This window comes from Phyllostomus discolor, chromosome 4 (assembly GCF_004126475.2).
Source record: "Phyllostomus discolor isolate MPI-MPIP mPhyDis1 chromosome 4, mPhyDis1.pri.v3, whole genome shotgun sequence".
Taxonomy (NCBI): domain Eukaryota; kingdom Metazoa; phylum Chordata; class Mammalia; order Chiroptera; family Phyllostomidae; genus Phyllostomus; species Phyllostomus discolor.
In genome coordinates this window covers 177,643,669-177,787,847 of record NC_040906.2, presented here as the reverse complement: position 1 = coordinate 177,787,847, position 144,179 = coordinate 177,643,669, and the positions used below count along the sequence as shown (strand labels likewise).

Sequence of the window (144,179 nt, the reverse complement as noted above, 5' to 3'; positions counted from 1 at the left end):
TCTAACATCCAGTCTGAAATTTTCCAATTGATTTACTCACTCTAATAAGTCATACAATACACTTCCTTACTCCTCTGGACCACTTAATATAAAATAGTTTATTTCCTGCCAAGAGCTGTGACTCTACTCTCAGTAATTTCAATGACTTCCTTGACTACCAGGTGACATTCCAAGGACTATGTCTTCAACAAAAGGGAGGGTAAACTCTTGATATAGTGTGAGAATGGTGATTTGATTTCTTAATTTTAGTATTCAGTTCAAATATCCTCGATGAGCCACCAACTATAAGCCAGAGATCCCTGAGTCCTTTTGCACCAGACTGACACAGCTCTGACTCGTGGCATATGGCTGATCCCTATGCCAAGTGCATTTTGCAAGACACAACTTACACAAGGATATGCAGTGATTTACTTCAATCTCCCAATTTCATCTTATTTCCTCAGCTTCTTGGTATCTATGTTCCTGAGGTCAAACAAACTAACTGGGTCTGCCTCTTATTGACCTTGACAGAAAATCTACTTCAAATACATTGTGCTATTTTGTGGCTTTAGTGAGTATTTGCAAGAAGTGGGAGGAGGGAGAACATCTTACAAAGTGAATGGATGGATACCTTCCTCTAGTTGACTCCAACTTTGCTTCTTCTGTTTGTTGTGGTAGTTCCCTCCTCCTAATTTAGACAATTTTATAACCATCTAAAAGCCCCACTGCTGATATGGATCCTTCCTTGCTGCACATAATGCTAGAATTTGTAGTCAAAATTGTGCACTGTAATTCATTCCCCTTAGAGACATCCTTGAGCCAGAAGATTTTGCAAATGTCCACATTTCCTCTCATCTCCAGGGAAGCCTAGTAAATAAACTTTTCTCAATCTCTTTACAAAATAAACATGTTGTTTTATAAAGGTCAGAGAGTTTTAAAATATTTTCAAGGGACCTTATAGGTTGCAGATATTAAAAAATAAAAGAAAAATGAACTAGAAACTCATAATGTGGTGAGGATTAAAAATTTAACATATTCTTTGATTTATGTCAAAATATGCGACATGTCAAAAGACCATGGATTTTGGGATTGTGTCACTTTCATCACGATGAATAAAGTGCCATTTAATGTGTCACTGCAAATTAAGTAATAAAATGATTTGGCATATGAAAAAAATTAAAACAGTAGTTTTTCTTCCTGCTGTCACAACTCAATTGGATACCAATTGTCTATAATTGCAAATCTCTCAATGGAAATTTCAGCAAATGGCTGCCTAGCAGCAGGGGTGGGGGGGGTGGGGGGGGTGGGTGGAGGATTATCTCTAAGGTGAATATGAATATTAATTGCCAGCTTTGTACCGAGAAGGAAACCCATGATTGGTTTATTCTTTTTTTATTAGGATTAAAAATATGCACAGCCATAGGAGAATTTGTTAGAAATAAAGACTCAAATCTAATGCATTCTCAAGAACATTTTAAATGTGACACTACTCTAAAAATTTTTCTCCCTTCCCCAAGTAAAGCATCACATATGCTCCCATCAATTTTCCCAAAACACTCTTAGGGACACAGTGTATTTAGAAGAAGGGGGAAAGATAGGAAGGAATACCCACTTTTTCAAGTTGCCTTGACTTTGTAGGTATGTCAGTCTCATTATCTCAGACACAGGTTACTGTGTATTTAAAAATATATTTTTTTTTATTTTTGGCATAGTTTTTGTGGAATAAGACTACTGAAATATTTGAGAATGGTCCTGACAAATCTGAAGAATTTTCTTAGCTTTTTTGTAACTATTATGAGTTATAGAGATACCTAAAGGACAGACTGCTTTTACAGAGATACTTATATTTCTTATAAGAAAAATCACTAAAGCTTTATGAGTTAAATAAATATATGGAGAGTGTTACATACACATACAAAAAGAACATTTACTTAAAAGTTTTTAAAAATAATAAAAGTATGCTATTGTAGAAACTACTCTAAAGCTCAACTACTTTTAGAAATTTTAATATTTTATGTTATAAAGTAGTTAACTACTTAGACGAAAATAGTATGCTGCTATTTTTAAGAATGGAAATGCATTTTAAATAGTCATTTATTTTTATTGAAAAATAATGATCACACTATTACAGTTGTCCTATTTTCCCCCTTTGCCCCACTCTGCCCAGTATCCCCATTGCTTCCAGCATTGCCCCCTTAGTTCATGTCCATGGGTCATGCATGTAAGTTCTTTAGCTTCTCCATTGCCTATATTATCCTTAACATTCCCCTGTCTAGTTTGCACCTAGTATTTATGCTTCTTTTTCCTTGTACCTTTTCCTCCATTCTCTCCCTCACCACTGATAACCCTCTATGTGAGCTCCATTCCTATGAATCTGTTCCTGTTCTAGTTGTTTGCTTATTTTATTTTATTCATTTTTTTTAGATTCTGTTGTTGAAAGTTGTGAATTTGTTGTCATTTCACTGTCCAGCTGACAGTCTTATGGGAACTCCTTTGTAGATAACAGTCTCCTTTTCTTTTGCTGCTTTTAAGATTCTCTCTTTATCTTTAACCTTTGGCATTTTAATTATGATGTGTCTATACTTAATAAAAAAGAGAAAGAAAAATAATGATCAGTGCATATAACTACAACGGTGATGGATTTCCCCAGGATTCTTTAAATCTATTGTTATCAGAAGATTATTACTCCCATTGTTGATTATTGAGGGCATTATCTCACATTGGAATACTCCCTTGTCAGAAAGAAACATTTCACTTATACATACATTGGAAATATAATATTCTTTAGTACTAACATTTTCTTCTTTAGTCCTACTGTTACTAAGATGCCATTGTTTTTGAGTCCCTGCACAAGCCGAAAGACAAGCAGGAGCAGGATTTTGCATTATACAAAGGAAAATAGTTTAATATTGAGTTGGCTAACTCAGAGGTGAGAAGCTAATGTTTGAGACCCAACTTCCTGATGGTGATGGTGTGTAGGTTATGTATTATACAGGCAAAACCACAAGACTCCCTGGATTGGCTCAGTGTGGTGCTGGAAGCTGATTGGCTGGAGGTACTGTAAGGGTAATAAACCATTTCTTCAGGTCTTGAGGGCAGCTCTGACATCTGATCAGTGTCCCCCCACCTGGTCCCAGGAAAGTAGTCAGAGGGTCATTCTACCATAGGGCTCAGGAGCTCAAATATAACTTAGGTCTACATGTCATCTTTGGCTTGCCGTAGGTCCAGACCTTGTGATCCTTAGTTCATGGCTATTGTCTTCTACTGCCTTGGGTGTTGCCGATAATTTGCATCTCTAAGGGTTATATATAGAGATATGATTTCTAGGAATAGGGTTTAAAACTAAATTTCATTAAAGTCATAAAGACCCTAAGTCTCACTAATCCAAAACTAGAAAACAGCAGATTTTATTAGCTACCAGTACTTCAAAATAAAACAAACAGGGTTCTCTGTTTCTTTCTGTTGTTCTCTTTCTCAATGTAGCACCCATAGTACATATACAAGACCTACTCTCCAAAACATACACCCTTAGAGAATCTATGCTGGATTCTTTCTGCCTGACACAAAGTGTAACTGGGGATTTCCATCTATTGAAAGACTTTTGAGATACTGTTGTAGTGGGCTGAAAGGGGATGCCCACAGATTCCAGATCCTACTCTCTGGCTCTTATATGGTAGTGTGCTTTTGAAGATTGAATTAAAGATTGTGAGATGCGACCATCATGGATTAGCAAAATAGTCCCAAAATGCATCACATGTATCAAAAAAAGTGAGGCAGAGGAAGAGTTTATACACACACAGAAGGAAATAAGAAGATGGAGACAGAGAATGGAGGGGTGCAACCACAGGCGGAGGGATACAGACTTCCACCAGAAGCTGGGAGAGGCAGGAACAGATTTTCTCCTAGAACCGTTTTGCCAACCTAAAACCACCTTTTCAGATATTGACTTTAAATTGGTAATTAAGAAACAAAATCTTCAGAGAGAACCTTTGACCCTCCCCGTTCCCTGCTTAAGAGATTCAGATGGGAAGACCTGATCCAGGAAGCCTGAATCAGCGTATTCATGTGTCCTGAGTTGAGAATTGTAGATAAGAAGGCTCCAGGCAGGAGCTCAGTAATTAGATCACCTACTTTGTCCCACCCACTGAAAAAAATTTTACCTGCCATGTAGTTCTGCTTTCTCACTACCAGTAAATTGCCCATTCTTACTTCTGAAATCTAAGACCCTATTCACTCCCCCTTTTCTCCTTTGTCCAAAATGTTATATATACCCGCTTTTGCCTCACTGTCTCCGTTTTCTTGCTTATGAGAATTCTCCCTGCATGAGCATTAAAATTTTATTTTCTCCCGTTAATCTGCCTCTGTAATTGAATTATTAGCCTACCTAGAAGATCTTAAGAGGTAGGAGAAGAAGCTGTTTTTTTTTTTTTAAGCCCCCTGGCAGCCTCCAGACAGAGCATGCCCTGCCAACAATGGGTTCAGTCTAACAGAGCTGATTTCAGGCTCTCACCTCCAGAACGGTGAAAGAACACACTTCTCTCTGTTTTAAGTGATTTGTTACTACAGCTGCAGGAAACTAATGTATCTGTCATCCCTCAAATATGGCATCAAATTGTATAAAAATATACAATTATCTCATATTTTTACTAATCAGACTTCCAAAGGCAATTTACTATGATTCAGCATTTTCTGTTTGAAAACTTCTTTGCCAGTCAGATGGAGAAATGAGCAAAAAACTGGAATATGACATGATTAAAATGTACCAAAATGTGATTCCACTGGAATGTTTAACTAACAGTATAGGAATAGCCATCTCAAAATAAATAAATAAAGCCAGGCTACTATTAGTATCTGCTACAAAATTATATAAATATCATCAAGACTAATTAAACTTTCATTATGCATCATAGCTTTTTAGATTACATTAAAAAGCTTTACCTTTTTATAGAATGAGTATATATTCAAGATTGTAATTTTAGACATAATTCTTTCTAAAATAATAGAGTATAATTCATCTCTTCCAATATATGTTCTTAAAGAATAATCTAAAATAAATCAGATTTATAAACACTGTTTCTTAAAAATAACTTTGTAGATTCTCTAAAAATGGATTTGGCAGAAAGGTAATAGAATGTTTATTTACAAATGTAGAAAATAATTTTAAAAGCAGCTATAAAGTTCACTTTTTGAAAGATGTTACATTCAAAGTAATTGGTGAGCTGGCTGATAATAAGTATGGAAATACTTAAAGTAAAAATTATCATTTAGATTAAAATTGTGAAACTGAATAAAAAACACTAAAATAAATGTTTGTTCAGCTTTTATCAAACCTAGCCTCAAGCAGACTAAGAAGTTTGGATATAAAGCTTTGCTTTTTAGTAGGCCATGTTTTAACACAGTGATGAGTTTATTGATATGTACTGAAGGGGTGAGAAGATAAAATTCAATAGCATGCCAGAGTACTTACTGCATCCACAAAGTACAGAAACTTTTAAATAAAGTACTAGTGAATAGAGTTAATTGGTTTATTATAAGAATAATTATGCATGAACAAATTATTTTCTCAGGAATTCAGATTATTTTATTCCAAATGAAAAAAAATGTTAGGAAATAAGCCACAGTTATAGAAACATAAATAGGTAACTCAGGGGTGGGGAGGAACAGTTAAAATACCTGGCTGGCGTAGCTCAGTGGATTGAGCGTGGGCTGTGAACCAAAGTGTCTCAGGTTCAATTCCCAGTCAGGGCACATACCTGGGTTGCAGGCCACGGCCCCCAGCAACTGCACATTGATGTTTCTTTCTCTCTCTCTTTCTCCCTCCCTTCCCTCTCTAAAAATAAATAAATAAAATCTGTAAAAAAACAGTTAAAATAATGAAAGGAGTAATCACTATAATTATTCTTTAAAAATATAAACTAAAACATTTTTCTCTTTATCTTTTCCCTAACAAGTTAGCTATGATTATTATTGTCATTTTTGCAGAAACTCAATGACAGCAAGTAAGTCATGAGATAAGACCTCTCCTACTTATTGGAATATCATTTAAGACAACACATTTAGAAAATTATTTGGCGATAGTTCCTAAGAGTAATAAAATATTTATATTCTTTGACCTAATAACTCTACTTCTGGGAATCTCTCCTACGAGAATAATTTAAAATGCATATGCCTTTTGCTCAAAGATATTTATTGCAGCATTATGAATTTTAGAAATAACTTTGTATGTTCCAAAACAGGGAGGTAGTTAGGTCTACTATGTTTGCATTTGGTAGAACAAAAAGAATAGCTCAGGTAAAGATGTGGACATGGGCAAAAGAGGAATCCATACAATAATATCAGAAGGAGAACCTAAATGTGTTGCTGGGCTTAGCTATGAATAGAAGTATCTAAATATTTGTGGTAGGTTGAATAAAAGCTCCTAAGTAAGTTTACTTTCTAATCCCCCAGAACCTGTGACTTTACCTTCATGGTGAAAGAGATTTTGCAGATGTGTTAAACTATGCGTGCAGAGGAGTGTGTTCCTGGAGCGACCTTACCCCTCAAATCAATTCCTGAGTCCAAGATTTTGGGATTGGAATACAGTATACACAAAAATTTAAAATGTAAGAATATGTTGTGCCCTTTAGTGCTATCAAGTACTTAGGAAAACACAGAACATCAATCTGCTGACAAAAAAAGAATCAAGAAGTGAAGAGAGCCAGTGATCAAAGGCTATTGGGAAGCAAATGGGTGTTGCCATGCAATCCCACTTCCACCCCTAAACTGACCTCCACCTTCTGCTTTAGATTCTCAGAAAGTGGCTTGGAATCCATTGGGTAAAAACTGTTCTTTTACGCTGTGAGGGGTTCTTGTTGCCTGCATCTAAGTGATTCCAGATTGAAACAAGTCTACTTTGGAGAAGAGATGTTTATTTTAAAGAACTATAAAAAAACTTAAAAACAATTCCCTTTTGCAAGCAATTTTAAAAATTCTACATTCTGTTTTAAACTCTTTTAACAAAAAATTAAAATAATATCCCTGAAGATAACTCGGGGGTTTGTCTGTTGGCAAGTTCTCATTAAGGAAAATTAAAGGTATATAAGTTTTGGGTCTACTAGTGGATTGACCAAAAAGTCTGTATGGTTTTTCCGTAAAATAAAAGACACATTTTCATTTTCACCAGGCAGTTTATTGATTTGGATATTGTCAGTATGTTGTCTATCTCCCAAATGGTATATTGTTGATTGTTCTCCATTAAGGTCTTGATTTGATTGCTATCAACTTCATCTGGTTTACCTGACTGTGAAACATTGTCCAGCAAGAAATCTCTAGCACAAAATTTTGCAAACCGCTTTTGACGCATTTTATCAATTATAACACTTTTCCATACATTGCAAATTCTTTTCTTGCATTTTGGTTGTGTTTTCACCTTTCTTGAAATAATACAGTATACTATGCTGAAAATGCTGTGTATTTTCTTCTATCTTCAATATTAAAATGGCTACACAAAAATCCACCAATTTTGGTGTTTTTTAAATGCACGCTGATATGACAGCTGTCACAGTACAATCTAACAAATTGTTTTGAATGATGTTAAGGACAACTAAGCACTTCTAGAGCCATCTTGCAGTAAAAACACACAAATGGACATTTTGGCTAACCCAATACATTTTAATATGCAGCAGCCATCTTCCTTTTTTCAGAAGCTGCATTCCCACTTCATTTGGGGGCTTCTCCCTGCTTTGTTGCATGCCACCTGTGGTCTGTTTCCTTGCAGCATGGTGGACAGCCAAACAAAGCCTGGACAATTGGCATCTTTGTTCTGGGACCTCAACTCTTGATCAGAGAGACACAAGTATATAAAAAGGGCTGGAGCACATTCATTCTAACCACAGTCAGAGTTTATGAGTCAATGCACTGGCATGAAAACATTAGGGAGTTACTGTGACAATTAATTGACTTCGTGTCACTCTAATGCAAAGCCTGTGCTTGACCATTAATTAGACAGCCTTAGGGAAAATGAACTGTTCAAAAAAGAAAATAGTGGCAACACACAAAAAAAACTGAAAAATAATTAACAAATCCCAAGTTCCAGGGCATTTCGAAATGTTAAATGTTACCTGCCAATTGACATTTTAGTTCAAGAACACTGGAAGGACCATTATGCAAACAGATGTTTGAGGTGGTAACTATGTAAAAAGTTATTGAGTAAAAAGAGGAAGTTTTTCTCAGACTCCAATTACTTGTTAACATTAATGGACAGATTAAAATAATTTGAGTACTACTTTAACAGTTTCAAGTGCTCCATTTCTCTTATAAAAGAATTTATCCACTTAACGTATTAGGTTAGTTCTCTGTTTGTGGTGCCTTTAATACCCTAAAAAACTATTTTTCTGTCTACTTACATTTGGCAATAGTTATATCCAATTCTCTACAAAAGAGGATCTCAGGGAACACTTACGGTGTATTATTTGAAGTTTTGGTGGCTACCAGAGGTGGGGGAAAAAGGAGGGTTCCTCTGTCTAGGCAGTACAAGTTTTACTCATGCTGTCTTTCTGTCATGTTAGCTAGAGGTGTGTTAAAGGTGTTCCACCTCAGGAATGTAAAATTCAAAACTGTGCTTGCTGACTCTAGCCTTGAAACATGCCAGCTCATTCATTTGGTTAATCCCAGCAGCAGGCTTTTCAACCTCAGCATAACCTTCAATATATGGATTCCCCCATATCATATTCATTTAGTCACAAGTATTTGTCAAATGCCTACTGGGTACCACATCAGGTTCTGCCAGTGGGAAGAAGACTCTAAACAAGACATACAGACTATTTCCTCAATGACATTATACTTTAGAGAGTGAAAAAAAATAACAAATGTTTATTTATTATGCATTTGGTTGAAATAAGTGATATCAAAAATCTAGCAAAAATGGTTTAGAAAGTGATATGTGTGGCTCTTTTAGAGTGCAATAATTAGGCCTTGCAAAATATTGCTGCAAAACAAAAATAACTTTAAAATTTCAGCGACTTATAACACAACTGTTTGCAGGTTGGTTGGAGTTAGGTGGTCTAGCTGCTCCTGGCTAGAACTGGTTTTATGTTTCAGGTTGGGTCCAGTTCTTCTCCATGTTTTTCAGTTTTCTTAAATTAGCAGCTACTCATGCAAGCACTTGTCATGCAAAAGGTAGCAATATGAGGGAAAGACCAATTGGACAATCACATTCTGATCCTTGGCTTCTGTCAAGTCTGCTAATATCCCTAAAGCAAGCCACATGGCCAGACCCAAAATCAAAGGGCAAAAAAGTCAAAGGGCAGAGAAATATACTCTGCCAGCCATAACACCATGCAAAATTGTAGATGTATAAAATTAATATAGTCAAGAACTGAAACTAATTATTCAATCTACCACTTTGAGAAAGGGGTACATTTCTTTGAAATTTCATTCAAGACCTGAATTTAGGGCATGAAGAAGTGATGTGAATGACGGAGAGTACAACATGCCAGGCAGAGGGAGCAACAACTGCAAAGCCTTTGACACAGAGGTGAGTTAAGGGGTCAACGATTTAATTTGGTATGCTAGAAGTGGCATGACCGACAGAAAGGGTAGCAGAAGGTAAAGCTAATAGGTGTCAACATCAAGATCATTACATACTTTAAAGTACATGGAAAACAATGGATTTTATTCTAGGTGGATTAAAAAGACTGGACAGTTGAGCAGGAAATAGTTGTGATCAAGTTTCTGTTTCTAAAAGCTTACATGCAGTGAGGCCAAGAATAGACATTAGGAAGAGTGCAAAAATGAAAAGAAAACAGTAAAAGTTATTTGCAGAAATAGTAGGAAGAGATGACAATGACTCATACTGGAGTACTAAAGGTAAAAGTGGTAAGTAGAATTCTTGATACATATTACTGGAAATCCTAATATTACATGATGATGGCTTGGATATAAGATGTGAGAGAAAGAAAAGACTCAAAGATCACTGCTAAGATTTTAGTCTGAACAACTTGGAAACTGGTACGCCATTTATTAAATGAAAAAAAAACTGAAGGAAGAATAACAGTGGTAAGGATGTAGCATTGTTCCATATAGCATACATTTGAGATGCTTTTTGGACCTCAGAATAGATTTTAAGTGTTGGGGGGATGAGAACAAAAGAAATCATTGCTACAGATATAAATTTGGGACCTATCAGAAAATAGATGGTGTTTAAAGCCTTAAAACTTGAGATCATTTAGGGAATAAGAATGAAGGTCAATAATTCAGCTGTGAGTGCTTTCAAAATTATCATTCAAAAAAGAGGTGATGGAGCAGAACAGTGTTACTGAGGAATAGCTGGTAAGGTAGGAGCAAATCCTAGGAGGCGTGGTGTTCTGGAACCCAAGTGAAAAAGAATTGCATGAAAGGAAGAGTGATCAACGTGTGTCAAATGCTACTAAGGGGTCAAGATGAAGATTGAGAATTATTCACCGATGCTTCATGAGATGGAAATCTTGTGTGCTCTCTACAGGAAAAATATCTGGAGATGGGTGGGCATGAAAACTTATTGGAAGTAGTAAAAAATAGAAAATTAGAACTAATATAAGTAGAACAGTGTGTTCTTTGGAATATTTCCAGCTTGTTACTTCCTTCTACTTTAACATTCACTTTATGCTTTACTTTATTTCCTATTTATTTTAGATTATATGAATACCATTTCCCATCCATTTTAATTGCCTTGCTAGTTTGCTTTTTCACTCATATACTCAACAAAACCCAAATCTTGACCACTAAATCTACCATCTTTTTATTTCTATATTCAGGCAGTTGAGCCCTGCTGAAGGAAATCACAGACTTACATAGACCGGCGTCTTGAAAAATTTATATCATCAACAGCATCTGTCATTCTCCCTGTGTTCTTCTAGTTATTTGTCTCTCTATTGCACACATCTATAATGTACTTGGTCTACACAGGAGAAAGAAATATTCCTCTGTATAATTTTTCTGTCTCAGTCTCACATAGCCATTTCTCCCACCTCCTCAGTAACCTTGCTCTGTCAATTCTCTCTTTTTCTCATGTCTTCAACATCACCCTCCTCACCGGCTCTTTTCCATCAACATTTGAGTATTCTCATTGACTTTTATCATAAATACAACATGCTCTTGTCTGCTTTCTACTCCAATCTCTCACTCACCTTGCAACAACAACCAGATATCTTTAACGGACTGTACCCGCTAATTATGGCCATTTTTGCTTTCCATCTCCTGTTCTGATTTCTTTAGTCTGAAACCCACTTTCATCTGCACTCCTTTAAAACCAGCACCTCTTTTAGATTGTCAGCTTCATTTGAAAAATTAAATATCAGAGCAATAGGATGTTTTTTTCCCAAGCACTTGACACTGTTGAATAGTTACTGCTCCTGGAATCTCCTTCTTTAGCATTCGTAATGTCACACTTAATTTATTTTCCTCTCATCTTCCTGGCTATTAAACATCTAAGTAAATGTCATAGCTGGCTCTCCTCTCTATTTTTATGTGTTACATAATGGTGTTTCTTAAGGTTCCATCTGAGTTTTTATTCTTTTATCTGTTTGTGTTCTACTACTGTATGACCTCATTCACTACTATCATTTTAATAACCATCTATATTCTGATGACTCGTAGATGTTATCTTCCCAGACGAGTATATCATATCTCATATTCTCCTGGATATCTCTACTTGGCTGTTCCTCTAACAATTTAAGCTCACTACTTAAATCTCTCTCTCTCTTGCAAGATTCTCTATGTCAGTGGCTGGAGCTACCTTGCATCCAAATGCCTAAAAAGAAAAACTGGAATAAAATTATGCCCTTCATTTACTCTCATACCCAATTAACCAAATCCAACTGATTCCAGAACACCATTGAGTCTTCCGATTAACTCAATTCTGTCCATCCTCTGTGGATCTACCCATGTGTAAGAATGTTGTAATTTTTCTTCTGGATTTCTTCTGAAGCTCTCTAACTCAGTTCCCTGCTTTTAGCATCAACTCTTCCATTTTTCTATCATGCAAATATAATGTCATTCTGTCTGTCTCACACTTCTAATGTCTTTTACTTCTTTTTTTCTTGGTATATTTTAAACCTCTTTGGGCTTTGTACATACTATTTACTTTCTCGAAGCCCCCTTCTTATTTATTTCTTATTCTATTAGAATCTAGTTATAACCTGCTTATCTTTGAGGTTTTAGCTAAGATGTCATTACTTTCTGGGTATTTCTCACCTCTCAAATTCTTAGTTTCTCCCTTTATAAACACTTATCACACTGAATTGTGTAACCATACATGATTATTTCTTTAGTGTGTACCCTTATGCCCATAGGGACTCTCTAGCCTGTGCTCCTGCCGTGTTTCTAAAATCCCTGAAAAGAGTTAGTGCAGTTAGTCATCATATTTCTTTCTGAAGGCCCACTATGAGGTCAGGCAATACTTAAGTCTCTAGGGATAGACAAGTGAAGGAAATGGAGTGCCCACAGGATTGTGAGATATTCAATGAACATACAAACATACACATAATTTCAGGTACAGATAAATGCCAAAAGCAGTCAAACAAAAAAAAAAATTGGCAATCCAGGGAAGAGGGAGGGGAGACCGTCATTTTTACTTCAGAGAACTGTGAAGTGGGGCCTGAATGGTGAGGAGAAGGTGACTATACAGTAACCTGGAGAAAGCGATTTCCAAGCCAAGAAAACACACTAGTGTCTTGGCATGAGAGCAAGCCTGGCATATTTGAAGGCAGAAATGAGGCTCTTGTGACAGTAACATTAGTCAGAGGGCTGGAAAGAAGAGTTCAGAGGGGTATGCAGGACCATGTCACACAGGGCCTCATAGGCATGGAAGAAGTTTGGATTTTATTCTGATGGCAGTGGAGAATTACTGAGGGGTTTGAGCCAGATGGTGATCTAGTTTGATCATTAGGTCATTAGTTTATGTGAGGTGAGAGGACTCATATGTTTTCATTAATTAACCTCTCATTTAGTCAGCACAGAAAGCCCTAGGTCTTTCAAAGCCTTCCAAGTGAAACAGGTAGAAGACAAATTTTCTTGCAATTTTTCTTGCAATTGCTTCTCAAAAACCAACTCTGTTGCATTGTTATATTGATAGACTCCCTGCCTTCTAGGAGTGAGTAAGGGGTAACAGCAGAGAGAGACCTCACATTGTTTCACCAGAGGCAATCCAGTTCTCCTTCACAGGATATAATCTCTTTGAAGCTGCAACTGTTCACCATTATATCTCCAGACCACAAACAGGACCGAATAGAACTCAATTACTGTGCATTGAAGTAAGAAGAATCTATGGAGGTAGAATGGAGAATTTTAGTCTCCTCTCTTTATGAAGGTTGATTCTTTATGGAGTCTACTCGCATGTCCCAGTGGCCATTACCCATTTACTTTAAAGAGTGGTCCATGGCTCACTGTAATCTCCTGACACACAGGGCAAATTGCCACATCTTGAAAGATCTGAGTTTTCATACCTTGAAATACAACTAGGTGAGTACTTATTGTTTGCATTTACTTTACTTAGATTCTGATGTGGGGGGTGGATGGGAGGAGGAACTAATTAAAATTAGCTTGAAGATTGGATTGAAAAGACTTGATTTTTTTCACTCGCATTTGGAAATGCCAATGATAAGATCAAGAGTTCTAAGGATAGGATGATGACTGACAGTAATGAGTAACAATTCAGAAAAGAGAAACATATGGCTAGAGTCACAAAACCTTTAATGCTCCAAACATTTTCCCTCTTTTAAAAATTGGCCCTTTTTGCATTATTTTTTTTGTCAGAAGAGTTGTAGTTGCCATTCTTAGCTCAGTTTCTTTTGCATTAATGCTCATGAAAAAACAAAAGTGCCAAGCACAAAAGCTCTACATTTACATGTTCAGATAAAAAGCTGAAATCCCAAACACAGAGCGATATTGACAGCTCTGACAGGCCCATCTCTGGCTTTAACAGTCGAAGATGGTTGGCTGCATGGAAACACTAACAGTCAAAAATAACTCCTTTTGTTACAAAAAAAAATGAGAAGGAAAATTGAAAGGCTTTAGGACCCACGTGAGTATCACAAAAACTATTCTAAAATTTGGACCTGACATTGTCTGCCTATTAATTTTCATTCTAAAATTTTCAAAATGAGCCTCAGAGAAGTTTGCTTCTCAGGTTGCTAATTGAAGTTTAGAAGAGAAAACGGTGGCTTTTCACAATGGCTCTTTAAAACATATGATTCTAATATTTCTTACTGTGATTGATATTCTGAACTATGTCACAATCTTCCTAGATCAGTGCTGAGGTTCTGTCTCAGCGTTTCAGTTCCACTTTCTCCACTTGACGTCCAGCATTGTCACGTGCAGAGCATTACCACAAAGGGAGGTTTTTTTTCGGTGATACTTTATGCCATTGTTTGATAAAAACAGAAAGTAGGTTGGCTAAATACAATACTTAAAGGCAATTTTTAAGATTCAGCAACAGAGTGATAGTTCTGTGAAACCATTAAACTGGCTATTTAGGAAAGATTTTAAAAAGTGGTTGTTTAGTGAAATTTTCTTTGTTCTAGTGGAGTTTATCGGCTGCTTACAGCAAGTCTTATTTCTCAAAAAGTTTGACTTGTTTGAAAAAAATAGACATTGTCACAGTTTAAGGACTGACATTCAGCAGATATTTTTCCTGTCTATAAATAACTGTTTATTAAAACTTACCTTCTCACAAAATTTATTTCCTTTCTACCTACAAAACTCTGCCTGAAAATTACCCCTCTCATTAATATTCATTAGAATATTTAGCTACTTAATTTTTTTTGTTTTTTTTTTCTAATCTCCAAGCATACTGTTGTACCTTAGGGAAACAGAATCACTCATTTTTGAGCAGCCTTTGAGATTTAAGATACTTTGTGAACTTTTACCAACTGATTCTCCGACTTGTTTTTCTGGTATAGACTAGCTTACTTTATTAGAAGACAGCCGTCTGATGACATTTGGTTAATGAGTTGGTATTTCAGAAGGCAAATAAAATTTGAGGCATAAAATCTCTTCCTTGGCCCTTGTCCTTACAAAAGGGCATCAGTTTTAGAATCTAGCAACATACTGTGATGAAAGTTTTCAATTAGTCAATAAAATTTCTGTATTTTTTATTCGACTGTATCAAATATTAAGTTTACTGGATCTAACCCTTAGAAGAGTCCTAGAGTAGGATGAATTATGGTAGGAAGACAGAATCATTAGACCAGGAGAGCAGGAGATTCTCTTGGCTTCTTGGCATATCCCATATCATGGGAATTGCACTTACTCAAGAAAAAGGAGGCTTCATGAAGATTGTATGAGATCTCGAGTTTCCTTTCAATTTTATCTACCCTCTGAACACAGTAATAACTTACAAAAATATGATGTGGAGGGATGTGTACAGTGGAAGGAGTCAGAGGAATATCAAAGGAGATCGCTGACTGTCACAACCTGAGTGCCTTTGCCACCAACTATCACAAGCAGGTGAAGCATCATTCTGCCCCTAAGAGCATGCCTTTTGGAGTTGGAATTGAGTTTGAACTCAGGCTTTGCCATGAACCAGTTGGGTAACCTTGGAAATATAGCTACTTTCTTTTGTGCGGCAGGGACCTAATTAGTAAAATAAGGGATATTTACACAGTTCATCTCATAAGATTTTATGTAGGTTAAATCAGTTAATATCTATAAAGGCACTCACAACAGTAACTGGTGCATATTGATTATGTCTTCATACTTGTTATTTGTTAATGATACTTTTGATATTTTGTTCATCATAATTTTTGCATCAATATTGATTCTTTAAAATACCTCATTACTTCATTATTGACTTGTGGTGAGTGAGTTCTTTGACCCTTCCTTAAATTTCACACCCAAGGTGAGTGCCTCGCTCATTTCACCCTAATCTTATCCTTACCCTGCCCATAAATTTTTGCCATTACTTGCTTTCTTGATGCCCATGATCAAATTTGAAAAAATATTTATTCAAATAAATAAATATTTTTGTTTTAACCATTACAGTTGTAAAATATATAATACACAGAAAACTTTATTTTCAAAAAATACATGTCATGGTGATCTAACACAAGATAACTAAATGTGTATGTAACCACCAGTCACAGCGAAGCAGAGGACATCGCCAGCATCTCATATTCCTCCCTGACAATAATGATCCCGTTCTCATTCCAAAAGGTTGACCTTCTCCTGATGTTTGTGGTGATTGCTTCCTTGATTTATTTGATCATTGTACATCTAAGCATGTATTTTCAAACATTATAATTTACTTTTGCTATTTTTTAAATTTATACAAATAGAACAATGTTCATACATTATGTATTCTTTTATGTCTGGCTTTTTTTACTCAACATTAGACTTTGAGATTTATCCATGGTGTTGTGCATAGCTGTAGTTTTTTCAATTGCCTTACTGAATAGTAATCTATTATATAAATATATCACATTAATCCATTCTAATGTTCATAAATATTGGGTTTATTTTCAGTGTTTGGCTATTATAAACAATGCTGCTGGAACCATGCTTATACAAATCTCTTAGGACACATATAGTGCATGTGTTTGCATTTATGTTGGATGTGTGATTGAGAGTAGAAATAGTATTAACACTGTTTTTTCAAAGTCATTTTACCAGTTTTTATCTGTTTTACTAGCTTGTTAACTCTGTTTGTCTGCAAAATATTTCATATTTTCTATGTACACAATCATGTTAACTTTGATAAATATGTTTAAAATTGTGATTAATGATGGTTATATATCTTCCTTTCAAATCTTTCAATATTTTATTATTTATCTCCTTAGTGCAATAAGACCACCACCTCTAGTACTATGTTTCATAGAAATGTCTGTGTTTCATTCCCAGTTTTACAAGGAAAACTTTCAGTATTTTGTGATTAAATGAATTATTTGCTCTTAGTTTTGTCAGATGAAGGAAGATCCCTAATATTATAAACATCAACACATATATTAAATAATTGTTATTAAATACATTTTATGCATCTATTGAGATGGTCTTATTATTTTCTTCTTTATTTGGTTAATGTGATAAATTATATTAATGATTTTCTACTGTTAAAAATATTTATATTCCTGGAATCAAGTCAAATTGAAAATGAATGTATCATCCTTTTATATATAGCTGGGTGGTTTGTTATTTTTTTCTTTAGGATTTTTCCATCTACATATATGTGAAGAGATTAAAAAGCTCATAATTATTCTTTCTTGTAATGATTATGTCTTGTTTTATCCCAAAGTTATTATGAACTTTTGAAAAATGTATTTCAGTGATTTGTTTTACTCTATTTTCAGGAAGATTTTGTATTAACACTGACATTCATTTATCCTTAAGCATTTGGTAGAATTCACCAGAGAAGATATTTAGGCTTGAAGTTTTTTCTTCGAGAAAATTTAATTTCTTTTTTAAACCATTTATATTTTCTTTATCTCCTTTTGTTAATTTCAACCATTTGTATTTTTTCTAAAATTTTGACCATTTTCTACAATTTTTCACTTATTGCTCTTCTAGCAGGTTGATTGCAGCTCTCCTTAAACAGATTTCTGACTATAGTACCTTCGAATATGACCTTATTTAGAAAAAAGGGTCTTCTCATGTGCTTACTTTTTAGTTGTTTATTGATTTTATTTTCCTGTAGTTTTTTCATTCTATCTAATTAAATAGTGATTTCTAGAATTTTTTCATTGAAGATTGACTCATTAAGTCTACATATTTTATATTCCTAAAAAATGCCCTTATTTTACCTTCATTTTAAAAAAATATGTATAGGTGGGAATATAACTCTAAGTCATCAGTTATTTTATTTCAAAATTTTAAAGATGTCATTTCAATTCTTTCTGGCTTACAATATCCTGTTTAAAAGTCAGCTGTAAGTCTCAGCTGATAATCATTTTTTATGCTAATATTTTCTGTTTTCTCTAAGTATGTAAACTTATTTTTCTTTTATTTTTGGTTTTCAGTGCTTTTACTGATGTGCTTTAGGGTGTTTTTTTTTTTTTTTTTTTACTAATTTTCTACAAGTTCTTCATGTTTTTAAAATCGATGACGTGATGACAATTTTCAAATTTGGAAAGTTAACAGTCTTTATTTTCAAAAATATTACCTGTCTTTTGAGAACTCTAGTTGTACACTTACTAAACATCCTCTTAATCATCTTTGTTTTGTACCCTATCATTTGTATTTTTCTCTGGGATTCAGCTTGGATATGATCTTTTAACTTAGCTTTGGTTGAGCCTAAACTGCAATAGAAGCTATCAAGTGAGTTTTTGACTTCAATTATCATGTTGCTTCAGTTACAGGATTTCCATTTTTTGAAATGCATTGTTCTCCTTCAAAATTCTCACTCATTTATGTCTTTGAATATAGTATAATTATCTTTAAGTTGATATCTGATATCTCTAATACCAGAGGCTTTGGGGGGTCTTTTTCTGCTGTTGTTTCTGCTCCTGTGGTTCATGTTGTTTTCTGTCTTCATTGGCTGGATACTTTTAACTGTGCCTTCAAACTACATGTGTAAGCACTTGGTAGAAATAATATGTGATTTAGAATGTAGTATATATCTTCCTTCAGAGAGGATTTACATTTATTATTATTATTACTATTGTTATTTATTACTTTGGTCATTTATTTTGGGGAAATAGACTTTAAGGATTCTCTTAATACAATTTCTGGATTTAACATTACATGAGGCTGAGCTACAGTCCCTGTGGGAGACTAGTCTGTTTTGACCCTTTACTCCCAGGCACGGTCTTTCAGTGAGGGATGTTCATCAAGTCTATTTTATTTTTTGAGAGTCCGTACTCCAAATCTTTATTCTTTTAGTGCATAAAGACAGTCTAAAGTAGAACTCAGACATAGTAACCTTTAGTTACCCCTTCTAAAATAATAAACTACCACAAGAAAAGAGAATTTCATAACCTAAACCTCTGTCCATTATGGAACATGGCCTATTAATCTTCATTGGTTTATTAGTTCTAAAATACAGGCTTTAACAAATATTTTGTCCAACTTTTCTTATTGTCTTTGGTGGAAGAGTTGGTTATAATTACCTCATCTGACATTACTAGAAGTGGAATTATTTTTTATAAGATGGGGACCCAGAATAAGCAGAATTATCTTCTGTTGGGTGGGTCCTTTTAGTACAGGCTTCCCCCATTAGGTGAGTGTTCTATGAACCCATCTGTATCAACAGACCAACTGGTGTTGTTGTGAGAGGCTGCATTCAGCTTCAGTGAATTTTCCTTTTTAAGACTCTTTCAGTGTGTTTACCCATTTCATGATGGGTGATTTATGAGCATACCTGCCCACACTGTGCTGACTATTCAGCAGTTTTAGACCAAAACCAGCATGACCCCTGCTCCCCACCCTTCCAAGTAACTGTTTATTTGTTTCCCCTGCGTGAAAAAAGACCTCAGAAGGAAATGTTTTGCTGATTTGGAAGAGGTGAAAAAATTCATTGCAGAAGCACTTTATAAGTCATCAAAATTGACAAGGTTAAAACTGTTTTGAGCATTTTAAAAACATGCCTTGATAGGTGGACTGGATCAAATGGAGAGTACTTTGAAGGTGACTGAAGTTTAAACATGCAAGAATAAATACATAATTTTGTGAATAAAGTCTGGGGTTTTGTGGGTCCCCCTCATCTATAAACCTATTATACCAAGTGAGAAAAAAATCTATAATTTAAAGCCACTGAAACTGAATCAAATTTGTTGAGGTATGTTTATTTAACAAACATATTCTAATGCCATTAGGAAGGCCTTTTTACAAACACAAAACCATTCAAATTTGTCCAATCTTAAAGTGTTCAAGAAATACTGGGAAAGAGATAAGCCATTTGAAGTTGTTTTATAAATTTTTTAATCATTTACGCAATTAGAGTTGTCCTAGTTTTTCTCCCTTCCCCACCCCACCCAGCCTACACTCTCCCATCTCTAAGTCAATTCTTATATCGCTACCTGTGTCCATGGGTCATGCACAGATGTTCTTTGGTTAATCCCTTCACCATCTTTCATCCGGTTCCCCCCTCTCCACCCACCACTGTTCTTCTGGATATTGTCAGTCTGTTCTATGTACTTATGTTTCTGTTTCTATTTTTATTTTCTATCCAACTTCATTTTCAGGTCTGTTTTGATATTTACATTGTTACCATTATTAGTCACCTCAAGGGCCTGTCACTAGGCTGGTTATTAGAGATACAATATGGCAGCGTGAGCAAGATAGTCAGAGCCCTTGCTTTAATGAAGTTTAGAGAGAGGTAGGGAAGATACATAGGATTAAATGAGACAATCTGTGAAAAGCGTTTACCATGATTCCTGGCATACAATATGCATTCAAATGTTATTTTGATTAATACACACAGTCATTTCCAACAGTCTGCAGCTCCTTGGCCCCTGAAGGCCCACATCTACTACTGGGTGGGTCTATGGGGTAGGCACTGGTATGCAAATAGATTAGGCAATGAGGGCCTTTCTATTCAGTCATGGTTTTGGTTACAGAATTTTATTAACTTTTTCTGCTTGGTTCAAAATGCAGAAGGGTATTTTAATAAGTGTACCAAGAGGTCTGCATTTTTCTTTTGCCTCAGGGTGCAATGTGGCTCTGTGCTCCATTTATATGGATGTATGACAGGAACAGAAACGGAGAAGATGATGTAGATGCTGAAATTTCCAATGAATGAAGGGATTTGTTGGGATGTAAAAAATGGTAATAACAAGAAAGGACATAGTTAATGCATGCTTTTCAAAGAAGGGAGGTTTGTGCTTTTAGAAAAAATAATGAGAAGGAAGGACACCAAAAATTCCCTCAGGCCCTGAGGTGCAAAAGAACGTACTGCCCCTCCTTGACAGACTGTGTGGGGACAGGCGTCCTCAAGGACTGATCAATCCTCAGGACAGCGCAAGGGGAGGAGAACACAGAGAAGAATTTGAGGATTTTGCTAGAAGAGACTTCAATCTTCACATGGTACTGTGGCATTGTTTGTGTGTCGTTTTCAAGGAAGATGAAAACAACAAATTAACCATTATTCCCTTCCAAACGATATATAATGTTCTGGACAAGGGATAACTACTTGTTACTTCTTTTTTTTCATTTTTACAAGATTATTCTCCTCTCACCATTACATATTTAAATTTATCATTTAACTCTAGGTTCAGATTATTAAAGAAAATATATATATTATATAAAAATATATATAGACCAGATCAAAAGTATTGCTCATCACTCACAGATCAAATGACGCAAATTTTTATTCAGCTTTTTTAGGGAGAAGGTGAGTGTGTTTCTAGTTGCAAGTGGGATAATTGTGTGGGTAGGGCAGAACTGTGTGTGTGTGTGTGTGTGTGTGTGTGTGTATCTGAGGAGTGTGTGTGTGTGTTTGTGTTTGCAATCACATACAGAATCAAGAGGAGGCATATTTTGGTTTGCTTAGTACACCCTTTATCATCTTGTGAAACCAGCATCCTGCTCTTCGGGGAATTTGTCCTGCTCCTCTTTTATTCCCCCCAACTTTATTGAGGAGGCTCTGGTAAAGCTACCAGTCATTGTATTGAGCCACTCAGGCCACAAGACATTGGCTTGGGCCAAAGTGCCCTATTCATCTGGTCACAGAGATTGATTGATATGTATGGGACTTAAGCCAGACCAATAAAGATCCATCCCTATCACTTTTATATACAGACACTGGGAAAGGGCACCTTTTTCTTTCTTCTGGGGTCATAATCTTGATCAATTGGAATGAAACTGGGGCTATTGATAACCATGCCCATAACTTGCCCCTCCACATGAAAAATGTCTGTATAAATAGGAGAGAATGAAACCCATATATGATAAGAACAGAGTTGGAAAATGGACAAAATACTGGTAATATTGTTCAAATCCCAGAATTCAAAGACATGTAAAACTATTCATCTCCCTTAAAGATTCAGAATTGGGATTTCTAATTTATGATAAATGAGGTTTTTGTTCAAATCCCCAAAGGCTGAATAAAAAAAATAACCCAAGAAAGAATAATGTCATGAACAGTGAGCTGAGAATCAGGACAATCGGCTTCTAGTTCAAGCTTTTCAACAATAATTCATGTAAATTGTGGCCAAGTCAGTCTTTTTGGTGCTCAGTTCTCTCCTCTGTTTCAATGCTTCAACAAATTCTTCAAATGCTTCAACTAATTCTGAGACCTTTTTTTAAACTATAAACATTCATGCCCCAGACACTTCTAAACAAATCACACTTTGAAATACATGCCCCACCTTTAAACAGGTACTTAATAATTTTTCTTATAATAACATTTTTTTCCCTTTTCTTTTCTTCAAGTTTTCAGTTAAAAAAGTACTGTGTTGCTAGATTAATCCAGCAGGATGTAAATGTAATCAGGGACTAAATCAAAAGTGCCTGTAGTCCACAACATCTCCAAAGCAAAAACAAAATTATATATCCTAATTTGAACCAGCTGAAGTAACTGCTGATTTTTATAGTTTCAATGAAATAATGAATTGTCAGAATTGATTGTCTCTGCAGATTATAATGCTGGGCTCTCGTGTACACAGAAAAATAGCAGCCTTTATACCAAATTTAGAGGTTCGTGAAGTTTAGCATTGAAAATGTTCCTGTTTGTCTTTTCAGTGGGTTCTCAACCCTTTCAGCCTATCCTTCTGACATCCCAAGTTCATGCAATTAAATTCATCAGCAGTGCCAACCAGGTACACTGTAGCATCTGCATAGAATGCTGTGTTGGAGAGCATTTCCAGACTATCCCAGCTCGGGGACAGGTTGCTGTGATAAGTGTCTGCAGAGGGCACCATCCTTGGAAAAATAGGTATGTGCCATCCAATTACAAACTTAATTTTGTATTCCAAATGTTTACCTTTTAATAGAAAAATGTCAAATTCAATTTCTAAGTGCTAGGACTGAGCCTTTGATTTGTATATAACATCCTTCCCTACTGGTTGATACATTTGGAGACAGGGTACTTTCTTCATTATTCTTTATATCCAACCATCTATTCTACTTACTGACCATGCCAAGACAGCATGAATTTATATCCCTGGTGTCTTTCACAACTCCAATTTGTTCCGGGCATGAAATACCACTTATATTGGCTTGAAATTCTATTCTAAACTTAGAGCCCACATATCTGTGTAGGATGTAAAGTTGACAAAACACGTATTTTTTTCCTAATGCAAATCTTACGTGCATTGGCTTTCAGGTCGTTAAGCTGACACAGTTGGGGGCGTGTAAGACAGAAAATAACTCCTGTGAAATAAAAAGCTAAGGAGTGAGGAAAGAGGAACAGATCTATTTTGCTAAATGGAATTTTTAGAGACACAGAGCAAATGCTTCTGTTTTGTTTTGAAGGAGATTAAGAATAAAAATAAGGTATTTAAGATGAAAGTGGGTATATGTTAGGAGGTTAAGGAAAGCTGACAATCTGCCAGTTGTGACAACATTTAATAACATTCAAATTAATTATAATATTGAAAATGGAAAACTCTGACTTCAAATGAATAATGAATAGCAAAACCAGACACAGCTCTGAGGTGACATGTGATTTTCATGAGGATGGGAACATCTAACATTTATACAGCAGTTCGTATTCTCAAAGTCATATATCAATGACAACTGTGAAATACATCTTTAATTCGAATTGATGAAATACTCTACAGGGGTAGATTCAGGAGGTAGGATATATACTTCCCTCCCTAAATAAAATGAGACAGAAAGAGAAGATTTGGATAAATAAATGCTTAAAAAGTGCTTATACAAATTGAAGTCAAATGTCCTGATATCCAATCATTTGAAATGATTTATCTTGGTAGGTATGTTTTTGTTATTCATTCACATGAATATTCATAGTATGTCATAACTCATCATGTATTGAGAAGTTAAGGGTAATCCATATTCTGAAGGTAAATGATTGATTTATAAATATAAACTATAAGCCTTAGGCACTACTTTAAATAAAAGCATTTAGATCATGTATTCACTCCAAAATTGTCATCTCTGCTCTGCCTTGGCTAGACTTTAGCTAAAACTTTTCTTGAAGGCCACGCATGCTCAGAGATTTCAGTTCAGCTAGCTACTTCTTTGCTCCCATGTCCAATCTATTCATATGGCTATGGAGAACTCTAAAACAGTCCTGTGGTGATTTCATCCCTAGTAATGGTGTTTTAGTACGGTGTCACTGCCATCCCTAAGTCTTCTCCCTTGCAGTGAGGATGGCCAAAAATCTCATCATGGAAAAGATGCAGCAATGCTCCATGCCACTTCCTGGCCTGACGCATGCAGCCTTGCAAACCTTTCTGCCTTTGGCTGACTGCAGTAATAATGATAAGAACAATTTTGAAAGTCACATAAACACGTCAGAACTGCCGTTTTCCTGGATTTCTAAGTGATCCTGTGTAGAATAGCTGCCTACTTACCTGGAATACCTTCCTGGATTTTAAACCTGAGAAGGATGTAAGTTTTGTTTTGCTTGAGAGGTATATCTGGATGCCTTTTTCTTTCTTTGTTTGTTTTCTTTTTTGCTTTTAAAAATTTTCCCTAGCTAATATAAGTCTAAGCTTGCTGCTATAAACTTATGGTTTCCAAACCCACCTGGTCTCTTTGCAGAATGCTGCAGTTCTTAAGAAGCTGCTACTCTCTTTGCTTTTGCAGCTTGTTGAAACCTGCAGGACTATCTTGAAAATGTCAGCCTAACCTCCAATCCTTGCTTTCTCAGCAGATATCATTGACGCATAAAGAAAAAGGATGCCATCAGGCATGAATTTTTTTAACTTTCTCCTCTTAGTTCTTTTCACTTTATTAATAGTTTTCTTTCTTTTTAAAAGTAGTCTCCACATGGTCTCTAATTTTACTATTTTATCTGCCTAAAGCTTTCTCTATTGTGCAAAGTTTCACTGCCTCCTATATTATTAATCTCTCCTCCCTCATTCCTGTATCCCTTTCCTTAAATGATAAATATGACCAAGACACTTAGATCTTAAAAAATTTTCCTCCTTTACCCTGTGTCCCCTGTAATCCTCCATTCATCTTACTCTTTTGCTTTTCATATGAGCTTCCTTGAAGTATATTTTAGTTCTCTTTTCATTTTCTGGTTTCTCATATACCCCACATTCTGTAATCTGGCTCCTATTTCTCAGGCCTCCTTGAATTGTCTTAGGAAAAATGCGATAATCACTTTTCTGAAACTAGTATTTTAAAAGGTGAATTAGATTGTTTTATATTCTTGCTTAAAACATTTCAATGTTATTCTAAGTGAGAGTTAAGTCCAAACACCTTAGTATGCCTTATAAAATGCTTCAGTCTCTGTCTCTCATTTCTTCTCGTTTCTTTTGTAGCTTCCTCTCAAGTGCCCTGTGAATAAATCTTACTGAACTAGTTAAACTTAATTATGTTTAAATCTTTATAATTTTTTCTGTACTTCAGAAATATGTATTCAACTGAGCATTTATTTAAATAATGTCTTATACTCCAAGATCCACCTCTAGTAGCTCCTTCCTCGTAAAGCCTTACTTGTTGCGTTAAACCTCCTTTTCTATCACCCAGTGCATAGTGTTTTCTCTAGAACTTATCACACTGCATTCTCATGCTTGGTATGTCTTACTTACTCTTCTATAAGACTGAGCTCCTTGAGCAAAATCCTTCTTCATCTTTGTATCACTAGAATCTAGTGTAGTGCTGATGGCAGAATAAAAGGCTAATATATATTTATTGAGCAACGGAATGATTATAAGTTATTTCCTTATTCTTAAGTAAGCTCACAAAGTTAGTGACTCCAGGTTGTATTCAGTAATGGTATACCAGATATAACAAATTATATTGTTGATACTCCAAACATCAAAATGACCAAAAGAACCAAATGAACAAATGTCACCAAAAGAACAAAATGGCGACTTTGCAAATTTTTCAACATAAGCATATATTTTATATAAGAAAGGTATTTATGCTTTCATAAGAAAATAAAAAGATATAAATGATAAATTGCTTTTGAATAATAACCAGGGCCTCAAACTGGTCATAAATGATAGATTTCAGAGTGTAAAGCAATGATCTAAATTATGGACTTCACAGGGACCGCCTACTACAGGACATTGCAGGTCCTCATAAAGAGGACAGTGGTAGTGGACAGAAGCCAGCTCCTCAGGGAATGGAATCTCTAAGAAGGAAGGGGCATTCAAAGCCTTTTTAAATTGGAGACTGGATTGACGTAGGCAAATTTCTAAGAGAATGTTTGACAATGTCAAATGTGTGTGAGGAGAGAAGCCTGATATTGGAGACTCAGCTATTCATGAGTCAGAGTTAAAGAGAGGAAAGTTTTTAATTGCCCTGGAATGTCTTCTGTCATTTGAAACGAGCTGGATTGCACGGTTTCTAAATAATCAGATGGTAAGCCAAACCTATGGAATGGCTTTCAACCTTTGATTAAAGAAATAAGTACAGGTCACTTAGAGAAGCTTGTGAAGACAGAGCAAGATTTTCCATGATACAAACAGAACACAAAACAATTGAAAATGAACTCAACAGTAGTGCTGAGATTAACAAAGATTAATGAACTAATAGTTCAGTTGAGGCTTTTCTTGTGATTCTGAAGACTAAGTTTATCAAGGGAGCCTCAGAGGAATTTCTAGGTCATGTGATGAGATTTCAAGGTCAGATGAAAGCAAATGGCCCTCAAGTTCACTTTCAGTGTTTCCAGTTTCTTCTATATTTCTTTATTCTGAAGTTTAAAACAGTCAATATTTATTTTTTTTCTGTATCAATTTATTTTTTGCCAAGTTTTTATTCACCTATAGGGCTAAAAGTAAAGCATTTTCCCTTTGTTTATGTCCCCTGGTAAGTTACTTCAGCCCAGGCAGTGAAATAGTAGCTTACAATTTTGCCTTTTCCCCAAATCATTCCAGTTGATTATTTATCTTTGTCTCCTATTAAAATGAACCTGAAAATTTAAGCTCACATAAAAGTTATGCTTATTATTGTTTTAAGATCTAAGTAATGAACACTTTATATCTCAATTAATTGTCCCACAATTTTACTTGCAATCTAAATGTATAATATTGTACAAAAATGTTTTTTTAATTTCTTTATTTCTATTTATCACCAGTATATGTATAGCCTATTCAAATACAAGCTGTTTGTTTCTGTAAATTGAGAAATAGAAGATCCTGAGAAGTAACCCTAAAACTTTATTTTCTCTCAGTAACCTCCAGTCCTTGAGAAATAGGGACTTACAGTAAAAAGCTATTGACTCCAAATTACATCTCTTTCATCAGCTTATTTAAAAAACTAAAAAATTATTGCCTTATTTTATGATTGTCTAGTGAAAACCAGGTCATCAAAGCTTCTTTGGATGCTTCCTGAATCATTTACATTCTGAAATTCAATGTAGATGACAATATTTTGTTCATAGCCAAACATAGTATACATCTTACTGACTGTTAGTTTATGACAATAGCTGTTAGAGTAGCCAATTTAAAAAAAATTGCTCTAAGTAGGAATAGTTTTGTCTATTAACTTGACCATTTAGAACACTTAGTAAAAATCACAGAATAATGATCAGTATAATCATGTTGTAGAGGGAGCTGGACTAAATGGACACCTAACAAGAGAACAGACTTTCATGATTTGCCATTGACTTGCATAGACTTGACCAGTTAATGACAGGAACAGTTGTTTTCCATGCATATGTTATGGAACAGAAAGAGTTAGTCTACCTGTCACTAGCAGAGCCAAACACTACACAATGAGAATTGCAGTGGAGAATACCGGCTATTTTATTGTGAATGATGCCCCCCGGGAGAACAGGAAGCTAATGCTCAAATGATCAAACATCTCAATGGCAAGTAGGTTACAGATGATATAAGGTCAGGGTCATACTGAGAGCAGATTGGTGAGGTGAGGGTAATAAATCATTTCTGTAGGTCTTGAGGACAGCTCTGAGGTCTTGTCCTGTATTTCATTGTCTGGTCTCATGAGAAAGTATTCAAGGGATTGTTCTACCTTAGGTAGGGCTCAGGAGCTGAAATATCACTTAGGTTAACGTGTCGTCTCTAACCTGCCAGAGGTTCTGACCTTGTGGTCATTAGTCAGTTGCAGGTTACTGTCTTCTGCTGCCTCAGGGGTTGCTGATTATCTGTGAGAAAAGCTAGGTTTCTGAGGGTGTGTGTGTGTGTGTGTGTGTGTGTGTGTGTGTGGAGAGAGAGAGAGAGAGAGAGAGAGAGAGAGATGTATTCTAGAGCTAAGATTTAAAGCTAAGTATAATCAAAGTCATAAGGACCCTAGGTTGCACATGAAGTTATTCCTGTGGGCAAAACCAGGATAAGTCTATGTGTGCCAATTTTACAGAAATAGAAAATGTAGGAGTACATCAGAGGTCTTGTGAGAAGAGGGAACCATTACTTTTGTATCATGGTGAACAAGCCCAATGAACAGGAAAAGCCTCTTTAAAATTAATACCTCTTAAAAATAAAGACAAAAAAATGAAAAATGCAAATGTATTTTTTTAAATTTTATTCTTTGAGTGTCCTAAAGAATGGGGTGCATACCCTTAGAGGAGTGTCAACTGCTTGGTTTGAAAAGTTTCATAGAGTTCCATGTGAAACTCAAAGGTAAAGTTCATGAATTGAGTTTAAAATAACATGAGAGAGTTCTAATAACTTTGAAAATGAGATGTATATTGATTTCTTAATGTCTAGTAAGATTTTTAACCCATCCAACAGATGTGTTTACAAAATTTATTGTCCTGGGAACATGCTCACTGGCTAGAATATTTTTTACTCTTCTTTTTTCCTTCTAGTATGTATAACATATTTGTAAATGGGAATTTGAGTAACATTAAACACTGGGATTTTCATATTCTTACTGTCATCTTATTTCAACTTTTATTAAAAAAGAGTTTGAGATTGTGTGTGTATGGTTACTCCTCTGACTTAACTAATTTTGTTTAGGCCTTGACCCATGTAAATTGTTAATGAGTTACATAAAGAATTATTAATTTTTCATTTAACTGCAGTGAAAGACTATGAAAGTTTCTGACAAATGAAAATGGAAAGCACTTATCTTTTCTTTCTTTTTTTTTAAATCCTCACTGGAGGGCATGTTTTCACTGCTTTTAGAGAGAGAGAAAGGGAGAGAGAGAAACATCAATGCAAGAGAGAAACATCAATCAGGGAACCAATCCACAGCCTAGGTATGTGCCCTGACCAGGAATCAAACCCTCAAACTTTGGGTTATGGGACTATGCTCCAACACACTGAGCCACACCAGCCAAGACAACACTTAATGTTTTCTTACAATCAGAAGCACTGTGGAGTTGAATGGAGATGACTTTGGGGGCCAAGTGAGGAAGGTTCTGCTTTTAGCTTGTATCTTCCCTGCCATAGAAAGCAGATACAAGCCCATGGCTCCATGAGCCATGCGGGGGGCGGGGAGTTTGCATCTTTCCAGCTCCTGGTAGGCCTCATTTGTAAGGATCCCCTTCAGCTACAATTGGTAGTACCTGTAGCAAAGCCTTACCTCTTGGGCAAGGTGTCAAACTTGTAGTCAAAACCCTCTAGGCTCACTCCTTGGTGTAAGATCTTGTATAAAATCACAAGTGTTACCTGAAATTATTTCCTTTTTTTGTGAGCTAAGTTTGTTTACTTAGTTATCTTTTTATTCAGCAGGCAGATGAACACTTCCTATTGTGCAAGGAATGGCGGCAGCAAATGCAGAACTGCTAGCACGGAGGAGGTCGCTGGAAATAGCTGTTGCAGCCTTTTCTGGAGTCGCAAATACTAAAACAACTCACGTGATTTTGCTTTATGATCTCTAAAGCACCATGCAAATTCAAGGGGTTTGACAACCAAAGGCATCAAGTTAAGGCTCCAAGTTCAAACCACAGACATTTGTTAGGTTGAATATGAGAATAAAATAAAAGATAAGGCTAGTCAGCCCTTGAATGGTCACAGATTAGCTAGAATTTGTGATTTTGGATGCCCTTTGATTCTCCTTCTCCTTTCAGCCACCAACTGTTGAATATTTCTCTTCTCACTAACATCTGGCTAGGAGTGGAAAAGTGAAATGCTAATCAGCCAATCTGGCTAATTGTTAGCTGCTATGATCCTTTTTATTTATTTATTTATTTATTTTGAAGTTGAGGTAGGGAAAAGCCGAAATCTTTTACTAAAATGTGGGCTATGAATTTTTATACTTCGCGTCATCTTCCTTTTCTTCTATTGAATAAATAAGTTCAGATATTTTGTTTTTAGTAAGGTATTAAAGTTAATTAAAGATCTAGATAATTCATGTGTTCCCAAGTTTCAATAAAACCCCATATTATATTTTTCTTATTGACCGGTGTTTGGAAAATCTTCACATCCTTCAAGGAAGCTTCAGGATGTAAGAGTTACAACTTTAAGTGTAGTCCTATATAAATAACTGCACTTGCCAAGTGGATTTAGACTAATCGGGAATGAAGGTGGAGAAAATGACTTCAGACTACCCTCCCTTTGCCTCTCGTAGACATTGCAGGACCCTCCCCACACCAAATAAGGGGAAGAGGAATGTTCTGAGCATTAAGGGCACTAAGAATAAATCTGAGCTATAATGGATAAGATTACTTTCAACTTGTTATTTTATGTTTCCTGACATAGACCCCAAGATCTGTAATTATCTTAAGAAAACTGCTGGGACTTAGACAGTACTTTTTAGTTCATTTGCCTTTTTTTTTTTGCCTGTCTCTTTTTGGGGCTGGGGAACTGACGTGTGTGTGCGTGTGTGTGTGTGTGTGTGTGTTTCCCTAGTGCCAAAGAAAAAAAAAAAGAAAAAGTGCAGAAGAGTCCTAGGGAGATGAGGCTATTTTTATTCGAAGCTGATACTTCTGCATGAGCCACAAGTGCTGCTTGGAAAGGGCTCAGGTTGTTTCCAGGGGGAGAACTCTGCAGAGACAAAGTTCAGCAAGACAACAAAGGAGCAGCAGAAACAGCCAGGAAAACGAAGAGCCCTCCCGGTTGTCCCACAGAACACCCCCATCAGAGTTCTCAAATCCTAACGAGTTCTGCGAAGTGCCACTTGACCGGAACGTTTGGCCTGCCTTTTCCTTTCTGGAACCACCATGACTGAGATTACTGCTGAAGGTATTGCTACCATTTTCCAATAGTCTCAACTAGAAAATAGAAAAAGGTAGAAATTCACAGCCACATTGACAGTCAATGTATTGACTAGACCTTAAAATGTTGCTTTTAGTTAATTGTCTTGATCAGATGATTCTATACAGGACCAGAGAAGTGGATTTGGGAACTGAGAGCGGGCAGATCTGTGTGTTGAGGGGATGAGAAGAGGTTTCTCTGAAATTTTGCATGTGGAAACTTTGCTGTGCCAAAGTCCCCACTACTTACTAGTGTCACCCAAATCTCTATAAATAGCCGTGGTCATGTAACACGGCTGATATCTTACCTAGCACAAATTATGAGACTTGCAAGGATGGTGACCACTTGAACTTGAAATCTTGCATTTAATGTTTAAACTTAGAAAAATGATTTCGAGCATTTTGCCTAATGATATTTTAACATGGAGAGCTTAGATTTGTTTTTCCTTTCTAACCAGAGTATATAAATACACACACACACACATAGATTTGTATACAATGTAAGACACAAGCCATCCTGCAAAATTTGTTTATATTTTACTATTGCTGGATATTCAGATATACAAGGTTTGGAATTGCACGGAATCACTGTAGATCAATATGATTTTTAAAAGAAAGCAATTTAAAAGTGGCCAAATTCCAATTCTTTTTTACTTGCTCATGTTTCTTTTCCCCCAAATGATAAGTTCTATCTTTATATTAAAATAAATGTTTGCTCTTTCAGTGCTTATTCTGAAAAGTACATGCAATAAGTAAAACATATAATTTTTATTATTTCACCATGGTAGTAATCATTTTAGATATGTAATATACATAAAGCATATGCATGTATGTGAATATATATGTATTATATATTTTTTTTCTTAAAATAAAAAGACCCTTTAAAAGAACTAAAGCATGTTAAGTCTGGTTCTAGCTGGGGTAAAAATTTGTGAGGTGCATCTGAAATTCGCTTCTGACAGCTGTAAGAAAATCAGACAGGTGGTGCTCTCGATGGCTTCCAAGTTGAATGCTGTGCTGGTTTGTTTTTAATCGGACAACTGAAAAATAGAAAATGAGGTTTTGGCTCTTGGGGTAGACATTACTATAGACACACAGTGATTTTAGAGTTGAGGATTTCTTTATATTTACAAGGAGACATATCTTACTTGGACCTCCCATTGAGAAATTTAGTCTGACACCCAAAATTAACAAAAACGATTATTGAGAAATTTCTATGTATATCAGGTATTTTGCTCAGGACTTTGGATGCGTTCACTTACTTAAACTTCACACAATTCAATTAAGTCAGCATTATTATCTCCATTTTGCAGAAATAGAAACTGTGGCTCAGATGTTCAGTGACTTGCTCAAGACCACAGTATTGCCAAGATTAGAAGCTAGCTCCCTGAAATCTAGTTTGTGTGTTTGCTTTTCTGTAAGAGGATATCAGGTTTACTCTTCACCAATTTTAGTTGAGAATTTGCTAACTAAATATAAATAGCATTTTTCCTATTTCTTAGATATTCTGAGTCATATGGCCTTTAGTTTGTCTTAAAGTGTGCTTTCTATAAAACTTCTTGCTTAGCCCTGCAGGAGTTATTAATATACCTATGAGTATGTTTCTCTATGTCTGCACAGGACTGCCAGCTGATTCAGGAGGTCACTTGGCCAAAACATTTTGGCTTGTCTATAGATTATGCTCTGTAGACCTTTACGCTTAATTTATAAAACTTTTTACAAGAGAATTCCAGAATATGAAATAGAACTTTTGTTTCTGTGGGAGAGTATAAAGTGTTTATGGAAGACCTCCTGGAGTCACCCATTAAAATTCATTGAATCAGTAACAAATAAAAAATGTATAAAGTCTACTTAGCTCCTAAGTGATGGTCATTTTCTACTCTCTGGCCTTAGCAGTTCATAGGATTTATGTCATTTGAACATCAATTTTGTGCTCTTATCATTTTCTAGAATGATTTATTATTCATATTTCTCAAATGATAATTAGACTGTCAACTCCAATGAGCTTAACTTCTAAGGTTAGTACCACAGTCATCCTCAGAGGTTATCTGCACAGCTTCTTGCATGCCGCTCTCCTGCACCCTTTTCGTCTTGTCTTCATAATTCCTACTTGCTGTGTCTCATCCAGCCTTCTTTTAGAGGTGCACTTTTGTACAGAGCCTTGGTGCAGCCTGGAGCATTCTTTCCTCTCACCTTCCATATTTCTTTTGCACCACTTTTGGACACATTACTGAAATGTATGCACTGCATTAGTAGCCTTGAGACAACTACTCTTCTGATTATTCTTCTGATTCATTTATCACAAAGCAAGTAAACATCTTGTAGGACTTACAAAAGTTAGAGCTAAAGTAGCCCCTGACAGTGTTGTAGTGCATTGTCAGCACCTGAATTTTTGAAAAACTGAGGCTTGTACAGCTATATGGCTCTCTGATGGTCATTAATAATTAGAGGAGGTCTGAGGGTACAATTCATGTCTCCTTGGATTAATCCCAGGCTTATTCAACCAGAATGCAGGGCATGTCTCTACACCTGACTGAGCTTTTCATGTAGATTTCCACTGTATGTTCCAAGCTGGATTATTTCATGTGACAAAAGAAAGGAAATAATGTAACATATAGAATTGCCTTTTAGGTACAGAGCAATAGATTAATTAGAACTAGGAAAAAGTTGAATCCCAAATTATTTTAGGAACATGACAACTTTTGATTCTGGTCATGATAAATTAATAAACATAATTATAATGACAATGATAATAACAATTCACATTTATTCAGAAGATATTATATATCAATCGCAGTATGAAGGTTGTCATATGATCATTTAATCCCCAGGGCAGCCAAATGAAATAGATACTTTATTATTGTTATTTATAAATAGGAACCTGAGGTTTAGAGATGTTAGAAATTTGCCTAAATTCACACAGATTTATAAGGTATAGCTAGGATTCACACCCACACCTCTGATTATAGAGCCATGTTGAATACTTCCTCTTGATGTTTGAGATTAATAGCTAGCCTGCTATTAACCTGGAAGTTAATGGGGGCCAACACTAGGCCCTCATTCTGGTTTGGCCCATGCTACTTTGGGTACGTTAAAGCTGGCCACAGACTGGATCAGACTCAAACAGCACTAAGGTTGAAGACTATAAATAACTTTCTATTTTCTTTCCAGAGGCTCAATTATTCCTAGACAAGTGCCAAAGTTAGTTCCCCTTCAGAGGTTCATATGAACTCTCAACTACCAATTTCAGCATCTATTTGACAGCACAAATCACTATGTAAAAAATACCACTTGAACAATTTGATAATTAAGTGAATTTTAATTAATTCTTAACAGCTTTGTTGAAAAAGTTGATTAAATATGTAAGGTTTTCAAAATGCCAATTAACTAATATATAGTCAGATTATGCACTTACAAAATTGTGTTCTTTGGCTCTAAGGACCCCCAAAATGTAAGGGTATAAAATATTTACATAATGTATTCTAGTCAGAGAAGTCTATATACAATTAACGTAGCATTACTAAGACATTCAGTTGAGGAAAATTCTTTTTTTTTTAAGTTGTAACATGTCATTCTCTCAACTTTTAAACTATTTTATTCAGGATTCAGGAGGAGGATTATTTTACTATGCATGCATAGTCCAACCATATTTCACTGCTTCTTTAACAAACCTTTAAGAGGATTTGATAAATGCTCATTTATTTCACACAATGCACTGCTTTGACAAAACCTATACTACATGAGAACTCACTGTTGCCCTCAAGGAAAAAGATCAATAATTCACAGCCAGACTAGTTAACAAGTAAATACACAAGCTATATCATCTAGGGCAACAGATCATGAAATTAAGAAAAGGAAGAGATCCAACTTATATATCTGTGTTTATCTTGCCAAAATCAACAGCAGCTACTCTGGCCTAAGTGGAGATGATGTGTGTCTGGGGGGGTGGGGCGTGGAGAATAAAGCACTAGGTTCAAGTCTAATTACTTCCAGGTTATTTTCAAGAAAAGCAGTACAATGTCATTTTTAAATCCAAGAACATATTTTAAAGTTGAAATTAATAAGCCAATGTATTTGGAGGTGAGCCATGATGGTACAGTTAAAAGAAAAGACATGTGCACAGGACATTCGTGTACAAGACTGGAATTTTTTTATTATGTAGCACTAGAGAAACATTCAAAGACCCTTGGATAAAAGTCTGGGAACCACAATAAGGCAAACAGTTGGCAAAATGTAAGGTAAAACTTAACCAACCATTAAAATGATAGCTAGAACTAACAAAAAAGTGAAAAAGGAAACAGAAAGAAAGAAAGGAAAAGCAATGAAAAGAATATAGCCTCCAATTTTCAACAAATAGAGGGGTGAGGAATGTGCCATACGCTGTACCATAACATGAAGTAAGCAGAATCCAGGTATGGGAACCTACAATGAAAACAATCCAGTTCCTTCAAATAAGTTACCAGGAACAAAAAGAGATACCAATGAAGTTTATAGATTAAAAGAAATGTAAAAATAGAGCAACCCATCACAATGTGTATAATTCTTAGATAGTGATTTAAACAACCTTAAAAAAACCTAATGAAATAATTGGAAATGTGACACAGTCTGGATATTAGATGATATTAACAAATTATATTTTAGTGGAATAATCATATCATGGTTGTGCTTTAAAATTTATTTGGAGATCATGTTTAAATATTCACTGATGAGATCATGCAATGTTTAGAATTGGTTTCTAAATAATATGCTAGATAGAAATGCAGGTGGGATTATGGGTAGTATAAAATTGGCCATGATTTAATTATGTTTGGATTGGTGATGGGTACGTGGGATTTTATTACTTTTGTGAACATTTAAGTCTCTTTTTGATAAAGAATTAGAAAGAAAAAAGAGTTAATGCTTTTAGTAAGGTAAACCAGTTAATAAGAATATTTTTTGTGATATATATGTAAGTTAATTCATTGACCACCAAATTTATTCATAAGTGCAAATTACTGCCTAAAATGAATTGTCAGTTGTTATTGAAATGGAAATCACATATGCTTGTATGAGACAGAGGGGTCCAGAAATGGAACACTGCATTTGTAACATCAGACAAGGAAATGTGGGAATCTGTAGGATAGTTTCATATCATTTTTCAAAATTATTAGTGACATTAATTAGAGGCATTAATTAGTAACAGATCATTTTAGATGATCCTAGTAAAAACCTGAGAAGTCAATATGATGTAAGTAAAAATAGTTCTAAGAAATGCTTTGATCAGAAACATCTGTATTGGCAGGGTATTAAGTGCCAAGGTCTTACATGAATATCTCCTTTAAATACCAGAGACTTTGAAAGGCTAGAAGGCAGACATCACATAAACATGATCAGTCTGACTTAAAACTACTTGATCTTCTTTACCGCTCAAGGTGAATATAGAAAAAGAGAAAAAAAGCAGATTGTGAAAACCAGTAGTCTATATAGCTCATTGAAAATCAGAGAGAAAAAGCAGTGCAGAGTTGAGAGAAAGCAGCATTAAAGTAACTAAAGGCAGTGTGACAGAGTAGAAAGTGTGTGGGCTTTCAGGTCAGAAATCTGGGTTCAAGTATTATCTCTACTATTTAACTGTGCGTGGCCTGGGGAGCGTGAGGGGCCTCATGGAGCCAGGGCCATAAACTAGCGGGTGCATCTTGATTAATGTCAATCATATGGCCAGAGAATTCTGTAAACTTTTTATCTTGTCAAGTGGCAAATTAAGTTTGTCTTTTTAATTGTCCAAAGCATCCACAATGCAAAATCCGCAGTGAAAGTAAATAGAAAATATATCTTTGTAGTGTCAGACCTAGCTGGGTTCTATTAAGGAGCTTTTTTTAGTCATAGCTTTTGAAATTATTTATAATAGTGATTCTTTTTTTTTTGCCCCACCCCCATATTAAGCACGCAATACCCATGGAAAATGTTCTGTTTGCTACTTTAAATGTTTCTCAGTTTTTTTTCTGACTCTTTTGGTCATCATTGTGACTATAATTTTAAAATCATGCTACTTTTACAATGCAAAATGAATTGAGCCTACTCAGCTATCCCAAGGGCTTAGGAATACTAAGAGACTTAAACCCTCCAATGCTGTTTGCATTAATTTTTAATCAGTTAACAATATTTCATATGAGAGAAACATGAAACGGTGCAACTAAGCGATTTTTAAATCATCTACATTGACCTTTGGGTTGAATATATCAATTTGAAAAGAGAACGCACAGATGGTTAAGATTTTCCAGTTAAGCTTTTGGTCTTACAATTATGTAGTTTGAAACAGTACTTTCTTTTCTTTTTTCAAATAAAAAGAAGACCTTTGGGGACATGCTTCATATATTTAAAAATGCATATTTTGTAAAGTAATACAATTAAAAACATGAAAATTAGAGAAAACCCTTTATTTGGTAACTATGCATTAACATCATACAATAATTCCAAGTCTTTGGAGTTTAAGTTCTGTTCAACTTAAAGTTCTAGGAAGATTTGTCAAAGTTAAGTTTTTTGCTTTCCTCAGTTGCCACTTCCCCTGGATAATCTGAGTGCCGTGCAGAGTTGCTGCTGGGAAATGTTTACTTGGGTGTCAAATAAACATGTGTTGCCCCACGTGAGTGATATTCAGAAATACATGAACTTCCTGATGCAAAAAGATACTATTTTTCCATCTTCAAAGGAAGTTAAAAAGAATATTTTTGGCATAAATGTAATGAGTAAAGTTCTTTCTATGTAAGTTGTGTTCTCTGAACATCAAACTTTCCACATCTCCTTGCCAAGGCAAGCTGTCAAAGTTGCACAGCTTTTGAGAGATCCTTTGTTATGTAAATGAGCTGTGTCCTCATAAACCACAGAGCCCATCTCACAATGTACTTAAATTTTGCATTTAAATGTATATGGTTTAGATATTTTCTAATTTGGTAGCTATGGCAGAGGCAGGAGCTTGTGGTCTTTCACTTAAACAAGTTAAAGATACAATCTTTTATCCTAGAAGAACAAAGATAATTTATATTCATCAACTTGCTTTTTGCAGGGGAAATCTGATTTTATTTATATGGCATGAGGCTAGAATTCATGTGATGGACTGGTTTAATCCTTGGTGCTCATTTGCTGCTTTGTTCAATCCCCATCACAGGCTACTGATACTGAAATGTTGAGAAAAACAAAAGAAAGAAAGAGTTCTTTAATATTTAGAACTTAGTTTGTAAAAGGTGAAAAGTATGGATGTAAGAGAATCATTTTCCACTTACTGATACTTTCAAAATACCTTTTTATCAAGGTTTCCCTGGAAACATATTTGGCCTTTTAAAATAAAACCATCATGTGATTAAGAGACTTTTCTGTGGTGACATTTGATACAATGTCAAGACAAAAATAATAAATACAAAGTGTTGCTTCTTTCACATTCACTGCTGGGACTATTATTTTTGTTCCTGGTTATTCTTATTTAACTTAAGTATCTTTACCTGGGATAAAAAGAGTGTGCTATAACATCTATCAGTTATCATAGTATGGCAAAACACCCAGCTTGGGAATGTGAATTTGCAGAAGTATTAAATGTCTCGTTTAGAGAAAAACAAAAGAAATCCATTTGAAATATAACAAAATTTTGGACTCTGTGGTATTAATTACTAACCAATTTATAAAGCAGATTTATAAAGCAGTAGGTCCTGTCAGAGGTCAGAGTTTCAGCTGTAATTAATATTTTAGCATCTATTATTTACTAGACTGAATGCCAGACAATGGGGACATGAAGATAAATAACACAAGGTCCCTGACTCTAATGTAGTAGATTGAAAAACAAGCATGAAAAAGAATTAAAAAGTCAGGAAAATGAAGACTGGGCAGATTTTAAAACATACAACTATAGTTGGATTTATGAATGATGGGTGTTTAATTTAGTTGAATAAAATCATGTTATCGTTCATAATGTTTATGATTAGTGAACACATTGAAACTTGTTGAAAATAACTTTAGAATGGTAAAGAGTACCTCATTGTTGATTCTGCTAATCCTCAGGGCACTTGACATTGTTGGGAAGGTGAAATGGCTTGCCAAAAAATAAGGAGGTCATGAGTAGGTTTGATCAATGGAGAGATGAACGTAAGCTGTAGGTGAGAATCAGTGGTCTTTCAGATGAAGCCCTGGAATGACTGAGGTACAAAGTTACCTGGCTATGAACTTGGTTTAAAATCTTCGTTTAAATATTCAAGTTTTGTTAAGGCATCCTCTTAATGTAATATTGAAAATGTTGGATGTCTCATTTTCTTGATTTATCTGAAACTGGTTATTTATTATAATTTTTAGTTTTTCTCCTTCTTATATGAGGATTCTCCCACTATTTCTATTTCCATTGCTGCTTTTCATCCCCAAATACTCCACTTTAAGCTTAGTTTGTATTTATGGAGCACCATTTCCAATTCCTGAAGAAATGATGAAATAATATTGTCAAAGAGGTGCTCACTAAATAAGTTTCTTAGGATTAATAATGAGAAATAAGCTTTTAAATAAAAACTGCTTCCATGGTCAGTGTTATTCTAAGGTAATTACTCTGATAACTAGTGTTACAGGCCAGTGGCCTTGTAAAGATGTCCTATAACAGGTAGCACTGAACAAAGTAGGTGTTTTCAAGATACTGGGGTTCAAGATGCCTTTATCAAGGAAAGATTGAAGAGATATGGTTCTTAGTCTAAGGTTCAGAAGATATAACAAGAAGGTACTTAGGAGAGCAGAAATAACTAGATTAAAGCAATAAATCATCAGAATCCTCTACTAAAGGTGTCCAAACTTTTGGCATCTCTGGACCACACTGGAAGAAGAAGAGTTCTCTAGGGCCACATACTAAATACACAAACACTAAAGAAAACTGATTCGCAAAAACAAAATTTACCTTTAGGTAAATTTACAATTTTGTGTTGGGCTACATTAATAGCCATCCTGGGCTGCATGCCTCAGGCTGGACACCCTGCTAGAGACTTTGTTCATAGTGACTAGTTATATCACAAATAATAGTTTTGACAGTTGCCAAAAGACCTGGTTTAACTATTAAGTTCCTACCCAGTCTCTCTGGGTGTGAAATGCGTTGTAGATCCTGTTTAGAATGAATGACTCATTTTAACCATCATCTGGCTTGGATCCCTGTTTTTGAATGGCATAGGCTCTCAAAGTCCAGGTGTTTGGGAATATGGTATCTTATCTTTTTCCACCACTGTGTCATTCACTTGTGGATGAAGAAGCGTAAAACTGCTGACACCCTGAAAAAATATTTTTCACTTAACAAACACTTACTTGTATTTATTTTGGCTATTTGTCTTTGCCAGTAATTGTGTTAAGTCTGAAAATGAAATGTGAAATATATATAAAAGTTGTCCTCAAGGAAAAATGAAATAATCATGTAAATAAGTATATAATACAAGACTGTTTCTTAAGAAGTTTCAAGTTTCCTAAAAGAAGTAACAGTTAAAATCATATGTAAAAATTGTGAGATAGATTCCTTGTTTTCTCATCACTCAAGTCTAAAATAGACAACATTCACACACATGAAACAACTGAAGGAATTAGTACATAAGAAAAAATAAATAAACTATTATGAGATATGATTGTCAGAGAAACCTAAAAAGGAAAACAGATGAACTTGGCTGATGAGAGACTCTTATAAAGGAGTAGAACTTAAGTTAAAACTTGAAGGATATTTCTAAGTAAAAGGACGGGAACAGAAAGGCAAAAAAACAGCATTTTATCAACATCCCTAGATCCTGAAAGTTTAGGTTAATTTATTTAACAAATAATTATTTGACATGTTTTCACTAAATTAACATGTTGGCCTCATGCTCTATATTGGGGAATCTAGGTGCAGGAGACATATTCTATCAGCATTTGGGTCAAGAGTTTTTGTTAGAAAGGTCTTTCCCAGCCATTGCAGGATAATGGCACCGCTCACCACAGTTTTGACCCTATAAAGCCACACATTTTCCTGCAGGGATCTTAAACTACACCCCAGTTAACAACCAACAAAAACCTAAGAACTTAAGACAAAGCTGAGCATTGGTGCTATTGGCCGTGAAAGAAGTAAGATCAGAATGCTCAACTATGAGAAATTCCTGGCTTAGTTATCTTCTAATCTTACACAGATTACTTTTAGGTCTATAAAGGGGACTTCAATTGGTGGGAATTTCTTGTTAATATTATCCAGTCAGTTACCAGTTAAGAGTTAGCATACTAAATATAGCCATCTAGTCCAATGATTGGGAAGTTACTTGGAATAGAATAAAATCCTTACTGAAATATAATTATATCTGTTTGCCTTGATTTGCTATTTATAATTCTGTGGTAGAAAGAAAAAAAGACAATAATTTTAAAGAAAGGTGGGGCAAAGAGATTCACAAGCTAAATGGAATAACACAATTCCCCCATGAGAAAATTCGGTGAAAGGTGGTGGCTAATGAGTTAACATGACAACATAATTTGAGGAGAGACACAGGTAGAAGCAACTCTGATGGGTAAACTGAAAGATAGGACTTTGCAAAATTGCCTTATATAGTCTTATAGAAGCTAAATAATAAATTTGAGGGTAAATTACATTTCTTTACTTGATAGTCACCCTATATTGTGACATGTTGAATTTTACTTGTCTACTTAGAGAAACTACAATTTTTTTTAAAAAAATTTGTGTCCCTAGCAAAATGACAAATACGTTCTCTAATCATGTAGGGACTCACTTAAAATTAAGTTATTAGGTAACACTGACCTACCTATAAGCCAAAATGTACAAGAACTCTACAAGTGAAAAATGAATTAGATACTTGCGGCAATTTTTGAATAATACTGTCCCACTTGGTTTTCAAGAGACCAGCCGTCTTATTAGTTCAGTGTTAAAAGAAATATAATATGAATTATCACAGTTTTCAAAATGTTCTAGTTATTCTATAAATTCTTTTCATAAAATATATGCACTGAAAGCTACATAAATCATAAATATTTATATATCATTTACTGGACAGTAATAGGGTTGACATTCTCATAACCAATACCAGATTAGAAAACAATATTGCCATCACATTCAAAGCATATTTCCATCTGCCCACCTACCAACTGACTCTCTCTTTGGTTTTGCTTCCTAATCAAGATTCCTATTATCCAACACTTCTCCTACAAGGCAACAACTATCCTGACTTTTTGATAACTATCTTCTTGCTTTGCATTCTAGTTTTATGACCTTGACATCTACAAACAATATAACTTATTTCTGCTGTGTTTGTTCTCTCTGTATATGGAATCACACAGTATATATTACTCTTTGTCTTGCTGCATTAATTCAGCACTCTATAAAATTCATCTATTTTATTGTATGTCACTGTTGTTTTTCTCACTATACAGTATTTCATTGTATTACTGGCATAATTCATTTATCATTAGAATTTTTTCTTTTAAATTGGGAGGCTGTTATGAAACATACTGCTATTATCATTCCTCCTTTTTTCAGTTTAATATTCTATTATCAATATATTTTTATTTTATAACACAATGTGCTAAAAAGTTACATTCAACATGGAGAATACACTTTGTTAATCAAACTGGAGTATAAGATCATTCAAATCTAATTGAAAAACATTCACAAAAGGTGACCACAGTGGCTATCTACTAGAAATACCCAACTTGTTTTTCAGAAGAAATCAGTCTGTCTCCATGAGATATAAAATGGCTATTAAAAGGAGCAGGGACAAAATGAATAGTAAGGAGTACTTAGAGATAAAGAAATAATTCCCAATGTACAAGGTCCGTCTGGAAAAAGTCCAGCCATTGTTAATATAATAAGAACAGTTTGCTCCACATCAAGGTAATCTGGCAGTTAAGGAGAGTGGACTGCATTGCACATGTTTGAACAATGTCCACTTCACTGTAGTGAGTGGGAGGGGTGGGTGGATGCTGTGGAGTGACATGTGTACTTTGTAGCCGTCTTTTCAAAATGACTGAGCAAGTAGAGCAATGGATCTTCATCACATTTTGCATTAAGTTTGAACATTCCTCCATGGAAACTATTTGGATGATTCTGAAGGCCACAGCTGTGGGAAACTGGTGATTGGCAGCTTCATCACAACAATGTGTCTGCTCATGCAACACACTTTCTGCAGTTTTTTGACAAAATATCAAATCAGGTGACTCAGGCGTCTTATAGCTCAGGCTTGATGCCCTGTGATTTCTGGCTTTTTCCAAAACTAACATCACTTTTGAAAGGGAAGAGATTTCAGACCATATATGAGATTCAGGAAAATATGATGGGGGAGCTAATGGCAACTGAAAGAACTATGTGAAGTCCCAAGGTGCCTACTTTGAAGGGGATTGAGGTGTCATTGTCCTATGCACACTGTTTCTTATATCTTGTATCTTCTTCAGTACATGTCTCTCTTTTTCATACCTTCTGGACAGACCTAGTAGAGTGACCTTTATCTGAGACTGTATAGGCAGCAGCTCAAAAACTGCAATTTAAAATTGGCATAACTGAACACAAACAGGAGATGTTCAACAAATATGCCTCCGTATTTCACATGATTAATGACACATGCTTAAGTTTGGGAAGTAACCTCCCCAGTTAATTATATAGAGAGTTTTAAACAAATTCCTCATACTTTCAATTATATTAAGAATAAATATGTAAAGCATCCAGGTAGCATAGTGCCTCAAAATTAATATACAATAATTGAGGATTCTTTTATGATAAATTTATGTTCAAATGCAATAATAAGATCCTTTTCATGTGCAACTGTACATCTGAAGAATGAAGATGGAGAAGAAAATCAAAGAAAGTGGAACTATTTACCTGAAAGAGAATGGGGGCATATGGAGGTCAAAAGCTCAACATGTCATGTGGAAACTTAGTAACATTTTCTTAATGAGCTATTCCTCTGACTCTACAGAGTTTTTTTTTTTCCCCATTTGCTCAGTCTCTAACCTTTGGATTTCTCATTTTTTAATTCTATTTTTTCTTCTCTATTCTCACTGTTCTTGCTTTAATTTAAACCCCCTCACTTTATGTCTGGGCCCCTCTAACTCCCTCATTGTATTTTTCACAAGCGGCAGCAACAGTATTTCCTGCAGAACTTGCTCTTCTTGTAATGGAACTCTGGCTCTTCTACTGAGAAGTGAGATCTGTTTTCCTTCTTCCTGAACCCAGGTAGACCCATGTGGCAACTTCAACAAATAAAATACAATAGAAGTGAAGCTGTATGACTTCCAAGGATAGATACTAAAAATGCCAGGCATGTGAATCTTGCTCACTTGGAGTAATTACTTTTTAAATCATGCTGTAGAGAAGGGAAGCCCATACTAAGAGAAACCAGGCCCTTGGTTGATAACACTAGCCGAGCTTCCAATAGCCAGCACCAGCTTTGTGGCCATTTGAGTGAGCCATCTTTAACTAGATTCTCCAATTCCCCGGCGAGCCACCCTTGGCAATGCTAGTGAAACAGAGATAAGCCATGCCAGCTGAACTCTAACCAAATTACATATTTCTAAGAAAAATAATTATGATTGTTTTAAGTCAATACATTTTGTGATGTTTTGTTATACAGCAATGAATAATTGATATATTATATAATTATCTATGTAATCTCTTGACCTCTAATCCATCTTGTGCATGATTACCACATCCATAAAGCTATATTTCCATTTAAATAGTGGAAATGGAACTTATTCAGTTACCATTTGCTTCACCAGATTCAACATGATATTAGGCAATTTACGATTGTTATAACTCTCAAATGTTGTCATTCATTTATCCACATATTTATTCCTTTATTTATTCAGCAATATTTAAAGACTGTGAACTATTATATTGAAGTGCTCTGGTGAATAGAGATATGCTCATGAATAAAAGCAAGAAGAACAATGATGAGGAGGAGGAGGACAAGGGGAATTAGAATGGAGAGGGGAGGAGGAAAAGGAGAAGAACAAGGAGAGAGAAAGGGAAAAAGAGGAAGAGGAGGAGAAGAATTTCCTGATGTCAATGAACTTATTAAAGTAGATTCTCAATTACCACTCCCCCTGAATATTTTCCAAATATGAGTGGACGTTATTTTTGGTTAGTGTTCTTGAAAGATGCACTGGTTGTGGACCAGGGAATTGAAGAAAAATCTTTCAATATGTAAGATCCCCGCACAGTTCTTTGCTCTGTGTGGAGACAACACTTTGCATAGAGAAGTGTTCATGTAATGTCTATTGATAAAGAGTAGAGAAAATATAGTATTGGTATGCCTAATAAATGGCCCCCAAAGATATACATATAACAATCCCAAAATCTGTAAATATGACTATTTTACAATGTGAAAGGGAATTTTTAGATGTGATTAAATTAAGGCCCTGGAGATAGAGAGATTATCTTGGATTATCTGAGCAGGTCTATTTTATTAAAAAATGTCCTTAAAAATGGAGAACCTTCCTTGCTATGGTCAGAGGGAGATGTGATGTTGGGAGTTGACCAGTCACTTCTAGCTTTAAAGACAGGAAAAAGTCATGAGTTAAAGGACACAATAGTCTGTAGAAGCTGGAAACAGCAAGGAGGCCAGTTCTTCCCTAGAGCCTCTGGAAAAGATGTTGCCAAGCAGACACCTTGATTTCAGCTACTGAGACCCATGTTGGTCTTCTGGGTCACAGAAATGTAAGATAATAAACTTGTGTTATGTTAAGTCACCGAGTTTGCAGTAATTTGTTATGGCAGCAGTAGAAAACTAATATACCATGGCCTACCTGGTTACTGTAAATCTCTTTTATACACCAAAAGACAAATTTTCAGAGGGCTCATATAAAATTGACAAGTTTATTTTTGGAAATTTATTTTCAATGTAATATTTTCACATAAATCAATTTTAAATGAATATGTCTCCTATATAAGAAAACTGAGGCTAAAAGGGAATACCATTTTCAAGGTCACAGAGCTCATTATTGAGACAATTAATAATGGATTAATTATAACAAAATCCAGGCTTAGCAGCCTGCTACCATGAAAGCTAAACTTGTGAGACAGGTGCTGGTGAGAAGAAAAGTTTATTCAAGTGATGGCATCTCGAGAAGATGGACAGACTACTGTCCTCAAAACCCCATCTGAACATCTCTGATCAAGCCAGCAATTTTTGTAAGGAGTTAGTGGTAATTGTAGGGGCTGGCACTTTCCGGGGGGGTGAGGATGTGCTGGTGCTGGTGAGGCAAAGAAGCAGGAGTGAGGGGAAGCAGCTGAAAAGGGAGCCCAACAGCTCCTGCCCAGGTTTACTCCTTTTGTTCTGTGGTTATCTTCCGATTTGCATTAGCATTCCTCCCTTCCATGGACACCTGTCATTTACAACTGCAAGGAGAATTTTGATTACTAGTTGGGAGACATTAAGTCATGGTTGCAATTTAACAATTTAGTGCAGACAGAGGCATTTATGGGGAGGGAGGAGAGGGAAAGCAGAACAAAGAGCTCAGGGGGAGGCGTTGTGGACATGCAAGAACTGTCCTTGCTGGTCCCAATATGGATCTTTATGGTCAGTGTCCTTGGGTTGACCATCTGGTCTTTGTCAGCTTAGTGGGACTCTGAGATCAGGCTGTTTTTTAGGTTTACACAGACACTGAACCTGTTGATTCTAGTAAAGTATTCTTAGAAAATAAACTTTTAACATGTAAACTCTAGTTTTGAGAGAAAAATCAGGTGAGAGTAACAAGCTGGGTTTAATATTTACTAAGATTTATAAGGGTAGCTTTATACAAATATAGTGTATTCATTCCTAATTTCATAACGACTAGGTCATTCTTTTTGTAAAAATGTATGCTGACTTTTCTTCCAATAAATGGAGTTTTCTATTAACCTTCCCCCCTGGTATTCAGTGAAGTTAGAGAGACACTTCATTTTTGTTTGTATTCCCATGAAGAGATAATTGCAAATCTTAAGAAGGCTGTTATTTGAGCAGTATCTGTGCAGTATTCGTTCTTTCTTAATATCTCTATGATTAATCTATTTTATTCAATTCTATGAGCACTTCTGAAAGAGAAATTGTGAATTGTTCTATAATCAATACTGTTTACATATACACTCATTCTATAATCAATACTGTTTACATATACACTTAGGTATATACACTTAGATATCTACACACAATATCTACTACATATTATCCACAGTCTAAATGATTATAAAGTGAATTTCTTTAAAAGTCTCCCTTAAACCATGACACCTGTCTCTCTTTGGAATGGGTACCCTTCACCTTCCTAGGTTTGTACATATTGGGAAGCTATGGACATTTTCTGTTTGATAAGAGCCAATTAATAGAAAGCTGACACTGCTGCATTTAAATAAAATCAGTTCAGAGATTAATTTCATGAAAGCCACAGTCATGTCAGCTAAAAATGATCTGTTTGAGGTTTATACATTTTAGTTGAAAAAACATAGAGACTAAAACCAAAGGCAGAATTTTCCTCTAAGCACCCTTTGAAATGCTCTAGTACCTTCTTATTGAAAGTGTGGTCCATGTACTCACAGCATCCTCATCATCTCGGAACTTGTTATAAAAGCAGATTCCCAGGCACCACCCCAAACCCACTGAATCAGAATCTTATGTTTAACAAAATCCCCAAGTGATGCATATGCGCATCAAAGTTTGGGAGGCATTGATCTAAGGATGCATAAATCACTTCCTACTTCAAGCTTTTCTCCACCATTCAAAGAACATAAGAGTGTTATGATAAAACAATAGTTAGCTATTTTTAAATAACTTTATATTGACCCTTCTAATGTTAATTCAAAGATATAGGAAATATAAATTTAGAAAAATAAGGCATACTTGCAAAATTATTATAGAAAAAATAGCATTACTAACTGTTGATCTTAAGCTACTGTTATATTTAAAATACTTTTAAAATTATTTACATTACATTTATTAAAGAATCTCTCTCTATAACAATATTACAACTTTTTGTGATGCAGTTATGAAATACTTTCTTTCAATACTTTGTAACAGTGTCTCATATATTGTAGGAACTCAATATTTATTGAGATAAAAACTTTACCTTAATATTTCTTATATGCAACACAAGTCAGTTGTGTACACTTCACTTTTATTTCTATGCACTTATACTGCATAAATGCCATAAAAATACATATTTATGGTTTTTCATTGCTTACAATTTTGTTCTGTTGTTGTAGTCTTTTTTTTTTCCTGAAAATATTCATCAACAAAGATATATTGGAGAGGACCAGGAGAAAGAAATTTATATTATTTACTTGTATTTGATTTTTTAATGAGTATATGTGAGCCTCTTCAAAAGGAAGATTCACAACGCTGGGCTGATTGTGCACCATCCAACTCATGTTCATTGTATGTATATGGTGTCAAACACTTCCAATCTTATAAAATCTTAAAAATAACTTTTTACCCATTAATTATATTTCTGAAAGCATTAATAAGGATGTATTTTAAAAGAGATCCAAATTGTATGACCCTTTATTTATATAATTAATAGTTTAAAATTATCAGTTATCATCAGTTGATATTTTTCAGTCAAATTGAATAAATGAGGCTATGGAGAATAAATGTGGGTGACATTGATTCATGCTGGAAGAGATTATGTTCTTTCCTTAAAATGCTAAATTTTGAATTTCTTACATTAAGAATCATGAATCCTTGCAAATATGTATTTAAATACATTTATTTATTAAACTTCTGGCAAATCTCTAAGATTATTTCAATTGGAACTAGACATGTTTCTAGGTATAAACGTAGTTTGGGATTTTGCTCGTGTAAACTCTGTTGTCAGTTGACTGTCCCCAAATCAAATATTTTTTCTGGAACACATGTTGGCACACCATGAACTTTAGATTTAGTCAGTGTGTGAAATTTTCCAATACCTTTGCAAGTGAAGGATAATGCAAATGCATTTCACACTTATTTTAGGTCATTGTTCACTAACTGTATGACTTTTTCTTGTTATTTAGTGCATGTAATTTTACCTTTATAGTATATTCAGTTATTGATTTTATTTCTATGATGAGAGAGAAATATTATGATATGACATTTTATTTCTATGTCAAGAGAGAAATATTGTGACATAACATTTTATTTCTGTGATGAGAGAAAAATACGACATAAAGTGGGTAGAACTTTAGGAAAGTAGAGCTGAAACAGGTTTCAGGGTCATTTCAAGCAATTTCACATTAAAATATGTTATTCATATTATAAAATGATGTGCCTGAAAACTACAAGTTTTTCTCTGTCCCTAAACACAGCTATACTTTTTCTGTAATAAATGTCAAAGAAAATGAACATCTATTTAATGGTTAAATATTTCCATGTAAAGATTCTCAATGTTTTTCTCAGAAAACTGTTTGTCTAACAGTACTTATGTCAAGCTGTCCTCACCTAAATCTCTCCTGTTAAGATTTAACACAATTTCCACTTCTTTTTGCAAACTTGAAATAGGGGGCCACCATTCTCTTAACAGCAACGCCTAGTCTTCCACAACACTAATCTTAAGTTGTTCTTGTTTTTGTACTTAACAAGTTGAAAGAGCCACAGAAATGTTTTTCCATACGATGTTCATTACTTTTTTAGCCTTTTAATTATATTAATTTTAACCTGCATATTTTAAATAATAATGTATTTTCAGAGGATGTAGATCTATTTCAAACATTTATCAGCATGTAGCACACAGGCAGACTGAAAAGAAGCAAAAAAAAACACACAAAAAAAACAGCAAACCAATCAGAAAGAATGTCAGCCTTGATTCTATGCTTGTGATTACTGACTACCAACTCTATGTATGGAGAGTGATGATAAAAACAAAAACAAAAACAAAAACCTATATAAGATCAGACAGTCATAGATTTAAACTCCTGTCCTTCCCTGTACTCACAGTGTGGCTGTCTCATGCCATCTTTCCAAAATGCTGTTTCCTTATCTATAATGGACAGGTTAAAATGACAGCTCATAGCATGTATGTGTGAAAGTGCCCAAAATTACCCAATGAGTACTAGGACAACATAAATATTAATTTATTTCTTTTCTCTTATGTTGATTAAAAAAATTATACATTTCTGTGGGTGTATTTTTGTAAGAATCAGGCACATGAGTACATACAATCATTAATACGTAAAATCATTTTATTTTTTTCATGTAATGAAGATTACAATGTGCCCCTAACTTTCACAGAGTGAGAGCAATTGTTTCATTATTTTTTTTCTCCTCTCACATCTTGTGAATAGAGTGTAACTTTTGTTCTAGGCAGCCTGATTCTCTTGGTTATTCTAAAACTATTGGCCTTTGCATTTTTCAGATTTTGAATTTACTGTAAAACTTTATTATTACACATTGAATTTTTACTTTTCAATTTTTGTTTATATGCTAATCTCATTTTAATATTTTACAAGGATTATGAAATCCTTGTAAACAGTTAAACAATTTAACTGTTTCTTCCAGTTCTAAGAATTTGTACAAATGTTATAACAAAAGTAAGTTAAGGTCTTTCCAGGGTTAATTCAACTTAGTGGGCCCCTTGTATTAATTTTCAGTTGCTATGTAACAGTACTACCACAAACTAAGTGACTTAAAATAACATATTTATTATCTTGCTGTTCTAGGAGTCTAGATGTGCCTTTGTTGGATCTTCTACTTTGGGGTCTTTCAAATATGTAATAAAGCTGTTAAGCAGGCTGAGGTCTCAAACAACAGTAAAATGGAGGAAGGCTCAAGTCTTGTGGGTAGAATTCATTTCCTTGTGATTCTAGGTCTGGCCTCACTGTCGTGCTGTGCCCCTGTTGGCTGGAGGTTGTTGTCAGTGCCTACAGGCTACTTTAATCCTTGCACATGGGCCTCTCAGCATGGCCACCAGTAAAAGGATAGAGTGCTCTAGGCAAGTGAGGGGTTCCGATCTTACATAAAGTAATCATGTACACAGTCCTTGGCCTTGATGCATCCTATATTGCAGAAAAGCTAGTCTCAGAGCCTGTCTACGCTCAAGAGGAGATTATCCAAGGGCATAAATAGCAGGAGTGTGTATTACAAGGTCACCTAAGAATCAATCTGTCACAGCCCTCTGCAATTCAGGATCTAATTTTCAGCTGAATAAGTCAGGAACATGTCCATCAATCAGGCTTAGTCTAAATACTTAGATACTATGAGGTGGAGTTAAAATATAAAATGTTATTTTTATTTTATGGTATTTTTATAAAGGGGACCAAAATATTTATATTCAGTTCACTTCTGTCTCTTCCAGCATTTAGGTACTTGGATAATATACTTAAAGGAAACTTCAGTGCTAGAAATAGGGCAAAGGAATTTTTACAGTCCCATGAGATGATTCATTCTGGTAATGGGAGATCTTTATAGATCAAGACTTGTACCACTAAAAATCAGCTTCTACAGTGGTCTAATTGTGGGGTTGGCCAAGTCTGTACTTTTGGATAGGGCTGTGCTAACCAGGAAAATGTTCCTTCTGCTCCACTTTTTCTGGATACCCCATAGATCTTTCATGTATCATTCTATCACATTATTTCAACACATTTTCAAGGGTCAGATCTAATTTCCTGCTTGTATTGAGAATCCAGGAGTTCCACTTAGGTGCTTAGGAACACTTAACGCCATCTTTCCTTTTGGCATGTGTTATGAAAAGCCTTAGGAACCACACTTACTTAACTTTGTTCCCAGAAGATTCCTATACTTAGGTAAGAAGGAAAAGAAGGCCTTGATGTCCTTTTCCTAAATTAATGTTTACTCATCCCACAGATTTAAGTCAATTGTTTCTCTCATAGCATGGATATATCTCCTTTGTAGTGTTTATCACAGTTTCAGTTGCACAATACTCTCAGCCCACTAAAGGCAGAAAGCATAAAGGAATGTCTTCACCTCTGCTCCCAAAAAACTAGCAAAGTGCTTGGCAAATCATAGGCACTCAATAAATCACCACAGAATGAATGCATATGGTGGCAAATAGAACAAAGTTATTAAGAGTTCTAAGCTCTCCAGCCTGGCTGGTGTAGCCCAGTAGATTGAGCGTGGTCTGTGAACCAAAGCATCACAGGTTCGATTCCCAGCCAGGTCACTCATGCCTGGGTGGCAGGCCATGGCCCCCAGCAACCGCACATTGATGTCTCCCTCTCTCTCTCTTTCTCCCTCCCTTCCCTCTCTAAAATTAAATAAATAAAATCTTAAAAAAAAAAAGAGTTCTAAGCTCTCCTTAGTCCACATAAGTGACATTACCAAGTGGTAGGAAGCAGCAGTGGGGCCCTGGTTTGAGGCTGGAACCGGTGTTAAGAGAAAATAGAATACACACTGAGAATGGCACAGGACTAGGACTCAGCCATATTTCTCTCTGGTGTCCTCATTTTGAGCTCTTTTCTCTCTAACATTTTTAATACCCTAGCATTCACCCATTTGCCAAGGTGTCATTAGAAATGACACTTGTTAAACTTTACTATATTTTTGGACACCCTTAATAATGGATATGTGTGAGGAATCATTCTCTTCATTGACAAAAATCAACTGAACAAATAAAAATGAAAGCTGTAAAGTCATTTAGTTATCATTTAACACTTTATTCTCCAGTTTGCAATACTAATTAATTTTTTAACTTTAATTTGTGGAAAAAACTTACTTTCAGGATTTAGAGTATAAATTTTGTTCTAATTGTTTGGAAATTTTATTATATTTTTTCATCCATTGAACAATCATGGATTGAGTACCTTTTTTTTTCTTAGAAGGTAATAATGATAGAGACTAGAGGGTAGAATAGACAGAAATTTTAGTGTAATATAATAAGTATAGCCTTTATAGAAGAACAATGATAATGCATAATATAATTTATGCATATGCTATGAATTTGATTATGTATATATTATGCATATGAATATGATAGAACATAAGTAGTATAGCAGCCCATAGCATGGCTTAGGGACCTAGGTGAAAAAATCCTTATTGAAAGTAGATGCTTGAGTGAAATCTAAAAGAACCAGTTACAAGTTAGTTATGAGAAAAGGTAAGAGGAAGGTGACTGATTTCCTAATTCTTCCCTGTCTTATAAACTTTTTTTAATCCTCTAATGTAACTAATAACTCAAGGGCTCATAAACCAGCTACTTTGGTGAAGTACAAATAATATATATTTTAGGTATAAAAGTAAGAAACAACAGAGAAACATAAAGGAGAAAAGGATATTCACAATCCTATCACTTTTACTATAACTGTACAATGATCTTCTAATTTCTTTTCATATATATATGATATAATTGTAAACTATAATTTTAAATGAGGTTATGCCCTGAGTAATGCTTTATAATTTGATTTCTTTCATTAAAATTTATTTTGTATCTGTTTCTTTCAGTACATATACATTATCATCAGCATTTGCATGGCTGTTTTGTATCTCATTATGTGGTTCATTTCACCAATCATTTTATGTTGAGTATTCATATTGCTTCCATTTTTTCATAAATATAAAAACATGTAAATGGTCACATCTTTGCTCAGCATGATTAATTTTTATAATAATTTAAAATACTAATTCAAAGATATGTGGTTTTAACCTTCTAATATAAGGCATTTTTTTTTCTGGGCTCTCTATTCTGTTCCACTGATCTATATGTCTGTTTTTATGCCAGTATCATGCTGTTTTGATTATTATGGTGTTATAGTATAGTTTGATATCAGATAGCATGATTCCTCCAGCTTGGTTCTTCCTTCTCAAGATCACTGTGGATATTCTGTGACTTTTGTGGTTCTATATACATTTTTTGGAATATTTGTCCTATCCTGTGAAATATGCAATTAGTATCTTGATAGGAATTGTATTGAATGTATAGATTGTTTTGGAAAGTATGAAATTCAGTTAGTTTTTCAAAAACCACAGATGACTGTTTCTGAAAGCTTTTCGGAGCTTTGAAATTATTCTGTAAGAAGGGAATCCTTTAGACCACTTCAGCAGAGGCAAAAGCAGAGCCCAAGCTTATCCAATGGGGGTGGGGCACTCCTAGAGACTCCAAGGTTCCAGGGCATCTTAGTATCAAATCAAATGTTTCCCAGTCTGTGCTACATGTATCACTAACAACAATTAAAAGGATTGAATGTTCTGTAAATACTAGCATTTCTATTTTAATAATAGTCATGGATTTATTATAATATTTATTATAGCCAAAATAGTACATATGATACAATTTATAGACTTTATTTGCTAGATGAAGCTATCTTTTTTTTTTTTTCAAAAATTGTGTTATATAAATAAAAATATTTCTGCCCTCTGGGTAGCTCAATTGATTACAGTGTAATCCCAATACACTGAGGTATGATCACCAGTCATAGCACATACAAAAACCAACAAATGCATGCATAAATAAGTGGAACAGAAAAATTAATGTTTATCTCTCTCTCTTTCTCTTTTTTCCTCTCTCAAATGAATAAAAAATAAAATAATAAAATAAAAGTATTTGTAAATAATATATCTAATATATAACAAAGAATATTTCAATTAAAGTATGAATGGATTACTTAATAAATAGTGCATGGGCAAAGCTATACATTCAGGAAAATATTAACTGATTATTTATCCTATATACAAAAATAAATTTCGGATAAATTCAAGACTCAAATGTACAAAATACAACAAAAACTTCTTGATTAAATGCCTAGAAAACTATATGTAAAGCATAGTGATGAGGAACTTCTTAAGACTGAAAATCTAAAACCTAAATTTTAAAAGCTGAAAACATTCATTTCATATACATGTGAAACTGAGACAAGAAATAATACCATAAACAAAATAAAGAAAAGCAAAAACAAACAAAACAAAGCATAATGTATTTTTAAAAAGTCTATATTTTGTCAGATGTATGTATGACTGTAAAATTCATGTTATGTGTGGATTAATTATTAAATTAAATTAAAATATTTTCAGATATATAAAAATAATTGAGTGGCATTTGAGTATGCTGGAAATAATAAAGGAAATGTTTAAACCATTAAAATATATTTCTACTCTACTATATTACTTCATTTTGATCTTTATAATTTTATTAGATATCCTTTTTATCTTGCTTGCACTATAAGGATATTCAGCAAATTGTTTATTCATGAAAAGCATGATGATAAACCTCAGTTTGTTCTTATTGACTGACAACCATGACCTTTGAAAGAATATGTTTTCCAATAATGAACTTTGGCTGAGCTTTCTTTTTCACAGTGATGATAAGCTCATTCACCCTCTGCCACTGAAAGTTAAAATTGACAGCTTTATCAATGGCGCAAACTACTAAAAATAAAACAGGAAGTTTGAAACATATTGTGGCACAAAAGTAAATTTAAACTATGATTAACATTGATAGATATTCATTTCTTTAGAATGCACTCTTTTCTTTTAAACAGTTTTTTTTTGGTCTGTTATCATTTAAAGGTCTTGAATTGTATTAATAGTCTTATATGTCCAATGTATTATGTTAATGTTATGCTTTTTTCTAAAATATCACTGAATCTTCTCTAATATATTCTTCTCTAGTATATATGTTATATATTATATATATAGCTTTAATAGAAGTAATTATTAAAATCTTTATTTGAACATAGGGTCTGTTAGAATGAAACTGGGATAGAAAACTATCCCAGCATACTATCTAATGACTTTGTTGCAAGGGGCATGGTGATGACATTTTATTGGTCAAATTAAAAATTTACTTTGTAAATTAATGACTTTGTGAATATAGTCGACAATGATACCTAATCACATACCTTACTCATGCAGTGAAGTATGTGTGTGTGTAAATGTTTGATATTTTTGCAAATAATTTTAAAAGTTAAGAGTTAAGATGTGATTATTTACTTCTCCTAATAGATACCCAACTATTCTAGTGACTATAAATGCATTATTTTCCCCAGCAAACCTGCTTCTTTTCCTCAATATTCTCCTTTGGTAAATGATACCAACTACTTACATTTTTTATCTGGAACTATAATAATCAAATCATTGATCTTTCTCACCCTATAATCTTGATATAACTCAGGACTCATCACCAAATCATTCAAATCCTGCAGATACTATATCCTGAATATTTCTTACTTTTATTGATTTCTGTCCATTTATCATTGACATCCTCAGAGTTCAGCACCTTACTACAGAAACCTGGATTTCTATAAAATTTTTAAATTTGGTGTCTAAGTCTTTCCTCAACTCTTGTCGCCCCTATTTAAATAAACTTTCCCAAATGCAAGTGTGATCAAGCTTATGTGTAAAATTGAGTTCTGGCTTGCCATGTTATTTGTTATAAAATCCAACTGTTACTGGAAAGGAACCAGGCCCAGAGTGGGTCTGCATCGGGCTGCCCATAGTGTGTAGGTCCTTGACTTTGTGCAGGAAAGATTTCACAACACGAGTCCAAGTGATTTTGTGAGTACATTTATTAAAGCCAATGACAGTGAAATAAGGAAGGGCTTAACTTGACCTGTCCTCCTTCGGTATTGTTGGCACAGATGGCACTAATTGGATCTCTGCTGTCTATCTCCCTGAATAGGGAGATTTAAGCTATTTACCCTCTGGTTGGAAATGGAAACCATTTACTCTTAAGAGTCCTTGGTTAGGGAAGATAGGATTTTGTAATTTGCTAGATGATTGTAAATTGCTTGGCTCTTTAATTATCTATCCCAGTTTCTCTATTCACTTCTCCTGGCTTTCTGGCCTAGCTCACAACTTCCTCATTCCAGCAGTCAAGTACATTGTAGGTGTATTTTCTGCCTACCTATCTCTGTCTTCTTCCACCTCCATTTTGCTACAAGAGGCTTTGCCTGCATCCACATGAGTAAACCTGCAGCCCCTGAATGCAGTCTCTTGTGATCCTTTGAGCTTTCACACATACTGTGCTTCTGTCTGAATTAGATGTGCTCTCACACTATATTGCCACAGTGATCTGTCTAGGACACCTTCACACAATTAGCAAATGTCCACATCTGTCTTCCAGAGTCTCTAAGTTCCTGGAGGTTTGGACCAGATCTTGTCTGATTTGATCTCCAGCACTTAACTGTCATGGTGAATACTCAATATACATTTATGAAATGAATGAAAAGGGGAAAAATTCTGTACCACTCAATGGTTAACTTCATTTTAGCAATCTTTTGAGAACTCAACAATTTATTTCAGAAAGATCCAGTGTTAATTCTTTTGATAACAATGTTAATTCTAAGATTATTTTCCTTAAGAAAATACAGGAGGATATTAGTAGGAGTAGATACATTATTGAAGTTGATGCATTTGAAAAAAAGTAGTGCATTTGAGCTGATAGCTTCAGTTTAACACTAATGGTACTTTCAGAAGTGCATGCTTCAAGATAGAAATTTATGAAAAGATTCATTTAAAAAAATGTTACACAGTAAATATACAAGGGAATTACCAGTTACCATCAGCAAAAGTTCCAGGATCTGTGGAAAATGGACAATGGCAGTAAGAAAAGTATAAATAATCTCAGTCTTTAAAAATTAGGGAGAACAGAATCTGGGTCTATCATTTTCGTCCTCATAATGACAGAGAGAGATCTGATCAGATCACTGGGAGGAGTAAGGAGGACTGTAGGAGTTTTTCCAAGGCAATGGTAAACAGCCTAGGATGAGACGGGCTGAGAAGCTGAATGCTGGAGCACATGGAATATGGGCCGGAAGATTTAAGATAGAGGGTGGCAGTGTTATTCTCCTTTGGGTGATCTAGAGGGGACAGGCTCTGAGGCAGACTGAAACTCTTCCAAAATAATGTAGCTTTTGTATCTTATGTTGTTTAAGTTTGTAACCTAATCCTATAAATAAGGTAATTAAAAACTAATGGAGGAATGATTGGAGTTAAAGATTTTAGCCTTAATTGATAGGCTTAAGTTCTAAAGTATGTGGAAATCTGTTATTCCAAAGTTGTGTAGCTTTTGAATAAAGACTCCTTTCCTTTATCACCAAACCTTTGCCTCTGGAATTTTGCCTAGAGGGTGGCAGCGGGCAGTAGAATGTGCTGTTAGGTAACAGCAACAAAAAACAATCACTGGGACAACATAAACACTCAGTAAATATCTGATGAATAAGTACTTGAATCTTGGTGAAATAATTGAATAAATGAATGTGAGTAAATTTAGTTCATTATAATGTTCCACTACGGGGTTAAAAAACAACTATATTAACAAAGTAAGGTGGCTTGAAAAGTCATAACAGACCTGAATGCAGAAAGAGAACAGATGTAAAGAAAGAGAGAAAATCTGAAAGGAAGGAAAATAATGTATTTTATTGTACAAAAGTTCCAGTAAAAACTGAGATGTGGATTGACTTTGATTAGAAAGACAAAAGCAGGTGTTTACATTTTTTCTAATGGAATCTCAGATGAGACTAAATCAAGCCACTCATTTCCAATTTTAATTGTAGGTTGGTAATCTTAGTTTAGAATATGTTAACAATTCACAAAGGAAGAAAGTTGGGCAGAAACACAAACATGCTTTTCTCTTAAAAAAATTCTTTATAGTTGTTCAGTTACACTTGTCCCAAATTTTCCCCCATTGTTCTCCCTTGCCCTGCCCTCTCCCCTCTCCCACATTCAACCTTCCCTCCTACCTAGTCTTTGTCCATGGGTCATTTATACTTGTTACTTGACTTGACCCTTCCCATTCTTTCCCCTGTTCCCTCCTCCCTCCTCCCCTCTGGTTACTGTCAGTTTGTTCTTTATTTCTATGTCTTTGGTTCTATTTTGCTTGCTTGTTTGTTTTGTTGATTAGGTTACACTTACAGGTGAGATCATATGGTATTTGTCATTCACTGCCTGGCTTATTTCACTTAGCATAATGCTCTCCATTTCTATCCATGGTGTCATGAAGGGTAGGGACTCCTTCTTTCTCTCTCCTCCATAGTATTCCATCGTGTAAATGTACCACAGTTTTGTGATCCACTCATTTACTGATGGGTATTTACTCTGTTTCTAGCACTTGGCTATTGTAAATAATGCTGCCATGAATTTTGGGGTGCATAGGTTCTTTTGAACTGGTATTTCAGGACTCTTAGGGTATGATAACAGCACTGGAATTGCTGGGTTAAAAGGCAGTTCCATTTTTTGTTTTCTGAGGAAATTCCATCCTGTTTTCTACAGTGGCTGCACCAGTCTGCATACCAATAGTGCACTAGGGTTCTCTTTTCTCCACAACCTTGCCAGAACTTGTTTGTTGATTTGTTTACGATGGCCATTCTGACTGCTGTGAAGTGGTATCTCATTCTGGTTTTAATTTGCACCTCCTTCTGCTTCTTTCTATAATGCCTTCCTAATTTCTTTTGTGCTGACTATGTTTAAAAATGAAAATACAGAAAAAAGTCAAAATGAGTAGTATTATGATTGTGATTGAATTTTAATAGATCCATGATCTATTGTTATACATTTGCCTTTGGAATAACAAATACCTGATATCCAAATATCTCAAATTTAAATAAGAACTGATGCTAGATTGAATAACACACCCTAAAGTCAAAATGTAATTTTATAGTGCTGTGTAATTTAATAAATCAAAATTACACACTTATTTTAAATATAATCACTGCCCATTGGCTAAGGTAATAGAATGAAGTCATTGTTGTGGGGGAATAGCATCATGATTAAGCTTTGCCTTTGTTGCTATTTTGAGATTTTATCCTGGGCTGTGGTTGCCAGTCTGTAGGGCACAAGGAAATAATGAGGGTGCTGTTTTGAAAACCTCCCTTTCCCAACTTTACCTTTGTAAATGTGGGGGGGGGGTAAATTTATGGTAAGTGTTAGGATTTGTGTGGAGCTCAGGTTCTCTGTGTTGCCAGCAGAGTCTTTATTCCTTCTCCTTCATTTTGATTGCGGTAGGGCAAGCACCTCAGTAGGTATTTGGCACTATTCTTGATGCTTTAGTTTCAGCTGAGAGAATTGCCTAAGTCTACCACTCTGGATTTTCATCTTGGCATGATTATTTTCCAGTACTTATCACATAATCTCTTTAAGTATCCATTTTCTCCAAAGCAAAAATGGGGTAGGCTGCTAGTGTGCCTCAAAAAGGTTATTTGATATCTGTGAACCTCGTATTACAAATACTGAAATATTACACAAATGCATAATATGATATTGTTAGCTCAACAAACAAACAAAACCTTTTGAACTTACTATTGGCTTCCTGCAGACCTAACATTCCCCAGTCCACATAGATGAAAACTGGGATTGCCAAAGGTTGTGCCTTGCAGAAAGTTGCCTGGCTAAAGAAGCAAGACAAAATGTAGCATGTTCTCTAGTCAACAAGCTCTGATCTCTGGTGTCACAGCTGTGACTGTTTAGAGGGGACACCTTCTACTGATTAGCACGAATGAGGCATTTGGAGTAGCTGGGGCTTTGGAGAAGACCACTTTGCCTTGATTCTCAGTTATACTTAATCCAGTGTTAAAGAAATGTAGTCCCTGCCATGAAGCAGGAAGCCTGCTTTTCAAGTTACAGAAAGGGTTGAAACGTACTCTTAAGTCCATATGGCTAGACATGCAGCAATGTTGAGCAAAATGATTAATGAAGACTCATCACTGTAGGTTTCTTTAACCTGTTTTAAGCTAAAATATTATCTTTTTTTCATAAAAGTTGATTAATTTTAGCCCTGAAAAAGTCTGAATTGCCAATGGCAACAGATTTCCTTACCTACCACATGAGAATTCTGTCTTGCTGTACATTTAGAAAAATATAAAACTTTAATAGGAGGATCTTTATTAAAACTCTATATGCAAATATTTTATATTCGTAATCTTACATTTGATTAAGTTATGCTTTACATAGTCTTTTCAGTCAGCTTTGTATACTAACACAAATGCTGCAAAATATGGTTGGCAAAGTGAATGAGGGAGGAAAGGATGATAAATCAAGTGGATGGAAAATGGAAATATTTTCACTTAAAACTTTTCAGTATGTTCAGTTAATCAACTGATAAGTGCAATATAAATAATAATTTTTCAGTCTTTATAAAAAATGTATAAAGAGCCTAAATGCAAACAATAGTATGCAATATATACAATTATCTGAACTAAAAATCCTGCTCTCCAGAGTTTAAAATTAGAAAGCACAGAGGGGATAATACAGTTAGTTCTGCATGTATGAACACCTCCCAGGAATACTTACAATTATCTGTGAATGTGATGGTGGTAGCTTTCCTTCCTCAGCCATCTTCCTTTGCCACCTATAACCAGAGTTGTTAATATTTTCTAACACAGAACTCTGAATTTTCCTCCCATCCCTGTATGTCTCTACCGAGACAAAACTTAGGACCCTAAAAACTGAAATCAGCTATCACCACTCCATCACATCAAAACTTTGTTTCCATCCCTCCCTATTTTCTCATAGCAAAGCTTCCTGCCCCTCCCTGTAGCCACCACCAGGACCTTTCAGCCATTTACTCCATTCGTGACTCAATTAGGTTTCACCCACCCTTGTAGGGTCCTAAATCCCTTTCCTTCCCATACCCAACCCAGGTGCCATTCCCAGAACAGCACACCATCATTCTCGGTTCCCTCTTCTGGAGGTTACAGGAGGCAAAGGCTGAGAATCAGTGGTGTCCCACATGAGGATCCTGTGAAGGTTAAGGGGACAAGAGGGTACTATTTCTTTACATGGTAATAAAGCTTCACATGCTGTGATAACCTGGGGTAGATGCAAAATGTGCTCTTTTAACAACAACCCGAGACTACACCAAGAACACAGAAGGGTTCATTCTCTAACACAGCACACATGTTTGTAATGTCTACTGCATGAAAAACACCATGAGGCATTTGATATTCTGGCCAGCACACCAACTTTATAACATTTACCTAAGCTAAGTCATTGTGCTGGGCACCAGAAATATACAAATGATGAGAAGCTTCAAAGAGCTTACATTCTAGAGGGAGATCCAAAAACATGAAGAAGCAATTGTAATATAATATGGTAGATACAAAGTAAATGTGCTAAGAGGGTGGTCTGGAAGTGTCCAGGAGGCCCATTTAAAACACCCCTAGCTTCCTGAAAGAGCTGCAGCTTGAGCTGACTGGGACTCGCTCCTATCCCTTGCAGAGATAATATACAAACACATAAAAAAGCATGCGAATGTCTACAGTTTTATTTGTGTAACAATTCAGCTGCATAATATTAAACAGGTTTCTATGGGCATACTGAGACCATAAGAAAGCTTTAAAACATTTTTAAAATTAAAATGGGGAAATACATTTGTGCTTCAAATGACCACCTTATGAAAAAATCCTTCTGGACCCAATGCCTGTTTAAAATAAAGAATAGCATCCAATTGTGCAAGAGATTAACAAAAATGGCATTACTGTGCTTTTTGTAATTGGTAGTGAATGCATTAAAAGCACTTTGAGTTTTTCATATGAATGAAAATGCAAGATTTTACCCATTAGGCATTCCAAACATTCATTGGAGAAATACATTTCTGAATTGTTTATAGCTCTTGGCTTTAGTGGTAATTATAAATGAGTTGAACACCAGTTGTGTACTTTGCAATGTAAAGTGTCTTCAGAGAAATGAACTTCTAAGCTTTCAGTGTTTACATTTTCAGTTATATAACCCAAATTATCATATACATGAAGAAGTTCTATTTCATTACTTCTGAATTCTATGTTCAGAGCAAAACGGATAGACAGGATGCAGCTGAAGTAATGCCCCCCAAGACAGACATTTTAAAAAGTAATTAATAATTGATTTATTTAGATTTTTGAGAGTATGTTTATTAAATCTGGGGACACTGAAACAAGAAAGGGCTTAGGACAGAAGAAGCAACAGGAGAGAGCTCAGGTGTCAGGTGGGGCTGCCTTGGCTCACTGGGAAGTCAGAGAAAAGGAGCCTTGGAGACAGGGTCAGAGGTTCAGGCCAGGACATGCTGCTGCTGCTCATTGCTCCTCCGGTTATAAGTCTCATGGGGACCCTTAGAATTTAGAAGATGCATGCCTGTGGGGGTGAAGAAGAGGAGGAAAGGAAAGGCATAGGCTTGCTCCCAGAAACAGGGAGGGAGAGAATGCATCAAGAAAGATGTTTTTATAAGTTATATTTATGTGATCATTTCCCAATTTTAAAACCATTATTCATATATATTTTAAATTACTAATTGGCCAGTTACTTTTTTTAGATCAAAGGGCAGAATTGGCAAGCTTTTCCTATAAAGGGCCAGAGAGTAAATATTTCAGATGTGGTGGGTTGCAAGTGCTTAATCTGCTACTGTGGCAGGAAAACATAGACAAGAGGCAATACATAAATGAATAGGTGTGGTTACATTCCAGTAAAATTGAGTCTTAAAGAGGGAATAAGGGGCAAGATGGACAATGTGGTGAAGTTGTTTCAGATTTAGGTTACAAAGAAGTCATATTTACAGAGGTGTGAGAGGACATGGTGTGCCCTGGGTCTAACAGAGATTTGGGGTTTTCTGGAGTATCTAACTGGAAGGCACGAGTGAGGAAAGTTTGGGTTACCTAAGACTTGATGCAAACTTCATCCTGCTGGTTTCTGTTGTTGTTAGAGGTCGGTCTGGGTTGATCATAGAGCCTCAATCATGGAGGCTCTCATGTAACCGTGACAGTTACGTGATCTGTGGGTTTAGTGTCACCTGCATAAGAGCACTTTTATTGCACCCAGAACTTTGCTAGAGGGCAGATCCCTTACTGGTGCTTACTTAGCACCATAGTGTTCCATGAAGATTATCACATGCTTTCGTGTTGAATTGGTCTTGGCCACTGTAGGAAGGGTGGGGCAGTCCCTGATTTACATTTACAGAGACTGGCTCACAAACAGATGAGGCAATACCCATGCAGTCCCTTAGCCCTACTCCAGCTCCCAGTGTACTGTTCCATCACCAGATTTTTGCTATTAACCTGTAGCATATTTTTAATGTCTTCTAAAAAATCATCTAACAAGGCCTTTTCTGATTACTCTTTCTTTCCTTTCAGAAGAACCAATACTATCTTTAAGAGAAGATAAAAAGAATGCTTGACTACCCTTTAACTTCTCATTTAGGTTTGCAAATCTACTTATGGAAAGTGGCTATTCACTCTTTCATCAGGACCAATTGCAAGGCAACCTGATTTTGTCCCCTTCACTAATAGGCTTGCTTTAGGTCATAGTATCTGAGGAGGATGTGACTTTAGAAACTGCCATGAGAAAAAAAAAAACTCTTTCATAGGGAACACTACCAGAATAATGAGTTTTTAAAAAGACTTTTATTCATAAGATCTATGAGAAGTACAAATGAACAATGGAATAAATTAATAAGTGATTTCATTAAAATGTTCTGCTTTACATAATTAAGACTTAGATATTATAGATTATTCTGAGTTTCATGTGAAACAATTTGCAGAACACCAGGAAACATTGCTAATTTGCTATGCCATGCATTTCAGTGGTACTATGGAGTCCAAGAATTCAAACATGGTCATTATTTTATGAATAAGAAATCATGGTTAATACAGACAGTCTAGCCTAATGTTTCTGTATCACAGAAGCATTTTCTGGGTTTGAACCATATGACATAGTTTTTCTTGTTTGCTTATATTTTTTGTTTCAATTATTAGGCCTTGATTTTGTTGGGTATATGTTCTTAGGATCATTCAACAAATATTACAGCCAGGGTTTCATTCTGTTCAATAACATTCATGCTTTCGTCATTTCTTAATTATTAGAGAGGATTTTTCTTTTTCTGAGGAAAGTAAAGGAAGCAGATTTCCTTTAGAGAATTATTTTTATTGTAAATATTTTAATTTAACAATCATCAGTTTTTTATGACATATAATTAAATCATACAAAAGCTACAACCTGTAATAAAGTTTTGTCTGAGAACAAAACATTCATAAATGTTGATTCTGAAAAGTATATGGTCTTTACATTATAGTTTATAGATTAATAAGGCTACAAAATAGGATTATTTAAATTTTAAATATCTAATTAAAAGAATCTAATACTTCAACTTAGTGAAAGAAGACTAATTGGGACAAGTAGTTGTGTTAAATATCTGACCTAATTGCAGTAACTTTGAAGTGTGATATTCTATTATTTCATTAAAACAAGTTGATAGCATGTGCCTCACTAACCTATTGTGCTTGTGTTTTATGTGCACATAAATATTTTAAAATACATACAATTACATGTATTTTTTAAATCCAAAATTTATGCCCAGGATTTTGCTATAGAGTACATTCCTTTGTAAGTACATTTTCTGAGCATTATGGTTTTCCTTGAAGATTATCACATGCTTTCATTTTCAGCTGGTCTTGGTCATTGTAGTGGGGAGGGGCCGCATATGACTTACATTTGCAGAGACTGACTAGCCCTCACACAGATGAAGTGAAATCTGTGAAGTCCCCCAATCAGCCCCACTCCAGCTGCAGAAGGAAAATAAGCAAGAGACTACTACCAGATGCTGTCACTTGAATAATTTCATAGTTTCAAGTTTCATTTTCATTTTGAGGAGTCCCAGATTTCCTCAATAATTTGATTAATTCAAAGCTTCATTTTACTAAAGCTAACGGTAATTTCATAGGCTAACTTTTATTCATACAAGATAATTTTTTGGTGTGGTGTAGAGACCATATAATATTTTTCACAGGTTGAATTGTGTACCTCCCAAGTGCTGCCCTGCATTCGTGTTGAAGTCCTAACCACCTGTACTTCATACTGTGACTTTTTTTTCTGAAGACCAGGTTTTTAGAAAGATAAGTTAAAATTAATAACTTTAATTTTAATAACTTTAATTAGAATTCAGGTCCATAGCCTGAATTCTAATCCAATTTGACTGGTGAGTATAGAACAGGGAAATAAGGAGACAGACACACCTACAGTGAGGATGCCACGTGGACAGAAGACAGCCGTCCACAAGCCAAAGATGGCACCCTGGGACAGATCTTTCCCTTAAGGCCTCAGAAGGAACCAACCTTGCCAACACCTTAGTAATTTTGAACTTTTGGTTTCTGGAGCTTTGAGGCAATACATTTCTTTTGTTCAAGTCACCCGATTGGTGGTTCTTTGTTATGGCAGCCCTAGAAAATTGTTACAGTGTTCAACTTTTTGCCAAATAACAAATCAACCTTTTATTACTTTAAGTTTTGAATAACCTTACTCATATGATATCCTCCACTTTTACCCAAAATGCTCTTTCGAAGTCACTGTGACTTCTGAAATGACTGAGTTTTTCCCAAAATTTCTGGCTTGTATGATAATTTTTAATTGCCCTGGAGCAGAGATGCTTTGTAAGCCTAAGGCAATGTAATTGTGATCGGTTTTGGGGCTGGGGTATTAACAGTTATAATTTTTCTCCTGAAAATTGCCTTAGCAAATTTTTTTATAATCTGAATCTTTTTATGGTATGTGGGATCATTTATAAGAGGCACATTTAATCAGAAGTAAGATATGGAAAAAATAAATGGCATATTTAGAAAACCACTTCTAATATAGAACCATAGGGTTAAATATGCAAATTTGAATGAGTATGTGTTTTCCTTTTGTTATGAAATTAAAATAGGAAAGCAATTTTGTTTTGATGCAAGGAAAGACCTTTAAACTGTTTTTCATTTCTCTTCTTCTAAGACAGAAATAGACATTGGATGGCAAATATCTTATAGATGTTACTATGTTTGTTACTCAAGGGAAGTCTGTTTAGTAGTTTCTAAAAACTCATGCTTTAGGGCAGGGACAATTTTATAAAGCTTATTTTACTGAATCCACTATGGCTTGGTGATCCTAATGCAATTGTAATGCTTCAATAAGCTTAGTCAAATAAAGCTTATGAAAATTCTCTCTCCATAGAAATAACTGCTCTGAGCAATCTAAATGTCAGAATGTGAACCTGTCAATGGGAAAATCCTATTCCCAGGAGCCATTTGAAATGATAGAATAGGGGATTTCACTGTGCCATGTAATTCTGACAGTCCCAGTTCCTAGAGTTGACCCTGGACTGACTCTAGGGAAAGTGGCCCCTGTCTCCCAGTCTGCAGCACAAATAGCAAAAGTTGAATTCACCTCACAGTAAGTACCAAGTTGGTTCTTAGAACACAAGAGCCTAATTTTCCATTTATTTCTTCTTCCCTGAGGTGCCTAGAATATAATTTTATCTCCATAATACTCAATAAGATGCTATTCTGCCTAGTAAGAATTACCCAGTGAAGGAGCCAGATAAGTGTTCAGTCATTCATTGTTTTGTTTATATCTTTGCTTTTAAAAATTGTTTTGTATCAGAACTGTAATTGTCCAGAGAAAAAGCCTTTTGTTAGTTGCCAATGAGTGACATCTTTCTCACAAAAAATTTAAGACCAGTTTTAGATCTATTTGGACAAACAATTCAAAGAATGAGAATGTTAGTGACTAAGCAACATACACACTTTGAAAACTCTGGTAATGAGTAGACTTCAGAAAACTGTTCTCTTTAACTCCTTGTTTTATATCAAAGGGGAGTAAAATACTTGCCTGGCTCTGTAGATGTGTGCAGCTTTTTCAGCTGTTTCTAAAACTCAGAGAAATCCTTAGAAGAACTATTTGTATGACATATTATTTATGTTTACCTAATTTGTTGCATTTTAAAAATATGGCCATGGATACCTTAATTCTTTTCAGCAATGTATAAAAGAACTTCAATTCAAGCTCAATTTGAAGTCCTTTGAAAGGCACAGGAAGCTACGTTTCTTTCCTGTAGATTAAATTATTGAAAAAGCACAGGAAATCTTATTTCTCTAAATTTCAGGCTGTATTTTCTTCATACAATATGTGTATTCTCTTCATGGGATATGTGAATTCAATGTATAAAGAGGAAGGTTAGGGCTACACTATTCTGATCTGTTCTAAAAAAACAGCTTAATGAAGAAGATTTGGGTTCATCTTAAACATAGTATAGTACTATCCTATTATAATGGTGCTCAAATCTGAGTATATGTATTTTTATCAATAAAATTCTTAAATATTTTATTTTATTAGAAATAAAAAATCATGTGGATCTATTTTCAATCCAATTACAGCAATAACATTAATTCTGGAGTAACTATAAATAGTGTCAATTCATATTATAAATAGAGACATACAAAGATAAATAGGATATTTCATAGTAATTTTTATTTCAAATGCCCCTGGAGTACTCAGTAAAATTAGTCATGTTCTGCCTTGTTCCTATGCATATGTATATGGAAAATATTAATTTTTGAATTATCACATGTTTTCCAACAAATGGATGGAAATTTCCTTATAGATAGGAAATGCAGGTCTAGTTTTCTTTATACTTAAATATATCAAAAAGTAAACAAGGTTGATTCAGAAGACATTTGCCTAAAATGTTATCCAGAGCATATTTTTTAAAAATTAAGTCTTAGTTCTTGAATTTTCTTTAATTTCCTGGAAGTAGCTGATGGCAATGTGAGAAAACCATCATTTTATGTATAATTTTAAGAAGATGCTTTACATGAAGTCCTTATTATTACTGAATACATTTACATGAAAAGTATGAATACATTGAGTGTTGTTTTGGGGGGTGCGACTGTCATACTTTCTTAATTAAAGTAGAAACTATGGTGACACCAGAATGGTTGGATTATGACTCCATATGTGGTAACGTAGCAGGAGACGATTAATTCTTAAGGAAGAAAGTAAAAAAAAACATACATTAGAGTCAACAAATCATGAAAGGTAATAATTTTGGAGCATTCAGTTCAGTATTTTTTCTTTTCCAAATTGAAATATCATGTCCTTACTTCAGCCTTTCCTGTTCTAGAGGGTTTGTGACTCTGTGTCGGGGGGCACATTCAGAAGAAGGGCTGCTGGGATGAGGTAAAGGGTTTCATCTACACATATTTGGTTCAGGATGAAAATGTGTCAACCCAAACAAAAGTACTAGGAAATTATTTGCAAAGAAACTGAATATTGTCCATGAATCTTGTGTCTGTCCTATTTATATCACATTGGCTTGGAACTAGAGTCTAATTTCTATTTGCCTGAAGCTGAACCCATGGACTTTGGGAGATTTTCCCTAGAGTCCATTGCCAAACAGCAAATTCATAAAATCTTGTTTGAGACTTCCTGGGTTCATGCAGTGAGAATAGATTATTTCCTTAAAAAAAAATCTGATTGAATCTGTCAAAATCATTGTCACAAAAGAGTCATCTCATGGGTCTTGTTCATTAATTTTCATCCCTAAATTTTTTCTTTATATGTAGTTCCCACTGACATTTTGATTTTCTATTTAAGCATGTACTGGGAAGGGGCCATGGACACGATTTTCATTTTATTTGTTAACTTGAAAGATATAGCTCTATTAAAAAAGCTATGCTTATTGAGCTTAAAATAGATTGATATTATTTTGAGCAATTTTTACATAATCAAATAGAAATTTGCATTCTGTGAACAGAATTATGCCCTTCCAACTTCACATGTTGAAGCTCTAATTCCCACTGTGATAACACTTGTGAGAGGGGGGTCTTTGGGAGATAATTAGGTTTAAATGAGGTCATGAGGGTAGAGTCTTCATGCTGGGATCGGTTCCCTTGTAAAATGAGATAGCCAGGAAACTAGCTAGCTCTCTCTTTGCCATGTGAGGACACAAGAAGCTAACCACCTGCAAGCCAAAAAGAGTCCTTATCAGAATCCACCATGCTGGCACTCTGATTTGGGACTTCCAGCCCCCAGAACTGTGAAACGTAAATTCCCATTGTTTAAGACAACGAGTCTGTGGTGGTTGGTTATGGGAGCCCAGCCCAAGCTGACTAAGACAATGCATCATCACATATTTGTAAACTGATCATCAGCACTAATATTCATCTATGCATTTACCCTGCCTAATCTGGCTGTAGAAACCTCTTCTGGCTGTCAGAGGTTTCTTAAAAAACTTATGGAGATTTAACTGCCTTAATAACATCTGAGAGGTTAGTTCTAATTGTTTCATTAGTGAGGAGTATCTCTGCTAAATGATTGACATTATTTAGCAAATACATGCTTTCTTCAGTCAAAGACATTGCATATCCTTCTCTCCACCCTACTATTCTTTTCTCTGTGGTAGCCTTAATTATTCCAACCAGATAAGCTTCCCACTACTTTCTGAGATGTACCTAAACAGATATGTTTTACATCAATAACACAGCTCTCATCTCAACATTTTTGCATGTCATAAAGACACATTTTGTTTTATATTTCATTTTTTTTTCTCTGGTTAGATGTTACTATGCACTGAACAACCTTCTATATATAGAAATATTGAGGTTATCTAACATAACACTTTTTTTAGCTGATTCTCCTTAACAAACATTATGAAGTTTCACTTTATAGTGAGTGTTTATTGGGTCTCACTGGGTAAAAAGCGTTTTGCTAAGTAGTGTGAAAGAATAGATGGTTTGCTTCTGACATAGAGCTTTGTTGAGAAAACAGAGGGCTTCACAAAAGTCAAACAAATTTATCTGTGCATTTGCATTATCAAAAAAATGTGACAGCATCACTGGTAAGATCAACAGTGTTCATTTAAAAAGATTAAGAATATATCATTATGGAGTTGGCATTTCAGGTGATTCTTAAAAGAGGAGTTGGATTTTTAACAATGAAAATGATAGTTTTAGTAGAACTATCGCTTTAGTAGAATAAGTAATGAGAAATCCTTGCCAACTTTAGATTGGTAAAACAACACATTTTACATGTAGTCTGTTAGTTCAATACATTTTGTTTTAAAAAATGAATTCTAGGACCTGGTTGGCATAGCTCAGTGGATTGAGCACAGGCTGTGAACCAAAGTGTTGCAGGTTCAATTCCCAGCCAGGGTACATGCCTGGGCTGCAGGCCATAACCCCCAGCAACTGCACATCGATGTTTCTCTCTCTCTCTCTCTATCTCCCTCCCTTCCCTCTCTAACAATAAATAAATAAAATCTTTAAAAATTTTTTTTAAAAATAAATTCTAGTTATGCATTCCTCATTGTTCTCCACCTTTAAATTCAGTTTGCTATTTGTAAGAAAACTAGTGTTTGAATGGAGAATAACTACTAAGTTGAAAATGAAAGTTGAAAAGGTGAAGGAAAACTGTGCTTAGAGGAGGTGATACCAAAAGAGACATCCATTACTTTGCAGTAAGGACTACTGCAAAGTGGGTAGCAGGTCACAGAGCGGCACCACTGCCCAGGCAGGGAGTTCCTGACTCTCATTCACCCAGAGAAAGAGCAAGAGCAAGAGCAAGCTCTTTATAGTAAGAGCACCTCAATGTCAGCAATTCACTTCACAAATCCCAAATGAATCTTTGTTTAGAATCATAACAATGCAGCCGCTTAAGAAACAAGAATGAAATTTGAGATTTTATTTCTAAAATGAAAATAATTTTTAAAAGAAGCTGTATATTTAAATCATTCTGGCTGATCACTCCTCATGATACAACAGCCGAAGAAAAATAATTATTTACTTTTCTATCAAGAGGGCCAGTCAGAGCTGGTGATAGCTGGTAATGCAAATTCAACCAAATCAAAGCAGTTGATATACTGTCATAATTGGAAAGTCCAGAGATAAACCTGACTCTCAACACAGTTGGCCACATGAATCCACCTGTAGGTATCTGGATCCTGCCACTTTTATTTCTGTAGCAGACTGTCCAACTAGTGGGCCAGAGGGCCATTAGTGGACCCCACCAGCTTAGCAACCCCTGTAGAAAGAGAGTATCCTCAAAAAGTTCCATAAAAGATGTGGAAGTCCCTGATTGCCCCATCTCCTCACTGTCACAGGCAAAAGGTAGTGTTATGAATGATCAGGCTTGTCTTGAAGTCCCATTCCTGTGGCTGGGGGCTAGGGCATTGTTCACCTTCTAGTCTTGCCACTAGAAAAAAATTCACATGATAGGAAAGTAGACAAAGTGGATGAGCAGAAGGAAATGCTAAATAACATACAAAGTAGGTATATATCTTTTCACCTCACCAGGTAGATTAGGTGGCCAAATTATTCTCTGAAATATTAAAATAATCACACCCCACAAAATCTGGAAGAAAAGGTAACAATTTAGCGTGTTCATTAAAACTGACAAGGGATCAGTTTCAGGTTTGAGACAAAAAAGCAATTTTTACCTTGAAAATGAGTAGTGCTGTGTCTTTTAAAAATGGGCCTAGAATGTAGAGTTTTCTAAAAATTACTCTAGGTAATTTCTGATGTTCTATCTGGCTACCTTATCTTATCTATCTATTAATTGGAATGTCTAGGATAATTTATTTTTGTGAATTGCCATGATGTATCTTGCTTCTTGAAATCTATTTTCATTAATTTTATATACACTTGTAGAAAAACATAATTGTCACAAATATCTATGTAAATAAAACATTCACATTGTGCAAAAACTAGGATAATAAAATATGTAAATTAAAGATGGATTTTTTACTATTTAACCATATTTGTCAAAAGATATTTCAGTAGTTTCTCCAAAATTCTTATTTTGCATGGATATTTTGGCATACTTAAAAGTATTTATCAAAGATTATTCTTCCTTATAATTGAGAATTGGATTTTTAATACTCTTTTGGAACAAAGGCACATTGTTATAATGTCATAATAGTATATAGTCTATTTTTTACTCTAATTCTTGAAGATAAAAATATACTTTTAGGGTACTCCACAAACCATCTTGCCCAGTGAAAAACAAAATTCAGAATTAGTGCTGTAATGTAATGGGGTACAGTACTGTATTTATACCATTCTAGAATATAGGTGCTCTCCTTGAACATCCTGGAAGAGATTGTATTGCCAGTGTCCCATAGGAACCACAAAGGGAAATGCACTTGGAGCTCTCTCATCTGATTAATAAGGCATGATGAGGTTAAGTGACTTCTTTCAGGATGCTCATGGTATATTCTTCCATGCATAACCTGACTGCGAAGCTGGTCTTTGGAACCACTGCATGAGCCCTTCATCGTACTTTCCGGAGCAGAGTCACAAGGCCTTTCAGCCAGATCCCCACTTTTTTTGAAGCTGATTCTGTCTTTGAGACAGATTGAGTCTAGCAAGTGAAATACTTTGTATGAAATCAGAACCAATGAAATTAAAAAGCAGGGTGGGAAAGTACTGTTATATTTCCTAGCTTCCCTGCTCCAATTCTGAGATACCAACTTTCAAGAAGCATGGCCCATGTTAAATTGCTCAGTGGTATTTACCTCCCATTTTTTCCACCATATCAATTACTAGCTCTTGTCATCCTCAAAGTGCTTGTCAAACATTAAATAATCTCAGATTACATACGCTGTTCTTTGCATTTATCTAGACCAGTTGTCAGAGAAGATCATTTATTTTCCTTCAGCTTTATTCTTCTGGGCTCCATGACTTGTGTGGTAAACTTGAATGGAAAATGAAAGGTACAACTTAGTGTATTCTCATAACAAAGGCAATACATAGTTTACTTTAAGCAAGATAACTTTCAAATTGCTTGTGGTTTTGCAGTTGACACTCAGGATATATTTTTATCACCTTTGAGTCTTGATTTATTCCTAGGTAGAACTTTTGAGGATATGAAGATGAAGAAAATATGAAAATATTTAAAAAATAATTTATAGTTAACTCTTATTTTTATCTATTTAAAATATGCTAACATGATTGTTTTGGCAGGATTATAAGGTGAAATAAAATTTGGAGTTCATATATATACTCAGGTTTTTAAAAATATAAAGTAATATTTTAACTCTAAATTTTCATTACTTTCTGATCAAGAAATGGAAAACTATTTAGAAATTCCAGTTTTTTAAAAAATATTTCGTCTTCTAAAAATGTGACCGGGATTCAACTAATTTGTATCAAATTTGAGTAAATTTATTCCTTCAGTTTCAAGATGCCATGCAAGTGTATATAATATTGTCTACAGAAATACTCTCTAATACACAGTTCACTGAAGTGAATCTGAAGTGCAAAAGCAATTCTTCCAGTGTTCTCTGTATAGTGATAGTAGAAAGCCTTCCAGAGGTTAAAAAACAAAAAACACAAAAGCTGGAGATTAGCAACATACCAACTTTCAGGTAGGCCTCTCCTAAACACTTATAATTCACTTACTCTTTTGCAAATCACTATTCCAAAGGTTCGATTCACTGGGTCTTAAATCACATTTCAAAGACTCCTATCATTCATCCATTTTCGGAACTGCCATTAGAAGTGATGGGAATTTGGTACAAAAATCAATGAGAGGATATGATATGAGTGCTTTCTAATTTTTCCTTCTTGGAACACCATCTCAAAAACAGTCTGTGAAATCTATTTTCAAAGGTATTTTTCCATCTTGCTATCACTTCAACTAAATTGAGTTCATGAACTTGGGATATATATTCACATAGTTTTTCAGAAAAGAAAGAAGATTCATTGTCACTCCTGTGAATTTTTACCTAAAGTCATTTAAAAATCTTAATCAAATTGTTTTACTACTGATGTTCCCCATTAGCTTTTCAGTCTTTTAAAAACATGGGCTCAGGTTTACCATTTTAATCTAAAAGAGTTGTATTAGTTGTTTCTGGGTGATGAAATGATAAAAGATTGCCTATTTATCTATTTCACTATTCTTTATATTTAAAATTTTTTTAAATGAGCATGCAGACTCCTGAAAATAGGAATAAAAATGTTACTGGATATAATACACATTATTCTCTTAGATCTTCTGTGCCCCTTCACCAATAATAAAGAATGGCCTCGGTAAAAAGGTTACTTATACAGTGAAAGCAGATATCTAGAAGGAATTTCATCCATTTGCACTATTTTGTTACTGTTTTGTTTCTCCCCCAGAGGAGATTCTTTAGCTTGCACTCAGCCTAACAATGAGCCTAAATAAAAGAAAGGGTATTAAAGAGCAACTTACCCCCCAAATTCATTGTCCATGATGGCAGTGGATATGGGGGAAGGTAAGGGAGAAGCAAAAAGAAGTCAAGCTGATGGCAAGGTTTGTGGTCTGAATGGCAGCATTTATGGAGCGCTGGCTATAGGAGCATATGGGTTTCAGGGAGGAGGGAAAATGCTGGGAAGAGACGATAGGGCAGTGGGCAGCGAGGTATGGCCCTGCCACTCAAGACATGTGTTCTATTATAGAAAATAGTATAAACGACTTACAAATACTTACATAATCTGTGTTTTGTCATTAACATTTGATGTGAATTTCTAAACTGTAATTCTTCTTTCTATTTGGTTAGGAAACGCATCCACAACTACGACCGTCATAGACAACAAAAATGGATCTGTGCCCAAATCCCCTGGAAAAGTGCTGAAGAGGACAGTCACAGAAGACATAGTGACCACATTCAGCTCCCCCGCAGCCTGGCTCCTGGTCGTTGCTCTGATAATCACGTGGTCAGCTGTTGCTGTCGTTATGTTTGATTTAGTGGACTACAAAAACTTTTCAGGTAAGATCTCTGAAATTTGGCTTTTAAATGAATGGAAACACTGTTTCCCCCAGTTCTGACTTTGTCTCTCTTTACCCTATCTTAATGTGATAAATAAAGCACCCAATGGACATGATTCTAGGTCACTGAAATCTAGTTTCCTTCTTTGCTTTTTCCTTCTATTTTTCCTCTTTGACTGTATGCTCACTGATTTCAAATGAAACAGATTTTCTTATTTGTAGAACTGAACAGAGGCTGAAGGTTACATTTTCATAATGATTAAAAAGATTGGGTGGATATTTTGTTTTGGAACTGCAATTTTATTAACCACCAATAAAGGGTAATTTGTAGTTTTACAGTAGGTAATATAAAACAAAATGAAAAGCTTTTGGATAAATGGAAAATAGGGTAAAGTATTTTTAAGTCCATATGCCATCTGGCTTCAAACTTCCTTTGCAGACATACTCCTTGCTCTTCCTATCAAAACATCCTATTTTGAGTTCCCCAAAATAAAGAGTGTTAAAGGAGTTTCCCAAAATGAGCTTATAATGAGCTATTATATCTTGAATGTCCTTGTGTTTTGGAGTAAAATAGGAAAAACACATGTGAAGGTAGATTTTCATTATGGCATTTCAATCTCTGAGTATATTTTTCATCCCTTTGTTTAAAGTCTTTTTACATTTAAAAAATTATATTTATCTATTTTCTCATCTGACATGCTCTATTGACTGTGCATTCCTTGAAGGAAGGAATTAGTCAGGCATTCAATAAATATTAAATGAATTGATGAATGAGTTTTTGCTTATCACTTTTTACCACAAGCAAAAACATTTCATTAACCTATTAAAGTGCTTCTTCATATTTGTGCCACCCATCCCCCACCTAGCCCACTCATTTTCTTTCTTCAGTAGTGGTGGAATCAGTAACACCCAGAAACTGTAATTACTGTAAGTTGTGTTTTGTATACTCAGGGTCCCTTTGTTTTCCATGATGGTATTTTATGCATTAAACATGTACATATCGAGAATCTACTGTATGTGCCAAACAATGGCGATGTTACAAGAAATACAAATATAAATTTGAAAAGTTATAAAATCGCATGATTTGGGTTTATTGACTAGGAGGTGCAGTTGAAATGACGCTGCCCACTTGCATCATTGGCAGCTGGGCTGAAGTGAGCATCATCTATTCTAACAGGTAGAAATATGTCCATGATATCAACCAAAGCAAAAAAGGCTATTCATTCAGAGCCATAAACCTCTGCTCCAAATAGGCTGTACTAAATATTGTGTAATGTAGATTCCTAAAAGAATGTACACTAGAAATGCTCATAATATAAAATTATTGCTTAGAATTTTAAATGAAAAACAATTAGTTATGCTACTCTAGAAGATTTTATTTCCCTTTAGCCTGTATTGACTGATATTTTACTTTCTTTTCTTAGACTTTAATTTATTTAAATTTTAGAACCAAATATGATCATAAAATATAGTTCTGTAATGTTTACAATAGATGTTAATAACTACATGTAAATTTAATATTTGTAAAGTTAATAATTTAAAAGTGCATTACAGAAATTTCTGGTGAAATGGATTGGCTCTTACTTTACAAAATGAGCAGCTCCCCATTAGACGTCCAGATTAGATTTCTTAAGTATAAAACACACTTTTAATTCACAGTAGGGGGTTCTTTCTTGGATCATTGTAATTAAGTGCGATGGGTAATGCCTATGTTACTGGCATTTCACCTGATTAGGGAAAAAAATAGCCTCTGCATTGCTACTACTTTATTTCTTCTTTTAGGAAGTGTTTATTAAGCACATCTTCTATGTGAGGTCTCCTCCTCCAGTTTTCTATTTTGATCAATGACCTAACCAACTATCCATTCCCGACAGAAACCTGCAAGTCATCTTTTAAATCTGCTGGGCATTTGATTAGTCACCGTGCTCCATGACAGCTTACTCCATGTCTCATAAATTTGCTCCCTTCTCTTATTACCACCATCTCCATTTCTATACTTCAGGCCTTGATTCTCTTTTTAGGGGATTAATGAGATTTCTTCTGGTCCCCCTCAACCAGTCTCTCCCATTTAACATTGTTCCAGAGGTATCTGCATACAACATAAATTCCATCAACTACTTCCTATTGCCTAAGTACAAAATACTTGGTATGAGATTTAAATCCTTGGCTTAGCTCTATATTTAATTCTTGTACTTCAACTCATGAACCTGGTTTTTCAGTCATATTGCTACTGTTCATTCCTGTTTTTCTTTCTCTAGAAAAACATACTCTCAACCTCTCAATGCCTCTGTTTATACAGTTCCTCTCTCCTAGCCCCACCTAGATAGCCAAAACTGTATTAAAGTACTTAAAAATGTGAATGCAGGTTGGATTTCCCTGGTATTAAACCTGGACATTACCACTTTTTAGCTGTGTGATATGGAGAAGTCACCTTAGCCTCCCCCTGTCTCAGTTTCATCACCTACAAAGCAGAGTTAATAATAGTAATAAAATAAAGAGAATTATAGAAGTGATTATATTTCAAGTACTTAGAACAAAATATAGTCTATCACAAACACTGTCTGAGTATGACTATCCCAGTAAAGACTCTTTTCTCAACTTTCTATTTAGAGAATTTTCATTCAGCTTTCAAAACCTACCTTTTCTTTTGTAAAACATTCTTAGGCTTCTTAAGAAGAATTCTCTGTACTGCGCTTGCATTCCTTCATACCTTATGGGCACCTGTATTATATCAGTTAACACATTGTATTTGTAATCTGTCCACTTATCTATCTCACTCTGAAACTGAAACCTGTCCAAGGAAGGGACTGTCTTATGTATTTCTGTACATGAGTGCTGCACATAGTAAGTTTTCTGCTAGACATTGCATACAGGAGTGAATAATACTGACATTTGGATTTTGAAACAATTTCTTATATTATGAAGAAACAATATGCCATAAAAATTTTAATTTCAACTAGTCAAACAGTTTCAAACAACTTTATAAATTATTAAGTTTAGTAAAATTAGAATGTAAAAATAAAATACATTTATAAGATGAAATGCTATTTGTTATGTTTCATAATATTATCCACTGTTACATGATAAATTACCTCAAGAGTATGTGGTTTAAAACAAAAATAATGATTTTTTACTACACACAGTTTCCGTGGGCCAGGAATTTGGGAATGGCTTACCTGGATGGTCTGGCTTAGGGTATACCTTGAGGTTTCAGTGAAGATATTTACTAGGGCTGCAAGACATCTGAAAGATGTTGTGGGGTAGTGGAACCATTGGCAAAATGCCTCACCTGGCTGTCAATTAATGCTGGTGTGTCCTCACAGCATGGCAGCTGCTTCCTCCAGAGCGAGTGATTCCAGAGAGAGCCCGGGGGCTGCCTCAATGCCTCTTATGACCTAGACTTAGAAGCCACACATTTCTATCCTTTTGGTTACACAGCTTAGTCTTATTTAATGTTGAAAGAGCTTATACAAGGGTGTGAATAAAAGCATGCAAGGGTCATTGGGGGACATTTTGGAGGCTGGCTACTATGTACTATGTATTTTACCCTAAAAAATGACATCACTGTTTCACATCTTTAGTTAAATGCTTACCTGTAAGGAAGTGTCATCTAGGAAGACTGTCAATGAATACATTGACATTATATATACTTACATCTAGGAAGGAATACTGTCAATACTCTAGCTGACAAAGATATTGTGATTACAACTGGTGCAAAGAGAAAGAGATGTGTTGAGATAACTCATGAGGCCACATCTAGGAAGATAAATTATTCACTAATGGATCTGAAATAAAAAAATAATCACAAAGCTAAAATTTTAAAGAAGAAATGTATAATTTCTTCAAATAAGAAGTTCAAATACTTTTAGCTAAGTGAAATTTGAATGATTAATTTCTGGAACCTAAAGAATATAAATTCAAATAATTTGTATAATTAGAGTACAAAAAATTCACATTAATCTTTGGTTAGATGGGACACATCCATTCATATTTAAATTCTAATTTCTTTGCTTTATTAAGTTCAAGTCTGCATTTTTATGTTGATTCTTCACAGAAAAAAATCACTTGCTTCAATAAGAGTTTCATATATAAATGATACTTTTATGTTTCTAATATTGTTTTTAATTGATACACTTCAAACATTTGCTAGGGATTAGTATTATTATAATGATGAGTATTTTGTAGTACATAATAGCCTTTGAAATATATATTGCTAACATTTAAAAAAACAAGGCTAGTGGAAGAAGAAATCACATGGGAAATATCCCTAAAGACCAAAAAGTAAAGGCAGCTGTCCTTGGGCTCTACATTACTCTCTGGCACTTTAGAAAATTAGATAAAGTTTTTGAAGGCATTAAAAATTGCTCATAGAGAAATAAAAACAGATTTTATAAACATGCACTATATTGGATTGATAAGAATGATTCTCCTCGGGGCAACTTGTACAATTCCTTATTTTCTGAATTTGATCTAACTTAACCTGTACATGATCTGCTTGTGAGGCCCTTGTAGAAGCTTTTACATGCTTCTTTCAGAAGACTTGGGATCACTCTACAGCTCTATAACCTATAAGCTAACATGACTAGAAACTTATATTTCCTTGTCTGTAAAATGCAGATTAACACTTTGCTTTCTGGTCTGCAAAATTTGTGACTTTGGTTCTTATCAAATTAGACACATTTTAGGACATGAAAACAGATACTAGAAAGAGAGTTCACCTACCTTTTATATCTTATTAAATATATGTTCAAACAATGCTATGGTATATCTGTCAGAGCTTGTTCGAAGTAGAACCACTATGAGTGATGCAGAATAGGAGACTTATTATATGGCTTACAAAGGCTGTTGTGATGTGTGTGGGCTGGGTTGGAAATCAGCAAGGTGGAATTTGGTGTAGGAAAGGAAACATATGTTTTCTTCTATGCTTCTGCATTTTGGCCTAGACTACCTTTAACAAAGGAGAAAATCATTCATATTTATTTGATATATGTTATATGTTACACTGGAGCCTTGATAAGCAAAAGACCTTAAGAGACAGTTAAACCTGAGCATTTTTATTCTGGATTTGATGAAGAGTAAAAAGTGGTGGATAAATGTGATAGAACAAAAAAGGTTATGAATTACATATAGTAAATTAGGACAAACAGCAAATCATTTGATTCCTTTGGGCATTTTCGTGGGACAAGAATGCCCTTTCGCTCTAGGTAGAAGGAGGGCACCTCTCACACAAGGGTTTTATGACCTGTTTCAGGAAAGGTCAGAAAATCTTTCTAGTACCTACCAGTTCTAAAGTTCCTTCAGCCGAATATATTCAACATGCCAAGGGGCCAACTTTTGGGATATGGCATTTGAACCCAGTCATTGGAAAGGGCAGATGGAAATAGAATAGGGGAGACTAAGGACAAACCAGAAGGCTGTGGGACAAACTGGAACCCTCATTTGACTCTCACCACTTCAAATACGATGATGTGGCTGAGCTGCAGGATAAATCGGGGCCTCCACCAAGGAATGCTCACAAACACCTGGCCAGGATCGGGGTATGCTGAGGGAGGCAGTTCAGCGCAAACTGGAAACCCTGGGGCGGGCTGCTGCCACGTGTCAGGGTCGGCCAGCGTACCTGAGATAATGTGCGTGAGCTGCAACAGCACCTGCCCCACGTCAACCTTCGGAGAATAAACAATGGCTAATCACTTTCTTTCTACCTTCCAAAACTCGTACAGATTTCTCCTGTGTCCAACTAACCTGGAAAGGGCTTGTAAAGGAATTCTGGGAAATGGAGTTCCAGATTAGTGATTTGACAGCACACAAAGCTATCATGTAGGATGACTGTAATTTATTGTCCAAAACAGGGATACTTGTGGAAGTGAAGTAAATAGTTATTAATATTTATTTCAGGACCACAGGCACAATGCAAGATGTCTGATCACCCAGATATTACCACTCTGCGTTTAGTTCTCATCAGGAAGATAAATGTCTTTAGAAACTTCAAGTTAAGGGTGGCAGGGGTGGAGAGGGAGGACCAGTACAACATTACATTTTTAATATTGAAGCTGGGGGGTCACAAAAGTTGCTGGGGGTCTTGTCCCCAAGCTTCTGCAGTTCTCCAGAAAGCACTTCCAGAAGTCTGAGGGGTGACCTGATAATTTAATAACTCTTTCAGGATAGAAACGATGCGATTTGTTTGAAATTCCTTACTTCTTTGCTTTGTTTATAAAGAGACATTATTTTTTCTAAGCAATTCATGCAAACACAGAGTAGTTCTGAAGAAATGGTTCCAAACTTAGGCATTAATGGATGTTCTGATTTCTCTCCAGGTCAGAATGTACAGGGGAAAAAATTATTATAACTCTTGGCTTTTCTTGGCTAAGAATGAAAGTCATAATTTATTAGCATCCTCATTCATAAAAAGGAAAACAATCAATATATGGCCTCACCAGGTGGTCTCAAAGCACATTTGATAATTTTTGCATGCATTCCACAAAAAGCATACTTATTTCAAAACAGTTTCATAAGAATTAGATAAGCTAATCTATATAAAACATACGTGCCTGGCACATAGGAGGCACTCATTAAATGTAACTTGAATTTGAATCTTATTACCAGGAAGTAAGATCAGTAATCTGAGAAGAGAGCCAGCAAAGAGATGATGGTAGGAAGCATCAATTTCTTATGAAAGTCTTGCAGACATCTCCTGATGTGCCTTTTAAATAGATTTTCTAATGAGGTGTGCCATTTATCTACTGCTCTTGGAAATTAATTTCCCTGATTTTTTTTCCCTGGCACTTAGCCCAGTTACACAGGTGCACTGTTTGTCAGGCTAAGTTTAGAGGGGTAAAATGATTCAAGGAAGACCCAAAGTCAATCAGAATGTATAAATTTAACATTTAATAGTTATGTATATATGCATATTTATACGTATGTGTGCGTCTGTGTATATGGAGATATCTGTGTGACTGTATATATATGAATATGTTATCACATTTTGGGAGACTTGATATACTGAGACACTAACTGCACCATTTTAGACTTTATCAGTTCCCATGTACACCAAGTTTTCAAGAATAGCTGACACTTGTGTACTTCTTATTCTGATTCAAGCCTTATCTCATATTCCACATTTTCTGTTCAGTGTTCCAGGACTGTTTGGTCTTCTTGGTCACTTAAACCTAAAAGGATGCATTTCATTATACAATTCCAATGTGCTTATAAATATCTCAAGGAAGCAGAAGATTCTGTAGCCCAATAATTCCCAGACCTTAATTAAAGCTTTTTGATTTTCTATGAAATGAGAAAAATAGAGAAAAAAATCATTCATTTTAAAGAAATGGTATTAATTCTATTGTTCTTGCATTTTTGGTCTTAGAATTATCTTTGAAATTATGATAACAAAGATATTGTTTCTGTCACTGTTTTTACATATTTAATTTTTACAAAATAAAAAGCTGGTAACTCTGAGTTGGACCCCAGGTTTTGTTGGTGGTTGATTCAAGGTCAAAAAATCTAAAAGTATGGTACTGATGCTCTATACCACTCATCTGAACCTAAGCAAATTAGAATTTATATTGGTATTTACAAATTTACCTATATATATAGATATAATTATAAATCATATATGTTAACACTCACTTTTGGTAAACCAGCTATTATACATCTTTCAGTGCTCACTTAAATTTATTTTCTTAAAGAAACTTTTCTTGAGTTTTCAATGAAAATCAAGTTATTCTATTACAATTCTACATTATACATTTTACTCTTTACTCATAGTTCCTCCAAGTTTTATACATATATATACATATATATGGATGTGATTATTTATTTAAAATCTCTCTTCAGTGATTTGCTAAATTTGTAAGAAGAATAGCTTTTCTATTTTACTTACTTTCTAATGCTTATAATTTTTTTAGCACAAAGTATGATAAACATTTGAATAAATGTTAAGGTGAAATAATGAATGAGTAAATAAGTAAATAAATATAGGAAAGGGTGGTAGAATATTTTAAACTTTGAATGTTGAATAATGAACATAGTATTTCTTTATAAAATATTAGTTTATGATGATATTGACAGTGTTAAGATTTACACTTATTATATTGTACTTTTGAAACTTCTGTCTCCTTGATCAGACCATAAGTATCTCAAAAGTAAAAATAGTCTTATTCATCTTAATATTTAGATTGCCTGGCTTACGGCCTGACACACATGATTCAGTAAATTCATATGATCTAAATATAAGTTATTTGCTAAGCATAAATAGCAAGTGAAAAACAAACAAATGAGCAAAATACAAAGCAAGAAAAACAGAAGAATACATGACCTGCAAGAAAAGAACCAAAGTAGTTGAATGCAGGCACTGGGGGCTGGAATCGTGGGTTAGAGTAGGAGCTGCAACAAGGAGTAGCTGTGTACATGACCTTGCGGGAATTCACTTCTCTGTGCAGTCAGAGACTCATTAGCAGAATCAGAAGATGACTGTTCTTCTGCCATCCCATGGACCCATGGAGTGCAGGCAGATGCTGACAGTCAGATCTAGAGACCTTTCCTCTCAGTTGCTCTTTTGTTTGATAAGGAATGTACAAGAGCAGCCTTTTATCTGGATACCATACAGTCAGAATTTAGTGCCAAATACCCAAGGACTTACTAGAAATGGCAGTTGTACAGCATTTGGAGACTCTGAGATCAGATGAGTCCCTACACAGAGGTTGATGTGGAGGGGTGGGGAAGCTGCTAGTCCCAACTAGAAAACTGGGAAAAGCCTCTGAATCATTCAAGATTCAAAGACAGTCTTTCTTTGTTTCTCCACATTGACATTTATTAATTACCACGCACTATACTATGTGATTTGTATGTTTGAGATCAGTCCAAACAGTATCCAGCTATATAATATGAAAAATAAAAACACGTATTGAAGAAGATATGAGATATAAGAAACATTGTACATAGGACAATGATGCTTCTAGTCCCCTTCAAAGTAGGCACCTTGAGACCTCACACAGTTCTCCTCATGTCTCTTCCACTGTTCCAAACACTCTGCAAACTCCTTGTTGGAATCACGATCAGCTACCCTGTTGTATTTTCCTGAATGTCACCAATTGTATGAAATATCTTCCCTTTCAAATGTGATTTTAGTTTTGGGAAAAGCCAGAAGTTTCAGGGTGACAAATCTGGGCTGTAGAGGGGCTAAGACACCTGGGTGATTTGATGTTTTGCCAAAACTCTGTACCAGACATGATGCATGAGTGGACACGTTGCCATGATGAAGCTGCCAATCACTAGTAGCCCATGGCTGTGGCTGTTTTTAGTCATATTGGATCTATCAACCACCAAAAAACATTGAAGTAGTACCCATTATTAATTGTTTGACCTGGAGGGGCCTACTCATGTTGGATAACACCTTCCAAATAGAAAAACGCAGTTAAGATGGTCTTGATCTTGCTGCAACTTTGCTACATTTTTTGGCGGGGGTGGTTGGAGAACCAGGAGACTTCCACTGAGATGACCAGGCTTTCATTTCCAGACAGACCGATGATTCATCTCTGGTTGTAACCTTCTTGAGGAAATGTGGTTCATTGGTAGTGGTTTGAATCAAGTCATTAGCAACTGAAGCACTGAACTCTGAGATGACAATAGGAGTAATAATATTTACTCTGGTAGCAGAAGCCACAAAATAAATTTTGGCACAACATGTTTCATGCCAAGATCCTGCATCAAAATCTGACACAGTAGTTTTTGGAATCCCCAGATCAGTTTCTAGTTCTCACACTGTCAGTCACCAATCTTTATTGATTGCAGTCCATACGCATTCAACATTCTCAGGTGTTCTGCTTGTTGCAGGCCTTTCAGAACAGATTCTTGACCATCTCTGAAGCATTTATGATATACTTTTACTTGGGATGCACCCATTGCACTGTTCCTGAAAGCCTTCTGAATCATCTGAATAGCTTCCTTGGAGGAATATTCAAGATTAACACAAAATTTGATGCAGATTAGTTGCTTTACTCACTCATTTTGAATACAACAACCACACAGTACACATGCTCACTCAGTGGCATCTGCTGTCCCTACTGACTAGTACAGTAAAGTCATCATTGTTCATTCATGTGCATTCTAGTCCACTCTCCTTGGCTGCCAGGTTATATCCACGTTATACAAACTGTTCTCAATATATTAAGAATGGCTGGAAATTTCCTGGACAGATCATGTATTATCTCATATAATACTCATAACACCTTGTGATATAAATATTATTACTCCTATTGTCATCTCAGAGTCCAGAAAACTGAAACACAGAATTCTGTGGGGTTTTTCCTCACCATATATGCTGTTTTTCATAACTGGATATATTACAAATTGGAGTATGAGCAGACAGAGTATGGAGAGAACCGGCATGAGGGGGTGAGGTCCTGATTTAGTATAGTTACTTTGGAAAAGTAGAGGCTTTGATGAATTTTATAGATGTGGCAAATGTTGATTTTCTGTATATCACACAGCTATTATGTGGTATAAAACCAGGACCAGCCTGAAATGAATAAAGAACTAACCTTAGATGCAAAATTTAAGTGTTCTAAAAAACTCAGTAATTAAAATGCATAATATTTTAATGCAATATTAAAAATTCTAAATTAATGCAAAGATTTGTGATGACAAAATATCAAAATTTTAAATGAGGACAGGATCATTTTTACTGAATTTTCCTTTTGTCTTTGGTTCCAGTGTGATTTGGCAGGATGTGAGGTTGGGGGCTTGAACTTGAATGCTATCAGTCTGAGCTCAGGGCCTCTGTTTGCAACCATTGTTTGCTGATGTTCTTCAGGAGATGAAAGATAAAGAAGAGTTGACTATAACTTAAAGAATGTAAGATTGACGGCCAATGGTGAAAACACGGAATTGGTTCTTTAAGAGTAAAGCAGAAAAAAATGATTAATTTAATTTCCCTAGTATGTTTAGAAACTTAAGAATCTGTATAGTTTGCCTTCAAAGACAGAGATCAAATAAAAAATCTTATTTAACTTTCAGCTTTTCCTTGCCTCTCTTGGCACTCTTTTATGAGTGCCAAGGATTCAATTACTGATCATGAGGAGACTAAAGCATTTCCACCTTCATCTGGTGGTATATATTTCTGTAAGAAATAGCAGATGTAATTAGGAGTGACTTGAACACTGAGAATCATTTCTCATATAACAGAATTGCTGGAAGATGGGTGATTATTCTAAGATTGGATAGTTCAATGCTTCAGCAATGGCATGGACTCAAGTTCTTTTATTTTTAACCTTTGCCTTTATCGTTGAGCCAGCTACAGTCCTTCTTCATGGTTATAAGGTGGCTATAGCAGATCCAGTTTCTCTTGACGCTGTGCCACAAATTTCTTGTTGCCCCCTTTGACAGTATTAAAAGCCTTCCCAGAATCTCTTATCCAAAATCTTATTCTAGAACCAAGTGTGAATTTATGACTCTTTTTTAATAGCAGTATAACATAACAGTTGAAAGTCATGGTCTTGAGTTTCATCAAGAACATGTTATGAAATCAGGCTTCATCATTTACTACCTGTATAACCTTAGGCATATTCTTTAAATTATCTGTGTCTCATTGTTTGTGTATTTAAAATGGAGATAAAATAATATAACTACCACATTACAATATTGAAAGGGAAAACTGAGTTAATATACGTAAAGTTCTTCAAATGATATCCTGCAGGTAATATGCATTTTATAAGTGTTAGCTACTATCATTTTATGATGGTCCTCACTGTGTTATATATAATTAAACTAATAGAAACAGGAGAGGTAGGAAAGCACAATTACATGAGTATTCTTAAAAAGGAAGATATTAATAAAAGGTTTAGCTGTATTGTATATCATTCCCATTGAGATTATTTGGATGTGATGTCTCAGGGAAGGAATAAGAATTGACTTGAAAACCACTATCTTATTTGAGATATATCTATATCAATACATCTATCAACTTTTTAAAGTTGCCCATGTAGCTAAAATTCAGAAGCTGATCTCAAGCCAGCAACATTGACTTCATGAAAGTAGCCTTATTTGACTATTTTAGAACCAGGCAGTATACATGTCTGCAGAGTTTATATAATGCATTTAGGCATACGGATAATTAAACAGATATCTATCACATTGGGTTTTATTGTTATGTTTTCCAGCGAACACTTAGAATGAAGGGGAATGGAGAAATGGTCTCAATCTATTCAGATCATAAAAACCCCATTTGCAGTAGTCTTCCATTAGATATAAAATATACCAGTGCTAAAATGTCTTTAACGATGCCAGTACAATCCAGTTCCTTACATATAATTCTTTTAAAATTCTCAATAGCAATTGTAAAATCCATTCACTTCCCTTCTCTAAGGTTTCATCTTACCATTCAGACTACCGTGTCATGCTCACAGGAAATGCCTCAGAATGTGGTAAAATAAAGACTCAGGAGTGAAGTTATAAGAATCCTGGAGATAGGTTTCCTGAGACCAGCATTTTATAATCTGTTACCTTGGGTGGGTTCGAAATTTCCTGAAATAAAATATACAATTTAAAATTTCCCCAGAAATCTTCTCTCTCAAATGATTTTTCCCCTGTCTGTGGGATCTTACACATCAGCATAAAAATGGAATATTTCTTCCTACTTTAACAGTGTCAACAACAGAAAAACCACTATGATTGTAGTCCTCCTTCAGTCAATTCTGAATTTCTGTCATTTTCTTTACAGCAAAATAGACCCCCTGCCTCTCAATTCCTCCCATTTGGTCTGAATACATTCCACTGAAGCTGCCCTTTGAAGATTACCAATGTCACCCTCAGCATTAAATCTAAAAATTATTCTCGCTTGACCTATCAGCTACATTAGCCAGTTGATAATTCTATCCTTAAAACAATTTCCTCACTTAATATCTACCTAGTACATTTAGTACATTATACTTTTTTTTGCCTTTCACTCTCTCTCTCTTTCTTTTCTTTCTCTCCCTCCCTCTTTAAATCTCCTTCTCAGACTCCATTGCTGATTCTTCCCCATCTCTGATTTAATCCTATGATCTAAATGTTAGAGTGTTCCTCCCTCTACTCTCTTACTGATCACATTCAGTGTCAGGGCTTTGAATACCTTCTATTCTCTATTCAACTCCCAAGTTTCTGTCTTCAATAAGGACTTCACTTTTGGAGGTCACAATGAGCTGGACTGTGTGGTACATCACCACATACATGTCTAAAAGGCAACTCAAGTTTGACAAGTCTTAAAACTCAGCTATGTGTACACTCCCATCCAAATCCCTACTTCTCTCCAGTCCCCCCACTTTAGTAAATGGCATTTCCATTGTTCTGTTCTCTCATACCAACAACCTTGAAGTTATCCTGTATCCCTCTCTCTCATATTCCACAGTCAAACTGTAAGTCTATACTATTAATTCTAGCTTTTACATATTGGCTTGGCCAAATATTGGCCAAACAATTTGTTTAGTATTTTTGTTTTCAGTGTGATGTCTTCAGTAGTGCTTAGTTGTCTTTAACTTCATTCAAAACAATTGTTAGATTGCAGTTTTACAGCTGTCATATCAGCATGCATTAAAAAACTTATCAAAATAGGCGAATTTTGGTGCAGCCATTTTAATGCTGAAGATGGAAGAAGATGTGCAATGTTTTTGGCATATTATGCTTTATTATTTCAAAAAAGGTTAAAATGCAACTGAAATGCAAAAAGAAAGATGTGTGCAGTGTGTGGAGAAGGTGCTGTGATTGATCAAACATGTCAAGAGCAGTTTGTGAAGTTTCTTTGTACTATTGACATTTTGGCCAAATAATTCTTTGCTGTGAGGCTGTCTTATGCACTGGAAGATGTTTAGCAGCACCCCTGGCCTCTACCCACTAGAAGCCAACAGCAGGAGATAGCCGGCATACTGAAAATATCCAAATTAATAAAGTTATTGGTGAAAATGAAGAATGTGTTTTTTATTTTATAGAAAAAACTAAACAGACTTTTTGGCCAACACATATATTCAGAATTTGACCACAGCTCACCACACACACTGTTAAAACACTGATAGAAATTACTGTAAATTTCCTCCTAGATTACCTCATTTGGCTTCTGTCTGATCTTCCTACATCCAACCTGGCAGTCTTTCAATATTCAACACAGCAAATGACATTACATAAGTCAAATCACTTTATCCTTCTTCCAATGACTCCCTATCACAACCAGAGTAAAAGACAAATTTTAGAGTATTTAACCTTTAGATAAGGTAATATATTGGTATGTTTCTAGTCTCTTAAAATATCAAAAAAATAAGAGTCTATGAAAGTGAAAAGTTTTTAAAATTAAGGAAAACATAAATCTAAAATTTAAATACAGATTAATGAAAAAGTAGAGACAATTTATATGATTTTTTTTTCCAGATAGATCACCTCTTCACTCAAAAAACCATTCTTACTTCTTCAGAGAAATTTGCATGTAATTTGAATGAGAAGACCAACATTTTGGAAATCCCTAAAATGCTAGTTGGTTATATTTTTATTATTTAATCTTTCAGTCCACAAATACAAATTCATATCTCCTAGGACATAAAAAAAGAAAGATTTACAGACTTTACTGTCTTTTCTAGTTCTACCCATTAAAGTTACTAGAATTCAAACACTTTTTATTTTTAGGTACTGGGATATCTAACACAGATAAACCAATTGAATCTAGATAGAGCTCCATGTGATCATTAGCTTGGCAATTCCGTATTTTCCTGCTGTATCACAAATTATAATAAATGACCTATCAGTCTTATTTTAGTCATAGCTACTTAAATTAACTTGGAACTCACAGTTTATCTGAAAATTTACAGAGCCATTTTCTCTATGATGCCTTTCAGTACAATATGGGCCAACAATGATTTGTTTCTTTTTTTTGTTATAACTAACAAATGAATTTAATAAAATTACAGAATATAAAATTAACATACAAAAATCTGTTGCATTTTTACACACAAGCAACAAACTCCCTGAAAAATGAAATTAATAAAATAATTTCATTTATAATAACATCAAAAATAATGATTTAGGAATAAATTTAATCAAAGAGGTGAAAGACTTGTATACTGAAAATTATAAACACTGAAGAAAGAAATTAAAGCAGACAGAAAAAAAAGACATCCTATGTTCATGAATTGAAAGACTTAATATTGTTAAAAGGTTCATATTATCCAAAGTCACCTACATATTCAACAGAATCCTTATCAAAATCCTAATGGCATTCTATACAGAGATGGAAAAAACAATCCTAAAATTCTTATAAAAACACAGAACGCCCCTGACAGTCAGAGCACTTTTTTAGCAGAAAGAAATTAAGAATAAACTGACAGTATCTAGAGGGGAGGTGGGAGGGGAAAATGGGGGGAAGGGGGAAGGGTTTTCAGGAACATCTATAAAGGACACATGGACAAAACCAAAGGTGGGTGGGATCGGGGTGTGATGTAGGGATGGCTGGTGGGGGGAAATGGAGACAACTGCACTTGAACAACAATAAAAAATGTGAAACAATAAAATTAAATAAAATAAACATTAAAAAAAAGAAATCAGAACATGTGATGCCATGATTTCTTCTGTTCCTGACCATCTGTAACTTATAGTTTGTATTGCAATTTGGATAACCTAAGAATATATTGTTTAATTTATTCCTATTTTTCCTCATTTTGAACATTTACTTAGATTAAAAACTTCTCAAGGGCAATTTCATTCTTGGTTTCCCCATAGTACATGGACTACAGTAACACAACAACTTTTCTTTTTAATTGAATACACATGCATGCTATAACAAAATGTAGTTTATATTGGGTTGGCCAAAAAGCTCATTTAGTTCTTTCCATAAAATAAAATACACACTTTTCATTTTCACCAATAACTTTATTAATTTGGATATTTTCAGTATGCCAGCTATCTCCTGCTGTTGGCTTCTAGTGGGTAGAGGCCAGGGGTGCTGCTAAACATCTTCCAGTGCATAAGACAGCCCCACAGCAAAGAATTATTTGGCCAAAATGTCAATAGTACAAAGAAACTTCACAAACTGCTCTTGACATGTTTGATCAATCACAGCACCTTCTCCACACACTGCACACATCTTTCTTTTTGCATTTCAGTTGCATTTTAACCTTTTTTGAAATAATAAAGCATAATATGCCAAAAACATTGCACATCTCCTTCCATCTTCAGCATTAAAATGGCTGCACCAAAATTCGCCTATTTTGATAAGTTTTTTAATTCATGCTGATATGACAGCTGTAAAACTGCAATCTAACAAAATTGTTTTGAATGAAGTTAAAGACAACTAAGCACTACTAGAGCCATCGTACAGGAAAAAACTAACAGACTTTTTGGCCAACCCAATATTTCTGAGCAGAAAAATTATAGCCTAGAGATATTTAAATCCATAAAATTGACACATTTATGTAGGCTAAAGATTAAATCAGGAAAAAGTGTTTCTTAGTTTCGTTATGGAAATAATTATAAAATTTTCTTTTTTTAAAACTGCTTTTAGCAAGCTCTATTTCCAAGATTGCCTCAGATCCTCTGAAATTTGCACATCATGCTGTGGAAGAAACCACGGACTGGGTCTATGGCTTCTTTTCTTTGTTGTCTGACATCATCTCGTCTGAGGGTGATGAAGAAGAAGATGATGATGGGGACGAGGACACTGATAAAGGTACAAAGAGCATAGAGACACACCTGATTTCTATGACCAATATTAGGTATGCATTACAGTGATTTGCTTAAGTTTAAGTACAAACAAGAACTTGGGTCAGTCTAAACCAAAATGAATAGAATTCTGAGTGCTCATAGAAAATCAACAGGATGCAGTCTCAGTAAATTGGTCTTGTTTGGCTTTCACCTTATAGCTTATCTGCCAATATGGTAAAGATGTCAAAATTGAATGCTACTATTAGAGTAGCATTATAGTAGAGTGTTTTATTATGTGCTATGACACACCTACAATAGAAATACATTCATATGCTTCTTTGGGGGAAAATAGTAGCTATTTCTCAAGCTAATCCTTAGAAAAGTTAAAATAATATTAGAACTAAATATTCATATAAATGTTTTATATACATAAGTAATATTCATATTCAAAGAGTAAAAAGCAATCCTACTAAAATCACAATTATGCAACTAATATATGTACTCTTTCATATAAATGAATAAAAAAAATAAACTCAAGTCATACATAAACTACTACTGAGTAGTCTTGAAAGAACAAAACATTTCGATTCTGCTTCTTAGTGACATTTTTAAGGGCAGTTTTAGACATCAGGCATCATGTATTCAGACCTGACTACCAGGAAAGCTCTTATTATTTCAGACTTTTCTATGACTTTGTCTGAATTTATGTTTGGCCCCAGTGAGAGTTGAAGAAAAACAATAGAGACCTGGGGTTAACATGATATATGAAGCATAATGTGTAATTTGGATCACTGCCACCAGTTTATTGAGCACTTAAAAGGAAAACTATGTCTAATAAATATACATAAATAAAGTTTACATTTAAATACTAGAATTTGGGACACAAAGTCATATGAGGACTATTATGATAAGTGAAAAAAGCCAGGTAGTGAATAACAATTACCATGTGATCTCACCTATGAGTGGAACCTAATCAACAAAAGAAACAAATGAGCAAAAAAGAACCAGAGACATGGAAATAAAGAACAAACTGACAGTGACCAGAGGGGTGGGGGGAGGTGGATAAGAAGGTAAGGAAGGGGAAGGGTCAAGTCAAGGAACATGTACAAAAGACCCATGGACAAAGACAATGGGATGGGGATTGTCTTTGGGACTGGGATTTGGGTGGGGAGGGGAGAGCAACAGGGGAAAAATGGGGACAACTGTAATGGGGAACAACAGTAAAAAATTAAAAAAAAACTAATAGATGCTTTTAAGAAGTGAAAAATAGGAAAAATAGAGAAATAATATTATGCTATGCTACCAGTTTTTCTAATTTACTATTTTTGTCTTGGTTTAGGAGAAATAGAGGAGCCTCCCTTGAAAAAAAAAGGTTGGTTTTCTCTTTCCATCTTTAAAGCAAAATTTTCTTCTCCTTTGGTAACACTGATTTTCAGTATGACTCAAATATATTTTACTTGAGATTTAACCTTAATATATTTTAATATAGAGTATTTATTTCATGATTAGATCATGATTTATGTATGGTTAGGAAAGGAAACCCTTGATTGTTTCCAATGAGGCTGATCCCACTGTTTTTCAGTTGATTATTTAATTAATGGCTTCTTCGGTAGGTGTGTGAACCTATCTACATATGGATCAGTGTGAGTTCGAATTGTGGGAATGAGGGATGAATTCTGTAGCCTTGGGAATGGCCCAAGAAGAAGATGTCCATGATCTTTATCCTCATTATGGCCAGATTTATTGATTCTAAATTTTTCTTTTTATATTTTATCCCATTTTTTATTTTTAAGTAATAACTAGGAAGAAGTTGTACAGTTTTGGGGTAAGAGCCTCAGAAGGGCAGAGATTTTTACTTGACAGAGTAAAAATTGTGTCTGCAAGGGACAATAGGGAGTGAGGGATACCATCCTGAGGTATGTTTTGTGTGATCAAGAAAATGCCAATGCATAAGCCAAACTCAACACAATTGAAATGTTTTAATTATTGCTGTGCATACTTAGCCACAATGTCTTGGAAAAATGTATTCTAGAGGAGATCTTGCTGGCTCCTGTTGCCTTCTCCATAGAACAACTGTGGATGTGAACAGTGGGACCCAAATTTGGAGCTTCAGCCTTGCCTGAACAGACGATGATCACCTCACTATGTGGGGCAAAACCTACTGAGTGTATATTAATTTGGAAAATACAAATTTGTCCAACCAAAGAGAGCTAAACCAGTGAAACATGACTGTGACAAAGCCATTCAGAAATAAGAGTGTTCATGGAGCTATAGAAAGGATAAAAGGTGGGTTTCCTGACTCACAGGATAAGAATTCAAGAATACAAGACAGACTTTACCTATCAAATCCAGGGTTAAAGATTATACATTAGTTTAAGTTTTTGAGATCAGAAATACAGTCTTTTTACATCTGATATCCAACTAATAGTGGCTAAAATAAACATAGCCAAAGCTTAAGCTAATCAGTTACTAGTCAGCATGTGGAAACAAAAGAGGAAAAATCAAATAAATAATATTCTGTTATACTTATAAATTAAATTCTACTGGAATGTCCTATTCTTCATAAGTCAGCATCAAGCATTTAATAAAAAAAATATTCTTTTCTTTTGACTTTAATTTCTCTGTGTAAATATTTTAAAATTAAATTTCATGTGAGGATTAACATAAATTGCAAATTCCTGCAAAGCTGTTTAATTATTCTTTAAGTTATTGCCCTGATTCACCAAATTAACAGAAAAACTTAAATAATTATTTAAGAAACTATTTTTTAAAATATCAATAACACTCATTAGTTAAAATACTCTAAGGAATGTATGTTCTTAAAACCATATATACTCATGTCTTCTTGAAGGGGTACTAGAAGGATAATTGATTTGAAAATTATCTAAATGTATTTTCTTAATAATACTACTTAGAAAGTTACATGAGAAAAATGGACATTTAAGGAAACATCTTCCATATCCTACCTTGGGTACAGAAGCTATGTAATTATAAACATTAGTTGAAGTGGACTAAAGATAATATATTTCATTACAGTTGTAATTTTTTATTTATAAACTTTTGTAGAGTCATGGAGGCAATGTGAGTTTTAAAAATGTAATATTTTATAAGATATTTTTAATACTTATTATGCACATAAAACACTTTAATATTATTATTGGGAAAGACTTGTGACAAGTTTATCCCTATTTTATGATGAGTTATTTTATATATTTCCATATTTAAAATTGTGATTTAAGAAGTATTATTTTATAATCTAGAATGATAGTATCTAAGAACATTTGTTCTTTATTAATCTAAATTACTCTTCATCAATGTCTTCATTAATATTCTTTCCCATTCAGATGTATCAAATAATTTTTAGCCATATATATTAACTAAATTTTCAGGCCATGGCATTGTTTATTCAACTTCCCTGTCTCTATATAAGACATTTTATTTAAGTGCAGTTAAGGCATTAGTTGAATTTGTACAGTTAGAGCTATTTTTACCAAAATAAAAATTTAACTATGTAGTTATTTATAAGTGAATTTTACATTTCTAATTTGATGTGGAATAATGGAATAATCTCAGGGTTGTGGGATTGATTATTAAGTAGATTATCAATATGAATGAAATTTTTGAATCTGCTACTCTGTGGCTTACACTGTTGTACATATAATTGAACTTTAGGATATTATCTATAGTACCTAGTTTCTTTATCTTCTTTTTACATATATGTTTAAGCTTTTCAAAGGGGAAAGATGGGGAAGGGTCAAGTCAAGGAACATGTATAAAGGACCCATGGACAAGGACAATGTGTGGGGAGGATTATATGTGGGGAGTTATTAGGTAAGGCAGGGGAGAACAATGGGGGAAAATAGGAACAACTGTAATCAAACAATTAAAAAAACTTAAAATATTAAATTCTATTACCAAAAACTCCATGATAAAGTTCCAAGGTACAGAAGCATTATAAAATTTTATATTTTGATTATGTAATATTTAAAATTTATAACTATAATAACCAAAAACCATTGGAAAGCCTACTTCCTGAAACAATTTTGTGCTGTGTATGGTGGATGTGCTTTGTTTATCTGGAATAATCTTGCTGAATAGCATTCTTCATATGAGGGCATACATCATGATTATGTTAACACCACACCGTCTGAGGGGTACACAAGTGCAGATAGCACTAAAAAAATCAAATTACATATTTCTGCTTTCCTAAATTTGATCTAAGAAAATATCTAAGTTTATAATAACTACTTCTACTTTACAAAATAAAGAAATATCCTTCACCCATCCCCAAATTGCTAGACTACCAACCAAAACAATCATTGGGCCTTCCTGCCTTGTCCTGCTTACATCTGCTAAAGAAACACATTGGTATGCAAGTGTTCTGTGTCCCGATGGGATGTCCTGAAGTCATACATATGGAAGAGTGGGCTGATGAAAGAGCACTGATGAGTTCCATTTGATGACTTTGCCTTATATTTAGGTGAATAATACGAAAGAGTGCATTGTTCTTGAGGGAGAAAACTATAAGACCAAAGCAATGAAAGATGTAAGATTTCCACATGTTAAAAAAGAGTTGGTTGGCATGTATATTTTAAGTCAATAATGAAGAGTCTCAAAGTATAGTCAATTCTGATTTTTACAGAAATATAGCAATTTTATTTTTAAATGTTAAATGTTACAATAATGTCAATTATTTGCAACTTTTTAAATTATGATAAAATATTTTAGAATTTATCTTCAAAATATGGAAGGAAATGCTAGGTTTACTAAAAAATTTTAAGGAATTGTCAAAAGGAAAAAATTGAAGTTACTAAAACAGACAATGAGCCCTGGCTGGAGTAGCTCAGTGGGTTGAGCATGGGCTACAAACCAAATGGTCGCTGGTTGGATTCCCAGTCAGGGTCCATTCCTGGGTTGATGGCCAGGTCCCCAGTGGGGGCCACATGAGAGACAATCACACAATGATGTTTCTCTCTCTCTTTTTCCCTCCCTTCCCCTCTCTATAAAAATAAATAAATAAAATCTTAAAAAGAAAAAAATAGAGAATGAACACATTGTTTTCCGGATAATCCTAGGATCCTGAGTGAGAACAAAGCCCAAGATATTCCACTATGGTCAACTTATGTATCCTTAGGTAACCACTACTTCCGAAAACTGACATGTTTTATCTCTTCAACAAATGTATTTTTCAATAAAGTTTTAAGTGTTTTCTATGTGCCAAGCAATTTTTTCATCTTTTCTTACAATATTCTCAAAGGCTGATGATTCATGTTTGTTGAATAAGATAGTGAATAAATTATTGTAATAAAGTTTTTATGTGGTATTGCTAATAAGGTTAATTATCTCTTACTAATATCAGGATCAATGTAACAGGGGAATCTGTAGCCAAAATAATTGCAAATAAATAACACATCCCCTTATTTAGTACAAAGTACTGTAAAGACCATATCTGAGAGTTTGAAAAATAAATGAGCAGTTGATATAGTAAAGGTATAGAACAGTTTGGACATTGCATATTTGATCATGATGAGTGTAAGTCTTTATGTGAGGTGATCATATACAAACTGAACTGAATAAAGATGAGTTGCAGATATATTTTTCAGAAACTCTATTTTTTCAGAAAAATTTTAATTTACTTAATTATTCATAAACACTTGAAGTCAAAGGTAAAACCAGGTTCACCAAACACACACACATACAAACACACAGAATCCAGTATTCTTAAAGCAAAGTTAAATGTCTTCAGCATAAGCATCTTAGTATTTTTCTATTTCTTTTTCAAATAAATTACTGATTTCTCACAAATTGAATCTGATTTTGATTTCAATTTTCTACATTAATATTTAAAGCTGACTTTTAAGTTTATGTAAACATTCACGGAAAGTGTCATTCTTTACTGGGTATATAGCTTTCTAATTTTTGGTACTAACATTTCCAAGTGCAGCATAATCAATATATTTATCTGAAACCTCAGTCTATCAGTCTACATAAGAATGATATTATGACATTTATGTCCTTTGAACTGTGGAAGTTTAGGGGACAATAATAGTCTCCTAATAAGAAATTAGCTTCATAGTGTTGCTTTCTGACATCTAGCTTTAAAGTTAAAGAATAGTTATAGTCATTCAGATGTTAGCTCACAGTTATTTGGGAGGGAAAACCAGGTCTTCAACTAGTGGCATGATATCCCCATATGTTAAACCATCTCTTGCCTTAGAGGAAAGATCCAGAAACCCCTTTGTGTTCTGCATTGTGTTGAATTTCCTTACTTCCTAAATACTTGCTCCTTGAAATAAGGAACTATCTGTCATTAAGCTTGAACAGGACCCAAACACAAAGGCTGATATTCTGTAAGATTTTTCCTAATGCATGTCAATAGAGAGGAAGAGTCTTTTCTCTACTTAGAGCAAAACAAATTACATCCTCCTTAGAATTGTGTTTTAAAATTATCCTAAAGCTTCTCAGGTCTAAAAGAGCCCAGTAAATTTAAACTCAGTTCCTTCATTGTGCATTTTTCTCACTTTATTGAAATCCACAATATCTCTTTGCAGTCAGGGTGAATAAGAAAGAGCCAAGAAATTTGAGCATCATAAATATTCAAGACTTTTGGATTAGGCCATTGAAAAGATTGCATCGAGTCATCAGGAGTAAGATAGATGGATAAGTTTACATGCCAAAGATTTCATTGCATCCATCTTTGCTGGCAGCTTCAGTGGGTTACACCACACTGAATATTAAGTGTCCAAAAAATATAGTGACTGAGAAAAGGAGGAAGAATGGAAAGGTGACTAAACTTGTTAAAATTCACAGCCTGAGAATATTTGTTACTAGGTACTGTACTTTGCCATGTATAATGCACTCCCGTGTATTATGCACTCCCATGTATAGTGTACACCCACATTTTTGGCCCAAACTTTCAGGAAAAAAAATCTTTGTTTTAGTTTTTTAATCCAATTTTTATACACTTATATTTAGATACTTGTTTTTTTGTATTATAAAGGAATTTTGGCATTAATTTCTGACCATATTATGGTACAAGGAATTTTATGTAACAAATAATTACAAGAACACAAGAACAGATACAAGGTATTTCAGGTATTACCCATGTACAATGCACATCCCTATTTTTCCTTCAAAAATTTGGGCAAAAAAGTGCACATTATACACAGCAAAATACAGTAGGTCTTAGTAACATTTTTAAGAAGATACATTAGTTTGGTCCTTCCTAAATAAGTCTAGAACAGAACTCAGCTTCATAACCATACTGTTGTATATTGCCCTCAGGCTGCACAGTGAACTCAGTGCTTTATCCTCTGCTTGTCTTTCCCAATATTGATCAATGGTAACAGGATAGCATAGCCCAGGGAGAACAGAAAGTGTGCTTGGAGGTGGAGTCAAGAATGAAAAAGGCTGAGGAAGAAAACATGGAACAAACTGATAGTTGTAGGAGGGGAGGATGGAGGGAGGGATGAATGAGGGAAGAAAGGGGAAGGGACTAGCCAAAGAACACGAATGGGTAACACACGGACATGGACAATGAAGAGGGGATTGACTGTGGGCTAGAGGGGTGGGCTGGCGGGGGTAGGGAACAAAATTCAGGACAACTGTAACAGAATAAATAAGAATAAAAAGAAAAAGCCTGATGAGGCAGAGGTAAAGGGAGATAGGTTGAATGATCCAGAGATGCACTTCCCAAGGACTTACAGTTGTGAATTTTGGATCCACTGTGTCAGGCAACTGTAGTTACCATGTGCTACTAAAAGGAGCTTGTCTTCATCAAGGCAAGGAAACTAGAACCAGGTGATGCAGATAATAATGGGTAAACCAGAGATCGAAGGAACATGCCAAAGAAGGCAAGAGATCAAATTTTGGCACGAATCTCAAGGGGAGTAAAGAGGCTGTCTGAGAGAAGGCAACTCAGGCCCAACCATTTTAAGTAGTTCTTGTTAGAGCAAGAATAATCTCAGTGCGGCTATGTTCTTATCTGTAAGTAAAATGGGATAAGTAATTGAGATGTGTATGAGTTAAAGCTGTTAAGTCTAACGTGTTCCACACTCTTCTCATCAGCTCCGCATGTCCTTTCTCAAAATCATGACAAACTACGGTGCTTGTTGAATACAGATGGCTTAACATGTTACATATGCCAAATTTGGTATTTCCATTTAGAAAATCTTGCTGGAAAATAAATTCAAAAACAAACAAAACACAAAACTCACCAATGGTTCTCAATTCCTGTGCATCAGATTCAAATGATGTCTTAATTAGAATTATCTTGTTCACAAAAGACCAAAATCCATTTCAAAGTAGCTTCATGGAAAAGGTACTTTACTAGTTCAAATGACTGGAAGATGTGAGAGTAAAACTGGCCTCAGTGATGTCTAGATACAGGTTTCGTTGCAATGTCATTAGTATATACTCTCTCTGCGTTCCTGACCTCGCTTTGTTCATCTGCTTCATTTGCTGAATTCTCAGACAGGTTACCCTCTCCTGGTGGCAATTACTATCACCTGACGCTTGAGGCCTTTTTTTTTTTTCCTACTTTAGCAACCCAGGAGAGAGAAGCCTTTGCTCTTTCTCAAGTATTTCAGCAAAATCAATGTAGTTGACTCTCCTTGATTTGTATTGCAACTCAAAGAGTGCTCCATGGAACAGCCATATTAGCATCTTCTGAGAGTGATTTAGAAATGCAGAACCAGGCTCCATCTAGACCAAGTGAATCAGAATCTGCATGTTAAGAAGGTCCCCAGGCGACTCAAATGCACATTAAATTTTGAGGAACATTGGTCTAGACAGTAGTTCTGACTGTGGTTCTAAAAACCACTGGAGAGCTTATTTAAATTGGAGAGCTCTAAAAGTTTCCTCACTCTGAGAGACTACAGTAATTGATTAAGCTCGGACTGCAGCTCAGGAATAGATTTTAAAATCTCCCCGGATGACTCTGATGTTCAGCCACATTGATCTTGTCTAGCATATCATCCAGTACGAAACACAAATACTAACAGCGTCAAAACCTTGTTCAATCTTAAACTCTACCAGTGATTATCTTGTAAAAGGTATTGTTTGAAATTATTCCATCTCTGTATGATTATGAATTTGTAGGAAATAGCATCTTATTTACAATGGAGAAAATAAAATTTGAACAGGAAAAACAGATTAATCTCAGATTACTAAATTAATGGCAAAATGAGATTGAATAGATATATTTATTTTAAAAAATTGTGTAAGGTTAATAGCATGCAGTGTTGAGACTACTATTTTTTGAAAGAATTTAGCTTATGTTATAAAATTTACCAAGCAATCAAGCCCAACAAAATAAAGGTCCAAACCATTTTCATGTTTATCGTATTCAATGCCCCTCAAGGAAACTGTCCTCAGTATTTTCGCAGCATGTGCCCTCTGGATCAAAGAAAACAAGTCACTTTGAGGGGAGACAATATGGCTCTTTGTTTTCTTTAGCCATAATTGGTCAGTAGTGTACTTTCCTCAAAATTTTTGTTTAACAGCATATCCAAAAAATTATCAGAAAATCATGGAAAATACAAAGACCTACACATCATTTGGTATTTTATCTAAATGAGTGGGTATTCAATAAAATATATCCACTTAGTATTTGTTAATTATCCACCAAAGTGATAAAAATATCTGCTTGGTTGTTTATCATAATTAAACTTTTGTATCCTAATCACAATTGGAAAACTCTTACAAATAAAGATTCTATGTTCAAATGAATAATTTAATTTTTAACATTGAAATGAGGAAAAGTATAAGTGGGCATTTTATATTGTCTGGTGCCTCTGAGATATATATAGAAAACATGATGATAAAAGGCATTCTTTGAAACTCACAACCCTCATAACAATTTAATAAACGGGGTTGTCATCAAAAGGAATCAGATGGTTGCCTTGGTGATAGAGCTTATCCTTTTAACTTCTTCAGTCTGTCATTTTAAAATCTTGATTGATAATAATTTTCATTTATTAACAGTATATCGTATTGATAGAGAAAAAGTGTATGCTTTAAACTGTCCATGCAAATCTTAAAATTATAAACTGCCTACTCACCAATAAACTTTGTTATGGTTGTAAGTAGATAAAAATTATTTATCATAAGCACAATGCATGTAATATAATAAAATAACTCAAAAAGACTTCACTATGAAATGAACTTATTTTAAAGACTCATTTAGCACAATCTATTTTCACTCATTTTAGTTCTCTTGATTGCTGTTGCTAGCGATCTTTTCATTTTTAGTGCCCATGGCCTCTCTTACGAGTAACATATGAAAGCTGAGCTCAGAGAGTCTCTGGAAAAGCTGTCGGTCCCTGATTGCTGTTGGTCCCATGAGACACAGAGAGCTTAGATGAACACATTTGGATAGAATTAAATAGCCTGAAGATGATGAAGGAGAACCAAAGCAATGAAACAAACCTTCACTTCTGATTTGGAGACATTTTAAAAATTTTGTCTACTGTAGCTATTTTCAACCTTTTTCATCTCATGGCACATATAAACTAATTACCAAAATTCTGAGACACACCCAAAAATACACTTTTTGCTAATGTGACACAAAAATTAAATATAATTTTGATTCAGTGACACTGGATGGTTATTGTTGTGTTGGCTGTTGTCTTTTTTTTTAATTTGGCAATTTAAGGGAAAAGAGGTCAGTGCCTCTGACTACATAGTCAGGTATTGCATGCTTTAAAATTTTTGTGGCTCCCTAGTTGAAAATCTCCTGTCCACTGAGTAATGTATGTTCCCACAGAATATGCAGCACTCATTATACACCCAAGAAATTCCTCCTTACACCTAAAAGTTCCAATTCAGGCTGCCAAGAGGATCTTGGACCTTGTAAGCCACCAAACAATATTTAAGCTTTACTGTTACCAATATGGCTTATGATTCTAACCAGTATCAGGTGCTGAGACTTACACATTTCTAGGAGCATTGGCCTCTGACCTAATCACAAAGCACACACGTTTGGAATTAAATAATGACTGCTTTGACCTTCTTTGTCCTTGTGTCCAGAATTGGTTTATGTTCAAGAGAACTGTTTTTAAAGATTGTCATGATGTTAAACTCAATTTATGATGTCACACATTGCTGTCATTTTACACAAAGTGGAAGCATTCACCTGTCTATGAAAATTATTAGATAACTAGAAGCTTGTACTAATATACCTGAGAAATTTGATTTTTCTTAGAAGTTTGCTGAAAACCATAGGCCAATACATTTCTACTTTACAGACTTAATTCTTTTAAATTTAATTTTATATTCTTATACAAATGATTTTTAGCTGACAATAGCAATTGAGAGTGACAAATCAGGCATCATCTGCTTCTGAGAAAAATACCCCTCTGAAGTCTAAATGGGTAGCATGTTGTTACTCAATTGGACAGGCGTCTGACTGGTCATCATTTCCTGGATGAAGTGTAAGCAGAGAGAACTGGCACATTGTGTAGAGGCTTTACTGGATTGTTCAGACATCTGATAGCCCCAGACAGTGACACCAGTGATGGAATTCAATCCCCAAAGAAAATGCAATGTGGCAATAAAACATGCAGAGAGACATTTAATTTTTAAGTTTGAATCATCAGAAATGAATTTCTGTTGTATTCTATTAGAAAAGAAGTGTAGGTGTGTGTGTGTGCCTTTACAAGGTTAGCTGTGCTTGCCTACACTTGCCTCTATAAAAATAGTAATGGTCTTTAGGTGATCATCAGTTAAAAAACTCAGTTGATGATGCTCCTGCAAAAAAAGTGCTATGTAAGTCATCATATTTCTGTCCATTCTGAGCTGTGGAGATGTGTGGGTGTGTGTGTGTTTTAATCTATAACCTCTACTTATACAAAGTCTGAGTGGATATGCCCAGAGCATTGGGGTTATCTTGGTTTGTGTTAGGCTGAAGTGTAGAATCAGAAAACTAATAAAAATGGGACTTTATCTTTGAGATTGGTCTGAGTTCCATAACTGGGTTGTGTCCAATCATTTACCAGAGAGGAAACAATAAATGCTCTGAAATATATTGTCACTTTTTCAGTCTAATTCTTTAGTTTTATCTATGTTTGTTTTTCCTTATGTAAAATTTATTTTGGAAGTATAACCAGCATGCCAGGATTTCCCTTCCACTCTAGGCTGATCATCCCTTCATGTATTTGGGAAATGGTGGAGGGAAAGCATTTCCCTGGCCTTTTCCTGTTCAGTGTTCATGACCCCAATCTTTTGGAGACTCCTCTTCTTTCATTTATTTGGTTACTTCCAGGATGGACCCCTGCTTACTTCAGTTCTGACTATAGTCTAGAGCCCTTCCCCTTTGAAACAATGCTGCTGCATATGCAAGAGGCAGTGCTAAGGAGCTTCAAGGAAGCCCTGGCTACTGCTTCTTTCCTCTGTTCTCTGATGTGCAAGCTTCCACCTACCCTGCAAGGAAACTGGCACAGAACAACACAGAATGTCTAGTGCCATACCACTGTCCAAACAGTGGATTTCCCCCAGAATAAGATAGGCAAGGGGGTGGTGACAGCATTATCCAGGCAGAATGTTTTCAGCTCTGAATTCTGCAGAAGATTCTAACTCAGATCTGACTCTCCTATGGAATCACACAGACTATAGTCTGTGTGATTCCATAGTCTTTATTTTATTCTTCTCAGTGGTCAACAGATATCTGTGTAATATAAACACACACACATACCCTACCTCTCAAGGAAAAGTATTATTCTAAATAACCATTTTAAGGTGGTCTCATCTCATAATAAGTGTACCATTTCATGTAACATTTTAACTTACAATATTTCATCCCTTTTCTGTATTCAAATATATCTCTACATGGAGTAAGAAATTATCTCCTAAAGTTGTCTTCTTAGCATATCCAAAGACCACTCACTCTCAGTCTTTGACAGTATACTGCTTTTTTTCTGCCTAAATTACACAAGGAACCAATTTTCTCCACTGTCTTTGTTGGTCTGAATAGGAGAGAGGAGGCAGGATGGGTTTGGCAGGGGAAAATCGGAGTTTAGTTTTTTAATTCACTTGTAGAAGATTTAACCCAGTGGGTGACCTAAGATGTTGAAAAGATCATTTGCCTACATGTAAGGACTAGACCAGCACTGTCCAATAGTATTAAATTGTGAACCACATATGTAATTTAAAATTTTTAAGTAGCCACACTAAAAAAGTAAAAAAATGAGAATAAAAATTAATTTTAATGACACATTTAATCCAATCAGGATATCAGGACTAAATAAGAAAAGCAGAACCAGTAGAAATCATGCCAATATATTTATATATTTAGACCGTTATTACAAGGAACTGGCTTATGTGATTGTGGGGACTGGCCAAGCGTCAGGAAAGGAAACCACAGGCAAACTGAGCCCATGGGCAAGGACCAAAACTGAAGTCCATGAAGGGACTTTTTTCCCTTTCCTTGGGAATTCACAGGCCTGTTTTCAAGGCCTTTCAATGGAACCTGACAACCCCATCCAGACAATCCAGAATCATTTTTTTATTTAACATCAATGGGTTAGGCAGGGGTGTCCAACACACAGCCTCTGGGGACACTTGGCTCAGGATGACTACAAATGCAGCCCAACACAAATCGTAGATTTACTTAAAATGTTATGAAAATTTCTTTGGTGATTATCTGTGCAATGCATTTAATGCATGGCTCAAGACAACTCTTCCTCTTCCAGTATGGCCCAGAGATGCCAAAAGGTTGGATACTCATGGTAGGGATTTTGATTACTTCTGCAAAACACCTTCACAGTGACTCCTAGATTAGTGTTCATTTGAATGACTGGCAGTAGCAATTTAGCCAAGTTGACAGATAAGTAAAACTATCACCTCAGTACATCCAAAATAATATCACGACAACATGTAACTAATATAAAATCACTAATGAGATATTTGACATCTTTCTTTACACTAAGACTTCATAATTCAGTGTGTACTTATATCACATCTCAGTTTGGACTAACCATGTATCACATGCTCTATATGCACATGTGTCTAGTGGTTCTGCTTTGGAGATTGTAAGTCTAAATAGTGACAAACAGCAATTAGCCTGATTATCTTGCATTCTTGGAGCAGTTCTAAAAATACAAGTTCTGTGTGGGAGTGCCTTTATAAGTGTAATGAGGTTTATGTGAGCCTTTCTGCCTGTAGTCTGTAAGATGCAACTTTATTATGCCTTTGCAACCAGAATGCATTCCTTAAAATACTGATCAAAAGTCCCACACATGAAGCTCTGTATGATAGATTACAGTGCAATGTTATTTTCGTTTTATAATTATATAAATATTATAGAATCCCAGAGCATAGGAAAAGCAAAAGAACCATCTAATTTTGAGCTATATGAACACATTCTTTGGGATCATATTGTCCTACAGGGGCACTTGACAATGTCTAAAGACATTTTTCATTGTCATTGCTGGAGATGAGACTATGGGCATCTAATGGGCAGAGACCAGGGATGCTGCTAAAAACCAGCACATAATGCACATAATAGACCCAGTGCACACCAGATAATGATTCACACAACCCATGAAGTCAGTGATGTTAAGATGAGAAGCCCTGCTTTGAAGTAAGATTTGGAGAAGCATAAGGAAGAGATAAAAATATACTGTAAGATCCAGGAAGATGGAAGTTTCCTATTCCCTGTGGAGTTTCCTATGTCCTTGCACCTTGGTGATTTTTTTTTTCAGAGATGTGACTGAATATCTTAACTCTTTTGTATCTCCATTGCCATGCTCAAAGTCAGAAATGGGATAAAGGTAGAGCAGTGGCCCTGCATACAGTGTGGTGATGAATTAATGGGGAAAATGAGGGAAGGAAATCTTCACAGCGGTGATTACCACCTTAACAGGTGCACAAAAGTTAGTCATTGTCTTTTCTGAAGATATTCAGGATTTCTTTATGGTTAGTCTTGATTTTAAACTTGTAGAAAAATTACAAAAATACAAAATCAAATTTATAAGTGGAGAATTTTAAATGTATACATTAATCAGCACCAAGCCAGGTAATCTGTGGAATAAAGTTGTAGTAAATAAATAAATGAGTAAACCTCATTAGCATTTTTCTAAGAAAATCCATGGCATTTAAGATCAAGTAACTTCTCTGAGGAAGTAATCATATTTGTAAACTCTAATTTCAAATTTGCTTCTTTCCAAATTAACTGCAAATTCAAAATTAATGTCATTTTCCAAACCTTGCTATGTATGTGTAATGAAGTCAGCAGCAAATTAAATATATTTCTTAAAACCTGATATTTAGAAAAATGTAACAACTAACTTATTTTCTGAAATGGGTCATATCTGCTTGCAACAAGTATTGGTTAAATGCAATACCAAATTCTGATTTTAAATACGAGGTCTGTCCAGAAAAAGTCTAGCCATTGTTAGTATAAGGAGAACAGTTTGCGGGATATTGACATTACCTGGCAGCCAAGGAGAGTGGACTGGAATGTGTATATGTGAACAATGATGACTTCTCCAATCTATTCAGTGGGGATAGTAATCACAGTTGAATGAGCATGTGTACTGTGTGGCTGTTTGCAATCAAAATGACTGAGCAAGTAGAGCAAGGAATTTGCATCAGATTTTGTGTTAAGCGTGAACATTCCTCTGTGGAAAATATTTGGGTGATTCAGAAGGCCGTAGCTAGGGGAAACTGGTGATTGGCAGCTTCATGACAATGTGCCCACTCATGCATCACATTTTGTGCAGAGTGTTTTGGTGAAACATCACATCACCCAGGTGATTCAGCCCCTCTACAGCCCAGATTTGGCAACCTGCGACTTCTGGCTTTTCTCAGAACTAAAATCACCTTTGAAAGGAAAAAAATCTCAGACTGTCAATGAGATTCAAAAAATACAATGGGCAGCTAATGGTGATTGGGATAACTGTGTGAGGTCCAAGGTGCCCACTTTGAAAGGGACTGAGGCATCATTGTCCTATGTACAATGCTTCTTGTATCTTGTATCTTCTTCAATAAATGTCTGTTTTTCATATTACATGGCTGGATGCCTTCTGGACAGACCTTGTGTAGTTCAGAGTCACTACTTCTGAGATATACTTCTTATGAGGTAGTTACAGTTCACTTCTCAAACTTTTTAATTTAATGTGTAAAAACTAAATCATCCAGATCTGAATGGCATTCTAAGAATTCTTAATTTGTATTGAAAATAACTGATATAAAACATAATTATAATTTATGTGATCAATTTTCACATTGAAAACAGTGACAACATATTCCCACTGATGTAAGTTTTTAAGCTTTTTCAAATAACTCTAATTTGAGGTAACTCATTTTCTTTTCTTTATTTCAATAGATGAATAATTTATATAGCAATATGCTAACAAACCTTTTCCTTTTAAACAACCATAAGCTTGTTAGATAAAATTTAAACTTCATGGTAAAGTTATAAAGTTTTAGTCATAGTTATGGTTTATATTTTGTAGATTTTCAAAAGGAGTTCTTAAATTATGTAAATTCTATTTCCCCCTAGAAATGCGCAAAGAAAAAAGTGAAAAGGAGGAGAAGCCTGAAAGGAAAATACAAACAAAAGGTAAATGTTTAATTTTGTGCTTATTCTTATTTTTATTTAGGACATATATGCATTTATTTATATATGTGCATTTATATGAAAATTTTTCATATTTAATATTCTTTTGTTTTAACTCTTGATCATGTTTAAATAAATACATTTACTTCTCATTTAACTTCAGGTATAATTATGTAAATGGTTTTTCATGATTGGAATCAAAGTTACTTCAAAATCTTTAAGTTATTCACAACTGATTTTTACTAATGTAATACCTCAAACATATTTTTACTTAATAGCAAATATTTTTTTAAAAAATAAGATAAATAATAAATCAAAGTTCAATTTATCTTAACCTTGAATTTTTTATGCCATACATCACCTTCAAATCCATTGGTACAGAAACGCAGTCACTGTATTACATCACTGCATACTGCCGAGGCCCTGCAACTTCCTTACATAGCCTTCAGTGTAGATGGAAGGGGACAACATGAAGATTAATGTCCCTTTCAAGTGAACTGAATTCAGTAACTACAGTGTTTCATGGCCAGCATTGTCTTGCTCACCTTGCAAGCATCTTATTTTGGGGGACTGGGACTTGGCCCATATAGTCATAAAACTTTAAAGAAACTTATAGAAAGCAAAAAATATATTTCTAAATATGCTCAGGTTTCTCCAATGGTCCATTTCACAAGATTTTGTGTGAAACTGACCATTTGCGGGGGGTGGTTACACTGGTCCTGGCAAAAATAAAAATCCCATAGTTACTATTATTGTGTGTTACAGACAGAAGGTGAAAGAATTTTCCTGGGATAAAAATTGAACGTTGCTTTGTATTTGTTATGTCAAAACTGGCTAATGCAAAATTACCTTCAGGAAATATCAAAATTTACAAAATAGGAAAGTTTCCAATAATAGAAGTAATAATTAACCTAAAATTATACCACAAAGATCCACTATGTAAATCTACATTTCAAATGTCATTTAGAAAAACACTTAATGTACTTCCTATTTTGAAGACCTGAAATCATTCTGCAGACATTATATCTTTAATCCTAATGTTTGAATCCATTTCAGATTGGTCAGCCAATTCTTATACAATCAGGGACATTGAAGCTTACTCAACTGAAACCTATTTATATTTGTACTTAGGAAACTAATGTCTTCTTACTTTTCCCTTTCCTTTTTTGGTTCTCAGTTCCTTTGGTCAGGGAAATTGGACACAGCTCTTAGGTACAGATTGACTAGCCATGACGGAACTGGCTATGTGTTTCTATCCGCCGGAGGTTAAACAGAAACTCAACTGGTTCCCCACGAATGGGGTCTCTGCTGTTTTATTTTGCAGAATGTACTGTTAATTTAATAGCAGTGCTTCTGGAGTGGATGTGGTGATGCAGATGGCACCATTTCCATTTTGGACCTGGCTCTATTAGAATTCTGCTGTTAAAGACTTTGAGCAGTGGGCTGTAGAGCAGGTTTATTAAACTAGTGAGTCTTGCATAATTAAGACCGTGAATTTGGCTGAGGTTTAAAATAACTTTCTCAAAAGCTTGGCTAGAGATTAGTACCTGAATATACATCCTGGAACTTCAGCTGTTCAACACGGAAACGGGCTTAAGGGATAGTTTCTTTTTTCCACAATTTTTCTGCATGAATATAAACAGAAGATTTCATTTTACTGCTGAGTTTCCTCATCCAGGTAGAATAATATCTGCCTTTATTTCCAAGCTGTTCAGTGAAAAAATAAATGAGGTTTCATAACTGTTCACATATGTAGATAAATACATGTTTCTATATGCCACATTCCCTATCAGTTATGAATAGATGTGATTGATAATTAGAAATTTAAAGTGTTATCAAAAAATTTTGAACCCTTAAAAGATGAGACACAGTATATCCAAGTAAATAGTAGTCTGCAATGGTTATAAAAAACCCAGCAAACATCTGAGTTTAAAAGGATCCATTATGCTGAAGCTGGTGTATTTTAAGGGGAGATAAAGATTTTGGTGATAATAGAAGCTAGGTCACATCCTATTGTCTTTATTTTTCTTGCTCCTTAAAAGGATTTATATTGTATTCTAAAAGGTTTTCAGAATATCAAGTTATTGGGAATGCCGTGGAAGTCCACACCTACATGCTTTACTCATCTACTAGAATAGAGAAAGCAAAAGAATTCAAATCCCAGAGAACATACATTTTCAAAATAATTTCATATAAATATGTTAACTAATTCATGTTTAAGGTGTCAAAGAATTATTGTTTTAATTCTCATTCTTATTCATATAAAATTAGGGGAAAATTATGTACTCTTTATAGTCATCCACATTATCTAAGCGATTTTAATTAATGAGGACAAGGTAACTTTTATTCCTATTTTACTTATCTATTTATTTTGTTTGATATTTTACATTAGGGAAAAAAGGGAACAGTTTCAGGAAGCTAAAGAGTAAGCCCTTTGATTCATAACCTGGCAATGAGTACTTATTTTGGTTTTAAGGTATAAGCTCTGACATATTAGTTGATGTTTATCTTTGAATTAACCTTGTTTTTCCCACATAAAAGAGGTAGTAACATGTTTTGTGATCAGAATAGTGTATGTATTTTTGACCCTGTGTTGATATAGAAATACAGTGAAAAAATATATTTGCTTAGAAGAAATTTACAACCATAATTTAACTTCTTCTAGATTACCAAGGTGCCATGCACCAAACTGTTGCTAATACCTATGGCTCCTGGCATTCACTTCTATTATTCTGTGTTTCTTTATCCATGAACAGAGATTCAGACTCAATGGTCTTTCAGGTTCTTACCAGCCCTGAATGTGTGCTAATATTCAATTAAAATTATTCTAACATCTAGCAAAGTATACAACACATGAAACACACTCAGTAAATGTTGAGTTAATTCATTAATGTTAATTCATTAATTAGTGAATTAATTAATAAAGTATCCATTTTCCCTATTTGGTTAATCTGTACTTGATGCCTATGAATAATTTTCCTTTGAGTTTTCTATTTTTAAATACATATATACTTATTCAGCTTTAATTGTACCACTCTAATGTCAAATTTATTTGGTTAGCAGTAATTGGCATATTTGATAGTGAGCTCCATATTAAAACAAAAACAATCTGTAAGATGTAATTAGGAAACACCCACAATAAAATTTATAATATAATGCTATAGGTTAAAGTGATACAAATTAATTTGTACAATTATGAAAATAAAAAAGAAAGAAAAATAACCACAACCTAATTACACAGAAATAAATAACATTATTTTCCTCCAGTTTTTCCTCCATTTAGTTGTTTTTTTAATTGCATATTGCTTTGTTTCTTTGCCATTGCAAATGTTCTGGTTATTTTCAGATAACATTTAAGCTTCTATATCACTATGAACCATTTCGATTTACTCATAGAACACAGCGAACTTAAAAAGATTGGAACCTGGTGGCAAACATATAAGTAGATGAGAGAACTTTGTCCATGATGTCTTCTAGACATCAGGAGGGCCCTTTAGGCATTCAGAACAGTATGTTTCTGCTACATTTACCTGGATTTGCAGGTGTTTAGGTGCAGAACTGACCACAGGCCATATACATACAGTCTGTCCAGAGAAAGTCCAGCCATGGTTTATACAATAAAAATGGCTTGCATGACATGGACGTAACTTGGCAGCCGAGGAGAGTGGACTGGAATGTACCTACATGAACAATGAAAACTTCACTGTACTAGTCAGTGGGGGCAGTACACACTGCTGAGTGAGCACGCGTACTGTGTGGCCACCACATTAAAAAATGAGTGAGGAGGGCAACAATATGTATCATATTTTGCATTAGACCTGAATATTCCTTCTTGGTAACTATTCGGATGTTTCAGAAGGCTTTTGGGGATGATGCAACAAGTGCAGCCCAAATAAAGGTGAGGCACAAATGCTTCAAAGATGGTTGAGAATCTATTGAAAGTAACCCACATTCTGGAAGCTCCTGCAATAAGCAGAACACCTGAGAATGTTGAACGTGTACAGGCTGCAATCAACAAAGATCAGTGACTGATAGTGTGAGAACTAGAGGCTGATCTGGGGATTCCAAGAACTACTGTGTCCAAGATTTTGACACAGAATCTTGGCATGAAATGTGTCATGGCAAACTTCATTCAGTGGCTTCTGGTACTAGAGAAGTAGTAGAAGCTGCAGTTGATATTGACTTGATTCAAACCTCTACCAATGAACCGTATTTCCTCAAGAAGGCCATAACCAGAGATGAATCACAGGTCTATAACTATGATCTGGAAACAAAGGGCCAGTCATCCCATTGGAAGTCTCCTGGTTCTCCATGCCTGAAAAAGGTGCAACTGAGTCTCTGTAAGAGCAACACCATGTTAACTGTGCTTTTTTTTTTGATTGGGAAGGTGTTGTCCATCATGAATAGGCCCCTTCAGGCCCAATAATTAATAAGGAGTACTGTTTCAGTGTTCTTTGTTGAGAGATGCAATGTGATGAAAACACCTGCAGCTATGGGCAACTGGTGATTGGCAGCTTTGTCAAAACAACATGCCCACTCATGTGGAACTTTTTGGCAAAACATCAAATCATCCAGGTGACTCACCTCCCCTACAAACCATTTAGTGCCCTGTAACTTCTGGCTTTTCCCCAAACTAAAATCATCTTTGAAAAGGAAGAGATTTGGGACCATCGATGAGACTCAGGAAAATACGATGGGCAGCCGACAGTGATTCCAACAAAAGATTTTGGAGTGTTTAGAACAGTGAAGAGACACTGGGAGAACTGTGTGAGATCTCAAGGCGCCTACTTTGAAGGGGGTTGAGGCATCATTATCCTGTGTTCAATGTTTCTTGTATCTTCTTCACTAAATGTCTCTATATTTAATAGTACATGTATGGATACTTTCTGGACAGAATGTGTGTGTGTGTGTGTGTGTGTGTGTGTGTGTGTGTGTTTTTCTATTACAGTTTACATTTAATATTATTCTGTACTAGTTTTGCATGTACAGCATAGTGATAAGGAAATTATCTACTTTAAAGAGTGATTCCATTTTTAAAAAGGGTAATTTATAACAATGATGCTGATTGACTGGCTTAGGATCACTTCTGGGAAACCATTACAGAGCAGGAATCACAAGCTGGCAAAGGATTTTGCTGAAGATTGAGGCTCAAAAGTCGAAAAGGACATGACATTAAAATGCATCTAAATATCATGGATCCCTCTATAAAAACACTTTAAAAGCCAACAAATTAATTTAATCAGCTTGTATTGTATAAACTTTTATTTCACAAAACATATTTTCTTTTCCTCTCTGGCAGCAGAGATAAACCTGGGAAATGAGACCAGAAGGCTCTCCAGGAAGCTGTGCCTTACCTCCACAGTGATTGTTCACTGAGGAGGAAGGAGCTACGGTTCTGAGTGTGGCTGTGTAGCCCCAGGAGAAGGGGACATTACTCATACAGTTAAAACAGATTTGAAAGTAAAGCTTATATTTTGGAATTTAAAATTATGTGTTGTGATTCGAAGCATATGTATCAGATAAGTTTTATAAATGTGGGTAATTTGCCTAATTTTCACTTTAATAGAATATAACTAAATGTCATTTTGTTATGAACAAAGATGTGTGTATGCTGTTGTAGGGGGGATGATAGATAACATGCTCAAAGAATCCAATCAACACTTTGGCCCATAGAATGGGCTTATAACTCTGAGATATACAAAAAAAACCTAGTTTGGGGGAAAGAATACTAGTTTAGTAATCTGATAACTATATTTCTATGCTACTCTTAGAAGCCTGTGTTCCCTCCCCCACCTGCCACCTAGGGACAAATAGTTCAGGCTCATTGACCTCTTTAGCTTCCAACCAGCTTTAAAGTGATATGCTTATATCAAATTAAAAATGATAAATTCTTCCTGTAGCAGGAATGAATAATATAATCTTTAAAATTTTCTGTACTGAAGAATACTTTTCCATTGAGTTCATTATTATCATTTAAAGTATGTAGATATTTTGCCTGACCTCAGAATGGAAATTATACAAATCAGTTACAAAAAAAGTGAAACACTCAGAGACATATGCACTAACCAAGGATACATCTGGAATTTTTGTTTAGTGGTGGCTAGAGCAGAATTTTTAAAAGGAGTTAAAATTAATATGTATTTTGCTCTTTCATAAGAAATGATGAATTTAAGCATGGATATATATGAATTTCGTGAAGCTGTTTGAAATTTTGACATACTTAAAATTTATAAACGGCTTCAGTGATAATACCTTCCACAACAAAAACACTAGAAGTCTGAGAAACAGTGAAATTAATTAAAAGAAAAATCAGCAAAATCTATTACAGCTAACCATGTTCCCCAAAGTCTTCCATAATATGGAGGTGTAATGGTTACTTGCTTTTCCACCTGGTTTCTTTTGATTTGAGTACTCAAGATTCATCCTGTACAGTAGCTCTGAGAATTCCAGAGTTTTGGTTAATTAAATTTATTTGCTAACCATCCATTAAAGAACACAGTAGTCTATACAAAATAGTACTTTAACATTTTTGACACCAAAACTTTTTATTTTTGAACTAAGAGCAGAGAGATCAGCAAAGAGCTCTGACAATCTGGCTCTGAATTCTTTCTGTTTAGCTCTTAGGAAGGCTTTGCCGGATAAGAACCTCAAGGTCAGGAGCACTGTGAGCTCTGATACACTTCAGAAAAGGACACAGAGCTTGACTGGCAGGTTGCCAGAGCCAAGCACTGTGAAAGCACAAAGCACAGCTTGCAGAGTGCTGGAGAGGGACCATATGGGGAGGTTTGAGAGACACACTTCAGAGTTGAGTTGAGCTGAATGTTCTGGTCAGGGAAAGGTCAGAGTCTGGGCAAGTGCGGGAACAGCAGGGCCATGCCAACTCAGATGCCAAACATCAGGGCTATTCCAACTGGTGGATTCCATTTGTTTTTAATTATCAGCCTACCAAAGGGACTTTTGTTTCTTGTAAATAAGGATGACAAACAAATTAAGCTCCAGCAGGTGCAACAAGCTTATTTTATCCTGAGCTAAAACTGTCCTAGCTAAGAAGGAACCTGCCAAACAGATCTTGTAACAAAAACAGGTACTCTATTCTTCTCCCATATTAAAACTTCAAGCTGTGGATTGTAAATAAAGTGATATACAAGAAAATCCCATTGATGCAGCAAATGATTTCTCTTTTAAAATGATTGTTAAGGCAGTGACTGATGGCTGCACTGTTCTGGTGAAAGGAATTTTAAAACTTGGCATTTGAGGCCAGTCTTGCCAAAGTTTGAAGTTTCTGTCCAAGAAGATTTAGCGGCTGTCTACCATTTTGAACAGCTCCCCTGGAGCACATGGGTCCAGCTGCTGCATGAAACAGTATTGCGGTGCCATTTCTGAGGGGGGTAATGAAATGCCAGCACACAGAACTGGGTCTGTAAATAAAAACTTAGCCTGTGAGGAACGAGATTTTCCCACAGGGTAATAGGAGTCCTTAATATGCCACTTTGAGTCCGAATTCAGCCCCCTTGCTCATCTGATTTCACATTAATGCTCCCATCACACCCGTACACATGTCAACCGGAACATCCTTCGGTGCTGGGGGCAGCCAGCTGTCTTGGTGGGTGAGGTCCCGCCTGCACAGCGGCAGCGGCACAGAGCAGGTGTCCTCCTGGGGACCTTGCCAGCCAGGGTTCCAAAACCACAGCTTATCTCACACAAATGTGGTTTCCTCTCGAGAACCTTTGAAAGAGGATTTGTTTTTGCCAAGATTTTGTTTTGGTTTTCAGCTTAATTAATAGTAACCAAAGAAACCAAAATAAGCTACTTGTGGTTATATGTGAATACTGATGTCTTCTCCTTATTTATATTCAATTTAGTGACTCAGAAACACCTAAGAAATCATTGAATGTGGAAAAATAATGTTTTGCAATTTATTTTTCTTCTGTTTCTCATTGGGTTTGTATTACTTAAGGAATTTTTAATGCATAAAAAAGTTAAATGATTGAGACAAACAGTGCTTGTTATGATCTATAGTTCATCATTAATGGATAGAATGGCCCTAGAAAATAAAATTAACTCTCTTTGTAATATTTTAGAATTTCAGCTATGCAAAACGACCTACTAAGAGTCCACTATGTGACAGACACCATGTGATCAACCACATGTGCAAAAATAAAATAATACCCTGTAGTATTGTAGTCCTTAAGGAGATTTTACTTACTGGGTATCAGATATATGAACAATATAGTGTTATTATGGAATAGTTAAAACAGAGTTACTCCCATGGCACAGTTGCTGTATGACATAAGCGGAGATCAAAGAATATTTCATAGAGCTGAAGGCATTTGAGCCAGGATGGAAAGGGTGCATGGAAGAAAGGAAATGTGGGTGTGGGAATTCCAGGTGAAAGGCCAGCAGGCACAGATGCTTGACATCAGCGGTGCCCACAGTTTGCTTGTGGAACTCGAAGAGCTTGTTGTAAACGGAATGTAAAGTTCAATGGGAAATTCCTGGTGGATAAGATTGAGTTGATTAGCAAATGTCTGATCAACGAGAGCAGTAAGATATTTGTGTAGTTGATATAACACCTACTATGTGACAGATTCCATGCTAAGCAATGAAGGAGATACTCTTTCAACTGGTAAATGATATAACCAGATTTTGATGTTATTAATGTTACTCTAAGAGAGAAAAACCTAAATCTAAAAGTCAAGAGACTAGTCAGGATATTATTGTAATAATATGGGTAATAATAATATACCTAATAAGTATATCCTACTTCAATTTTTGAAATTGTCTCTTTTCTCTTCCTCCTTCCCACTCCTTTACTAGGTTGATTTCTTCTCATCTTTCATATCTTTAAATATCACTTCTACCAAAGGGCCTCTCCATACACACGGACTCCAAACATACACAAGGAGACCATTAGGTCTCCTTGTGTACACTGACATGCCACTGGGAGTACTTTCTGCATAGTAATTATTCTAAATGCAATTAACTATCTTTGTGATCATTTGTTTAGCATGCACCATCCATTAGCTTGGTGACATTTCTATGACAGGAATGGAATTTGTCTTGTCTAGCAGGATCTTTAGCACTTGGCAGTTGCTCTTTCTATATTTCTGTGTAAAGAAATAATAGGCAGAAAATGTAGTATTGGATAAAAGAAGATGGGGAAGAGAAGTATGAAACAGGTATGAAAGAGTTTGATACAGGGAAAGAAATGGAAAATAAAAGAGAAATCCCAGATCAGTCACATTTTTCTAGCTTAGATGACTGGAGGTACCATCATTAAGACTTGGGACTAAATTGTGGGGTAAAATTATGACTTAAATTGGAACCCTGCTATATCAATTAATTAGATCACAGTTCATATTAAATTAAATAATGTTTTCTTTAAGGAATTGGGTGTCATCCTACTCTTATCTCACTATATTTTCCAAAACTTTTATTGTGAATTGTTTCTTTAGATGATTACCACATACTATGTAGGTTGATTATACTTTGCTTCAGGTTCAGAAGATTATCTCCTGTATAATTTTGTTCTCTTATTTTCAGCATTTCCCCAGAGTTGAGATAGGCGTCTTTTCCATTTAATTAGGTTGAAGTTAAAGATTTGGAAAAGCTGAAGGATATTCTTATCTTTGCAATCAGATTGCATTTTGGTGTAAGTTTGTGCTGGGTGTGAAATAAAAATAGAAAAATGCTATAATTATCTTAACATTTAAACCTCTAACTATGTAAAATCTTTTCAGTTAAGAAAAGATTTTCAAAGGCAGAAAATAAGTTTTTGACATTGAAGATAATCTGATCATTTATTCTGTTTACTTAAAAAGTATTGTCTGTTTCTTTCCAGTTACACACCGAGAAAAAGACAAAGTAAAAGGAAAAGAAAAAGAAAAACCTGAAAAGAAAGGTATGGATTTTATTAGTGTTGTTTTTAGACATTGGTCCCTTCCTATTTGGCCTCTGCTTCTTTATATCTGATTTTAGATGCTCACAAATTTATGTTTTTATGAGCATTATATTGTTATAATTTCCTTAGAATTGAATCTGAAGAGAATAATTTCTGGGTTAAAGAAAATGAAATACTTAAGACTCTTGAACTCTGTTACCAATTTACTGTCTAGAAAAGTTGTATCAATTTTTCCTCTGGCAGTTTTGAGACTGCCTTAGCCAATAATGAGGATGTCATTTGAGAAAATATTTGATACATAAGAAAGTATACTTCATTATTTAACTTGCATCCTTTGATCACCTATTAGATTAGGTGTTTAAAAAAACTTTTTTTTCATTTTTATTTATTTGTTTAGAATACATAGCACAGATTCATAAAGATACATTGTTTATTATATAAAGATACATTGTGAAAAGCTTGCTGCCTTGTTCCAACCTTTCAGGTTCCAATTCCATCCTTCCTAGACACACACACACAGTAAACCACTTCTATATATTTTATGTGTATCTTTCAGAGATTCCCTATAAATGTATAAGATAACACAGTATATTGTGTATTCCTTTTCTTTACACAAAACCTAGCATGTCCTCTGTACTGATTTTTTAAATTTATCAATATGTTCTAGAGAACTTCCAATATCAGTACATAGATATTTGTCTCATTATCTTTTAAAAAACTGCATTTAATCAGACATTTTTTCACTTTATTTTTAACTGCTTGTTACCTGAAGATTTAAGGAGTTAAGAATGAGTTTTAGCAATTTATATTTCTTGTATAACTATTAACACTCATTACCTATTTCTCCTGATGATATGTGTGCATGTCCTTGGATATATATCTCTGGTCTCTTACTTTTTCAAATATTTTCCTCAGTTCTGTAGTTAATGTAAAGGTTTCTGTCTGTATGAATAGATATGTATGAGCGTATATATGTTGAGTCTTTCATTTTTATGTGGCTAGATAGGTTAATATTTTCTGTAGGGTTTTTTTTTTCTGCTTTTAAATCTTTATCCAAAGAGTAAATCAATAGCTATTAAAATTTTCATTAAGTTTTAAAAATTATTTTTATATTTCACATTTTACTTTAATTCATCAATAATCCATTTCAATGTATGACGTGAAGCAAAATTCCCACTTACTTTTTTGCTTTTGTTTTAGAGTAGATTATGTCTTGTATAGTTGGGCTAGATTTCAGTTGATTTATGTATCCACAATATGTATAACCTGCTAAATTATCTTGTTTTGTTGAACATTCCATTTAGCTAGAAAGTTTTATGATATTTATGAATCAGATCAGTTGAAACGTGCTTCAATCTTTATACTAACATTTGAAAATTTGAATTAAAAGGTTATTTTATTAATGTTCACTTACAATATCCACGTATTACAATATAGCCATCTTTTCATCTTTTCCTTTCTAGAAGTAGGTGCCCATTTCCTGTCCGATATTGAGTTATGTGGAGTTATTAGAATCAGATTCTGTGTACTCTGGCCAAATGAAATACTGTTATATTTCTTATGATGTTTTTCAACCCACACAATGGCTAAATTTTTTTTTGTTAAAAAAATATTTGTTGCCCTTTAATTATAAGTGCTGCAAGAAAGTTGTCTAAAATGAAAGTCAGAAACAAGATGCTCCATGGTAAATGTCTTTTTATGTACTGTATACTAACTAAAGGAGTTTGTTTTTATGATATTAATTATTATGTTGTAGCCCTGTCACCTTGTGTCAATTGTGCACTGCTTAGCCTGGCACAATGCTCCTTCAGCTATTGCCCGAGTCATTACCCATAACTCCAAATGGTATTGGAGATTTCTGTGGTGCAGACAGAGAGGTGGAGAAGCTGAAACCCTGTAGGGAAAGGCAAGTGCCATCTCAGTAGCTCTGCAGCTGCCAGGATCACTTAGTCTTCAGATGGACATTGTGCTGTAAGCTTTCTGTGAGATCTGCATTATCTCGGCAAGATTCAGGGAAAACCATTCATAGATGATTATTTTTTACTATAGTATATGTACCATCCATTTGACTTAATCAAATTTATCAAGGGGACATTAGTTAACAAGATTATATAAGTTTCAAGTATACAGCACTATAAAACATCATCTGTATATTGCATTATGGGCTTACTACCCCAAGTTTAGTTTCCTTCCATCATCATATATTTATTTATCCCCTTCACCTTCTTGTACTTCCAAACCCCTCTTCCCTTTTCGTAGGCACATACTGTTGTCTGCATCAGTTAGGATTCTTTTTGCTTTGTTAGTTTGTCTGCTGCTTTCTCTTTTCTAGCCCACAAGTGAGTGAAATTATATGGTTCTTATTCTTTCCCATCTAACTTACTTTACTTAACATTCTGTTCTCAAGATCTGTCCAGGTTGTCACAAATGGCAGTATTTCATCTTCTCTTATGACTGAATAATATTCCATAGTATATGTACATACCACATCCTCTTTATACAACCATCTATTAAAGGATACTTAATGGTTGGCCACCATAAGTAATGATTCAATTAACATAGGAATACGCATATCTTTATGGAGAAATATTTTCCAATTTTCTGAGGAGATACCCAGAAGAGGATTGCTGGGTCATATGCTAGCTCCATTCTTCAGTTTTTGAGGAACCTCCATATTGTTTTCCATAGTGACTGTACCAGTTTACATTCCCACCAGCAGTCTGAGGGTTCTTTTTTTCCATATCCTCTCCAAAACCTGAAATTTCTTGTCTTGTTAATAGCCATTCCAACAGCTGTGAGATGGTATCTCATTGTGGTTTTGATTTGCATTTCCCTCAAAGCTGGTGAAGTTGAGTATTTTTTCATATCTGTTGGCTATTTATGTGTCTTCTTGGGAAAAGTGTCTGTCAGGTCCTCTGTCCATTTTTAAATTAGATTGTTTTGTCATTGCTGTTGAATTCTTTTTATTCTTTACATATTTTGAGTATTAGCCCTTTATTGAAGGTGTTGTTTGAGAGTATAAACTATACTTTAAAAGAACAATTTTTAAACACATATTTTAAGCATATTTTTATAGTATAAGTGAAACTTATACTGTAAAACATTACTATTATACATTGTTGGAGAAATGGAAATAATTGGGGCTCAATTTTTAAGTAATAATTTGGCTCTTTCTTTACCCCACCTATTTAATTAAATCTATATCATCATTTATTTCATCTATGATTTATTTAGTTATCATTATTTTCTTCAATAAATAGTATGTAAATGTTGAGAATGTATGGTCACTTGAGTAAGTGACAAACCACACAGTTTAATGTATTTGAATTATAAGAAAAAGCTGCATGTGTTATTATAATTCTCAGGACTCTTTCCCTTAAACTGTTGAAAGACACAGAAAATTTGACCAGTGTATGGAAGTAAACTTTAAGTGAATAAAATGAATTCTTCTTGATTTATTAATTTATTACATAGACAATTATATATATAATATTTCAGGTATCATATTTAATACTCTTTAATTAAGAAGGTGTGCTCATTCTTTATGGTTTCTTAATTTTTTATTTGGGTAAATCAACCAAAGTTGCTATCCCTAAAAAATATTTGGAAACATTTTTGGTTGTCAGAGTCTCCTTGGGGTGGATGGCATTTGGTAAGTAAGGACCAGAGAAGCTAAGCATTTTGTCAACGCATAAGACAGCCCAGCCTTGTGAGATTTATTCAGTAGCATCCTTGTTGACAAATACTGTGCATAATCAAAGTTCTAGTCCTGATTTAAGTATTTCCTTTTATTGATCCCAAAGAGAGTACTTCTTCCTGATAAAATGATATATCTTTCAGCAAATTCTTATAAAATTGCTCTTTCTCTGTTTGTCTTTCTTGAAAACTTTATCTGTGTGGAATAATAACTTTAAAAAGGAGAGGGAGACTAGTGTTCAAAATGCTTTCTAAGTCTTAATGCCAACTCTTTAAAGTTGGGCTCTATTCAGTTATTATTACATTGGTAACTCTTCTTCCAAATTAGGTTCATTAATGTCATATATCTTTGAAATCATTCATGATTTTGGTAGCTGTGAAACTGAGGTAAAGAGAAAGGTTGGTCTATAAATCTATTAAATTTAATATAAACTTTTCTGTTTAAGCAACTCACAAGGAAAAAATTGAGAAAAAAGAAAAACCAGAATCAAAGACAGTGGCAAAAGGTAAATTTTCCCTTTATTATTTCTATAACTAAATTCTTTTTCTGTTAAAGTTTACATTTTTGGTGTAACAGTAGGATGATCATAATCATTTAATGTTCCTTGCATAAAAACTAATTTGGTCTTACATTTTAAATTTAATATTGAAAGATAAGTAGAACTGAATACTTAAGAAAACAGAGCAACATATGAGAAGAGACTAGAGAGCCTTCCCATCAGTGGTGCGCAGACGTCCAGCCCTCGTGACAGTTATTCCCTGGTGTCATGCCAGTGGCTGTGTTACAGTACATGGCAAACAGGAGGTTGCAGAAACAGTTAAGGTTGATCTAAAATACAGAGATTTTCCTGGATTATCCAGGTGGGCTCAATGTAATCTCGTGAACATTTAAATGCATAACAAAGGGGGGAAAAAAAGATCTGAAGGGTGAAAAGAACTTCCCCCACTGCCGGCTTGAAAATTGAGGAGAGCACATGGAAAGTGTGAGAAGAATCCTGCCAACATATTCTTCCCCAGAGCCTCTGGAAAGAAATGCTGCTCTGTCAAAAACTTGATTTTGAGCCTTGTGGAGCCTAAACAGAGAATGCAGTTGAGCCACATTGTGGCAAGACTTTTGAACCATGGAAACCAATAGATATTAAATGAAAGTTGTTTTAAGAAGATGTTTTTGATAATTTGTTACTATACCAATAGGAAATTGAGACAACATATGTTTAATAGCTTTTGACCAGTATTATACCTTGAGCTTGATTTTAAAAAAATAGAATTTATGATTTAATTTGTTAAGAAGAAAAGATAATAAATGCATCTTGATTGGTATTTTCACTATTCAAGACCCCCATTTCTTAATGATAAGCCAAAAAAATAAATTAGAATATCAATGTAATGTTAAATATTTGAAGGATTGCATGTATCAGCTTTACTATTCTAAATTTGTCTACAAATTGTTTGTTGCTAGAAAAATATAAATTCTAACTGATAGTTCAATATCTATTAAATTTTGATTTCCTCTTTATATTTTAATATATAAGTTTTATGTAACCAGTACAGAGATCTTAACCCAGCATTTTTAAGGGACAAGTCATTTAGATTAAAATTCAAATCTATTTTCAAAATTCAATGGGCTTCTCCATACAGTGTCAAATAATTAGATATTTGAGGCAAATATAATTTTACTTTATTTTTCAATGAGATAACCAAGTATCATTGCATTGAAGTTAAAATGGATGAATTGCAAATTGACACTTTTTTCCTAGAAGGTAACATTTAGTCTCAAGTTGATATTTATAACTCAATACATGTTATTCTATTTAGTTCTCTTTTTTGACAGATTTGAATGAAAATAAATTCATACAAATTTATTTATATATATATATATATATATATATATATATATACACACACACACATATATATATAAAGAAACTGACCTCCAGGGAAAGGCCAATGTGGCCTGGTCATATAGCTAGTATGTAATAGCACTAAGACAAAATCCAAGTGACCTATGTATAAATCGAGCATTCTTTCCAAAGATTATAAAATAAATGAATCAATTATTTCTTTAATAAATATTTATTTAATACTGTATTAGTTATGTATTGCTGTGAGGAAAAAAACAGCACATATTTTTAGGCTCAAGTCAATACACATATATTATCCACAGTTTCTGTGGCCCAAGAAGCTGTGCATGGGTTAGCTCAGTCCATTGCTTCACAATGTCTCACAATGCAAACCATGTGTTAGACTGGGCAGTAGTCCCAACGGAAGTCTCAGCTGGGAAAGCAACGTTTCCAGGTTCATTTACATATTTATTGACAGGATTCAGTTCTTCGAGGCCTGTTGAATGAGGGGCTCAGTTCTTTGTGGTTGTGGACTGGAGACCAACCTTAGTTTTCTGTCACATGAGTTTCACTGATATGATAGCTGGTTTCATCAAACCTAGCAAGAGAGAAACTGATAGCAAAAGGAGGAAGGTAACACTCTTATGTACACTAATCATGGAAGTCACATGTTATTGGTTAGTAGCAAACTTCTAGGCCAACCCATTTTCAGAGGTAAAGGATTATATAAAAGTATGAGAATAAAGAGGTAAGGATCACTGGGACTATGTTGAGTCAGCCTGGCCTGCCACAAATCACAAATACTTTATTTACGTAGTTATATTCTTATGGGGTCATAGATGTAAACAAACTATGCATGCAATTGTATATATGTGCATGTATATGTGTATCAATATCTCCCAAAAGTTTCTGAGGAACAATGCTTTAAAGCACCATAGACAATTCTGGTTTTGCAATCATCAGGCATTACCAATGTTCTTTTTATTCTTCTCTGGACCTCACAATATTGTCTTAGTTCAAATCATTGCTCAGTGTACTAAAGTCAAGGTACTTGATTAAATACTTTCATCAAGTTCTTCAACATGAGTGACAATAAAGGTTAACTTTTACATTGATAAATAACATGAGAAGACAGCATTGTAGTAGACTTATTTTGGTGTCTATTGATTTTGTGCGATCCCTTAGAATACATAGTTTCCAATCTGCAGAATCTATTATAAACAATTTTCCAGAAATGTATGCTATATTATTATTACTTTAAACAACTAATTGAAAGATTCACATTACACATTCCCTCCTTCCAAATATGCATAATATCAAATCAAAAATATGGTTGTATAGAAAATACATATATATGTTCTAAGTCATAGATATTTATACCTATTTTAGTTTATAGCTGCTTATGTTTACTGATAATTTAAGTACTTTAAAAGTTATTAAAATTATTATTTCTGATTTAAGATTGGCAGGAGTTAATATGTCAATTCTTGCTCTCTTTTTGTTCTTTAAAACCAAGTCATTAGAAACTGAATGTCTCTGAGTCATCATTTAAAGGATTGTGTCATTTTATTCCTATTAGTCACCACCAGGGCAAGTAATTTTACATTGGCATTCCTAATAGTTGTCTTTTAAAAATACTGTATTGACAGTTCAGTTTCTTGAATGACTTTTAAGATATTCAGTTGTGGAACAAAATGATTCTATCCATTAAACTGATCTCTTTCATTGGGCTTTTTGGTTTGAGAATTGCTTTCCATTGAACATGCCTGTATATACATCCCCTGTATATTTGAAATGCCTCCTTATTGACATACTAAGTTCCTAACTACCTAAAAAGCCAATGTTTTCATGCACAAATTAGGAAAGAGTCCAACATTATTTTCTCCTCCTCCTCCTACTTGGTTCTCTAACATGGAACTTCATAAACTAGAAAAATGTCAGCTAATAGTATTTATGTCAAGTGTTTATCTCAGGGTTCTATTTTCCTATCATTTTTCTTTTCTCTTTCTTTTAAAGTTGTTTTTAACAACCAGTAGAAGATGAAATGTTGTGCTGGTAAATGAACAGAAATAATTCAACTTTTCTTATACCTACATAGAAGAGAAGAAAACTAAGACTAAGGAGAAGACAGAAGAAAAGACTAAAAAGGAACTGAAAGGTGGGAAACAGGAGAAAGTGAAGCAGACAGCTGCAAAAGCAAAAGAAGTACAGAAAACACCACCCAAGCCCAAAGAAAAGGACGAGAAGGAGACCGTAGCTGTGTCCAAGCATGAACAGAAAGGTAAACATTCAGACGAGGCTGCTGGAGGTTCTAAGAGAACATTGGGCAAGAAGCAGATACAGTGAAATTGTAATCTGAAAAAGACTGAGATCAGACATCAAATGGGAGAAAAATACTTGTATAAGTAAATACACCTGAAAAGAAGTACAATAAATTGGGAATTAAAATTTATTCATAGAACTACCCAAATGTGTCCACATATTTAAAGATGCACTTTTAAGTATTTATAAAAGAGGATTTGAGTGAATATCTGAAGTTATTTAAAAATTGGTGATAAATATTGAATTCTTGAAATATGGGATTTTTATTAAGATGTGGAACAAAAATTGTCAGTGTATACTCTGGAGAAAAATAGTTCAAGAAAAACAATCATTCTCATGGAGTGTTTTAAGGGTTATATATTTATCTATATATAGAATAAATATTATGGAAAGCATCCATACATTCCTGTTGCTTCTGCAAGAGCACCTAATTTAGAACATGCATCAAATTATTAAATTCAGTTAATTTAATGGGCAGGAAGGTATAAGGAAAAGTTCCTTAAGTTTCTTTGCCAGCTTCTATGGCTACATACATGTTAGGCTTTAGAAAGCTTTTTGTCTGATGTATTGTGCTAGTCCTCAACAAGAGAGATGTCAGACTTACATCCCTATCGACAGAAATAGAGAATTTAAATGGAGATGAAATACAAACCCAGAAATGTTTTATGGAAAGGTGCTGTTTAACATAATAGGGTGGAGTTTTACGAGAGCAGCTGAGGGCCTTACTGTCTCACAGTTCTGTTCCTTACTGAATCTTTCATTCCCTAAGTCCATTCCTGGCACCAGCTGCCACACAATCCTGAGGCTCCCAGGACAAATGTGGAATCTACTCTGTAGAGACTATTTCTACACAGGTATCTTAGGGGTATTGCAAAGTAATATTTTTCTTTACTCTGGTAGTTTTGAATAATATGATTTGAGGACTAAAATTAAAAAAATGGTTTGTAGGATATTTTAATTAACATATTTTACAACTTACTGAGTACGCTTTTTGAACAGTGAAATTTAAAACAATTTTTCCCATTATGAGCTGTAAGATATAAAATGTTCAATCCACACATTTTTTTAAGATTCCAAATAAAAGTCAGCTATATGGTATTTGTTTTTGCAATCTATTCTTGCATTTATTTTTGGATGACTTTATCCTTGAATTCACAAGCAATATTCATAAACATTTATTTATATATTGAATAAGAAGAAAAGTATTCTAAAAGGGAATAGAAGGAAGGGACAAAGAAAGTTAAAACCTAAAAAATAATTCTTTTAATTATTCATACAGTTTTTGATTTAGGCAATTTTTATTTATTTCAATATAATTTTTAAAGATAGAAATGGAGTTCAAATTTTGGGTCCCCAAACCATTTTTTCAATTTTAAATATAATATTATTTTAAAAATTAAAAATAGTAATTATTGCCTCTCTTGAAGCTATATGTTATTTATGAAATAATTTGAGTAGAAAAATACATAGTAAATAAGAAATATTTTTGAATAGATGATTTTACTGTGATAATAAACAGAAAAATTAATCTTCTGATTCATTGATATATTATTTAAAATGATTATCAATATCCTAAAATACTTTGCATTTTAAATTGTCTTTTAAAAAAGAAAAAAATCACATGAAGCCAGACAAAAAATACTACTAGGAGCTAACTAGAAATATGAATACACTTTTTGATGTTTATTTTTAGCATATTTGAGTTTGGGGAGGCATATATTTACTGATGGAGACACATCACTAGAACATTTTCAAATAATAACATTTCAAATAAATACTTATTTTCCTGGTCACATATATTATATTTTATTTCTATCAATAATAAGGATTATTAAACATAACATTATACTACCATTTTCACTTTCAATCTACTGTTTTTTATTTCCACATGAAGAGCTATTTATCTATTAAAAAGACATTCAAATTTTACTTAAAGTTAAAAACAAAAGCACAAATGTGATTTTATCAGCTGAACAAATGCATTTGCTAAAGTAAAGCTTCTCATTGAGAACTGCTACCATCAATTAAATAAATGTATCATTAGGTAAGTTATCAAAAATTTAACATCTAGTATCTGTTCAGACACATTAAGCAAAGATGTAAGAGCATTTATTTATAAAATCTAATCACATTATGATTTTAACCAAACATGAAGACTGTTTTTTAAATAATCCATTTGTGAGGTAGCTTTGATTTTGAGACTCTTGTACTGATGATTCAGTAAAATTGTTGAGTTAGTTCTCTTTTGGGCAAGAGAATATTTATTTCCTTAGCTTAAATTAAGCCCAAGGAGTTTGAGGTATTCTTTTCATCTAGATTTCTGAATAGTTATTTTTGAATAAACATACGTCTTTTACTTATTGGAAAGAAATTTTTACATGGAGAACACACACTTATTGGCAATTATTTAATTATACAGGGGTGGGCAAAAGTAGATTTACAGTTATAATACAAATGAGTAGTATAATAGTTAATAAATAATAATGCAAGACTAAACTCTGTGTTTCATGTACTCACAACTGTAAACCTACTTTTGCCTACCCCTGTATAGTGTACATGCAAATATATTCATATGTGATTACCCTTAGTATTATATCTATAAACAACATGTTTCTATTTAAAATGATGGGAATAAGATTCATAAGTATATACATGCCTACCATAAAATTGTATGCATGATTATATATCATGTCATCTAGTTTCTATAACAATCTTAATCTGTTTAAAGGAGGATAAGAAGGGTTGACATGCTCGAATATTGCTGCCTGATTTTCTGATGGCCTGTGGCAAATCTGTGCAGAAGAAAATATCAAGGCTCTCCATTGCTATGTTCATTCTTCTTCCTTCCCTCCTTCCTTCTGAACTACTGTCTAGACATTTGTGTGTCAGGAAGAAAAATATAGCTAATGTGAGTCCCTAAAGAGCACTGACCATATGGACCCAGTCCTCATTAGAATTTTTTTAAAATTTCCTTCCTGCTGCATTCTGCACCCAAAACGCATTTTTTCTCAGCTGCCACTCCACAGGGAACACTGACAAGGCAGCAGGTGAATGACATTCATCATTGTTCCCTGAGAGTCGGGAAGGGGAGAAGTGGACAGTGTGTGTTAACCTTAGAAGGATATTCATTTGAGAAAAAAAATACCAAGAAGTGGTGATCAAATATGAAATTACCGTTTGTGAGTTATTATTGCTTAACTTTGAAGGTAGAGTGATAGAACAGTTCAGATTTTCTCAAAGAAAAATTTTCTATTTAATATTTGAATTATGTGTAAAAACAATTTTATAAAATAAATCTTTCAAAGTTGGAGAAGCATGATTTTAGTCTCTCCTGAGACAGGTGAAGCAGATACACTGGGGACTACCAAAAATATAATTGCCTATAATTCTTGTATATTGTTAAGTTCAACACCACAGACAGGTAGAAATAAGCATCCTAATTGAAAATATTAAAAATTTCTAATTTAAAATATTTTTAAAATGTTTTTCTCATACTTCCTATTGATATGTTGGCATTAGAGTGCAGAATCATAGTGTCATTTAAACATAACAGAAACCACCTAAGTGTTGTAACTCAGATAATATTCTAGATTAAAAATATAGACATTCTTATAATTCATAAGGGATTTTATTTTTCAAATTGGAAACTCATAGGACTATTGGTATTAATTAAAAAATGGCATTTGGACCCATAAAACATTGGTATAATTAATATAAGCACTTTATTTTGTTAGTAATTTAACATATAAGCTATTTTCATTATATTGTCAACATTCAGCAAAATGAAAAACATTGAAGCATAAATATTTTAGCTGTTTCAATATACTATTCCACATGTTATAAACACCCTCTCACAACTTGGGACAGAGAACAATATTTCATCAATGAGGGTTGTCCAGTCCCTTCACATTCTAAGCCGTCCCTTCATTCTAAACTTCTGCCACACACACGCATTCTCCATTGCTGTTGTTGACTGCTACAGTGTCTCTAGGAATCATTGTGAAAAAAAAATTCAGGGATTTTTAGGTCAGTGATTCTGGAAATGTGGTCTAATTAGACTCTTCTGAGAAATTTCTTAGAAGTGTATATTCCTCAGGTCCAGACCCATGGAATTATAAAAATTTTTGAGTGATGGGGACAGGAAATTTACATTTGAGCAAATTCTCCATCTTTTTAATACTTATATTGCCTCTTTTATTGTATTTTTTCATTGTCATTTTCCCCCTTATGTCCCTTTCCCTGCCACAATCTATTTGTCCATGTCCACGAGTCCTTTCTCTTTTCTGTTCAGTCCCTCCACCCCATAACTAGCTCCCACCCAGAGCTATCAGCTTACTTCTGAAATGCAAGACAGACAAATCTAAAAAGAATCCAGTCACTTACACTACTGAAACAAAGGGAAAAGCGGCCATTTCTGGACATCCATACTTGCTCAACCTCAAATCTACTATTTAAGGGAAATAAACTTTTGCTTTAGCTTTAACTTAGAGACAAATTGTTCATTGTAGAATTTTGCTAGGAAAAGAGTTAAGTCCAGCAAAGATAAATATCCCCTACCTTAATCTTACTTCCCTCCTGTACCAGAGGGTTTCCAGGTCCTGGGGTCAGAAACCTCTTTTACTATTCTCAGTACGTTTGGGAGCAAATAGATTCCTGGACTGAAATCACAACTAGCCTCCCTCCCACTTCAGACCTCACGTGTGGGAAAGTATTATACTCCAATAAAACAGTCAAAATACATACACATTTTTGAAACCTAATGAGTTTTTGCCTACTCGTACTTAGGTATTAATAAAAAATATATTTTTACATCTAGTGTAATAACTGCATTTATTTTTTTCAAAGATTTTGCAGAGGTTAATAATAAAATGAAATACTCAAAATGCAGTTAATTATTCTAAAAAGAGCGAGATGTACAAAAATCCTTTTATGTGTTTTTATATAACAACAAGGTTTATTGTTTCATGTTTGCTATACATAGTTTGGAGAACTTAAGGGTGTATCATGTTGTACAGATTCAATAAACTCTCTTGATCCTAAAGCCGCCTTTGGATTTGTTGAATAAATAAAATGCTTATTTAGAAACATTAAATGTAAACCATCTTGAATAAGATTCAATTCATAATATGTAAACTTTAAAGAAGATATGATAAAACTTATAGAATGATTCATCAACTGAGATTTGGGTTGGAATGACCTCATTAAAATATAAAGTTATGTGAAAATTTACAGTTGAGTACAATGTATTTAATTTAGAGGGAAAAGAAGATGAACGCATTTCTAAAAGCATTTTAAGTCTGTTCTAAATTCTCAATTCCTATGCCTTCCTCTTTCTTACTACTTCCGGAGACCATAGACTATTCAAGATCATAAATGCTCTTATAATAAAGATTACTAAATTAATTAGCTTAACAGTGATATTATTTAATACTGTAAATCTGCACCAAATAATATTTCTCCTGAATGAAGAGCATTTTCATGCAGAGGACCTGTAACAGATTGGAAAATGGTTAGTCCTCCTGCTTGCCTTTTCTAGAAAACATTCTGCTGCTTCATTTAGACAGTTAACAGAAGGACTGGGAGTGAATATTTGGTAAAACATTCCAAGTTGGAAACAATTTCCTCTTGTAAAACTTCTGTTTCATTTTTGGGGGTATGGACAATGATGAGAAAAAATGTTTTAATATAATTGCTTTTGTAATATATTTGGTGAAAAAAATTTTGATTTTTTAAAAACAACTACTATAATATTACCCTACACTAGTCTGCTTCAATTTTTAAGATTATTCTTTTTGTATGAAATAAATGAAACCATATGTTTATTATGTCTTATCCCCCAGTGTGTTCCTAGGAGTGGAAATTATTCCTTCACAGAATTGTAGTAACCAAAATAGAATTGTACTATGTTGTTTGTTTTGTTAACTCAATTTCCTCTAGGAAAAAAAAAAGGTGTTGATGACATTTTTTCATTGTTCTTTTTCTTTCTACTCTTGTCAGATCAGTATGCATTCTGTCGATATATGATTGACATGTTTGTCCATGGGGATTTAAAACCAGGTATTCCAAACAATTCTTGTACTTGTCTGTTTTAATAGTCTTTGTTTCTAAGATTGTCAGCTTTTTTATGTACTAAACTGTATTTTCTTTTTTTAAAAACATTGCATAATGCATGGGTAGATCTAGAATAAAATCAATAAAAAGAAGTAATAACCTACATTAGGGCTTTTAATTTTACCCTCTAGTACTGCATGGCCTATTGTCAGCTGAAAGCTAAAAAAGTGCTAATATCTTTATATACAAAAATGCTAATATCTTTAATATCTTGGAGTGGAAAGTGAATCATCTTGTTTTATCCCTGGTAAACTTAGAAGAAAAGACCTAAGACAATGAAACTATCCATATTTATTTAGTAGTGAGCAAAATTCATATTAAATTCATCACATTATAAATATTTAATCTTTTTTTCAAAACTGGTTGTCTCACATATGCATAAACTTGAGTTAGTTGCTCCAGAGAACTACTGCTGATGGAGACAGTCATCCTTGGAGTCAATAATCAATGCAATGGAGAAGTATATTTTTACTTAAAGAAATTTATCTATCATCTCTTCTATCTTTGTTACCCAGAGTGTAACAAAAACAATTCTTTATTAACATCTTAATTAAGAATGAGTAACTTGACTGCTTGTGCTATGTCTTTAAAAATATTTTATTGAACTTATTGTGGTGACATTGGTTAATAAAATTATATAGGTTTCAGGTGCACAGTTCTATAACATATTATTTGTATATTGCATAGTGTGTTAACCACCCCAAGTCGAAGGAGGCTTGACTCATGCTATGCTTTTTGCAAATTTAAAAGTTGATGATACTATGGAAATATTTCTAAGAAGTTGGTGTTGTTAAGGAAAGAACTAATTTATATTAGCATAATTGAAGCAGATTGTTTAAAGAAAACTGTATCTTGGTTTTCCAAGTGTTTTTATGGAAATCTTTATCAAATGTATTGTTATAATTTATGTATATGTTGGCAAAGAGGCACATCACATCTAGAACAACTATATAACACATCTAGGTCCTAGAAAATTAGAAGATCACGAGAACTTTCACTCTCAGGAAAAAATATTATTTAATTCCAGTAACTTATTCAAGTTTATTTCTTCTTCCCCCTCCTCTTCTTCCTCATTTTCTTATTATTTTTTTCTTTTTTTAAAATTTTCTTAATGAGTTACAAACTGAAATGAGAAGGGAAACACTGAAAAGCATGATACCTTACTCAGCAAAAATGATTAGTGTTAACACATGCATAGTACCATAGTAAACTTAGATGGAAACACAGGAAGGTAGTTTAGTGTAATGAAAATAGAAGGCTTTGAACACAAATACAGACATAATTCTTAATACCTTCCTTTTTTAACATTGGACCTTGAGCAAATCATTGCATTCCACCTGACCTCCAGTGTCCATCATTTTAAATTGAGATCAGAGCAACAAACTTGTAGAATTGTTGACAAAGTGTTTAATAGAAGACAACAAAGTACTCCTATGGTTGTATTTTTTAATTCATTCATTTCACCATTTCCTGTCCAAGGGAACATCCCACATAGAGGAAAACTTCTCAACCTTGACAAGTACCAGTTTACATACACTATTAATCCAATTTTAGATAATAGATGTGTTGCCCAATTTATTCAACTGTGATAGTTTAAGAAAGTTATGTTCTCCACATATTTTGCTTTTATTAGATTAACTGTTTACTTACATTCCAGATGAATCTGTATTGTTGATCATGAGAATTTAAATTCCATTACCTGAGGAAAAATTGTGTTCTTGTGCTACCTAAATTTTTTATAGTAACTACTAATTGATTATAAAATGCAATTTCTAAGAAAATCACAGGACATGCAGACCATACACGTGCAAAGTCAGTGAGAGATGCTGACAGCTTAATAGTCATAATGTCAATCATTTCTTTCTGAAAAGTTAACAACATATTATGGTCAGAGAGAACACTGAAACCATCTCTGCAAAAGTTAAGAAAGATTTTTCTATAAATAGTACAGGGAGAGCCCTTCTGAAGTCGCATGTGAGTACTCTCTAAATAGCCACGAGTTCAGATCTCAGCACCCTGTTACTACCTTAGCTCCAGAAAATAATTCCAAAGTGTTATAGTATTAGTTTTCCTAATGCCACTCATTGACTTTCCAATTGCCTTCTTAATTTATTTCACCTATCTTCATTTATGGTGTTGAAGGTTTATTGCTATAATGTATGAAAAATTAAAGAATATGTAGATCGGTATTTTTTTTATGGGGTGGGAATGTGGAAAGGAAGGACCTGGAGAAGGAAAACCTGTATCACTGTCATGGTAAGCCTCTTGTTTCTTGTAACAAATAATGTAAAGCTTCATTAATGTACGGAAGGAAAATTAATAATGTTATCTTTACTGGTGAGATAATACATAAGATAGAGTGAAAAAGCATTTAATAAGGTTTGCATTTTGAAAAATAAGAAATGAGAAACAAGATTTAATCTGGGCATACTAATTTGAAAAAATGTAACTGATAAGACTTTGACTCTGACTGACAATTAGAGAAAACCATAATTCCTGCCAAGTTTATTGCTCTGCACATATCAAGTATTTATAAAACATTTGTGCTTCCATCTGTTCCTGTTTGGGATTCATGGGACACCTGTTATTGTTTAGCTAAAGTTTATTACTAATTATTGGTAATGAGTTTTTTAAACTATAATTTAATTTTCCCCTCTGGGATATAGTATTACCTTTGCATAATATTGTCGAACCCTCAAAAGTATTCCAAATTACTGTTCAAATTTGAAAAACCTTGTGAATGAAGTATGCTGACACCATGACATAAGTCCCATGACCTGCTTTTTGTCTTGTTAAATAGAATGCTTCTAAGATAGTCTTAACATTTTTTTTAAAGCTAAGATTTTGTCTGTATACCAAAAGGTGAGCTGAATTGCTCTTTTTGATTCTCTGTAGCAATAATCCACACCTCAATGACGGGGATTGTTTACTAAGCCAGCATAAAGTATAAGGATTTGATCATTTCATTGTATCTAAAATTCTACTGTACTGATGCAATCTATATTAAGTTGAAAAAATAAGAAAAATCCACTTAAATCTAGAAATGAGTGTGTGTTACTAAGGCTGGTCCTATGTCAATTGGAGTAGATGTGTATCTAAAATGTATACTTTTAGGGACTTTGTGGGCACTGAAGAGCTCCTCTCTCCAGAAATGCTAACTTTTAATGACCTAACAACCCTCTCATTAGATTTCTTGATTGTTCAGGGGTGTCCAACCTGTGGCCTGCATGCCACATGTGGCTCAGGGTGGCTGTGAATGTGACCCAACACAAAATCACAAATTTACTTAAAATATTATGAGATTTTTTAATGATTATGTGTTGTAATGTATTTAATTACCTTAGGCCTAATGTAGTCTAGTTGTCATTATATTGTGAGAGAACTATTAAAACTGGTTTAGGCAGGCATTAGCTGCAATACTGAGACTCAATTCACTGTGTTGTGTGTGTGTGTGTGTTTTAAATTTCTTTTGATTTTTAGAACTGATAATACAGCTAGTCAAGATATATTCTTCTAGATTTATCTTTATCAATTTTCTCCAATATTTTAACTCCAATTTTTTAACTCCAATTTTCTTTTTAATACTTTGTGTCTATGCACCTTTTTCTTAAGTGACAGCCATGCCAACACTTTTCTTTTAAAGATAGGGTCTTTGAAAAGAAAATCATGATCTTGTTAGGCATTCTCGTGTTTCCTTTCATCATCTTCCACCTGGACCAAATGACTTGCATGCCTTGCTCAGCAGAGTCAACCAAGTAAGCAAATTTCTCTAAGTAAAAATCACATGGCTCACAGATCTCTTTATACTTCCTAGAGATAAATAAATCAATTTAAATTTCCAGTACAAGGCCCAGGGCTAGTGCTTTGGTTTAGTAATTGTAACACTTTTCTTTTTCAGCTTTCTATCTCTGTAGCCATTATGATTAAAGTTCAATACAAGTTAAAGTTTATTCCTTAGAAGTTATCCAACCATTGAAATTCTAGCTACTATCTCACTTGTACTTAAGCCAAGATTTATTTTATGTCAAGGTAATTTATTCCACTTTCTGTGTTTTCTTTTTCTTTTTGTAAATTGAAGGTATTCACCCATTAAAATTTTATCTGATTACAATAAGGTATGTTTGGCAGCTTGTGTTCCGACGTTCCAATTCTATGGGCTTTAAACCCACAGCTAGATAGGGCCTCAAGGAATTAGTACTCTCATTTGTACTATCATTTTATGAAGATCCTTTTCTTAAACTGCAGTGGTGTTTAACTGCTTTTTTGGTTTGATCCTGCTGAGAGGAGGTCAAATGTAATTCTATCAGATTTACTCTTATTTAATGGCTTAATCTAATGTATTTCAGAGTTCAACTGCTGGTATTGGAGAAAGCTAAGTAAGATTCAGCCATGCCTCCCACTCCTCTAAAATACACTGCTTCACAAAAACATAATCACTGTAGCTCCAGACATCCAACTATTTTCACAAAACAAAAGATTTGAAGGTTTTCATGTATACTCAATACATGAAATTCCCTAGCCAAGCTGATAGTCCAGAAAAAAGATGACATATTTGTGGCATAAATAATTTTATGACTAAGGATAACTTGATAACTATATGATATAGGCTCAGAAAATACACATGCTTATCTCAGTATAGTAGGAATAAATAGTTATATCCAATAACCACCTGGGCCTCTGAAAGGTTTTTCAAATATTTTAAATCATTTAGAAAATTTTTACAGACCAAGGATAAAAGGATAGTACAATTTTTATAAGAACTTAAACATAGCAAAGCTAAATGTTTATTTCATCAATTTCCTGATTTTGAAGGTTTATATGCTCCAAATTGGAAACATTTATAGAAAGAATTAATTGCTCATCAACCATAATGAATAAACTCACACTGTATTTATTTACAGATACCAATTTCAAACACAGCTTTATTAAGTTCTAGCATATGTTTACTCATACCATCAAAAGCAACAGTTGAATTTTTGAAATCTTTGATGGCTCCTAATTTTGTTGAAAAGGTTATATCCTTTCCATTTTATAATTGCAAAATAATTTATATTTAAATGTGTAAAGATTAATTAGAATGATAAATCTAATGATATTTAATGTATGCATTATCAATTTCCTTCTCATACCTGCCCTCACATTTATTTAGCATTTGTGTACTTTAAAACCATAAATTTTGGCACACCGATTTTATAAAAAATAAAAGAGTCCTGCAACATACCCTTTTAATAAAATTAGAAGGTTCAGGTTTCTTGCCACAAAATATCGCATGATCAAGTCCTTAGTTGAAGGGCTAATTGAATGAGAATACCATACTTCCTTTTTCATGCCTTGAAATGTATTATTCACTTGATTCTTTGAATTTGAGAAAATAGACTGTCATCTGAAGATTCGTGATCTGAGATTTCACTTGAATGACCAATTTCAATTGAACCCTAATCATTAAAGTTTAGCATACTGCTATCTGTCTTTTTGAATTCATCTTCTGATTCATCTAAATCACTGAAATATCTCCCTCTCTCGATTTCCTTCCCTTTGTGGTTATGGACAGAAAGATAAAAATTCTAAATTTTAAACTGTCTTCAGTGAAACTGGAAGTAGACCATAAAAATGCCTTCAAGCTCCTTTTATGCCCTCTTGAACTGTGATGCACTGCTTACTCAACCGGTGGAACAATACGTGAGGTGTTTATTTGACAATTGCATCATTGTTCTATTTTTCAATTATTTTAGTCTTTTTTTAGCATTGTTGGGAATAATTGATTAGTAATAATGAAATAAATCCTAACTTGATGAAATAGAAAATGTTCAAGATACATCAGCAAAATAAGATCATGCAGATTCCATAATAGGTCTTGGATTTTTAAATTGCTCAAAGGTGCCACATGGTGATTACAAGATAGAATGAGTTTTATTCTGTTTTTAAAAATAAGTAGCATTTTATTTATTCCTTGGAAAGCCTATAAGAAAAAATAAGATAAAACATGTTAGTCTCTATGAGTGAGTACATTTGCTGAAAAAAAGAAACTGAACAACCAAGACTGGCCCCCCGCGGAGCCTGGTAGCACACTGCAAGGCAGCCGAGCAAATGTGAGGGCCACACGAGCCAGGTCAAGTTCTCTGGCTGCATTTTTTTTGTTTTTGAATCTGTTTTTCATAACATTTATTTCTTAAATTTGTTAAAATTACAAGGTAAAATAATGTATATACATGACCCGCCCCACAATTTTTTGTTTTCTTTTTTACTATTGAAGTTTACTGAAAAACTATAGTGCTTCTAGTGTGACTTACCAGAGAAGATCTTATGGAAAAAAGTAAAAATTGAAATGGGTCTTGAGATATTGATAGGATATGCCTGTGTGAAATTAAGGACAGAAACATACAAGACTGAAGAGATTATTAAGGCACATAATCACAATACCTTGAAATGTTCTTTTGTGACTATCAGTTGTTGAGTGTTTACTCTGCTAGGCTTTTAAAATAATCTTAATTCTCATAAAACCTGGGGAAGAATGTTTTACCATGTCTGTCTCATAGAAGAGAGGTTTGAGATACAGAGAGTTTAAGTGTTTCATCTTGTAGACAGGAGATTCAAACACAAGCTTGCTAAATTCCAAAGCCTTCAGGAACAAGATCAAATCTCCCTACATCTCAAACATAGATGGGAAAACTGCAATCCACTCAGGGAACCTAGAAAGAGAAACCGAATCGGAAACATTGTGTGAGGTATTTTAGAGAGACTGGAATTGGAAAGACCAGTTAGGCTAAATTCAAGGAGAAAAAGAAAAGCTTGATTTTAGGAGACGGGATAGAGAGGTTTATGATGAGTTCAAAGATATCACAGATGCAGAATCATGGGATTTACACATTATTACAGGTACCAAAAGAGAGAAAAGTAAAAGATTGTTCAGAGATGATTGGCCTGAAAAACCAAAATGATGCCCTAAATAGGGGGTAAAGGAAGGGAGTCAAACCTCACAAGAGTAGGTGGGGCTGGAGAAGTGGGGGATGTGGGGTTTGAACTCATCACCTATTCTTGAAGCCACAGATGGTATTCAGTTGCAAAAGGGACTATGTAAAGTTTCTCATCCAAACATTATTTCTTAAGCACCTGCTAAAGGCCAAGGTTAATACCAGGTATTTTCACAGGCTTTACTCATTTAATTCTCAAAGCAAACTCTGAAGTAGGCAATTAGGGAATCAAGTATGGAGTTTCTGTCAGCAGTGGAGATGAGGTTGCCAGAGGAGGGAGTGAAATACATCAGTGTACAAATGCTGAATGGCTTTTTCACATTCAGTAGCCCCAGTCTCAGCACAGTAGAGAAGAGAAGAACACTGAAAGGTGATCCCTGACTTTAACAACTGGAGTGACTGATCATTTGAAAGAGAAAAGAGAACAAATATATAACAGAAAAATTTGAACTTGAGTTAGATTGCATTATACAGATACTAAATGTTACAAGTTTCAGAGGAAAGACATTTGTGATTCCCTGACATTAGGGAAGATAACATGCCTGTAGAACTTCAAAGATGGATATTTGCCTAAGTGGTAAATAATACATAGAACTTGCTTTTTATATGAATAGAAGAGAAAATGAATGGGACTTGACATAGCAGTACATATGAAATTGATGTATTTATATGACAATGAGGATATCAGACTGCCGAGAGGATACATTAGGCTTAGAAAGCATTGGGAAATAAGACCTGATAAGTTTGTGGTGACGGATTGCAGATACTTGGTCAATCAGGCAAAACTGGAATTTGGCATGGAAGAGACTTTTTGAATGATTTTAAATAGAACAATGACATGACCCTAGCATTTGAGAGTGTGATCAGCAACATTCTACTTCAGTGGCTGGAAATGAGATAGCATTTGTGAAATATTGCTAAAACTGTAAGTCAAAAACATGATGTGGAAGGAGGACAGGACAAATTGAGCAGTTGTTCAGTTGATGGGACTAGTAAATAGTGACTTAAGAAATTAATGTTGCAACTCAAGATGCTACACACTGTTTTGACAGTTTAAGTTCATACTCACACATGTGATAGAAACTTAAATGAGGTCTAGACTTAAATGAGAACAGTGAAATATGTGTAACGGTTTACTAAAAGCATAGTGCAGTAAGGAAAATGCTAGAATTGGACCTGTTTATAACCTAAAATGGAGCAAGAGCTTTCTTTCCTTCTTTCAATGGTTTCTGTTGTTCTGCATTATTTTATTTTCTCTCGTCACAGGGAGTCAGTCATCTAACGCACGGGCATTTCAGGCAGCGAGAGCAGGTGGTTAGGCACCTGTGCTCTAGATCCAGACTGCATGGCTTCCCACCGAGGCCCTGTCACTGGCTTGAGTATGACTGAGTCAAAGTAATCAGTCTCTTTAGGCCTCCCTTTCCTCCTCTGTCCAAAGAGGCTGATAAGGACAGTGCTGCAGAGCTCTTGAGCTGATGACTAAAGCGCACTAACACACCCATGGCCTTCTGAGTGCTGGCTGTTCTTTACTAATTGAACACCCATCTAAGAGTTGTTATAGGTAGAATTTTCTTTGGGGGGGGGGAAATATTGTTTTTCAGAACCACATCAACAAATAATATACCAGACTAATTTTGTTCATTCTAGCTATCTTGATGTCTTCTAGTTTTGGTTCTAGTGTCTATTAAATGTGGATAATAATTACATAATTTATAATGTTATATTGACTATCATATGAAAAAGATTCTGCATCACATACACTCAATGATTTTGGTTATATGTGTTCTGGAAGAGCTCTAAGAACCATGCTAAATTCTGTAGATACAGCAGTTAACAAATATGCATGGCACTGACTTCTTTAAAATGGGATGATAAACGTTACTTCATAGGGTTAATGCCTGGACTAATTCAGGTCCACACACACATCACACATATAGTTAAAATACTACCTGACTAGGCAAACATAATAAGGTCTATTTAAGTTTATAGTGGTGGGAGTGGGTTGGGAGTTCCCAAATATAACAAAATTTGTTTTTTCTAGCCACCATTTTCAATATCTTTCTGATCTAATTGCCTTATATCCTTATCATTCTCTCCTTAACAGTTTTGCTTTTCTGACTTATCTACACCTTCAAGAAACATTTTCTTTTAAATCTCTACTGCCTCACACCTTACCAGACACATGATATGTTTTTTAAATTGAATTCATGATGTATACTATTTATCTCATGGAAAAATTATTGACGATCATCCCAGAACATCCCTCTTTATTCATTCCTAGAAATAATCTTGTTATTTAAAACGTTGACAGGTTTCTAAGCACTGCAAATAGGCTCTTTATAAAGATTATTAAAGGAGTTATTGGCACTATCTCTAGAGACAGAGGCTCAGAATTAACAAAGTCGGGTTTGCTGTGTGCATCATAAACTGCAGGCGGCATACAGAATTAGACACAAGTGACAGAAAAAAGGGAGAGAAAGCCTACGCTTAATTACAGGCATGCAAAGTTCCTGGGCTTGGCGTGCCCCCATGGGAGTTGCCTTCTGATTATTTGAAGTCTGTGGAAGCTCTTCAAGATAAAAGTAACAGATTTTTTTTGTATTTGTCTCAATCAATCCATTAAACACTCTAGTTACTATAAATAACTGGCATGTACACAGAAACAGATCCCAGTGCTTCTGGCCAGCTGGGATCCCTCCCGTGCTGCCACCGCTCTCTCGTGCACTTCCTGTGAAAAAAGACTTAGGGTCTGGGGAGAAACTTAGTAAAAACAAGACTCCCCTCCCTGTAATGGAATGTTCTTGTGACTTTACTTTCTTTGTGTCCATTAAAGGGAAGAAAGTGAAAGCCCAAGTTTTCATTTTCCCCACGTTTTCAGAATTTTGTCTCCTCCCCTCTTGAAAGAGGTGTCAGACTCCAGAGGAATAACTTTGCTGCGCGGGGGCTTTCGGTACAGTGTTGCAAGGATCCAGCCTTGCTACTCCTAAAGGCATGGACCTGCTGTCAGGCAATACAGTCCTTCTCAGGTAACCTACTGGGACTATTCAAAGCATGTTCTAAAATAGACTGAAAAGGAACAAATAATACAGAGCAATCTGAATTACTGCATGAGAAGCAAGGAAAATTAAGGCTAATCAAAGAATTATCAAACTAATTAGGTGTTATTTATTAATGTGTCATGTCTTGTAATAATTTTATCTGTCACTTTATATGCAAGAGTGCAGTTTTAAAAAGCTTTCTAGTAATTAGGTGAATATATTTCCCTAGCGCAAGTCCAAGTTTCATTTGGGTGGCCTAGTAGATAAGGAATAGAGAGTCTAGGACATTCTAACCATTTAAATAAATACCTTATTTTAAACATAGTAATAATGAGTATGTCCCCTACTAATTTCGTATAACTAATTATAAACTAAGTGATTTGATTGACTACTTTCAGAGAAAGTAGTTACCTATTTGATAAACTAGTATTGCTTATCCATACCTTTTTTTCCCGTATAAGATGTTTGTGCAAGATGACAATAATGAGTTTTGCAATATTATCATTAATGTTCAGCCAGTCGCTCAGTAGTGTTTGGTGTTTTATGACTGCTGTTCTGGCCCAATATGCTGTACATTTTGGCTTTCTGAAGTATTCTATGTTGAGGCAATAATATTGTTCAGTTATTCCCACATAGTAGTAATGATTCTTTCTCATTGGAAGGCACTAATTTTTGGCTATTTATATCCCCATCAACATCCAGCTGATATGCTCAAAGTCATCACTTTCATCACTTTTAATCACTATTAACACTTTTCTGCAGTTACTGAGTCCCTAGTATGTACTCAATGCTAAAGGTCATAACACAAGTTTTAAAGCAGGAGGTAACAGTCTAGGCAGAGATGATTACAATAGAAAAATGAACACTGTAAAGTGACTGGGGGAGAAGGCTGGGAGAAAGCACTAAGTACTAAATCATACGGTGTAGGTTTTACTCACTATAGAGACCAGAGAGAAGAGGGCCACGGGGTGGACAAGCTTCACAAAGATGTAATCCTAGTATTCTGTCCATGTTTATCTTCAGCTTTGTTGTGATTGTTAATTGTTTACAATGAGTTTTGTACTTTTTTCCTAATTAGGTGATCAATTTTTTCACCCCAAGAGAGAAAAATAACTGTAGTGATATAATTAGGTGCACTTTTTAATTAACAGTACCAAGTGAGAAATCAATACACAGTAAAAATGCAACAAGGTAACATTTTACCACATAGATGTCATTCACCCATTGCGTGTCCTTTCAAATTAGACCTCATTATACTTCAGGGTCTGTCCTTTGTCACTTACCCTTAATTATTTATATACATCTTTCACATCCCTACTATGCTATTTCATTCAATATTTCTGCTTTATGTTTGTTTTGATATGCTGCTTTCCTGAAGGAAAAATTGTCACCTACAAACCACTTTCCTTTGAAACCACCCGCAGTTTTTAGGTAATAAGCACATGTTTAGTAGATAAGACTCATTATAACAACTGGAATCTCTTAAGGAAAGTGAGGAAAGACAGATAGAAAAAGGATCAAATTGACATATTGAAACACCCTGTGGAAAACAAACTGATGACAATATTCTCTCATGTGTCAGTTGCATGAGATGTAAACCTTTTCAATTTTTGATTACTCATGACAATAATTACATTAATAATGATCCCTCCC

At 34.5% G+C, this 144,179-nt stretch overlaps 1 protein-coding gene across 1 annotated transcript; it reads left to right on the top strand.

Annotated features, from left to right (window-relative positions):
- Positions 1 to 30,778: 30,778 nt before the first annotated feature.
- LOC114495081 (triadin) lies at positions 30,779 to 127,262 on the top strand. The gene is made up of 8 exons (XM_036024645.1): positions 30,779 to 31,091; positions 75,227 to 75,436; positions 91,949 to 92,113; positions 93,428 to 93,460; positions 108,590 to 108,649; positions 118,488 to 118,547; positions 122,690 to 122,749; positions 126,183 to 127,262. Exons 1-8 carry the CDS (start codon positions 31,070 to 31,072, stop codon positions 126,428 to 126,430), a joined length of 858 nt encoding a protein of 285 aa, XP_035880538.1. The 5' UTR covers positions 30,779 to 31,069; the 3' UTR covers positions 126,431 to 127,262.
- Positions 127,263 to 144,179: the final 16,917 nt, after the last annotated feature.

Coding starts and splice junctions, on each gene's coding strand:
- LOC114495081 (XM_036024645.1), top strand. CDS start 31,070: ATGACTGAGATTACTGCTGAAG. Junction 92,114..93,427: donor GGACGAGGACACTGATAAAG/GTACAAAGAGCA, acceptor GTCTTGGTTTAG/GAGAAATAGAGGAGCCTCCC. Junction 108,650..118,487: donor AAGGAAAATACAAACAAAAG/GTAAATGTTTAA, acceptor GTTTCTTTCCAG/TTACACACCGAGAAAAAGAC.